The sequence below is a fragment of the Scyliorhinus torazame genome, chromosome 6 (genome assembly GCF_047496885.1).
Source record: "Scyliorhinus torazame isolate Kashiwa2021f chromosome 6, sScyTor2.1, whole genome shotgun sequence".
NCBI lineage: Eukaryota > Metazoa > Chordata > Chondrichthyes > Carcharhiniformes > Scyliorhinidae > Scyliorhinus > Scyliorhinus torazame.
In genome coordinates, this window is record NC_092712.1 from 68310618 (window position 1) to 68454796 (window position 144179).

Sequence of the window (144179 nt, forward strand, 5' to 3'; positions counted from 1 at the left end):
ACTATAACGTTCATGGCGGGAGATATAGGAGGGATGTCCGAGGTAGGTTCTTTACTCAGAGAGTGGTTGGTGTGTGGAATGGACTGCCTGCTGTGATAGTGGAGTCGGACACTTTAGGAACTTTCAAGCGGTTATTGGATAGGCACATGGAGCACACCAGAATGACAGGGAGTGGGATAGCTTGATCTTGGTTTCAGACAATGCTCGGCACAACATCGAGGGCCAAAGCGCCTGTTCTGTGCTGTACTGTTCTATGTTCTATGTACAATATCATCTAGATTACATTCTTATTACAGGTTCAATCTTAGAGTCAAGAAAGAAAAGTGTGAGTTTTTGAAGTCTTCTATCAATTATGTGACTACCTGCGTTATGTCATTGATAAAAATAGTTTACATAAAGTACCAAAGAAGATGCTGGAGATCCCAGAAGCCCCACAACCAGAAAATGTGATGCAGTTGAGGTTGGTTGTAGGATTGCTCAATTATTATGGCAAATCCATTCCAACTTAGCAATGAAGCTATTACACACTTTGCTTTGTGTCAGACAAGAATGGCACAAAGAATGTGAAAATGCTCATCAAAGCATCAAAGAAGTTTTAAAGACGTCAGATGTATTGGTCCACTACCATCCAAAGCTGAGGTTGCAGCTTGCTTGTGATGCATCACCCTTTGGGGTTGGCACAGTTGTCTCAAACATAATGCCCTCAGGAGAGGAACGACCAATAGCATTTGCCTCAAGAACACTAACTAAAGCAGAGTTGAATTACACGCAGCTGGAGAAGGAGGCTTTGAGCATCATTTTTTGCATAAAACGGTTTCACCAATACCTTTATGGACATCATTTTACACTTTTGACTGACCATCGACCCTTAACTATAATCTCTGGGCCATATAAAGGTATTTCTTTTTTAACAGCTAGTCGATTACAAAGATGGTCTTTGATTTTATTGGCACATGTTTATGATATCCAGTATCATAAATCAGTGCAGCAGGCAAATGTGGACGCTTTATCCACTGCCGTTACAAGTCAAGCAAGATCTGGGGCGTCATTCTCCGACCCCCCAGCGGGTCGGAGAATGGCCGTTGGCCGCCGTGAATCCCGCCCCCGCCAGTTGCCGAAGTCTCCGGTACCGGAGATTGGGCGGGGGTGGGAATCGGGCCGCGCCGGTTGGCAGGCCACCCAGCTCGATTCTCCGGCCCGGATGGGCCGAAGTCCCGCCGAGAAATTGCCTGTCCCGCCGGCGTAAATTAAAGTAGGTATTTACCGGCGGGACAAGGCGGCGTGGGTGGGTCACTGTCTGTGCGGAGTCTGCACGTTCTCCCCGTGTCTGCGTGGGTTTACTCCGGATGCTCCGGTTTCCTCCCACAAGTCCAAAGATGTGCAGGTTAGGTGGATTGGCCATGATAAATTGACCTTAGTGTCCAAAACGATTAGGAGGGGTTATTGGGTTACGGGGATAGGGTGGAAGTGAAGGCTTAAGTGGGTCGGTGCAGACTCGATGGGCTGAATGGCCTCCTTCTGCACTGTATGTTCTATGTTCTATCTAAATTGCTGGGAGAGAGCAAAACTCAAAGAGTAGATAATGAGTTATTAGCTTGGAGCTATACAATTAATGTAAAATTGACACCAACCATCATCCTAGCAAAGACTGGTCCGATATCTTATACTGGATGATGGATGATGAAAGAGTTTGGCGAGGTCATGCTGCCCAATTGCTAGTTTCACAAAGTGAATATTCTGAGTCTTCACCAGAAGTATCCACATCGGAATGTATGGACAGTGACACATCACAACCAAATTGTACTACAGAGGATATTCCCAAATCTGTCACTGCAGAATCTTCAGTACCAATAGAGGCAGATACCAAGTTAGTTTGTCAACAAGTGAGCAGGAGGACACTTCCGTGATCTCGAGGAGCCAAGTTCCTGACCGCCGAGTGTAACTAGAAGAGACAGACGTCCTCCAAAGACCGTGTCTTACTGATGTACATATGTTTAGATAACATAATGGTGTAATGTAAATATTTAGTTGGGGCTGTTGTTAAAGTATTTAAAATAAAAGTCGTTGGCACTAAAGGAGTAAAGGGGGAGGGGTGTTATGTATTCAAGTAACACAGCCTGCTGGTGAAACGTCACATGGTCTACAGTGACGTCAGCGGAGCATTTGCAAGGGCTTTGGAGAGTTCACCACCTTACCCCTGAGAAGCAACATCTATTAATAAACCCTGCTCTGGATTTTTATGAACTTAGAGCGAGGAACCTCTATTTCTTTTGCTTTTTGCGGCTAACAACAAAAATATAACATTATCTGAAAGTAAAGACTGTGCAAGGTTACAGGGAAACGGTAGGGGGTGGGACTCTGTTGAATATTCTTTCAGAAAGTCAGTGCAGATTTGATGGGTCAAATGGGCTCCTTCTCCACTGTAAAGATTCTGCGATTGTTAGTTAGCCAATCCTTTATTCATGCTCATTAAGTTGTTCTTTTCTTCCAATATTTATTCCCCCTTCCTTTCTCAAACCCGTTTTCAGGCCTGAAATGGGTATCAAACAGAGGGCACCACATGTGACAACCTGGTGGCCTGAGGGTGGCCTCAAGTTGGGGGCCTTGAGCCTTTTTGAGTGTTAATGGAATGAGATACCAGTTATGGGAATAAGGTGGGAAAGTGGAGTTGAGGATTGTCATATCCGATCAGTCACAATCTCATTGAATGGCTGAGCAGGCTCGATGGGCCGAGTGGCCTACTTCTGCTCCTGGGTCTTATGGTCTACATTCGGAACTCTCTTTCAAATCCCGTTGACACCTGTAGGACCAGTAGATACCACTGGCCGGTCACCTCCCCCCACCGAAAAACACGCGGTGGGGTGGTTGGTAAATCCCGCCCTTTGTTTCTTTATTTTACTCGGTGTAGACTCCCTGCTTCCTTATTAAACAAGTCTATTGTTTACTTTTGTGGCAATGGCAGTGAAACAAGTGGCTTGATATATTTATTGTCCTCAAATGTGAGAGTTACCTGCGGAGAGGCGACAGTTATTGACAGATTGCAATTAATATTAATGAAGCCTGAGGCCCAGTTTTAGGGCAACCTCTGGCTCCCCCCACAATAGCTGCACATGTTCAATTTGCAGTGCTCATTTCAGACCTGAAAATGGGCCGAAAGGAATTTCAATCCACCATGACTACATACATGCATTTTAACTGGGGGTTGCTCTGCACAATTTAAGATTAAGAATGATGGCTGATTTTGCTTTGCTGTTGCAGGGAGGGTGTGAGAATAATTGTTGCAGCACAGCATTGCCCCAAGACCATTTAAAGCAGTTTATTGCAGGGCAGTGTTGACTGAAGAATGGGGCAATCAAGAGGAATAATGAATTAGTGAGTCCTGGATGTTCAAAAGGAAGAAATGGAAAACAATAAATGAAACATAGGAAAAAGAAGTTTCAGCATGAATCCTGAGTAAAGGTATTAAATAAATATCCAAACAGACAGTGATTAATATAATGGTGGGGGGAAAATTAAACAAGAAATGAACTGACTACCTTGATTGAACGAAAGGAAAATATAATGGTACTAAACATAGAAAACTCACTTCAGAAAATATCATTAAATTACCGAGAAGAGCATAAAAGAAAAATGAGGAAAATAATTTAGATTGCTGGTGTAACTACTTCAGTCAAAAAATATTAAGGCAAATTAAATCTAAATGGAGATACTTATTTAGTAAATGTAATACACAAGAGAAGCATTAAAATAAAACTGAAGATGAAATAAAAATTCGAGTCAGAAATTTGTAAGAGAAACTGAACAAATCAATCCATTAAAGATCCCCCCAAGTGGCTATCCCTCTATACAATGCTGTTTGATAAGAGTGTTGGCAGCCCTCTCTACATCATTCATCGAGTGGTGCCCAGAGGGAACACCACTCACTGTTAGCTTGTCTCAGCTAATAAATATTCATTTTGTTTTAACATTTGCAAATCCACATCTTGCTTCTTCGAAATTAAGATTTTTATTGGCATTTCAAAATGCACTGATGAAATCCACCATTTTAATTCAAATCCATATTTTTTTTAAATGAAAGACTTGCATTTATACAACCCGTTTCACAACCGCCAGACATCTCAACGCATTTTACAGCCAATGAAACACTTTTGATGTGCAGTCACTGTTGTATTGTAGGAAATGCAGCAGCTAATTTGTGCACTGCAAGCTTCCACAAATAGCAATGTGATAATAACAAGACGATCTGCTTTAGTGTTCCGGATTGAGAGAATAGTGGCCATCCTTTACTTACTGAATATTTTAATATCCTTGGAATATCCTTCTGCTATCCGAGATTCCAAAGTCCTTGTGGTAGTAATATTCTAATAAACTTTTTATTGTCACAAGTAAGCTTACATTAACAATGCAATGAAGTTACTGTGAAAAGCCCCTAGTCGCCACATTCTGGTGCCTGTTCGGGTACACAGAGGGAAAATTCAGAATTCTCAGCCAGTTTGGGAATTGAACCCGCGCTGCTGGCCTTGTTGTGCATTACAAACCAGCTGTCCAGCTAACTGAGCTAAACCAGCCCTCGTGTGGCCTCTATAAAGGGTGTGCCCTCACGGTCCATGTGACTGGCTCAGGGCTTAGCGCCTGGGAGTGCGCAAAACCAGACCAATGGGGAAATAGCACGGGCCCCAGGCAGTGTGCACCTCAGGGTCAGAGAGTGAAGACCTATTATTGTAACTCTGTGACTATACATAGTTTGCCCTTGCCTGCTGTTAATAAACTCCTGTTTCATTATACTGGAAGTCTCCTGAGTACTGCCTCAAGCCATTGTGGTGATATGCATACATGCATATCTGCATATAACTGCACAAATGTATAAAGTAATTTATCAATGTATGTCATCATGGATATGACCTCCTGCCAGTGGGTGGCGCTAGACATGCATCTCATGACTGATGCAACCCGGCAGTTGGTGGTAGTACGGATAGTAGGACAGTCCTCACCTAGAGTAGTTCCATAGAGACTTGAATAATTTTGTTTGTATGTAGATCTGTTAGTTATCTTCCCACGTGCTTAACAATAAATAATCATTGACCACATCTATGTTCTGTTTGTGTCTTCATCATCGGGGGAACCACGGAACACAACAGCCACCACATTGGCGACGAGTGCAAACCGGATCGACTGCTAGTCCTCAACAGTTCGGACTTTGAGAATGAAGGGAGAAGCCTCCAGAAGGAGTCAAGAAATCGGGAAGTCGACGGTAGCTCAAAACAGTAAGTGAAAAATGCCAATGATTGGGAAGTTAGACCCATTCGACCAGGGGGCTGAAAACTGTAGCCAGTACTTCGAGTGACTCTGCTACTTACTCACAGCAAACAAAATAACAGGGGAGGATAAACAGAAGCTTATACTATTAACAGTTTGTGGGCCCCAGTCCCAGAAGCTCAGGAGGAATTTGACAGCCCCGGAGGCTCCAGACACAAAACCGTTTGACCAGTTGGTGACGCTTGTGAAAGAGCAGGCCCTCGATCACCTTGCAGTTGGACAAGATCAGCTCAGATCAGCTTCTAAGGACCCAGGACAGGCCATCTCCACCTTTGTTGCACACCTCGCAGCCATCCCATTCAATAATTGGTTTACTTCCCCTTCTAGCACGCTTTGGAACCAGATACACCTTTCCCGGCGCATTCGGTTGCCTGAGCTATCTCGACCACCTTGTTTAGTGATAACTTTGTTTCAGGGGAGGCAGTGGCGGACTGGCATTGTCACTGGATCAGTAAATCAGCCATGACTCCGGTGAGCCAAGTGGAGAGGAATTCTGATGAGCAACATAACATTTACCGATTAAATGTCATGAAAGTGAGTAAAACAGCCCCAACTGAGATAGTAAGAAGTCTCACAACACCAGGTTAAAGGCCAACAGGTTTATTTGAAATAAGAAGTTTTCGGAATGCTGCTCCTTCATTAGGTGAGTCGCGCTCCAAAAGCTTGTGATTTCAAATAAACCTGTTGGACTTTAACCTGGTGTTGTGAGACATCTTACTGTGCTCACCCCAGTCCAACGCCGGCTCTCCACACCAATGAGATAGTTCGTCAAATAAATAGAAAACCCCTGAAGATAGAGGTCAACACGGTCACGGTTGTGGGCGATCAAATGCTCGCCTATGTTCGAGAAGGAGTTCAGTCTTTGAATTAGAGCAACGCGACAGCCAAGTTATCGACCTAGACAGTGGAAACCCAGCAAGTTTTGGGAACCACCAGTATGCCAGCGTCTTACCAGGAACAGGAAGCCCAGCTGCCATTAATCATCGTAGAGGGATGTAGACCAAGGCTAAGGGATGGCACTGGCTGCATCAAATTCAGTTAAATTGGCTAGGGGGCTTCAGAATTTCAAGCATTGTTTTCCAGGACATCTTATGTCGATACAAAGACATATTGTAGAACAAATTGGGTCGAATAAAGGTTAAACCTGTTTCAATGCCAACATTTTTCAGTGCGAGACGAGTCCCTTACACCCTACATAAGGTGGAAGCCGAACTCAAACGCCTGAAGAACAAAGAACAAAGAAAAGTACAGCACAGGAACAGGCCCTTTGGCCCTCCAAGCCTGCGCCGACCATGATGCCTGTCTAAACTAAAATCTTTTACACGTCCGGGGTCCGTATCCCTCCATTCCCATCCTATTCATGTATTTGTCAAGATGCCCCTTAAATGTCACTATCGTCCCTGCTTCCACCACCTCCTCTGGCAGCGAGTTCCAGGCACCCACTACCGTCTGTGTAAAAAACTTACCTCGTACATCTCCTCTAAACCTTGCCCTTCGCACCTTAAACCTATGCCCCCAAGTAATGGGCCCCTCTACCCTGGGGAAAAGCCTCAGAATATCCACTCTGTCTATGCCCCTCATAATTATGTAGACTTCTATCAGGTCGCCCCTCAACCTCCTTCGTTCCAGTGAGAAAAAAACAAGTTTATTCCACCTCTCCACATAGCTAATGCCCTCCATATCAGGCAACATCCTGGTAAATTTCTTTTGCACCCCCTCTAAAGCCTCCACATCCTTCTGGTAGTGTGGCGACCAGAATTGAACACTATACTCCAAGTGTGGCCTAACTAAGGTTCTATACAGCTGCAACATGACTTGCCAATTTTTATACTCAATGCCCCAGCCAATGAAGGCAAGCATGCCATATGCCTTCTTGACTACCATCTCCACCTGTGTTGCCCCTTTCAGTGACCTGTGGACCTGTACACCAAGATCTCTCTGACTGTCAATACTCTTGAGGGTTTTACCATTCACTGCATATTCCCTACCTGTATTTGACCTTCCAAAATGCATTACCTCACATTTGTCCAGATTAAACTCCATCTGCCATCTTGCCGCCCTAGTCTCCAAACAATCTAAATCCTGCTGTATCCTCTGACAGTCCTCATCGCTCTCCGCAATTCCACCAACCTTTGTGTCATCCGCAAACTTACTCATCAGACCAGTTACATTTTCCTCCAAATCATTTATATATACAATGAACAGCATAGGTCCCAGCACTGATCCCTGCGGAACACCACAAGTCGCAGCCCTCCAATTAGAAAAGCATCCTTCCATTGCTACTCTCTGCATTCTATGACCTAGCCAGTTCTGTATCCATCTTGCCAGCTCACCTCTGATCCCGTGTGCCTTCACCTTTTCTACCAGTCTGCCATGTGGGACCTTGTCAAAGGCCTGACTGAAGTCCATATAGACAACATCCACTGCCTTACCCGCATCAATCATCTTTGTGACCTCTTCGAAAAACTCTATCAAGTTAGTGAGACACGACCTCCCCTTCACAAAACCATGCTGCCTCTCGCTAATATGTCCACTTGCTTCCAAATGGGAGTAGATCCTGTCTCGAAGAATTCTCTCCAGTAATTTCCCTACCACTGACGTAAGGCTCACTGGCCTGTAGTTCCCTGGATTATCCTTGCTACCCTTCTTAAACAAAAGAACAACATTGGCTATTTTCCAGTCCTCCGGGACATCACCTGAAGACAGTGAGGATCCAAAGATTTCTGTCAAGGCCTCAGCAATTTCTTCTCTTGCCTCCTTCATTTCGATTTGTCGATTTCGGCGGGAGAATCAGCTGGTGAGTCAGTTTCAGCGGGAGCAGTGCGGAAGTGGTTGCTGGGAGGTAAGTGTGTCCTTTAAAAGCACTTGTCTTTGCAGGGGCAGGCCAGACGATTTCGGCGGGAGAATCAGCTGGTGAGTCAGTTTCAGCGGGAGCAGTGCAGAAGTGGTTGCTGGGAGGTAAGTGTGTCCTTTAAAAGCACTTGTCTTTGCAGGGGCAGGCCAGTCGATTTCGGCGGGAGAATCAGCTGGTGAGTCATTTTCAGCGGGAGCAGTGCAGAAGTGGTTGCTGGGAGGTAAGTCTGTCCTTTAAAAGCACTTGTCTTTGCAGGGGCAGGCCAGTCGATTTCGGCGGGAGTGGAGCTGGCTGGTTAGTCAATTTCAGCAGGAGCTGAGAATTTTTATTTTTATTTTTTTATTTAAATTAGTGTTTTAGGCGGGAACAGGAAGTCGACCCGCGGACGTCTGGGAAGACCCTCACCAATAAATTCTGGTGGAGAGGAAACCCGAGACACTACACATGTAGTGTCTCCCACCCGCCCTCCTCCTCTAACCGAATAATAAAACCCATTGGTCTGAGGTAAGTACCATATTTTATTATATTATTATTGTTTTTTATAAAAAATTTAATTTAGTTGTTAGCCAGATCTTGGTAGAAAGTAAGAGGAATGGCAGGGAAGGGAGTGCAATGTTCCTCCTGCAGGATGTTTGAGGTGAGGGATGCAGTTAGTGTCCCTGCTGATTTTACCTGCAGGAAGTGCTGCCATCTCCAGCTCCTCCAAGACCGAGTTAGGGAACTGGAGCTGGAGTTGGAAGAACTTCGGATCATTCGGGAGGCAGAAGGGGTCATAGATAGCAGCTTCAGGGAATTAGTTACACCTAAGATTGGAGATAGGTGGGTAACTGTAAGAGGGACTGGGAAAAAGCAGTCAGTGCAGGGATCCCCTGCGGCCGTTCCCCTGAGAAACAAGTATACCGCTTTGGATACTTGTGGGGGGGGGGGGGACTTACCAGGGGTAAGCCATGGGGTACGGGCCTCTGGCACGGAGTCTGTCCCTGTTGCTCAGAAGGGAAGGGGGGAGAGGAGCAGAGCATTCGTAATTGGGGACTCTATAGTCAGGGGCACAGATAGGAGATTTTGTGGGAGCGTGAGAGACTCACGTTTGGTATGTTGCCTCCCAGGTGCAAGGGTACGTGATGTCTCGGATCGTGTTTTCCGGGTCCTTAGGGGGGAGGGGGAGCAGCCCCAATTCGTGGTCCACATTGGCACTAACGACATAGGTAGGAAAGGGGACAAGGATGTCAGGCAGGCTTTCAGGGAGCTAGGATGGAAGCTCAGAACCAGAACAAGTTGTTATCTCTGGGTTGTTGCCCGTGCCACGTGATAGTGAGATGAGGAATAGGGAGAGAGAGCATTTAAACACGTGGCTACAGGGATGGTGCAGGCGGGAGGGATTCAGATTTCTGGATAACTGGGGCTCTTTCTGGGGAAGGTGGGACCTCTACAGACAGGATGGTCTACATCTGAACCTGAGGGGCACAAATATCCTGGCGGGGAGATTTGTTAGTGCTCTTTGGTGGGGTTTAAACTAATGCAGCAGGGGCATGGGAACCTAGATTGTAGTTTTAGGGTAAGGGGGAATGAGAGTATAGAGGTCAGGAGCACAGATTTGACGTCGCAGGAGGGGGCCAGTGTTCAGGTAGGTGGTTTGAAGTGTGTCTACTTCAATGCCAGGAGTATACGAAACAAGGTAGGGGAACTGGCAGCATGGGTTGGTACCTGGGACTTTGATGTTGTGGCCATTTCGGAGACATGGATAGAGCAGGGACAGGAATGGATGTTGCAGGTTCCGGGGTTTAGGTGTTTTAGTAAGCTCAGAGAAGGAGGCAAAAGAGGGGGAGGTGTGGCGCTGCTAGTCAAGAGCAGTATTACGGTGGCGGAGAGGATGCTAGATGGGGACTCTTCTTCCGAGGTAGTATGGGCTGAAGTTAGAAACAGGAAAGGAGAGGTCACCCTGTTGGGAGTTTTTTATAGGCCTCCTAATAGTTCTAGGGATGTAGAGGAAAGGATGGCGAAGATGATTCTGGATAAGAGCGAAAGTAACAGGGTGGTTATTATGGGAGACTTTAACTTTCCAAATATTGACTGGAAAAGATATAGTTCGAGTACAATAGATGGGTCGTTTTTTGTACAGTGTGTGCAGGAGGGTTTCCTGAAACAATATGTTGACAGGCCAACAAGAGGCGAGGCCACGTTGGATTTGGTTTTGGGTAATGAACCAGGCCAGGTGTTGGATTTGGAGGTAGGAGAACACTTTGGGGACAGTGACAACAATTCGGTGACGTTTACGTTAATGATGGAAAGGGATAAGTATACACCGCAGGGCAAGAGTTATAGCTGGGGGAAGGGCAATTATGATGCCATTAGACGTGACTTGGGGGGGAAAAGGTGGAGAAGTAGGCTGCAAGTGTTGGGCACACTGGATAAGTGGGGCTTGTTCAAGGATCAGCTACTGCGTGTTCTTGATAAGTATGTACCGGTCAGGCAGGGAGGAAGGCGTCGAGTGAGGGAACCGTGGTTTACCAAGGAAGTGGAATCTCTTGTTAAGAGGAAGAAGGAGGCCTATGTGAAGATGAGGTGTGAAGTTTCAGTTGGGGCGATGGATAGTTACAAGGTAGCGAGGAAGGATCTAAAGAGAGAGCTAAGACGAGCAAGGAGGGGACATGAGAAGTATTTGGCAGGAAGGATCAAGGAAAACCAAAAGCTTTCTATAGGTATGTCAGGAATAAGCAAATGACTAGGGAAAGAGTAGGACCAGTCAAGGACAGGGATGGGAAATTGTGTGTGGAGTCTGAAGAGATAGGCGAGATACTAAATGAATATTTTTCGTCAGTATTCACTCAGGAAAAAGATAATGTTGTGGAGGAGAATGCGGAGCCGCAGGCTAATAGAATAGATGGCATTGAGGTGCGTAGGGAAGAGGTGTTGGCAATTCTGGACAGGCTGAAAATAGATAAGTCCCCGGGACCTGATGGGATTTATCCTAGGATTCTCTGGGAGGCCAGGGAAGAGATTGCTGGACCTTTGGCTTTGATTTTTATGTCAACATTGGCTACAGGAATAGTGCCAGAGGACTGGAGGACAGCAAATGTGGTCCCTTTGTTCAAAAAGGGGAGCAGAGACAACCCCGGCAACTATAGACCGGTGAGCCTCACGTCTGTAGTGGGTAAAGTCTTGGAGGGGATTATAAGAGACAAGATTTATAATCATCTAGATAGGAATAAAATGATCAGGGATAGTCAGCATGGCTTTGTGAAGGGTAGGTCATGCCTCACAAACCTTATTGAGTTCTTTGAGAAGGTGACTGAACAGGTAGATGAGGGTAGAGCAGTTGATGTGGTGTATATGGATTTCAGCAAAGCGTTTGATAAGGTTCCCCACGGTAGGCTATTGCAGAAAATACGGAGGCTGGGGATTGAGGGTGATTTAGAGATGTGGATCAGAAATTGGCTAGCTGAAAGAAGACAGAGGGTGGTGGTTGATGGGAAATGTTCAGAATGGAGTACAGTCACAAGTGGAGTACCACAAGGATCTGTTCTGGGGCCGTTGCTGTTTGTCATTTTTATCAATGACCTAGAGGAAGGCGCAGAAGGGTGGGTGAGTAAATGTGCAGACGATACTAAAGTCGGTGGTGTTGTCGATAGTGTGGAAGGATGTAGCAGGTTACAGAGGGATATAGATAAGCTGCAGAGCTGGGCTGAGAGGTGGCAAATGGAGTTTAATGTAGAGAAGTGTGAGGTGATTCACTTTGGAAGGAATAACAGGAATGCGGAATATTTGGCTAATGGTAAAGTTCTTGAAAGTGTGGATGAGCAGAGGGATCTAGGTGTCCATGTACATAGATCCCTGAAAGTTGCCACCCAGGTTGATAGGGTTGTGAAGAAGGCCTATGGAGTGTTGGCCTTTATTGGTAGAGGGATTGAGTTCCGGAGTCGGGAGGTCATGTTGCAGCTGTACAGAACTCTGGTTCGGCCGCATTTGGAGTATTGCGTACAGTTCTGGTCACCGCATTATAGGAAGGACGTGGAGGCTTTGGAGCGGGTGCAGAGGAGATTTACCAGGATGTTGCCTGGTATGGAGGGAAAATCTTATGAGGAAAGGCTGATGGACTTGAGGTTGTTTTCGTTGGAGAGAAGAAGGTTAAGAGGAGACTTAATAGAGGCATACAAAATGATCAGGGGGTTAGATAGGGTGGACAGTGAGAGCCTTCTCCCGCGGATGGAAATGGCTGGCACGAGGGGACATAGCTTTAAACTGAGGGGTAATAGATATAGGACAGAGGTCAGAGGTAGGTTCTTTACGCAAAGAGTAGTGAGGCCGTGGAATGCCCTACCTGCTACAGTAGTGAACTCGCCAACATTGAGGGCATTTAAAAGTTTATTGGATAAACATATGGATGATAATGGCATAGTGTAGGTTAGATGGCTTTTGTTTTGGTGCAACATCGTGGGCCGAAGGGCCTGTACTGCGCTGTATTGTTCTATGTTCTATGTTCAGTATCCTGGGGTAGATCCCATCAGGCCCTGGGGACTTATCCACCTTAATATTTTTCCAGACGCCCAACACCTCACCTTTTTGGATCACAATGTGACCCAGGCTATCTAGACACCCTTCTCCAGACTCAACATCCACCAATTCCTTCTCTTTGGTGAATACTGATGCAAAGTGTTCATTTAGTACCTCACCCATTTCCTCTGGCTCCACACATAGATTCCCTCCCCTGTCCTTCAGTGGGCCAACCCTTTCCCTGGCTTCCCTCTTGCTTTTTATGTATGTGTAAAAAGCCTTGGGATTTTCCTTAACCCTATTTGCCAATGACTTTTCATGACCCCTTTTAGCCCTCCTGACTCCTTGCTTAAGTTCCTTCCTACTTTCCTTATTTTCCACACAGGCTTTGTCTGTTCTCAGCCTTCCAGCCCTGACAAAAGCCTCCTTTTTCTTTTTGACTAGGCCTACAATACCTCTTGTTATCTAGGGATCACGAAATTTGCCACATTTATCCTTTTTCCTTACAGGAACATGCTGGTCCTGAATTCCTTTCAACTGACAATTGAAAGCCTCCCACATGTCAGATGTTGATTTACCCTCAAACATCTGCCCCCAATCTATGTTCTTCAGTTCCCGCCTAATATTGTTATAATTAGCTTTCCCCCAATTTAGCACATTCACCCAAGGACCACTCTTATCCTTGTCCACCAACACTTTAAAACTTACTGAATTGTGGTCACTGTTCCCAAAATGCTCCCCTAATGAAATATCTACCACCTGGCCGGGCTCATTTCCCAATACCAGGTCCAGTACAGCCTCTTCCCTAGTGGACTACCTACATATTGTTTTAAGAAGCCTGCCCCGTCCAAGCCCCTAGTACTAAGTGAGTCCCAGTCAATATTGGGGAAGTTAAAGTTTCCCATCACAACAACCCTGTTGCTTTTACTCCTTTCCAAAATCTGTCTACCTATCTGCTCCTCTACCTCCCACTGGCTGTTGGGAGGCCTGTAGTAAACCCCCAACATTGTGACTGCACCCTTCTTATTCCTGATCTCTACCCATATAGCCTTGCTGCCCTCTGAGGTTTCCTCCCACAATACAGCTGTGATACTCTCCCTACCAGTAGCACAACTCCTCCACCCCTTTTACATCTCCCTCTATCCCACCTGAAACATCTAAATCCTGGAATGTTTAGCTGCCAATCCTTCTCTCAAGCAGATTTCTGTAATGGCAACAACATCATAGTTCCAAGTACTGTGAAGGAATTGCATCAAACCCATACAATTTTCTGAAAGGGCAGCCACCATCATGCCTGTGTTCAAACCAAACAGCTCAGTGATAATATACGGGGACTACAGCCTTACAATGAATCATACACCCCAAGTAGACAAGTACCCAATTCCGCGAATTTAGGACCTCCATGCAAAATTAACGGGGGGCCTCACAAACACCAAACTGGACCTCAGTCATGCATATTTGCAGCTGGAACTGGATGAAGAGTCTCAAACGTTTGCTACAATCAACAAGCATAAAAGCTTATTCCAATACACCAGGCTACCTTTCGGCATTTCCTCGGCCTGTGCAATATTTCAGCGCACCATGGAGAACCTATTCCAGGTCATCCCAAAGGCTGTGACAAGAACAACACATGAAGAACACTTGACAAGCCTAGAAGAGATGTTGAGAAGGTCTAGGGATGCAGGAATCCATTTGAAAAATTAGAAATGCACCTTCCAGGCTACAGAAGTCACTTACTTGAGGTTCAGAGTGGACACCAGAAATAATTAGAGCCATAACAGAAGTCCGATCGCCCAAGAATGTAGCTGAGTTAAAGTCTATCCTGGGGATGGGTAAACTGTTATGGTAGGTTTATCCCTAACCTAGCAATGACATTGGTGCCACTACGTAGGAACATAGGAAATAGGAGCAGACATAGGCCATTCAGCCCTTCAAGCCTGTTCCGCCATTCAATCAGATCATGGCTGATTTCTTCCTAGTCCCCACCTGTTCCCCATATCCCTTTAACCTGTTTTTGATCAGAAACTACACTTGCACTTGAGAAAATGCCCGTATTGGCAACTGGAAGAAGCAAACCTCCCATCCTGACAAGCAAGTCTTACAGTCTTCAAGTCTTTTGGTTCATTTTGAGCTGGTGAAGCCAACCATTCCAACTTGTAATGCATAACCATATGGAATAGGGGCACTTTTGTCTAATAAAATGGAAGGCGGCTCAGAGTAGCCAATTACCTTTGCCCCCAGAACCCTCTCAGAAGCTAAGCACAGATATGCGCAGATCAGAAAAGAAGGCCTTGCCATAAATTATGGTTTTAAAACGTTTGAGCAGTATGTCTATGGCCAACGCTTTACAAATAATAACTAACCACAAACCATTGTTGGGCTCCTTTGGAAAGATAAACTGATATCCCCAATCACCTCTGCCAGGGTGCAATGATGGGCCTTGTTGGTGGCAGCCTACAATTACATCTTTCAGCATAGGCCAAGCAACCAAATCTGTAGCAAATCTGAGTCGGTTCCCTCTGCAAGAATGCCTGGCACCATCGCCAACGCTCTAATGAATCATCTTGGCACTGACTTCCTTGACACCTTACCATTGCCATGAAAATGATAGCTCAAAGTTACATTTGGTGACCTGCAATAAATAAAAATATTTAAAACATGGTGCATCTGTGCAACCACTGCCAGATACAGCAGTCGTTACCACCTACATCCATTCTCCATTCTTGGGAATAGCCTGGTCGTCCATGGACCAGAGTACATGTGGATCTTTGCAGGCCCCATTTTGGACAGAATGATCCTTATTCTTTGAGAAGGTGACCAAACAGGTGGATGAGGGTAAAGCAGTTGATGTGGTGTATATGGATTTCAGTAAAGCGTTTGATAAGGTTCCCCACGGTAGGCTACTGCAGAAAATACGGAGGCATGGGATTCAGGGTGATTTAGCAGTTTGGATCAGAAATTGGCGAGCTGGAAGAAGACAAAGGTTGGTGGTTGATGGGAAATGTTCAGACTGGAGTCCAGTTACTAGTGGTGTACCACAAGGATCTGTTTTGGGGCCACTGCTGTTTGGCATTTTTATAAATGACCTGGAGGAGGGCGTAGAAGGATGGGTGAGTAAATTTGCAGATGACACTAAAGTCAGTGGAGTTGTGGACAGTGCAGAAGGATGTTACAAGTTACAGAAGGACATAGATAAGCTGCAGCGCTGGGCTGAGAGGTGGCAAATGGAGTTTAATGCAGAAAAGTGTGAGGTGATTCATTTTGGAAGGAATAACAGGAAGACAGAGTACTGGGCTAATGATAAGATTCTTGGCAGTGTGGATGAGCAGAGAGATCTCGGTGTCCATGTACATAGATCCCTGAAAGTTGCCACCCAGGTTGAGAGGGTTGTTCAGAAGGCGTACGGTGTGTTAGCTTTTATTGGTAGAGGGATTGAGTTTCGGAGCCATGAGGTTATGTTGCAGCTGTTCAAAACTCTGGTGCGGCCGCATTTGGAGTATTGCGTGCAATTCTGGTCGCCGCATTATAGGAAGGATGTGGAAGCATTGGAAAGGATGCAGAGGAGATTTACCAGAATGTTGCCTGGTATGGAGGGAATATCTTATGAGGAAAGGTTGAGGGATTGAGGCTGTTTTCGTTAGAGAGAAGAAGGTTAAGAGGTGACTTAATTGAGGCATACAAGATGATCAGAGGATTGGATAGGGTGGACAGTGAGGGCCTTTTTTCTCAGATGGTGATGTCTAGCACGAGGGGACATCGCTTTAAATTGGGGGGAGATAGATATAAGACAGATGTCAGAGGTAGGTTCTTTACTCAGAGAGTAGTAAGGGCGTGGAATGACCTGCCTGCAACAGTAGTGGACTCGCCAACACTAAGGGCATTCAAATGGTCATTGGATAGACATATGGACGATAAGGGAATAGTGTAGATGGGCTTTAGAGTGGCTTCACAGGTCGGCGCAACATCGAGGGCCGAAGGGCCTGTACTGCGCTGTAATGTTCTATGTTCTATGTTCATCCTGGGAGATGCTCATTCAAAATGATTGTCGGTCCAAGAGATGGGGATGACGACATTGGCAGCCACAAGTAGAAGCCTTGCACCAGATATTTGCCACGTCTCTCTGAAGCAACAGTGTCTGGAAACAGGACTCCATTCATTGGAGAGGAGTTTCAAGCTTTTGTTCACATGATTTTAAAAAAATATTCATTTTTTACAGGATATGGTTTTCGCTGACTAGGCCAGCATTTGTTGCCCATCCCTAATTGCCCTTGAGAAAGAATCCTCCATAATAAAACAGCCACCTATCAGTCTGCATCAAATGGGTTAGTGTAAACATTCAAGTGTGCCATAAAGAAGCAATCCAACCAAACAATCCAACTATGTTTTAGGGTGGCCAACTTCCTTTTGTTTTATAATACGAATCCCCTATGCTACCACAGGAATCACAACGATGGAATTGCTTTTGAGCCACCATCCATATGGACTTAATTTTCCTGAATTTGGCGGGGAGGGTGGGGCATGTCAAGTCTCCCAGAGAAATCAAAAAGGCAACAAGTCGTTTCAAGTGGACCACCTGGTGTTTGTCAGGAATTTTACCTCAGGCTCACTTTGGTTATTCGGCAGGAATGCATCAAAGTTGAGGCCAGTCTTGAATGTGGTGGATTTGAATGATAGTCAATGCATCGCATGTCGACCACATGAGAAGCTGATGGACTACAAGCCCTATTCCGGAACATTCGGGGCCAACAAGTGCTACCAGTGGTCCCGTGGCAGCACCAGATCAGAGGAAACCTAAGAGCCAGTGGGCAGAAATTTCCACTCTGTGTACAGAGTGCTGTCAGAGGCAAGAGGGGCTTCTTGACACTACCCCCTGGCACTGTCCCCTGGCGCTTCCTTCTGGTACTGCCTCTTGGGGGGGGGGAGATCTCATTGAGGGGTAAGGATATAGGGGGGAAGCCTTTAATCACATTATAATATATTTAAATTATGTCACCTGTGGGGGGGGTGGGGGGTGGGGGGGGGGCAGAAGTTCAGAGAACCAGACCTCACCAACAAGATTTTTGCTTTTCTCACTCTCTCACCAACAAGATTCTTGCTTTTCTGACCGTTTCTCACCGTTTGCACTTACGGCGAACGCGGGTGCAAAATCGTGGCTGTCATAATATACACATCAGTATATGATGGTGCAGAGACACACACTGACTGACACACTGCAAGACCAATCAACACACACAACACAGCAGCCAATCACCAGTTAGGGAACGGTCACTATAAAGACAGAGGGCACTAGTTTTCCCGCTCATTCGGGATGCAGTCTCTGAGACAGACAGAGCCCGCAGTCAGTAGCACAAACATCCACCATGTGCTAGCAGTATAGGCTGGTCAGGTTAGGCATAGGTCTCCAGTCAATCTAACATAGTGTTGACCCACAGTGCAAGTATGTTTAACAGCTCTTAGTTAAATAAAATAGAGTTGTACTATTACAAGTGTTGGTAGCCTGTCTATGTTACTGCTAAGGTAAACGCAGTCTCCACAGATCCAGAGTACCCAACACATCAGTGGCAAGAGTTTCTCTCCTGGGACGTCCCTTGGAATCGAGGATGACTTTCTTCCACTGTGGGGTTCCAGGTGTTGAGGTGGCCAAAATGTCCAGAGTACAGTATAGTGCAGTTCAGAAGCAACCATGACACTGCAGACATGTATTTATTTCATTAAGCCCTGAAAAAAATGTTAAGGAAATTATAACCCCATAATGTAACAGAAATATCTTTGCTCAAGCCCAGTGCTAATATAAAGTAAGTGGAACATGATTAACCCATAAGGGCAGCATGGTAGCACAGTGGTTAGCACTGTTGATTCAGGGACCCAGGTTCGATTCTCTTCTTGGCACACTGTCTGTGCAGAGCCTGCACGTTCTCCCCGTGTCTGCGTGGGTTTCCTCCGGGTGCTCCAGTTTCCTCCCACAAGTCCTGAAAGACGTGCTATGAGGTGAATTGGACATTTTGAATTGCCCCTCAGTGTATTCGAACAGGCGTCGGAGTGTGGGGACTGGGGGATTTTCACAGTAACTTCATTGCTGTTAATGTAAGCCTACTTGTGACAATAATCAAGGTTATTATTATATCTGTGCTCATCCTGTTTCTTAAAGAGGAGCCGACTTGGTTGTTCCATCGAATAGCTGGTTCACGTATTACATTGTTTAGTTTAGTTTATAATGCCCTTGGGAAGGGGCAGTGGTTAGCACTGGGACTACGGCGCTGAGGACTTGGGTTCGAATCCCGGCCCTGGGTCACTATCCGTGTGGAGTTTGCACATTCTCCCCATGTCCACGTGGGTTTCGCCCCCACAACCCAAAGATGTGCAGGTTAGGTGGATTGGCCACGCTAAATGGCCCCCTAATTGGAAAAAAAATAATTAGGCACTCTAAATTCTTTAAAAAAAATAATGCCCTTGGGTTTCACGACTGCAGCTGTTTATATACCTTGTTAAAGCTGTAGGCAATATTGCGGGGACAATAATGAAACTTTGTCAATGAGTCCCCCGATTCCATTGGTCATCCCTTTCTCAACAACGACTCATGAGAATCTATGTCTATTTGATTCATTATAACTCTTCGTATCAATGACCACCACCATCATCAAACCACTAGGTCATCATCTCAGCATTGGTGAAAGAGGTTCCCACTTCCTGAGCCTCTCTTCATGGCTGGAACTTCTTATTTCAGAGTGAATCAAAACTGTACATTTTCTATCATTGTTATATCCGGACCATAACAGGAGTGTCCAAAGCAATTTAAAGACTAATTGTTAAATTTTGGACATCTACATTTGACTTCACTCACAAGTATCTCATGGTATAATTTCTGAGCTAGAAGCAAAATAATTCAATGCACAGTCACCAAATATTTGGATGTAAAATTCACGTCAGACCTCCATATTATATTCCCCTCTGTCCAAGTTATGCTGGAATTCTACCGAGTGGTTTATTGGCTTGGGAAAATTTTAGTTGTCAAAGGCACTTGCCTGAAACAAATGTTAGGCTCCTGAAATATGCAAATTGGGGTCTTATGTTATTTGCAGGACCCAAAATTCAGGCACAAATGAATGGCGCTTGTGCACATGCTTAGCCTAGTTGGGCAGCATGGTAGCACAAGTGGATAGCACTGTGGCTTCACAGCGCCAGGGTCCCAGGTTCGATTCCCCGCTGGGTCACTGTCTGTGCGGAGTCTGCATGTTCTCCCCACGTGTCTGCGTGATTTTCCTCCGGGTGCTCCGGTTTCCTCCCACAGTCCAAAGATGTGCAGGTTAGATGGATTGGCCATGATAAATTGCCCTTAGTGACCAAAAAGGTTAGGAGGGGTTATTGGATTACGGGGATAGGGTGGAAGTGAGGGTTTAAGTGGGTCGGTGCAGACTCGATGGGCCAATTGGCCTCCTTCTGCACTGTATGTTCTATGTTCTATGTTCTAGTTCCACCTTAAGAGGTTGCTCAAAGAATGGACCAGGGAAATTTGCCATTTCAGATAGGCTGGCTAAAGGTAGGGATCACCTGTTGCCTGGCATGGCCTGTCCAGAGAGGAGCCGCAGTGGGGCGCCTTGTCTTATTAGTGAAATCAAATCGAGTCCCAAAGGTAAAGTTGGCTTTGATTGGCACAGAGTTATGCTTCCAGTGATTTGTATCCATTTTAGCTACAAGTCGAATTTCCTTGGTGCTGTGTAAAAGTATGGAAGCATCAAGGATTTGAAATCTGTGTTAGGTGTGCCAAACAGAGTGTTGTAGCTGTGGTCTGAAATACATTCAAGTTGAGCTTTTATTGGTTCTATTTCCTTACCCTTACATTTCCTTTTCTCCTAATCTTGGAAATTGCCATGAGCGGCATTTTGGGCCAAATGCTTGAGCACTTAGATTTATTTCTTCACTATTTTAATACTCTTTCTAAATACTTTGATCTTAAATTGGTTTGCATAGAATGGAATCTGACACAAATTCATAAGACAGCTGAAATTCCATGTAATTAACTGCATGGTAGGAAAGATCAGGTGTTTTGCTGATAAAAGACACATGCTGCCAAAGCTTTTTGTCTTGCACTCATCAGGACAGTTGCAAGAATGCTAAATTTCAAAGGAAACAACAATTTATACCACATGAGAAAAGAGGTGCTGAGTCAGCTTTGATTAGTCAAGACATTGCCATGGTGGATACACCAGGGAGCTATTGCCGCCCATGCTGATTATTCAAGAAAGGTGCAATTTTTGGACATATTCCTTCTGCGGAGGACAAGTCCCTGCATTTGAATGTATGTAGCTTCTGGCAAGCATTGCCAAGCTACATCGTGAGGCCGCCTGATAGTTGTAAATTGGTTGTTAGTGTAAATCATAGCACACTCGGGAGTGTTCATTAAGTGCTATCCAATTGCAGAATTCATCTGACATTTAGAGAGGCAAGGACTGATTCGGGGCAGTCAGCATGGCTTTGTGCATGGAAAATCATGTCTCACAAATTTGATTGAGTTTTTTGAGGGGGTGACCAAGAAGGTAGATGAGGGCAGTGCAGTAGACGTTGTCTACATGGACTTTAGCAAAGCCTTTGACAAGGTACCGCATGGTAGGTTGTTGCAGAAGGTTAAAGCTCACGGGATCCAGGGTGAGGTTGCCAATTGGATTCAAAATTGGCTGGACGACAGAAGGCAGAGGGTGGTTGTAGAGGGTTGTTTTTCAAACTGGAGGCCTGTGACCAGTGGTGTGCCTCAGGGATCGGTGCTGGGTCCACTGTTATTTGTGATTTATATTAATGATTTGGATGAGAATTTAGGAGGCATGGTTAGTAAGTTTGCAGATGACACCAAGATTGGTGGCACAGTGGATAGTGAAGAAGGTTATCTAGGATTGCAACGGGATCTTGATCAATTAGGCCAGTGGGCCGACGAATGGCAGATGGAGTTTAATTTAGATAAATGTGTGGTGATGCATTTTGGCAGATCGAATCAGGCCAGGACCTACTCAGTTAATGGTATGGCGTTGGGGAGAGCTAAAGAACAAAGAGATCTAGGAGTACAGGTTCATAGCTCCTTGAAGGTGGAGTCGCAGGTGGACAGGGTGGTGAAGAAGGCATTCGGCATGCTTGGTTTCATTGGTCAGAACATTGAATACAGGAGTTGGGACGTCTTGTTGAAGTTGTACAAGACATTGGTGCGGCCACACTTGGAATACTGTGTGCAGTTCTGGTCACCCTATTATAGAAAGGATATTATTAAACTGGAAAGAGTGCAGAAAAGATTTACTAGGATGTTGCCGGGACTTGATGGTTTGAGTTATAAGGAGAGGCTGGATAGACTGGGACTTTTTTCCCTGGAGCGTAGGAGGCTTAGGGGTGATCTTATAGAGGTCTATAAAATAATGAGGGGCATAGATTACAAGCCTCGATTACTCTCTACTCTCGTCTCGTCGTAATTGATAGTGCATCAATTTATTACGCAGAGATTTTACAACGATGGATCTCCGCATCAAGCCTGATCGCCTGCAGCTGCATCCTCAAGCAGACAATGCCAAGTCAGCCTTCGCACATTGGCTAGCTTGCTTTGAAGCCTACATCGGATCTGCGTGAGAACCACCCCCAGAGGCACAGAAGCTCCAGATCCTCTACACGCGGATGAGCTCCGATATTTTTCCCCTCATCCGGGATGCGCCGACCTACGCGGAGGCCATGGCGCTACTGAAGGAGAACTACACTCAGCAGACTAACAAAATCTACGCCAGGCACCTACTGTCCACGCGGCATCAACTCCCCGATGAGTCTGTGGAAGATTTCACGTCCTGGTGAGAGACTGTGATTGCCAGGCCATTTCAGCCGCTGAACATTCTGACCTGCTACTTAGAGACACATTTGTTACGGGCATAGGGTCAGCCTACAGCCGCCAGCACCTCTTAGAAGGGGCTACCCTCGACCGCGCGGCGACCAAGAAACTAGCGCTCTCGCTCACAGTCGCCTCACGCAATATACAGGCGTACGCCCCCGACCGCACAGCCCACCCCTTCTGCGCATCGTAGACCCCGCCAGTGAACACCCCACCATTGACCCCATCGGCGACCTCCCCCACCCAACCCCAGGCCTGCACCGCGTGATAGCCAACCAACCCCGGGGGACCCAAGTGCTACTTCCGCAGACGGTCAAAACACCCCCGGCAGCGCCGCCCGGCACGGAGCGCTCTCTGCAAAGCCTGCGAGAAGAAAGGACATTTCGCTGCTGTGTGCCAGGCCCGCTCGATCGCCGCCATTGTCCCTGCACCCCCCACATACGACCTGTGGACGCCGCCATCTTCCTCGCCTCAGGACACGTGCAGCCCGTGGGCGCCGCCATCTTCCCCGCCTCAGGACCCCTGCTCGTTGGGCACCTCATCGGGCTGCTCATCGCCTGCAACCGCCGCCGACCAGCCACGTCTGGCCTCCATCACGATCGACCAGTCTCGACCGCACAATCTCACGACCGTGTCGACGACAGTGAAGATCGACGGGCACAAGATATCCAGTCTTCTGGACTCCGGGAGCACAGAGAGTTTCATCCACCCTGATACGGAAAGGCGCTGCTCCTTCACAGTAAACCCCATCAACCAGAGAATCTCCCTGGCCTCCGGTTTCCACTCCGTGGCGATCTGGGGGTATTGCACCGCCATCCTCACCATCCAGCGCGTAGAGTTCAGCGGCTTCAGGCTCTACGTCCACCCCAACCTCTGTGCTGCCTTGATACTCGGCCTGGACTTCCAGTGCAACCTCCAGAGCCTAACCCTGAAATTTGGCGGGCCCCTACCACGCCATACACTCTGCGGCCTCACGACCCTTAAGGTCGACCTACCCTCCCTGTTTGCAAACCTCACCTCGGAGTGCAAACCCGTCGCCACCAGCAGCAGACGGTACAGTGCCCAGGACAGGACCTTCATCAGGTCAGAGGTCCAGCGGCTGCTGCGGGAAGGTATTATCGAGGCCAGCAAAAGCCCCTGGAGAGCCCAAGTGGTAGTGGTGAAAACTGGGGAGAAAAACTGGATGGTCATTGACTACAGTCAGACCACCAATCGGTACACGCAGCTCGACGCGTACCCCCTCCCGCGCATATCTGATATGGTCAATCAGATTGCACAGTACCGGATCTTCTCGACAGTGGACCTGAAATCTGCCTACCACCAGCTCCCCATTCGTAAGGCGGACCGCCAGTGCACCACGTTTGAAGCGGACAGCTGCTTTTACCACTTCCTTAGGGTTCCCTTCGGCGTCACTAACGGGGTCTCGATCTTCCAACGGGAGATGGACCAAATGGTTGACCGGTATGGACTGCGGGCCACTTTCCCGTACCTGGATAACATCACCATCTGCGGCCACGACCAGCAGGACCACGACGCTAACCTTTCCAAATTCCTCCACACCGCCGAACTCCTCAAACGAACCTACAACAAGGAGAAGTGCGTGTTCAGCACGAACCGATTAGCCATCCTCGACTATGTGGTTCAGAACGGAGTTCTAGGGCCCAACCCTGATCGCATGTGCCCCCCCTCATGGAATTCCTCCTTCCCCACTGCCCCAAGGCCCCCAAACGATGCCTGGGATTCTTCTCGTACTACGCCCGGTGGGTCCCTAACTATGCGGACAAGGCTCACGGACTCATCCACTCCACCGCTTTCCCACTGACAGCCGAGGCTCACCAGGCCTTCAACCGTATCAAGGCCGACATCGCCAAGGCAGCGATGCACACGGTGGACGAGACGCTCCCCTTCCAAGTCGAGAGCGATGCATCAGACGTCGCTTTGACCGCCACCCTCAACCAGGCAGGCAGGCCCGTGGCATTCTTTTCCTGCACCTGCATGCCTCCGAAATTCGGCACTCTGTCGAAAAGGAGGCCCAAGCTATCGTTGAAGCTGTGCGACATTGGAGGCATTACCTGGCCGACAGGAGATTCATTCTCCTCACTGACCAACGGTCGGTTGCCTTCATGTTTAACAACACACAGCGGGGTAAGATCAAAAATGATAAGATCTTGAGGTGGAGGATCGAGCTCTCCACCTATAATTACAAGATTTTGTATCGACCCGGCAAGCTCAACGAGCCCCCCCGATGCCCTATCCTGAGGTACATGTGCCAGCGCACAAGTGGACCAACTTCAGACCCTGCACGACGATCTCTGTCACCCAGGGGTCACCTGATTTTATCATTTCATAAAGGCCCGCAACCTGCCCTACTCCATCGAGGAAGTCAGGGCTGTCACCAGAGACTGCCAGGTCTGCGCGGAGTGTAAACCGCGCTTCTACCGGCCAGACCGTGCGCGCCTGGTGAAGGCCTCCTGTCCCTTTGAACGCCTCAGCATGGACTTCAAAGGGCTTCTCCCCTCCACCGACCGCAACACGTACTTTCTTAATGTGGTCAACAAATATTCTAGATCCCCCTTCACCATCCCATGCCCCGATATGACGTCTGCCACCATCATCAAAGCCCTCAACACCATTTTCGCTCTCTTCGGTTTCCCCGCCTACGTCCACAGCGACCGGGGATCCTCATTTATGAGTGATGAGCTGCGCCAGTACCTGCTCAACAGGGGCATTGCCTCGAGCAGGATGACCAGCTACAACCCCCGGGGAAACGGGCAGGTGGAGCGGGAGAATGTGACGGTCTGGAAGGCCATCCAGCTGGCCCTACGGTCCAGAAATCTCCCGGCCTCCCGCTGGCAGGAGGTCCTCCCCGATGCCCTCCACTCCATTCGGTCGCTCCTGTGCACGGCAACTAACAAAACTCCCCATGAACGTCTCCTTGCCTTCCCCAGGAAGTCCACCTCCGGGGTGTCGCTCCCAACATGGCTGGCAGCTCCAGGACCCGTTCTCCTCCGCAAGCATGTGCGGCTCCACAAGGCGGACCCGTTAGTTGAGAGGGTACAGCTACTCCACGCGAACCTGCAGTACGCCTATGTAGTGTATCCTGACGGCCGCCAAGACACAGACTCCCTCAGGGACCTGGCGCCAGCTGCCCCCCCCCCCCACTGCTGCCCCGGCACCACCCTCCCTCCCTCCCAGTGCACCCCACCACAGCCCCCGCTCCAGGCCGAACCGGGGATAAAGATGAGGGCGACACGCTCCCGGAATCACCGACGACCGAACTGACGCCTGAATCACCACCAGAACTGCGGCACTCGCAACGACGGATCAAGACGCCTGATCGCCTAAATTTGTAAACTCTTTCTAAAATTTTAAACAACCTGTTTGTAAACAGTATTCCACCACCCCCGCTGGACTCTTTCTTAACAGGGGGTGAATGTGGTAGTCACCACTGTTGTATTGTATATACTGCATACGAGGGTATTACGGTAAGGCCCCTGTACTACAGGTACGGGGGTAGATCCCTGCCTGCTGGCTCCGCCCTGTAGGTGGAGTATAAATGTGTGGGCTCTCCGAGCTGCAGCCATTTCGACAGCAGCTGCGGGAGGCTCCACATCTCTGCGTAATAAAGCCTCGATTACTCTCTACTCTCGTCTCGTCGTAATTGATAGTGCATCACAAAGTCCCACATAAGAAATCAATATGTAAAATTAAAGCACATGGTAGTTTGCTGAAATGGATAGAAAACTGGGTGGCAGACCGGAAACAAAGAGTAGATATAAGCGGTCTTTTTCGGAACGGCAGGCAGTGACTAATGGGGCACTGCAATGATGGGCACTGGGACCCCAGCTATTCACAATACATGTTAATGATTTAGGTGAGGGAGCTAGTATCTCCAAATTTGCAGATAAGACAAAGCTGAGCTGTGAGGAGGATGCAAAAATGCTTCAGGGTGATTTGGACAAATTGAGTGTGTGGAAAAATGCATGGAAGATGCAGATAATGTGGATAACTATGAGGTGACCCACGTCCACCAGTTGCTGAAGGTAAGCATTAAGGTGCAGCAGGTGATAAAGTAGGCATGTGGTATGTTGATGTACACAGCGAGAGGATCTGAGTGGCCTTGCTGAGACCACACCTGGAATATTGTGTGCACTTTTGGTCTCCTTATCTGAGGAAGAATGTTCTTGCTATAAAAGGAATGTAATGAAGGTTTATCAGACTGATTTCTGGGATGGCAGGACGGACGTATGAGGAGAGATTGAGTCGGTTAGGATTATATTCGCTGGAGTTCAGAAGAATGAAAGGGGATCTCATAGAAACCTATAAAGTTTGAACAGGACTAGACAGGGTAGACACAGGAACGATGATCCTGATGGTGAGGCTGTCCAGAACAAGGGGGTCACAATCTCAGGATACAAAGTAAACCTTTTAGGACTGAGATGAGAAATGTCTTCACCCAGAGAGTGGTGCGCCTGTGGAATTCAAGGCCACAGAAAGTAGTTGAGGACAAACCATTGCATGTTTTCAAGAAGGAGTTAGATATAGCCCTTGAGGTGAAAGGGATCAAAGGATATGGGTGGAAGGCAGCAACAGGCTATTGAATTGGATGACCAGACATGATCATAATGAGTGGAGCAGGCTTGAAGGGTCAAATGGCCTACTCTGCATCTTATTTTTTACATTTCTATGCTTCGATTCACTTCTGCATTTCTTTTCTTATTTTTAAATTTAGAGTAAACAATTAATTCTTTTCCAATTAAGGAGCAATTTAGCGTAGCCAATCCACATCTTCGGGTTGTGGGGGCGAAGCCCACGCAGACATGGGCAGAATGTGACCCAGAGCCGGGGATCGAACCTGGGACCTCGGCGCCGTGAGGCCACCATGCTGCCCTTCAGTGTTGCATTTCTGGTACAGCAGGCCACTAATGGCATGGTGGCACAATGATTAGCACTGCTACCTCACAGCACCATGGGCCCGGGTTCAATTCCGACTTTGGGTGACTGTGTGGAGTTTGCTTGTCCACCTCTGTCTGCTTGGGGGTGCTCCGGTTTACTCCAACAATCCAAAGATGTGTAGGTTAGGCGTATTTCCAATGCTAAATTGCCCCTTTGTGTCCAAAGGTGTGTAGCTTAGGTGGGGTTATTGGGATTGGGCAGGGGAATGGGCCTAGGTAGGGGTGCTCTTTCTGAGGGTTGTTGCAGACTAAATGGGCTAAATGGCCTCCTTCTGCACTGTAGGGGTTCTATGACCGCTAATCTTCAGTCCATCCAGGATGCTCATAAATTACTATATTTGTGTTGCAAATAGATGATGTATCAAGCCATTAGAAGCTAAGCATGTCTCAAAGTTTTCAGTTGGGAGCTGTGTTTGAATGTGTGGCCTGCTCGGATATTTGTCTGCATGACCGGAATTTACCAGCCTCCCTGTGGCAGTGCCAGCGATTCTGGGAAAATTCAAGCCCATGAGTTGCAGAGAAAGATTATTTGACTGGGGGGGGGGGGGGGAGCGGACGCAGAGGGTTGGTAGGTATTGAATGTTTGGGAAAAGACCTGCTAGATGGTACCATTGGGCAGCCTTACTTATTCTTGTATCTCTCCCACGTCCTACAGGTGGTGCACTATCAAAGCCAGCTTTCATTTCCTAAGGTGGATGATATTTCCCATTGAGGGTGCTCAGACCTTCCTTCCTGATTACCAGTCGGCCGATCATTGCCGCTAGAATCAAAAATATTCGGCTGGATTCTCCGGTTCCTCAGCTGCGTGATACTCGGCCGCTTGCTGATCGCTGGCAGCAGGATTCTGACTTCCCGCCGCATGTCAACGAAATTACCCATTGTAACCAACCCGCATCACTGGGAAAACCCCGGGCTGGGGTGCACTGCCGGAGGGAAAGCTGAATCGCAATGGAGAAGTCCAACCCTTGTTTTCCTGAATTAATTTTAAAATCCCCTGACGTTACCATCTATTGAGAGGGAAATTGTTCCTTAAATTACTCAGACCCCATTTCAGGCCTGTCCCAGTCATCAATTAGGCAGCACTCATCTCCACATATTTTAAATTCAAAGACACTCCCCACTTACAGCGCCTAAGATACTTCCTTTCATCTCGTCCAAAGCACACTAAAAATCGATTAAACTCTTTGCCCCGTTAACAAAACATCAACATAAATCCTTGAAGAGCCATATAAATACAGAACAATCTTCACATTTTAAAATCCATTAGAACACTATTAGCTCCACGGGTAGTCCAGTGTATGGGAACAAATGTTTTCCATTTATCCAATAAAATCTAACTTCCTTAACCACAGAACAATCAGCATGGAAAGGTACAAACCTCAAACTGTCAAAACAATGCGGAGATCAAGGCATCGCTCTCTGCAAGCTTCAAATTAACCTCTGTGAAGCAGGCTATGCTGGACAATTTTGTTTCAAAGTAAAAGTCTCTGCTGTGCTGATTCTCTGGCTTTGTTTTCTTCCTGGCTCCCAGTGCGACAATTGTTTTCTTTGTAATAGCTTCTGTCTCCCTCTGCTGCTCTCTACATTGTATATCGCCAGGATGGTTGTCCTTGCCGGGGGACCTCTATAAAAAGCCCTGGATCTCACCCACTTCCTTGGGCTGAGGCTGAACGTTTTTGATCGGGATGATGGAAAAGAGTCCCTCCCCCTGTTCTCAGACAGGCCAATTCCAAATTCTTTATACTTTCTGTTAGAACTCACAGAAATTATCACATCCCTTCTTTGCCCCTCGCCTCCAAATTTAAGTCCTCATCCTCATCTTTAAATCTCTTCATGGCCATGCCAATCCTGTGTCTCTGTCCACTCCTTCAAACACTTGGAATCCCCCGAACTCTCTGTCCCTCTGACTGTGGCCTCTTGTGCATCACTTATCCTCGCCCCCTCATGAATAACAGTGTCATCAGCCACCAACAATTCCCTCCCGAAGGCTCCTCTCCCATTGTAACTCATTTCTTTGAGCATCACTCCTGTTGGATTCAGTATCTATTTTTGCCCATTTACACCCCTCTTAGTCATTTGAGATGTTTTTCTATGGCTGGGCTTTTCTGCTCCCCATTGCGTCGTGCAGGGCCGTCGACGAGAACGGAAAATATTGTGACAACAGCCAAATCGCGTTTCACGTCGACGGGAATGAATGAGGCGGCTTTCCCCTTCCCCCCATCAGCGACAGGGACCTCTTCCGACATTCAACACCGGGAACATAATTTGAATGAATTAGCATATGATTATCAGGCCTCCATGCCTGAGTCATTCCCCCGACAAAGTTACCATCACCATGAGGGCAGAATGGCATGAAACCCAACTGGTCTCCCAAAGCATTAACCTGGTGAGCAGATCTCCCAGGGAGCACAGGTGAAATGAAAAAAAATGAAAATTTGAAATGAAAATCGCTTATTGTCACAAGTAGGCTTCAAATGAAGTTACTGTGAAAAGCCCCTAGTCGCCACATTCCGGCGCCTGTTTGGGGAGGCTGGTACGGGAATTGAACCGTGCTGCTGGCCTGCCTTGGTCTGATTTAAAAGCCAGCGATTTAGCCCTGTGCTAAACCAGCCCCGAGGGTGAGGTGAGTGCATCACTCAGCGGACGAGGTCATGCCTAGGCGCTTCCACTGGCACTGTCCCGACACTCCTTCCACTGCTGCCCAGGGACTGCCGGGAAGTGCCTGAGACAATGCCCGGGAAATGGCAGGTGGCAGTGCAGGGGGATCATTATCCATGGAACTGCGGGGGTATGGGGACCGTCAATCTGACCGTACCCCTGAACTTATGCTATGGATCCGTCCAGGCGTCGAGTGGGGACCTATCCGTGATCTCGCAGAGCTCGGTGCACAGGTATATCCGCGCTGTCATGGAGGTCCTATTTCCCCAGTCAGCACAATACATCCATTTCAATGTGGACCAAGACCACCAAGGTGCCTGGGCAGCGGGGTTCGCCGCCATCGCTGGGATGCCCCCGGTCCAGGGGGTGATCGACAGGATACATGTACCCCTACGAGCGCCTGCAGATGATACGCCGCTCCACACCAACCGAAAGGGGTTCCACTCCATGAACGTGCAGCTGATATGTGACCATCAGCCTCACATCATGTACATCTGCACCCGATACCCGGGCAGTGTGCACAACATCTTCATCCTGGCAGACTTGATTATTCCTGACTTGTTCAATATGCTCCCTCCCAGCTGGGGCGTTGGCTCCTGGGCGACAGGGGTTACCAACTGCGGTTGTGACTGCTGAGGCCTATCCGGAGGCCACAGACCAACGTGGAGGCCCACTACAATGGCGCCCATGCAGCGACCAGGGCATGATCAAGCGGTGCTTCAGCCTCCTAAAGATGCATTTCGGGGGCGAGATTCTCCGACCCCCCGCCGGGTCGGAGAATCGACGGGGGCTGGCGTGAATCCCGGGCTGGCACCGGAGATTCAGCGGGGGCGGGAATCGCGCCGCGCCGGTTGGCGGGGCCCCCCCCCACGATTCTCCGGCCCGGATGGGCCGAAGTCCCGCTGCTAGAATGCCTGTCCCGCCGGCGTGGATTAAACCACCTACCTTACCGGCGGGACAAGGCGGCGTGGGCGGGCTCCGGGGTCCTGGGGGGGGCGCGGGGCGAACTGGCCCTGGGGGGTGCCCCCACGGTGGCCTGGCCCGCGATCGGGGCCCACCGATCCGCGGGCGGGCCTGTGCCATGGGGGCACTCTTTTCCTTCCGCCTTCGCCACGGTCTCCACCATGGCGGAGGCGGAAGATACTCCCTCCACAGCGCATGCGTGGGGATGCCGTGAGTGGCCGCTGGCGCTCTCGCGCATGGGCCGCCCGGAGATGTCATTTCCGCGCCAGCTGGCGGGGCGGAAATCAGTCCGGCGCGGGCCTAGCCCCTCAAGGTTAGGGCTCGGCCCCCCAAGATGCGGAGGATTCCGCACCTTTGGGGCGGCGCGATGCCTGACTGATTTGCGCCGTTTTTGGCGCCGGTCGGCGGACATTGCGCCGATACCGGAGAATTTTGCCCCAGGTGCCTGGACCGCTCTGGCGGGGTCCTCCAGTATGATGTTGAGAGGGTCGCCCATATCGTGACAGCCTGCTGCATCCTCCATAACATCGCGCAGCAGATGGACAACATGCTGGAGGAGGAGGATGAACATCAGGCCTCATCCAACCAGGAGGATGGGGGAAGGGCAAGGGTGGGCAGAACATGGGGCCCGGGCAGGCATGGGAGACCGCACGACATGTTAGCCAGGGCCAACATGCTTAGGACTCTCTAATCGCCTCCAGGTTCACCGACTGGCAGGGAGCGGAAATTGGCCAGGGGCATGGACACTGCATACCACCCAACACACCTCCAGCCTCCAGCTAGCCCCCTGGCAGTAACACCGCGTCTGGTCCATGGGATGGAAAATGATGCCAACCCACTCTGTGATGAGCCCTGGTGCTCCACATCGTTTGACAATGCCCGCCCTCTGCCCACGGTAACACTTTCCACCATCCACCTGGGTGAACCCTGCATTCGAGCTGGTCATTCCAGCAAACGGTCCCATGAGATCCCTGGGGTGACGGTGATGAGGATGGTAAGGGGGGAGCGTGGGGAGCACAGGCCACCCCCAATATCCTCCCATTCTCCACCCCCCCGCCCCCGCACACCCTCTCAGGCCAGCCCAATGTGCTCAAATAATTACAGATATTTGCCCTGGTTCCTACACCTAAACTGTGCCCTGCACCCATGACGTCTGAACTAGTGTTTAACTTTCTGGTTTTATGGGCCCTAACGTTACATCTAGGTGGATGTCCAGACGGTACAGCAGGAGTGAAAGCGGCTTGCTGCGTTTCCCACCCTGCTACTTGGTCCCTTTTCCGGCCTTCTGCTGGGGCGACCGGGCATGGATGGGGCCAGCTGCTACTCCGGTGTCCCAGATGGCGTGGTGCCACCCTGTTATGCCCGCTGCCCACCAGATGCGCCAGGGACAGGAAGGGAGAGTTCGAGGTGCTGCGGTGATCTGGCACCTCCACTGCGGGAGTCACCGGCACAGGCCCCATCACCTCCTCCTCCTTCGGGTTACCCGTTGGCCCCCAGGTTATTCCATGGGACGGGGGTGCGAGCGGAACAATCCCCCCCTTGCCACTGCCAGTCCTGGAGGCCCGCTGGTCTCGACTAGGGTCTGCATATAGAACATCACCAATTGACTGTGCAACCACCTTCTGTGTTTGTGTCACATCAGTCAGTGACGGCACCATCTCCTTCTGGGACTAAGCCATCTCCCTCTGGGACTGGGCCACCTTGCCCAGTGTCTCCGCCACGCCGGCCAGCGCCTGGGCAATGCCGCTGACATTCTCAGCCTTGGCCTGCTGTGACTGGGCCATGCTCAGTAGCACCGCTGCAATTTCCATGAGGCTCCCGCACATGGCTGCCTTTGAGGCGGCAACCCTCTGATGGACCTCGGCCAGTGCCTGCACAGAATGCCCCTCTGTTTGGACATGCTGATGCATAGCCAAAACTCTCGTCCCCAATGCCACCACTGCAGACACCACCCGTGCAGTGTTGGCCTGGGTGGCACGCATGGTCGGCACCACCTCCTGCTCCTGCAAGCGGTTGGACTCCGCTATCTGCTCCTGCAGGTGCTGGATGCTCGCCAACAACCCCGCATGTAGTCCCTGGCTCTGCGACTGCATCTCCATGGTCAATGGGACCGTTCATTCCTGAAGCCCGAAACCCGTCTGGGTGGCAGCTTGTTCCTGGGGTCGGCCCACCCTCTGACCGTCCGCCCCCTCGGATGTTTCTACCTCCACCTGATGTACCAGATCAGCTGTGTGGTGCGCACCAGGTAGTGTCCCAGTAGCCTCTTCACTCAAGTGCCCAACCGAGATGAGTGTCTCTGGGATGGTGGAGTGTGTTGGAGACAGCTGTGAGGGGAAATCAGTGCCATCCTCCGACTCGAGCTCTGGGGTGTCTTGGGACACAGGAATATGACTCCTGTCCGTGCTGCTCTCCTCATCACTTCTCAGCGCACAGTGGGGCTCCGGCTCTGGCTGGAGGTGGGGGACACCAGAAGGGCCTGCCCTATCACCAGCAGGTTCTGCAAGGCACAAAATAAGATGCATGATTAGACCGTGGTCGGTGGTGGTGGTGGTGGGGGGTGGTTGGCTGGGGGTGAGGATGGAAGGTAAGGCTGGGGTGAGGGTGGAGCTGAGGGTGAGGGTGGTGTGGGGGTGAGGTTAGGGCCAGGGTACAGGGTGACCCACTTCTCCTCCACATGGTCCAGGAGGGCCTCCAGCTCAGCCTCCATGAAGCACAGTGCCGCTCTCCCCCCCCCCCCCGCTGCCATCTTGTTGGCTAGGATGGTGTGTGTGGGGTGTGAAGTGTGTCATAGTCATAGAATTTACAGTGCAGAAGGAGGCCATTTGGCCCATCGAGTCTGCACCGGCCCTTGGAAAGAACACCCTACTCAAGCCCACACCTCCATCCTATCCCCGTAACCCAGTAACCCCACTTAACCTTTTTGGACACTGAGGGCAATTTAGCATGCCCAATCCACCTAACCTGCACATCTTTGGACTATGGGAGGAAACCGGAGCACCCGGAGGAAACCCACATAGACACCGGGAGAATGTGCAGACTCCGCACAATGTGTATATGCGGCTGCAGCTTATCAGCCTCCTGAGTGTCACTCGCCAATCCGGCGAATCCTGTACCGTTTCTCATTGGAATCGATTGTTCTGCTGAAACTGAATGGAGGTTTGGCTGGGATGCCAAATTCTCCGTTCTCTCTTGCAGTGGGGCAGCAACAGGCAAGTTCAGAGAATCCCGACCTATATCTCTTTGTAGCCTCATTATGTCGTCTTCACAACTTACTTTCCTACCTATCTTTGTATCATCGGCAAATTTAACAACCATACATTGATCTCTTCATCCAAGTCAATGATATAAATTTTAAAAGGTTTCGGCCCCAGCACTGATCCCTGTGGCAGACCACTTGTTATATCTTGTCAACCTGAAAATGACCCATTTATGCCTCCTCTCTCTTTCCTGGCAGCTATCCATGACAAATTGTTATCCACTGTGCCATGACATTTTATGTTCTGCAACAATCTTTGATATGATACCTTATCAAATGGCTTCTGGAAATGTAAGTACAATACATTGTCCTAATGATAGAGGAAAAAAAACAAATTAAGTCCAGAAGTATTGAATTTTAAATAAGACTTGTATACAAGCCAAAGATAGTTGAGGATGTAAAGTCAGTCAAAGGCTGAATTTATAGTGGATGATACTTTGAGAGACAATGGAACCACCAGTTCCTAGACAAGCATACTTCTGAAGCACACTTACATTAATTGCCATCTCCAGTGGAGACAATGGGAGATAATGGGCGATGAGTTTCATCTCAACGAGAAATATCCTGCGCGTAATGGCCCCTGATTGATTTGTGGATTTTGCCTTCCAGGAATATGCAAATGCTGGGATAAAACCTAACTGAAAAGCTGGCCCAAGTGTGTGTGTTTGTGAACTAGTGCTGAAAATGTCAGATTATGTTTGTGACATAAACCAAAAGCCAGCCAGCAGCAGCACCTCTGCACAAAGGTTTACAGGTACCTCTCGCTCTGATTGTGGAAGTAAGTCAAGTCAGCAAAGACCACAGTTGCAAAGGGAACAGGAAGCTGCAGAAACTGCAGAACACTGAAATCTTGAAAACAACTATTCTCCTGCTGGAGTCAGCACTACATTTCCCTCCATTTTAATCTTTTAGCCATTCTTTGCTGGTTTTGATATTTAACCTTTCTAGTTAACCACGGACGGCTTGTCCTCCCTTGGAATTTTTCTTTTGCTTTCATTTCTTTCTTTCCTTGCAAGTCGTTGTTGCAAATTTTTTCTTGACAACACTCTTGCAAAGCACGCTGGGATGTTTCACGATGTTTAAGCTGCCATATGAATGCAAGTTGCTGTTGTTGTAGCACACTTCAGCAAAATTTGTAAGTGAGGAGTAAATGTGGCTCCTGATACTCAATACAGCAAAGAGTAAATTGGAAAATAATGTAGATAACTATAAAAGTTCAGCAGGCCCAAGAAGGTAAATCCAAAAGAAGTTTAATTTGACAGCAAAAGAAAAGGAGAAAAGGCTGCAATGCCTGAGGTGGCGTGGGGCACAGTGGTTAACACTGCTGCCCCACAGTGCCAGAGACCCAGGTTCAATTCCCATCTTGGGTGACTGTGTGGAGTTTTCACATTCCCGTGCCTGCGTGGATTTCCTCCAGGTGCTCTGCTTTTCTCCCACAGTCCAAACATGTGCAGGTTAGAGGGATTGTACAGGCTAAATTGCCCCTTAGGGTGAAAATACAGGTTGGCTTAGGTAGGGTGGTGTTTCAAAGGGTCGGTGCAGACACGTTGGGTCAAATGGCCCCTTTCTGTACTGTAGGGATTCTATGATCCTGTGAACAAGGCTTACGTTCCAAAATCCCAATTGGAATTACTGCTCTCACTGGTCCTAGTTAGAGCCGGCTTTCATGAGGCGATTTCTATGAGCCCTAGCTGATGGGCCTCTGCCCACTAGCGGGAAGATCAATTGGGGTGTCCCCGTGGGTTTTGTGGGGGTTATTACAGTAACATATTTACTAAATAGCATAAAACTGGAAAGATGGAAAGCTGAAAGAGATGTGGGATTGGGAGCAACACTCATCTGTGGAACATTAAAAAATCGAAACAAATTGAATTCCTTGCTGTGCTATCAAATAGATGCGCCAACGGTGCCTCAGTGTTGTTTTCTCACATCTACGTTTTAAGAGTTGTGTTTTCGAGGCTCACTCCAGAGTCGAGCAAGTAATCTCGGCTGATCCCGCAGCGCAGAACTGAAGGGGAGTTGCACAACCAATGATGTGATAAGACATGAAATCGATCTGCCCTCTCTGGTGAATGTAAATGATTCGATGGCACTCTTTCGAATAAGATCTGAAGAATTCTCCCTGCTCACCTGAATGGCACTCAAACAAATGACCTGCTCATTCCTGCTTGCGGGAGCTTGCTTTGTACAATTTGGCTGCCATTTTCTCTACATTGCAACAGTAACTAGACTTCAATAGTGCTTTGGACCAGCCTGAGGTCAGGAAAGACACTATAAATGCAAGATCTGGTTTCATTTTTCTTTCGATTGAGTAAAAATCTGAGACAATCGAAGATTTTGATCCTCTGGTCAGAGTGCATAAGAGTACTGTGTTCCCATTCCCTACGGCATAAGTGATACATCCAAGCCCTTGAAATGATTCACAGGAGAGCCACAAGGCTGATCTTTAACAGTTCCTGGGGGTTAAATTGCATAGCCCTAAATACTGGCACAGGGGTCATTATGCATCATTGTTTGAAATGCAAGCTATCTTCATGCTGCCTGTTCACTGGTATAATTTCTTTGTGTAGTCAGCACTAATCACACTATCCATTGGCTATTTGCATCAGTAGGAAGTCCAAAATTATAACTTCTGAACACAACTCGGTCAGCCTGCATTTTTAAAGGGAATGTTGCTGCAGAGGGTTGTAGTCGTTTTTAAAATAATTCATTTACGGGATGCGGGCGTTACTGGGTAGGTCAGCATTTATTGCCCATCCCTAGTCGCCCTTCAAAAGGTGGTGGTGAGCTGCCTTCTTGAACCGCTGAAGTCCTTGAGGTGTAGGTACACCCGCTGTGCTGTTAGGGAGGGAGTTCCAGGATGTTGCCCCAGCGACAGTGAAGGAACATCGATATTTTTACACGTCAGGATGGTGAGTTGCTTGGAGGTAAAGCTCCAGGTGGTGGGGTTCCCAGGTATCTGCTGCTCTTGTCCTTCTAGATGGTAGTGGTCGTGGGTTTGGAAGGTGCTGTCTAAGGAACCTTGGTGGGTTACTGCAGTGCATCTTGTAGACCTTCCATCGGTGGTGGAAGGTTTGAATGTTTGTGGAAGGGGGAGCAATGAAGCTGGCTGCTTTGCCCTGGATGGTGTCGAGCATCTTAAGTGTCGTTGGAGCTGCACTCATCAGGCAAGTAGAGAGTATTCCATTACAAAGAACAAAGAACAAAGAAATGTACAGCACAGGAACAGGCCCTTCGGCCCTCCAAGCCCGTGCCGACCATACTGCCCGACTAAACTACAATCTTCTACACTTCCTGGGTCCGTATCCTTCTATTCCCATCCTATTCATATATTTGTCAAGATGCCCCTTAAATGTCCCTATCGTCCCTGCTTCCACTACCTCCTCCGGTAGTGAGTTCCAGGCACCCACTACCCTCTGCGTAAAAAACTTGCCTCGTACATCTACTCTAAACCTTGCCCCTCTCACCTTAAACCTATGCCCCCTAGTAATTGACCCCTCTACCCTGGGGAAAAGCCTCTGACTATCCACTCTGTCTATGCCCCTCATAATTTTGTATACTGGTACAAAATTAGTATTCCATTCTCTTGACCTGTGCCTTGTAGGTGGTAGACAGGCTTTAGGGGGCTAGTCCAGGTCAGTTTCTGATCACTGGAACCCCCAGGATATTAATTGTGGGGGATTTAGCGATGGTAATGCCATTGAATGTCAAGGGGAAGTGGTTAGATCTCTCTTGTAGGAGATGGTCATTTCCTGGCATCTGTGTGGCGCAAATGTAGCTTTCCACTTGTCAGCCCAAGCTTGGATATTGTCCAGGTCTTGCTGCATTTAGACATGGACAGCTTCATTATCTGGTGCTGAACATTGTGCAGTGATCTGCAAACATCCCCACTTCTGACCTTATGATGGAAGGCAGGTCATTGAAGAAGCAGCTGAAGATGGCTGAGCCTAGGGCACTACCCTGAGGAACTCCTGCAGTGATTACCTGGAGCTGAGATGCTTGACCTCCATCTACCACAACCATCTTCCTTTATACCAGGTATGGCTCCAACCAGTGGAAAGCTTTTCCCCCTGATTCCCATTGCCTCCAGTTTAGATAGGGCTCCTTGATGCCGTACTCAGTCAAATGCTGCCTTGATGTCAAGGGCAGTCACTCTCACCTCATCTCTGACCTTTAGCTCTTTTGTCCATGTTTGAATCAAGGCTGTAATGAGGTCAGGAGCTGAGTTACTCAGCGGAACCTAAACTGAGCGTCTATGAGCAGATTATTGCTTAGTAAGTGCTGCTTGATAGCACTGTTGATGACTCCTTCCTTCACTTTGCTGATGATGGAGAATAGACTGATTGGGCAGCAATTGGCTGGGTGGGATTTGTTCTGTTTCTTGTGTACATGTCACACCTGGGCAATTTTCCACATTGCTGGGTAGATGCCCATGTTGTAGCTGTACTGGAACAGCTTGGCTAGGGGTGCGGCAAGTTCAGGAGCACAAGTCTTCAGTACTATTGTCGGGACATTGCAGGACCTATAGCCTTTGCAGTACCTTCAGCTGTTTCTTGATATCATGTGGAGTGAATCGTATTGGCCGAAGATTGGCATCTGTGATGTTGGGGACCTTTGAAGGAGACTGAGATGGATCATCCACTCGGCACTTCCGGCTGAAGATTGTTGCGAAGCCTTGCCTTTTGCACATATGTGCTGAGCTCCTCCATCATTGCGGTTGGGGATATTTGTGGAACCTCCTGCTCCAGTGAGTTGTTTAATTGTCCACAACAATTCACGGCTGGATGTGGCAGGATTACAGAGTTTAGATCTGATGCATTTGTTGTAGAATTGCTTAGCTCTGTCTATTACTTTCTGCTTATGCTGTTTGGCCCACAAGTAGTCCTGTGTTGTAGCTTCACCATGTGACACCTCACTTTTAAGCATGTGTGGTGTTTCTCCTGGCATGCTCTCCTGCACTCTTCATTGAACCAGTGTTGATCCCCTGGCTTGGTGGTAATGGTAGAGTGGGGGAAATGCAGGCCATGAGGTTGCAGATTGTGATAGAATACAATTCTGTTGCTGCTGATGGTCTACAGAACCTCATGGATGCCTAGTCTTGAGTTGCCAGATCTGTTCGAAGTCTATCCCATTTAACATGGTGGTAGTGCCACACAACACAATGGAAGGTATCATCAATGCGAAGACGGGTCTCCACAAGGACTGTGTGGTGGTCACTTGTACTGATACTGTCATGGACAGATGCATCTGCAGCAGGCAGATTGGTGAGGATGAGGTCAAGTATGTTTTTCCCTCTTGTACCCTCACCACCTGCCGCAGTCCCAGTCGAGTAGCTATATCCTTTTGGACTTGGCCAGCTCGGTCTGTGTGGTACACCGAACCATTCTTGGTGATGGACATTGAAATCCCCCACCCAGATCATATTCTGCACCCTTACCACCTTCAGTGCTTCCTCCAAGTGGTGTTCAACATGGAGGAATACTGATTCATCAGCTGATGGTGGCCGGTACGTGGTAATCAGCAGGAGGTTTTCTTGCCCATGTTTAACCAGAGTCGATGTTGAGGACTCCCAGGGCAACTCCCTCTCAACTGTATACCACTGTGTCACCACCTCTGCTGGGGCTGTCCTTGTATACCACTGTGTCACCACCTCTGCTGGGGCTGTCCTGCCGGTGAGACACGACATAAGGGATGGTGATAGGTGTCTGGGACATTGCATGTATGGTATGATTCTGTGAGTATGACTATGCCAGGCTGTTGCTTAACTAGTCTGTGAGACAGCTCTCCCAACTTTGGCACACGCCCCCAGATGTTAGTAAGGAGGACGTTGCAGGGTCGACAGGGCTGGGTTTGCCATTGTCGTTTCCGGTGCCTGGTTCAATGCTGGGTAGTCTGTCTGGTTTCATTCCTTTTTCATGTTTTTGTAGCGGTTGAATACAACCGAGTGGCTTGCTAGGCCATTTCAGAGGACATTTAAGAGTCAACCATATTGCTGTGGGTCTGGAGTCACATGTAGGCCAGGCTAGGTAAGGATGACAGATTTCCTTCCCGAAAGGACTTTAGTGAACCAGATGGGTTTTTACAATAATTGACAATGGTTTCATGATCATCATTAGACTTTTAACTCCAGATATTTTATTGAGTTTAAATTCCATCACCTGCAATGGTGGGATTCAAACCCGGGTCCCCAAATCGTTATCCTGGGTCTCTAGATTACTAGTCTAGCGACAAGACCACTATGCCACTGCATCCCCATAAATTGTGCAGGAAATTAATCTGACCTGTGAACCAACGAACATCATGGGGGTGCACGAGCTCCAATGTTTTTGTATGCTGTGCTGATGGCCTTTGGTGAAGGGATGGAAAGGAAGAGAGATGTCCTGTACTTACTGAGGGACCAAGAGATCCATCATAAATTGAGTTGAAAGATAGCAGGAACAGACAGCCATAGAGGTCAGTGCCATGCATCTAAACAAGACAATCTGAGTGCTGGAAGAAGTTCAATGACCTCACATGAGTGGTTAAGGCCAATAAATACATCTCCAAATGCCCTATCCTATCAAGTGCTCACTCGCCTTAGCTAAATGGCAAAAAGTGGGCACTAATGAGCCCAATTTTGCAGTCATCGACTCAGGTGAGAATCCTCAGTCTAAACTTCCAAAATTCATCAACATGGGACCACCTTCATGTCCTAAACCTTCCCATGTCAGTCTGCCCACTTGCTCAAAATTGTAGGAGGCGGCCAATTAACAGGCTGCCATCATGCTTACTATCCCATTCTGTAGAATCCAATGGAAGAGACGCAGGAACGCACGGTCGGACAGGAACGAACAAAAGTTTTATTACGGTATGCACAAAATCACAAGCTACACCACCTCTTCCCAAAGGGCCACCCTCCCTGACCTACACCCAGGCCAGGGTTTTATACTGAGAGGTTCCCTCTCGTTAAGGGGAAAGCCTGCTCCCAATTATCTGGTTAGTTCATACTCTGAGGTGAAAGGGACGAATTGTATAGCGCATAGTTCTTGCCCCCCCCCACATGGGTTTGTAACACATTCGATACTTTGGGCATTCCATGGATGCCAATTGGTGGGTTCAATGGGAGAGTGAACAGCAGCTCCATTAGGACATGTAAGCGCTGTTCCAGTAGATGGAGGGCACTTCAAAATAGAAACATTCTTATCATAGGGCATGCTTAAAATCAAAGGCCTATCATTGTTATGGGTTTCAATCGGGAGGGTGATCACCACCACATGAATGCAATCAGCTGCGGATCAACCATGTACAGCCTTTCTAATCCTTTTGGCATTTGTAACAGACCATGATGATGCTGCAACCTCCCATTAGGAAACCACCATGCGATGCCAGCAAACTTGCCTCCTTCTCTGAAAATTGCATGAATTGAGGACATAAGTATCTTAATTACCTGCTCGTCCCTGATGAGTGGGTTTGCAATCTTCTGGCAGACCACACTCGGGGAACTTGCCTGGAGGTGGGGACCAGATTGAGGAGCCATCCTGACCAGGCTTTCCCAGCAACTACATCTCGTGCACCATGGAATATCTCTGCCCAATAGTTTATAATGGTAAAGGTGGGAGAGGGACACCTGATAGATTTTCTGATTTGTGGACCTGGATGCTCACTGAATCAGGTTGATTCAGGAACACATTAAAAATGTTGGACAAGTTCTGAGTCTGGGATTCTCAACCCCATTCCCGAGCTGTCTGATTTGTGAGAAAGCCTTTAAAGGGTGCAGTCTGGTTGCTGTCAAACGTCTACATCTGTCACTCCCAACCTGATTGGTTTCACTAGGAGGATAGTTATGTCCTGTTCCTCCACAACTTTCATGGAGTCAGGACTGATTTTTAAAAAGACATGGTTTATGACTCCTCAAAGGAGCCATGAATTCCAGTCTGCACTGGGGGGGACATTTTATAAATAAGTTCAAACGGTCCTCCTCGTACCTCGTCTGCCAAATTACGTCTCCCATCCACGCCGCATGGCCCTTCATACCTCCTACAAAGCTCTGCCCTTCTATCCACCCCATATGACCTCTAATTCCCCCTCTGTGAAGCTGTAGGACTTCCATGTCCATTGATCCACTCTACATTATCTAAAACCAATTAACTTTTTAGTGCATCGGGGTATGTGTAAATAAAATACTTCAAAATAAGATAATTCATTGATTACATTTTCCTACTTTTAAAAAAATGTCTGTATAACAAGCAAATAAAAGTGTGGTTCATCCAGGCCCTTTAAAGTATCTATACCAAAAAACCTCAAGCCCGAGAAACCACTAAACTAGTGGAAACAAACAGTGTGAAAATGGCAACAGAGATCAGTGAGACTGAGCTGTCAATCAGCAATATTTCCACTGGGGAAAAGGTGTTCTAGTACTCTAATAGCTGTCTGGACTCTCAGCCAAGCATACAAAATTAGGGTAGGCTGAGAGCCTAGGCAACCATTAGAGTCTGTTGAACAGCTGCTCCCCAGAGGAAACATTGTTTGATTGATAGCTCAGGATCTCTTCACCACAAGTTAAGTGGTTTCAAAGATTTTGGTTTATACTACTTTAAAGGACATGGATTATTGACACTTCTGTTAGCTTGCAGTGCAAACTTGGTATCAACATAGGGAAAAAGTCAATGAATTAATTTATTCCAAAGTTTTGTTTTATACATATCATTCTACACTATAAGATAATAATAATAATCTTTATTAGTGCCATGAGTAGCCTTACATTAACTCTGCAATGAAGTTTCTGTGAAAATCCCCCAGTCGCCACACTCCGGTGCCTGTTTGGGTACACTTGAAGGAGAATTCAGAATGACCAATTAACCTAACGAGCACTTCTATCAGGACTTGTGGGAAGAAACTGGAGCGCCTGGAGGAAACCCACGCAGACACGGGTAGAATGTGCAGACTCCGCACAGACAGTGACCCAAGGCGGGATTCGAACCCGGGTCGCTGGCGGTGTGAAGCAACAGTGCTAACCACTGTGCTACCATGCTGCCCATTGGGTCTCGAAAGATTCATTGGCTCTAAAAAGTATACATTGGGTCAACGGGCATGGAATTGCCATAGCTTGACATGGGAGCATGGGGTGCTATTTGGGTTGGGTGTGGTTATGGCATGGATGGGACATAGGGAGTATTTGGAGGGTGAAGGGAGTATGAGAGGTGAGGGATGGAGGGCCTTTGCATTTTTATCAAGTCCCACAGCACCAGGGTGGGCCTTTTAAACATCTGGATGGTCAAAAAGAAAAAAATGAGGACTGATGCAGTGATAAAGAAGATCTGAGACCTGAAAAAGGCTATCAGCACAAACAAATTGTTAACCTGTCATTAATCTATAGCAGGGGAAAGAATATGCAAACATTTAACTTTGCAAGCGACAGAAAGATGCCAGTATAGTTGGAAAGTGATTGAGCAGAGACAGTCATCTCTCGGATAATTCAATCACAGTACGATACAGTACAGGAGGTGGCCATTTGCTTGTGTGATTGTTAATCATGCCTCTGTCAGCCAATTGAAAGATCTGTCCAATTAGTCCCACCCTGAGTCGTCAAAAGAAAGGAGCTTCTATTCCATTTATTTAATTACCAAAGAATATTCAATCCAGCAACAATATTTTTCATTAACAAGTAAAAAACACTTTGAAAGCTGCGTGGACAAAAATATATTTTGCATTTGGTCAGGAATAGTAATATGAAGCAGGAATAATTGAGTGTCTCTGGTGTTTGGCTGTCAGATTCAAGGATGTCATTGTGTCAATAAACCTCACCCATCTAGTCTAATTAATGGAATTAGTATTGTGCAAACTAAATGAGGGTGGGGCAATAAGTTAAAGCTTTATGTGCAATTCATGTTTTAGTGGCAGCCACAGAGTATGTGATGATATGAATTGTTTGAATTGGACATGTATCTTGATTTTGAGTGGAAGTTTAGAGCCCGAAGATGACAGACATTTTACCTATGAACAAATAAAAAGGGCATGGTTTTCTTCTCCTTGTATCGACACTGATTATTAGTGGTAGCACCCAAGGTGTGCCTTTCTTTTCACAATCTTCGCCCTCTGTTTCCTGAGAACATGGTTGTGGTCAGGATTGTATTTTCTGAAAGAATGTATGAATGATGCATTTATGTAGACACTGGGGGGAAATTGGTAAGAATAATATCACATGTCACGTTTATCAGTGCATGAGTTTTTAACATATTTCAAAATTTCTTCCACTTCGACTTGAAGGAAGGCATTAGACCAACTATTGTAAATGGCTTGAATTGAGATCAGCATGATAGATGAATTTCAGGTGAAGTCATTTCCAGATCAAGCTCTTTCCATTTTGTTGTTTAAAGAATCTGAAAAAGTAGCCTCTCTGTATAGATCTGTAATGCGATTTTTAAAAAAATGGGTAGTCATTGACAAGATTGTCAATGAAACGTTCAGGGTATGACTTTATCCTAATTGGGTTGCCCGTGAAATGGCTCATCCAGTTGCTGTTAATACCAGAAATGAGTGCACCTTGATTTGTTCACAGTACAGAAATTATAATGGAGAATAATCGGTATGTTATTTTCAATTTCCCAACAGATCGCCCTGTTGCATTTTATCACAGGTTGAATGTTGTCAAATAATTTTAATAAAAAGTGTTCAGACAATCATATAGATGCGGGAAGACTTGAAGGCTACGTTCTCATCTCAGTCTTTAGAATACAAAGTGATTATTGACCCCACTGTGTCAGTAAATGGGTTAGAGGTGGGGTGGCATTTATGGCAGGCTGTACTACAGTCTATTTTACAGCACAGAATTTGTTGTGTCACGTCGGTGTAAGCAGCATTTAGAAGACTGGGACCATCTTAATTGAAGCAGACAAGAACTGTATCAGGATCTGCTTCTCGTCCTTTGTGATTACACCTCAAGCCTTTGTGATAAGCTATCTAAATTTTCAATGCAGGAGACTGTTTTAAAGTACTTCAGTTGCTCTCTGTGAGCCTCTATGTCTTCTTCTGTTTGCTGTGTGAGCTATTTTTACTTAGGTTGCATGACATCCAATTGTTGGAAAATTACTTTTGGAATCCACGACTGACATTTCTATAATACACATGTCGGGCAGAACGTTACTTTCTGCTTCTCTGTGCTGTGATTTCTTCAAGGAAGAGTCTAGAATGAGACATTGCAAGTGAGCCTATTCACAAGTATTCACCTAAAAAGAGACAGCCTATATAATTGAGTTAAGAAATTTAATAGAAATGTTTAAGCTTGCATGGCTTAATCAGGAATTTAAATGTCTAAGGGCCGGATGATTAGGTGGATTGGCCGTGATAAATTGCCCTTAGTGACCAAAAAAGGTTAGGAGGGGTTATTGGGTTACGGGGATAGGGTGGAGGTGGGGGCTTAAGTGGGTCGATGGGCCGAATGGCCTCCTTCTGCACTGTATATTCTATGATGGAGTAGATATTTGCCTTCACACCAAGGAAACTAAATGCTGAGCGGGCAGTATAACGGGCAGCCTTCAATAACATCAAGACCAATTTCTACCTCAATTTTTCTTTGATTGTTTCTCTCAGGAAATGCCTTCTTCCACCCTAACAATCTCACACGTGTCATACTCCTCCAAAACCCCCACCACACATAAAAACACCTACACACATTCACGCACACACAGCTTGGGCTGTCAAGTGGCAAGTAACGTTTTCACCACACAACTGCCGGGCAATGGCCTTCTCCAACAAGAAAGGATCAAACCATCTCCCCTTGTCATTACCATTGCTGAATCCCCCACTATAAACATCTTGGGGGTTCCAATTGGGCAGAAACTTTGACAAAAGCTTTGAAAAGAGTCATCCAGACTCGAAACGTTAGCTCCCTTCTCTCGCCACAGATGCTGTCAGACCTGCTGAGGTTGTCCAGTATTTTCTGGTTTTGGGCCAAAAACTGAACTGGACCAGCCATACAAATACTGTGACTACAAGAGACTGGGAATTATGCAGAGAGTAACTCACCTTCCGAATTCCCAAACCTTGTCCACCATCCACAAGGCACTAACCATGGAATATTCACCACTTGCCTGGATAAGTGCAGCTCCAACACTCAAGAAGGTTGACACCATTCAAAACAAAGCAGCTTGCTTGATTGGCACCGATCCATAACTTTCAGCATCCATTCCCTCCACCATTTATGCCCCTTATTGTCCAAGAATGTGTAGGTTAGGTGGGTTATGGGGATAGGGTGGGGGTGTGGACCTAGGTAGGGTGATCTTTCAGAGGATCAGTGCATACTCGATGGGCTGAATGGCCTCCTTCTGCACTGTAGGAATTCTATGGTATGCATTGCATCTCATGGACGAGGTCTTCCAGCTGTTGATGCCGGCGCACACCTGCTGTGGTTTTCCTGGCGGAGTGGGGTGGATTCAATGAGAAATCCCACTGACAGCTACAGGACAAGAAGATCCCGCCACCGGTACACGGTGGGCCGCCTCTCGCTGCTGAGGAACATGCCTTTGAGAGGCCAGAGAATCTCGCCCATTGTTGCCAAAAGTGGACTGAAGAGCTAACAATTCAAACAAAGACAGACCCTGAAACAAGTAATTTTATTTATGAAACACGTGAATGAGAAAATTAATCATACAAAAGAATGATTGAACATTTTCCTTGATACATAAAATTATAAATACCCACTCACTTCCTCCCTAGCCCTATACTTGAAAACATAATTTTGAATTCTGGTCTTTGGATTCGGCTTTTCTTTGAAACCAATTCAGATCTTCGTCAACTCTGTTTCTCTCTTCCCAGATGCAGCCAGATCTACTGAATATTTCCAGCATGTTCTGTTTTTATTTCAGCTTTTCCATACACCGGACAAAGCTTAAACACTGAGCTCCTGACTGCAAAACATGAATGCGGATTGCAGGTAAAACCGAAAGACTGATCCCTGGTTACACAAAGGAAAGGCTGCATTCATTCTCTCGAGTTTCGAAGATCAGGGGATGCCACACAATGCAGGACAATTCAGCCTTGGTGTTATTAGAGGGAAAAAGGCCAAGGAAAAAGTTGTTGCAGGTGTATCCTCACTGAGAAGAACGGATAATGTGGATTGAAAGTGGATTATTTCATTTGACCAAAATCAACGAACCTTGGCAGATACACACAGGATTAAACTGGCTAAAAGAAAACGAGATTAGAAAATTCCACCCCCCCCCCCCCCCCACACCTTCCAGAGCAGTGATAATGTAAATACTCTCAGCCAATGAAGCTAATACTATGTCTGAGAGCACATTAACTGCATTAGCTGAAAGTCCATGCACTTTGCCATGACTCCAGGGAGCGTGTTATAAAGTCAAGACTTTACTGAGGCTTGTTGATCTCGTACACATCAGCGATTACAATTTAAGTGAAACAATCCGCATTCACCCACATTGTTTCATTCCTCAAAATGCTTCCAAGTCCCGAATCGAATCATGGCCCACTCCCAAGTTTCCTTCCTGGAATGGAGAGGTGTGAATCTTTATTAGGCTTTCCTCAGAGGGTACAGATTTAGGACACAAATTATTTTTATTTCTCATCTCTGTACCAGTATTCCCTATTTTCTTTTCATCTTGCGTGGCCTATTCACTGAAGTGCGCAGGACCTTTCCATGTTTTTGCTTGGTCAAGAATGCTCAGTAACATGAAGTGGTTGGCTTGGGCCCAGCCCCTTTCCGTGTTACTGCAGAGCTGCACAACCTAGAAGAAACGTGATTCTGAATTCTCACAAACCAATCCCTATCGTTTGGAAGGAAGGATTCGAAAATGTGCACAGTGATTGAACGAGCAAAGAATATACTTTCTTGAACTTAAAATTAAATGTCCTTGAGGTCACAGACGAAGGATGTAAATGGCGTCAGGAAAGTTGATCAAGTGTGCAATTTGGCTGTCTGAGGAGGTATTCAAAAGGAGAGGAAGGCAATTTGATTATACTCTCGAAGGGTGATCCCATCATTAGGGACGAAGGTGACTTATGCTGCTTCCGTGATCATTGTGTGATTGATGATCTTTCCTGATATGCTGACACTGAGAAGGAAGGTTTTGTTGCAGCCTCCACTTTGAAGGCTGAAGAGAAGCCAATTGAGAAAATGTCTTCACCCTTATTTATTCCTCCTGGAATCTTGTAGCTTTGAGGGTATTACAGGCAGGTTTGCTGTGTTGTGCATTTACAATGGAATCCACATGTGGTTCGTCTGAATCTTCACCCTCTTTAAAGTCATCGCCTTCCAAGTCCTCCTCAGCAAAGGAGATGTCTAGCTCCTCAGTGTCTCCCTATGGCAATATGCCCCATCCTTTGCAGAATTAAATTGTGCAGTGTGCAACAAGCAATAATGATGTGGGACATTCTCTGTGATGAGCATTGAAAAGGCCCTTCTGACTGGTCCAATCACCAGAAATGCATCTTCAGGAGGCCAATATAGTTTGCTCTATTACGGACCTTATGGTGGGATGTGCAGCATTTTTTCTCTCCTCAGATGTACTCTGTAGCCAACAAACATGTCTTCTGCGTATTCTCCTTGTCACCGACAAGTCAACTCTTTAAGCTCTGAGGTCCTCAAAGATCTGTCACGTATGTGAATGACTCAAATGTAAGAGTCATGAGAGTTCCCTGGGTACCAGCACAAACATGCAGGATTTTCATTTAGAGATTTTAAATTAGCTGCATGTTCAGAAAATGAAATCCCTTTCTATTAATAATTCTCCACGCCGCTGCTAGGGCCACATATGTGCAACCAATTGCACCCTGCACGAGTAGGAAGCCTGATATCACATTGAATCCCAAAACTCTGGCAGCCTGGCTTTCATCGTCCATGGGGAACTACACAATTGTGAGACTTACTGAAAAGGGCATCTGTCACCTCCCTTATGCAGTTGTCCATCGCTATGAGATTCCGTAAAGGTCCCCTGTGCAAACCTGGAATGATCCTCTGGCAGAAATGTTCAGTGTAGTGGTAATCTACAGAGCAACCAACATTGGATGCCTTCCAGGTCTGTGCGGGATGAGTGCCTCATTGAGAATGTGGCCAATGCAGCCACCACATTCCTGTGGAAGATGCCTGTGATACTGTCTTTCACTCATCTCCATGTATGGGCTGCATCTTCTGTAGACCCTTGCTCACGCCAAATGTCTTTTTGGATTTGGGCCTTCCTCAGGAGCATCTGGAGCGTCCTTGGGCCCTGTTGGCTCTTGATCATCAAGACCATAGTCTTCCAGTCTGACAGTCCTCGACAAGCCCTCAGTCTGTACATAAGATTCACAGTCTGCCCCTTGCAGGATGATATCCTCCTGGAGGACAACAGGCGGTTGAAAGTTCCCCTCGGATGTGACGGTGCATTCATAGTGAGGGCTTTACTCGGGGTCAAAAGACCCATGTCCTCTGTCTCTCAGTCAGGCCATTGTTAGTTATTGTTCAGGTTACTGGAGGACAACTATCAATACCTAATCCTTCTACTTGTATCACAACAGCAACCCGGGAGTACCCGGGTTCGAATCCCGGCCCTGGGTCACTGTCCGTGTGGAGTTTGCACGTGCTTTGAATGCCATGGCCAGCACGCCGGGAACATTGAGGCTTATGGAGTCCATTTTGCTTATGCTCAGCAGCTATGGCTCTTGATTGTTTGACCCTTTTCACATGTCTCTGTAAGGAACAGAAGCCAATTAAGACCACATGCCCCGCAGCACCTAAACGAATGGACTCTTACCTGAATGCACACCATGAGTAAAAAGGCCAAGATCGTTCATTGTGCATTAAACTCTCGAGTCCACCATGCAGCTGAGCCATGCTCTCCCTGATTTGAGCAGGAGATTTATAGGTCGCCCCTTCAATCAGCCGAAAATTGTTTTGCTGAAATCCCCCCACATGTCCTGAGACCCCGCCCCCCTTCCCCTATTGATTTTTTTAAGCTTCTTTTTCAAACTGGGTCATTCTCCAGTGATTGCGAAAATGTTGCTCTTATATTTTGTACGTGGGGCCATCTTCCAGCCTCCCCCATCACCGACCAAGTGGCCGCCCATACTCCTCCATAGTCGCCGCCTCCTAATTCCCAATCTTCCCGTCATTATCCAGCTTCCCTTTGTTACTCTTGACCCCCTCATTATTCATGTGGGTATTTCTGTCCTTCCCCCTGAATCATTCAATGTTGATGTCACCATTTGTCAACCTGACCCCTCCCCTTCTCAAGGCCAAATGCACACCTACCTTTTGCTACTCGCCCCAGGAAATCCCCCAATAGCATCCCCATCCCCCCCCCCCCCCCCCCCCCCCCCCCCATCAACCTTCACCCCACCATGACTTTTTAGCTACTGATGTGCAGGATTCAAGTGCCTTTTCTGAACATTTTGGTGCCCTCTGATTCCCATGATCAGGATTTATGCCCCAGGACCAAATGCCTGAGGTGACTGACATTGCCCTCCCACACCATTTTGTGCATAACTCTCGCTACCCAGAGAGGCCATGCCCCACTGTAAGGGTCCTTCCTGTTTATTCCCTTCTTTCCCCTTGTTTTTATTTTGCTGTTATTATTTTTGGTCTAGGGATGATTAATGGACATGCGTCTTTAAATCAAGCAGCAGAGAGAATGTGGAATTCAGGAGTTTCAGGAGAGAACACTGCTAGTCTCTGATAGTTTGAACAGGAGCTTCAGACTTTTTGGCACTAGAGAGAGAGAGAGATGGGCTGGGACTCAGTTTGATTAATTGGTCTAAAGGCTGCACTCTGCCCGGTAACGTTTGGTGATTGGATCCTAGCCCAGTAGGATGGTTCTTAGAGATCTGAGGGAGCAGTTGACTCCTAGACGCAGAAAGACAAGGACCTGCTTTCTCTACCTCTCTGGAAAGGCTGTGAGTGCTGTATTTCTGAAGCTGCAGAGAATTGACTGAATGAATCTACAGGGGAACCACTACAGGCTGCAAACAAAGAGGACTCTCTCTCTTTCTCCAGAAATGCTGTGAGGCTGTATTTCTGAAACTACAGAGACTACAGTAAAGCCTTGGACTGAAAGTAGAGTTTGAAGAAGTGTAAGGTGTTAGTAATAACCAACTGAAACAAAGACTCTTTTTTCTATCTCATGTGTGTAGAAGGTGGAGGGGGTGCAAGTTCAAGTGGGGAATTAGGTAATAGTTAACCAGCTGCATTTGCTGCATATTTCATTATAGTTCTAGATATAGATAAACAGAAATTGTGTTCAAACTTACACACCTGGTGACTGTAATTCTTGTGCAGCCAAGGGCCAAAGGCTTTGGGTATTTTTATAAGAATTATTGGTTAATTCACTTGTGTTGTGACTCCGGGACAAGTGGGGCTGGAATTGACCGTGCACTAGCCCAGGGTGTCATAAAACAGCTCACCACCACCTCCTCAAGGGCAATTATGGATGGGTACTAAGTGCTGGCCTTGCCAGTGACGCCCACATCCCAGGAACGAATTTAAGAAAAGTTTGTTACCCCCACTGATGGTATTTCCATACTCTGCTCTGTTCTTTGAGCATCACCTAGTCCTTTCTCAGTCTCACCATCCCCTCTCATGTTCCTACCTGTTGTAAAACAGATTATCCGATGATGGGACACTTAATTTGGAGGGGAAACATAATCCCGGTGAGTTGGCCCTTTAATGAGAATTCATGAAATACAAATTAATGCAAATGTAGCTCCCGACATGGATCAGTGGGAAATGCGACCTGCCTTTAGCCAATCATCCAGGGTGGAAGAACAAATTCCCAAATGATTTCCTGCCGGCAGGAAATTGGCTTTTCCATTCATGCCAAATTTAGTTCCCCTGCCTGGCATAATTCCTGCTATTGGTGGGAATGGAAAATATGCCCAGTGACTACACTTTGCTTCAAAGTTATTTAATTGGCTGTACAGCACTTACGTTCCTGAGGTTGTGCGAGGTGCTTTATAAATGCGAGTTTCTCCTTTCAAGTAGCTAAAGACATATGTTAAAAAAACAAGAAAAGTCAGAAATGGTGGATATCGTCTTCAGGAGTGATCTTTTGAGTCATTGGCCTTTTGATCGACAGAGTTGGGTTCAGTCCGCATTCCAGAAAGACCTGGATATAAGAACACTGGCAACTGTCTAAAGAAGGAACCTACATTTGATAGATGGGCCAACTCACTCTGCCATCATAAAAGGGCAAGTGGGGCACTTTCTCCTTGCTTCAGCCCATCTGGGAAAAGGTACTCTGAAGATACAAAGTGCAAGAAAAAGAAATCCCCTCAGAATCTTCCTTTGTAAGAGACCTTGCTAATAATAATATGAATAATTTTTATTGTCACAAGTGGGCTTACAGTAACACTGCAATGAAGTTACTGTGAAAAGCCCCTAGTTGCCACATTCCGGTGCCTGTTCGGAGACACGGGGGGGAGAAACTTGGTGCGAGGAGGTTTGAGTTATGACCCGCCTTAAGGAAGGACATGACATTTCATCATTTTAATGGTGATTGCATTAGGATTTAGTGAGACTGATTTTCCTCTTGTGTTAGGGCATAATAGATCACCTGAGAGTAGCATTCGGGGAATAACTAGATGGGGAAATTCGGTCACACTTAATGAAGCCGTCAGATTTATAATCCACCAGTGTAAAAGGGTGAAAATCGGCTGAGCTGTTAATGGTCAATATTCCTCCCCATTCAAAGTTCCTTCAGGCACTGTGCTGAGGTAATCCTTCAAATGGAATTTTATGCAGCAGTATTGTGCAATGTTGGTGGGCTGAGCACCCACTGATAGCCCAGGAAGCTTCAACCATATTTTACCGTACACAGGCAGTTTACTGTCTGAGGTTGTGCTTTCCACCCCCGTTTGGAAGCACATCCTACCTCCAAGAGCTGCTGGCCAATCAGTGGACTGGTAACGTTCCTCTTCCAGCAGTACCCCCAGCAGTGATGGCCACAGCTGGGACTGCAGTCAGTCCCCGACGAGAACAGCACAGAGGTAAGTCTACGGCTTTGCCAGGGTCAGCCAGGCAAGCTCCAGTGGGTGTGAAGAATGGGGTGTAATCGGGATTTGATATATACATCCTCCCTAACTCATAAAATCCAAACTCCAGCTGCTAACCATTTACCGTGATCATTGGCATCCACAGAAAGACTGCTACTAACCTATTTGGGCATACATTGTTGTGAAACTGGTTCAAACACTGACTGCAAACCGTCTTCACTATTTTTCCTTCGCATTTTCCCAGTAAATTGTATTGTTTTACCTCACATTGCAAACCACTTGACTTATGGTTGCCGTTTTTACCCTTTTTCTAAATTGCCTATTTGCACATCCCTTTGAGGATGTCCTGGTACCATATTCAACACATTAAATTACTTTGTTGTGCTTTATGCTTTATTGAGGAAAATTGAAGAGAGGGGAAAACATAGCACAAGTGCTAACCTGAAAAAAAATCTTTGGAAATGCATAACTCAGGGTGTGTAATTTGACAAATCTGCCATTGGCCTATCAAAATCCTTTTGCTGATCAACTCTTGTGGAAATAGTTATTGGTTTAAGTCTTTGTCTCATTCTGTGACTCTTCCTTTCTCTCTTTGTTCCTTTTGGACATGTTCCGTCTTGTCCCTGTAAGGCCTGGCAAGGACTTTCTCAAGCCTCCTGTGCCAGTTTTCTTTTGAGAGCGTGACACATAAAATGTTCAGCTGGCTTTCTCCTTCAAATCCTGACAAACCTGCTCTCCTTTTCTTCTGTTTGTGCTCCCCATCTTTGTCAACGTGCGAAAATGCACACACTAGCTTGAAGCATGCTTCACAAGGCAATGGTGACGAACATGATTCAGCTCTGCCATAAATGAGTAAATTGAATGGCACAAGAATAAGTACAGGAATTGATGATGAAATACTCGGCGGGACACGACTTTTGTCCTGCGGGGATTGCAACTTGTGAGACGTGAGTGGTCGGATCTGATTGAAAGGTTAGATTTATAACTCTTGGGTTTATTGGCTGATTTCATTCAGGGGTCAGGGAAATTTTTTACAGCATTTCACAACATTCTGTTCCTGCCTCTTACCTGTGTTATTTGCCTGTCCCAGGAGACCAATAAATGTAGGAGAATTTATGACAGTCAACGTTGTGATTGATCCATCGAAAGGAGCGAAGCTTGACAGGTCAAATAATGCCTTCTTGGCCTGTTTGCGTTCTGATTATTTTCTGACTAGTACATACCCAGGCTTTCAGAAGCCTGCTCGACAACCACAGCATTATTGTTGCTGCATTTTAGAAGTAACCTAAATTAGAAATTCCACTTAATGCCTTAAATTTCTGCTGTGTGAAACTATCGCAATTGCAAAGTGGGATTCATTAGGATAGTTTTCACTTCCATTGACAGGTTAGTCACAGATCAGGCTTGAAGGGCTGAACGGCCTACTCCTGCTCCTCTTTTCATTGTTTATTTTTCTGTTTCCATTTATCCATGTTACTCTGCAACCAATACACACAAAGAGTCCTAGTTATATCAGAAAGTTTGGTTTAGAGCATTGTTACCAATCTTCAGTTAAAACATTGCTGCAGTTGAATGAACGAGCAGGCATGAGGAACTTCATATAGTTTTGGTTCCTATCTTCTTTACCATAGCTTGCAAATAGTGCACTGCTGCAGCATCGAAAGACTGCAGCTAGTTAAAGGGTGCTCTGATTTTTTGGGGGGCAGCAGAAAGTACACATCTGAAGGAAGAGCAGCCTTGGGTGGTCAACAGCAGAACAGGTTTAGATATTGTGATGGCTTGAGGCTTCTCCTTTAATCAAACAAGGGCTTATTAATAGCAAGGAAAAGGTTGACTATACACAGGCATAGGTCTACACTCTCTGACTACCGGATCCACACTGCTCGGGGCCCTGCTCCCAGGGCCCCGAACATTTTCACCATTGTTTGGGGTTCACGCGTTCTCGCACAATAGACCCCGAGCTGGTCACATGGACCGTGAGGGCTCTCCCCTTAAAGGGACCATGCCACCACAGTTATAAATGTGGAGGCTTCCTGGGAAGTAAGGGCGTGAAGGAATGGCTCCTGGGAAGTGAGGCAACAACTCTGTAGAAGGTCAGTTCAGGTCATATGCAGGGAAGATGCTGAAGCAGTCGCTATATATTGCACCACCTCAAAAATCAACAAATGATGTAGGAAGCGGTTCAAGACATTGGGCGTGATTCTCATGAGCTCACAGAGTGGGGTCTCCCAGCTTCTATTGGTAAAGTTACATCATGGTGCGCTGCTTTTAAGGTGCAGCGTGGCCGTTCGTTCATGCCCTTAGTCATTTTTTGGGGACTTGGGGAGTTCCTCACCAGTCCAGCCCACGCTCAGAAGTTTTCTGCAGTGGGGAACTAAACTTGCCCGCCAGATCGGCTCTTCAGAAATCTGGGCACCAGTTTGAAAGGGTGCCACCAATCTCAAAGTCAGCTTGAGGGTCTCCCACACTGCCCCCACCCACAAATAATGCAACCCTCCCTCCCCAAGTGAGCACACCTTGCAATGAGGTCGCCGAGGCCCCCCCACCTTTGGGGCCTCATCCTTTTGGTATCCCGCTTTCAGGCCCCGCTATTTTTCAGGACGACTCCCCTTCACCCCCCCCCCCCCCCAAACTTCAGGATGCCCTCTCATACACCTGCTTTACACCCCCCCCCCCCCACTCTTCATATCACACCATTACATCCCCTTACATGGCCATGGCCTCCTCAGGCCCCGAGATGTGGAAGTGCCAACCTGGCACCCTGGCACTGCCAGTATGGTACCTGGGCACAGCCACTGACACCCTGACAGTGCCAACCTGGGACCCTGGCAGTGCCAGATTGGCACTGCCAGGATACCAGTTTGGAAATACCTGGGTGCCAGGGGGAGTGGTAAGGCAATACCCTCCCATTTTCCTCAGCACCCAAGGGGTCCAATGGCCTCTGAGACCCTCACAGTGACCATTATGCCTGGTTTCTGCTTGTTGAATCCAGTATTAATCAACCCCCGGGTGAGGCCTCGCCTGTATGGCCGTTGACTCCCAGGACCCGGGAGAATCTGGCCTCAAACCAGCTGGGTACATTTAAATGAGCCTATTGGATCATTTAAATATCATTACCTGGCTCACGCGCCAATCACACTGGGTGCTGTGGGTGGGGTGACTTCTGTGGTTTTACGCCAGCGCAAAGCTCAGTTTGGGCCTCTCCTGCAATGCTCCCACCACATCAGGATTGGTGCCGAGCACAACGTGCTGGGAAAATCCCAACATTGTACCCATTTGGACCGCTGATAAAGGCTTCACTCATTTTACCTGCTACGCTCTGCCCATATTGTTACCTGGATGTCAACAGAACTCATTTATTGAAAAGGGAACATTTGGAAACAGTCCAGCATCATCTTAACTCAGATGTACTCGGGCAACTCCCAGGGGCTTCTGGCAGTTTTGAAGATGAGATCATCTGAAGGGTTGATGCATCTCCTTTGATTTTACCGTGACGGGCTAGATGTGGTCAAATGGGGAAAATTAGAGTGTCTGCCACTCATGTTACTTTAACTTTGTGGCCTCTCCCTGGCAAAGAAAAAGATGTGCATAGCCAGCAACAGAGAGCTGTAACTGGGAGAATTAGAAACACCTAGTGAGGGTGAGGGGGAGAAGGCAAATGGATTTTATGGACCATGTGAGGCGACTAAATTAGTCAGGAGCTGAAATGTTGATTTCCCGAAGGTGGATTAAAATGCCGAGATTAAACCAATAGCATCCTTATGGTTTGTCAGGCCTTTTACTGGCCTGTGGCGGGTTCCAACTCATAATACCATGAATACCCATTAGCGGAAAATGGTTTATGATTGCATCCTACGTTCAAGACAAAGTCAGCGGTGCATGACTTGTGAGTTATGTGCAGTTGTGCCTAAGGTCATCAGTTTTCTTTGCTGAACTCTGTAGCACAAGGGAGAGGAGTGAGATCACGATTGCTTGCATGGAGTCTCAGGACTGACGAGGGTAAGGATGAAGGGGGGGAGGGAGTGAAGTTGGGTCGGGAGCATCAAAGAATAGAAGAGGGATGGCTCTAGCATCTTGTCTGGTTGAGGAGATGGTGTGGGCAAGAATTAAGTTAACAGGAGGCGGATTGAGGTTTTATTATAAACCTTACAATGACCATTTTTTGTAATGTCTCCAAAGGCAGTGCCACGATCAGAGATTGAAGTGGGTGGATCCCAGTTTGTGGTGGATGGAGTTTTGGCTGTGGGCACAGAAGGAGTTGAAAATCTCACTGGTATCAGTTCCATAGATGAAATTCATGGACGCACATGTTCCCATTTCACTGTCTGCCTTCCTCACACGGCTCAGTTTCTGGAATGCGCATACCCAATATTCCTGTATCCTCAGAAGCAGTAGGAGAGGATGTGACAAGGGAAGACTCTCAGAGGTCAAGAATAGAGGCCGCAATGCCAGCAATGGACAATACCAGAGGAGGGAGGCCAGTCAGGCTGCAGCCACCCAGGAAAGGCATCGTAGAATATAGGCACTGGCGATTGACAGCAAAGTTGTGGCCATGACGCTGAGCCTCCGTGTTTGTTCAGGAGCAACTTTCATCGCCCGCCAATAGCTGCAACATTGTCAACCGACAACGGGTTTCACCAACGAAAAGATTCCTTTGCCACAGAATCATACATATTACACTCTGCCGCCACTTAGAATGTTATTTTGAATTGTGTTGGAAAAGGTAAAGAGCAGATAGCGGAAGTAGCTCACAGTTCCAGTTACCATGTCGGAAGCCACATGCAACAATTAAAATTCCACCCTCTGAGTCCACTTATTTTATATTGTCTCGCCATGTCCTTCCTATCAATATGCATCACTTTATACTTTCCCACTTTGAACCTCATCTACCACCTCTATGTTCACTCCACCGACTTTTCTATGTCCTTTTGAAGTTCTGCACTGTCCTCTTCACAGTTTGCAATACTTCCAAGTTTCATATCACCAGCACATTTTGAAGTTGTTCCCTGCACACCAAGATTTAGATCACAGAGATATATCAAGAAAATCAAGGGTCCCAATACTGACCCCTGGGGAACACCGCTACAAACTTTCGACCAGCCCGAAAAATCTCCATTGGCCGTTGCCCTCTGTTTCCTGTTATTCAGCCAATTTTGTATCCACGTTGCTCTTGTCCCTTTTATTCCATAGCTATAACTTTTCTCACAAGTCTGCTGTGTGGTACTGTACCAAATGGGGGAATAACGGTGGTAGGTGAGTCTAGAACCAGAGGGCACAATAAGGGCCAGGTCATCTAGGGCTGAGGTGAGGGAGAATTTCTTGACTCAGAGGCCAGTGAATCTTTGGAATTCTCTATCCCAGAGGCTGTGGAAGCTCAATCACTGAGCATGTTCAAGACTGAGCTCGGTAGATTTCTACATATTAAAAACATTTAGGGATAAGGGGATAGGCTGGGGAAATGGTGTGGAAGTTGAAGAACGTCCATGATCTCATTGAATGGTCACAAGGGGCTGAATGGCCCCTCCTACTCCTATTTTCTATGTTCCTACTTTCTTATCTATTACTGCGCTAGAACATAAGGGCAGAAAGAAATGGGAGCTGAAGTAGGCCATGTGGACCTGAGAACCTGTTCTGTTATTGAGCAAGATCATGGTCGATCTACTTCAATTCCACGTTCCTGCACCATCCACATATCCTTTAATTCCTTTGGTCCCCCAAAAATCTATCAATCTTTTTCTTGAACACACTCAGTAACTGAGAACACACAGCTTTCTGGGGTAACAATTTTCAAAGATTCACAACTCTCTGAGAGACGAAGGCCGGGATTCCCCAAAATTCCAGCTATGTGTTGACGCCAGCGTCAACGGGCCTCTTGCCCCAGCAATTCAGTGGCCCACAGGGGGCCAGCACAGCACCAGAGTGCTCCACGCAGCTCCTGAACCGATATGCGGCCCTGCAGCATTGGCGCGGGTCCGCGCATGTGTGCGCCGGCCATTCCTGCATCGGCGCATGCGCGTGCTGGCCGTTTCCGCGCCACGCAACATTGTATAGCGATACAGCGGGCCCGGGTGGAAGTAGGTAGGCCCCCCAGATCGCGTGCGCCCGCCGATCGGTAGCTCCGGATCGCGGGCCTGGCCGTCGTGGTGCCCCCCCCCCGCCCACCCACCCCCCAGAGTCTGATCCCCCCGCCCACCCCACCAGGACGACCATCGCGGCCACGGGTCCGAGCTCCCACCGGGTGGTATCATATGTGAACCACACCGGCAGAATTCAGCGGGAACCCGGCAGGTCGACCACGGAGAATTGCCACGGGGGCCTCTTCCAATGGCCCACGACCGGCATTGTGTCGACCACGCGTGCGCGACTCCCGCCGATTCTCTCCTCGCCGGAGAATCACGTCCTGGCGTCAGAGCGGTGTGGCGGAAATCACTGGTGATTCTCCGACCCGGCGTGGGTATGGAGAATCCTGGCTGACATTTCTCCTCATCTCAACCCTAAATGTTCGACCCATCATTCTGAGATTGTGGTCCTGTGTTCTGGGTTACCCAGACAGAGGACGGGTTTGATGCACGATCAATTGCACAGAGACGAGAGTTGAATACAACTGAGGCTTTACTACTCTAAGATGTGTGGCCTCCTACAGCAGCTGGCGAAATGGCTGCTGTATGGGGAGCACACATATTTATACTCCGCCTACTGGGCGGAGCCAGCAGGCAGGGACTACCCCCGTACCTGTAGTACAGGGTCTTACCACCCATCTTCTAATATGTACAACAGTGGTGATTACCACATTCACCTTCTGTTAAAATTGAGTCCGGCGGGGGTGGTGGAGAACTATATACAGAGCAAGGTTAATATACAGAAGCGAAAAAATATATATCTCTTTCTGAAGTCCAGTACAACCAATTATAGATTTAGTCGGTCCGGGGCCTTGACGTGGCGTTGGGAGTGGCGCAGTGGTGGCGGCGATTCCGGTGTTGGTCTGGTCCTCGGTGACTCCGGGAGCGTGCCGAAATCCTCTTCATCCTCGGGCGTGGGCAGGGGGAGGACGGATGGTCCTGGGGGGATTGCTGCTGGGTGCGCCGGGGGAGGGGAAGGGTGGAGCTTGGCCGGAGGGATGTGTGTGTGTGGAACCTGCTGGTGCTAGGTCCCTGAGGGAGGCAGTACCCTGGCGGCCGTCGGGGTATGCTACGTAGGCGTACTGGGGGTTAGCGTGGAGTAACTGCACCCTTTCAACCAACGGGTTCACCTTGTGGAGTCGGACGTGCCTACGGAGAAGTATGGGTCCTGGAGCTGAGAGCCAGGTTGGGAGCGACACTCCGGATGTGGACTTCCTGGAGAAGGCAAGGAGACGTTCATGGGGTGTGTCGTTAGTGGCAGTGCATAGTGGTGACCGAATGGTGTGCAGTGCATCGGGGAGGATCTCCTGCCAGCAGGAGGTCGGGAGATTTCTGGACTGTAGGCCAGTTGGACGGCCCTCCAGACCGTCCCGTTCTCCCCTCCACCTGCCTGTTTCCCCGGGGGTTATAGCTGGTCGTCCTGCTGGAGGCGATACCCTGCTGAGCAGGAACTGATGCAGCTCATCACTCATGAATGAGGATCCCCTGTCACTGTGGATGTAGGCAGGGAAGCCGAACAGAGCGACGATTGTGTTGAGGGCTTTGATGACTGTGGCAGACGTCATGTCGGGGCATGGGATGGTGAAGGGGAATCTGGAGTACTCATCGGCCACACTGAGGAAATACGTGTTACGGTCGGTGGAGGGGAGGGGCCCTTTGAAATCCACACTGAGGCGTTCAGAGGGGCGGGAGGCCTTCACCAGGCACGCATGGTCCAGCTGGTAGAAGTGAGGTTTGCACTCCGCACAGACCTGGCTGTCTCTGGTGATTGCCCGTACTTCCTCGACGGAGTTGTGCAGATTGCAGGCCTTTATGAAATGGTGCAACCGTGTGACTCCCGTCTGACAAAGGTTGTCGTGCAGGGTCCGGAGTAGGTGTACTTGTGCGCTGGCACACGTACCTCGGGATAGGGCTTCTGGGGGCTCGTTGAGCTTGCCGGGACGATACAAAATCTTGTAGTTGTAGGTGGAGAGCTCGATCCTCCACCTCAAGATTTTATCATTTTTGATCTTACCCCGCTGTGTGTTATTGAACATGAAGGCTACCGACCATTGGTCAGTGAGGAGAGTGAATCTCCTGCTGGCCAGGTAATGCCTCCAATGCCGCACAGCTTCAACTATGGCCTGGGCCTCTTTTTCGACGGAGGAGTGCCGAATTTCGGAGGCATAAAGGGTTTGTGAAAAGAATGCCACGGGCCTGCCTGCCTGATTGAGTGTGGCAGCTAGAGCGACATCTGATGCATCGCTCTCCACTTGAAAGGGCAGCGTCTCGTCTACTGCATGCATCCCGGCCTTGGCGACCTCGGCTCCAATACGATTGAAGGCATGTTGAGCCTCGGCCGTCAGGGGGAAAAGGGTGGACTGGATGAGTGGGCGGGCCTTGTCCACATAGTTTGGGACCCACTGGGCGTAGTATGAAAAGAACCCCAGACAGCGTTTGAGGGCCTTGGGGCAGTGGGGAAGGGGGAGCTCCATGAGGGGACGCAAGCGGTCGGGATCGGGCCCCAGAACTCCATTCTGGACTACATAGCTGAGGATGGCTAAGCGGTTCATGCTGAATACGCACTGCTCCTTGTTATAGGTGAGGTTTAGGAGAGTGACGGTGTGGAGAAATTTGGCAAGGTTGGCATCGTGGTCCTGCTGATCATGGCCGCAGATGGTGACATTGTCTAGGTACGGGAAAGTGGCCCGCAGCCCGCACCGGTTGACCATTCGGTCCATCTCCCTTTGGAAGACCGAGACCCCTTTGGTGACGCTGAAGGGAACCCTGAGAAAATGGTAGAGGCGGTCATCTGCCTCGAAGACAGTGTATGGGAGGTCCGCCTTATGGATGGGGAGCTGGTGGTAGGTGGATTTGAGGTCTACCATTGAGAAGACCCGGGACTGTGCAATTTGATTGACCATATCAGATGTGCGTGGGAGGTGGTACGCATCGAGCTGCGTGTAACTATTAATGGTCTGGCTGTAGTCCATGACCATTCGCCGCACGTGGTCCGAGAAGGGGAAGATGGCGGCGCCCACTGGCTGCGCGTGGTCTGAGGGGGAGAAGATGGCAGCGCCCACTGGTCGCGCGTGGTCCGGGGAGGTGAAGATGGTGGCGCCCATTGTCCGTATGCGAGGGGGGTCTGAGCAATAGCGGCACCTGAGCGGGCCTGACACACCGCAGCAAAGTGCCCCTTCTTTCCGCAGGCCTTGCAAAGGGCGGTGCGGGCCAGGCAGCATTGGCGGGGGTGTTTCTGTTGCCCGCGGAAGTAACATCGGGGGCCCCCGGGGTTGGCTGGCTGGCACAAGGCACAGGCATATTGGCTGGGTGAGGCCCCCGGTGCAGTCTGCGGGGTCCACAATGTGTCGGAGGAGTGGGCCGCGCGGCTGGGGGTGTAGGCCTGAATATTGCGCGAGGCGACCACCATCGATAGCGCCAGTTTTTTTGTTGCTGCGAGGTTGAGCGTGGCCCCCTCTAAAAGTAGCTGGCATCTGAGGTCTGACCCTATCCCTGTAACGAAGGCATCCCGCATGAGGAGGTTCGAATGTTCCGTGGCCGTGACGGCCTGACAGTCACAGTCTCTGACAGGGGAATTAAAGCACGCCAGAAAGCTTCTACGGACTCATCAGGGAGTTGACTGCGAGTAGAGCATACGTGTCTGGTGAAGAGCGTGTTCGTCTGCTGGACGTAATTCTCTTTCAGTAGCGCCATGTCTTCGTCGTAATTTGCCGCGTGTCCTAGATAAAAGGAAAGACGATGGAGCTCAGCTGCGAGTAGAGTATCTGGATCTTCTGAGCTTCCGGGATTGGGTTTGATGCAGACCTGATGTAAGCTTCGAAACAAGCTAGCCAGTGTTGAAAGTCCTTTTTGGCGTCACTTGATTGCGGATCCAGCTGCAGGCGATCCAGCTTGATGCGGAGGTCCATCTTCTGAAAATCTTAGAGTAATAAATTGATGCACGATCAATTGCACAGAGACGAGAGTTGAATACAACTGAGGCTTTATTACTCTAAGATGTGTGGCCTCCTACAGCAGCTGGCGAAATGGCTGCTGTATAGGGAGCACACATATTTATACTCCGCCTACTGGGCGGAGCCAGCAGGCAGGGACTACCATCGTACCTGCAGTACAGGGTCTTACCACACATCTTCTAATATGGACAACAGTGGTGATTACCACAAGGTTCTTACTATTTCCTCCATAAAGCTGCTTATGAATTGTATGTGTTTCAGCTCGGTTATTTCTCAAGCTTCTAAACTCCAAGGCATGTAGACCTAGGTCTGGATTTTTTGTCCATATAGGTGTGCACACTTGGCAGGCCCGGAGGAGAGCGGGAACCTCGTTCTTGGCCGTTGTCAGCCCCAGAGTGCAATTTCATGTTGGCTGACCGATGAATAGCCACCCAGCATGAAATACACTCTGTGAAAGATGGCCAGGGCTTTCATTGTGCTCCGCCAGGGGGGGAAGCGACTGCGGAGCAGTCTGAGAGAGCTGCTGGCCTGTGAAAAATAAATAGCGACGTAAAACCTATGCAAAGAGTGTATGGGAAGCACATTTAAATAGAATCCTCCGTCCCCAGACACCTTTTAAAATTTTATTTCAGCCCTGAGATTACATCTCGCATTGGATAGGCCTACCGTAACATCATGCAGGTCATGTAAAACTGCTCTCCGTAAGTCCTTTAATGGGCTAAAATGCCTTTTTGATTGTCAACGGATGACTTTTGTACTCACCTGCCGACCAATGCACTGCTTGAGTGCGCGGCGGCATCGCGATGTGCGCCTGACACCTTCTTGCATGCTTGCACAGGCTTCCAGATTGGTCGCAGGCCCACCCAGTCAATGTAAACTTCTTGTCCTAGCCTACTCAATCGCTCTTCAAAGGATAATTTCCTTATTCCAGAAACCAGTCTGCTGAACTTTCATTGCATCCCCTAGAGCAAGCATGTCCTTCCTTCGGAGACAAAAACTGCCCACACTACTCCAGGTGTGGCCTCATCAATGACCAGAATAGTTGTAAGAAGATCTCTTTACTCTAACTCCAATCCCTTTGTAACAAAAGCTAACACGTAATTTGCCTCTGCAAATACTTGTGTTCACTTTCTGTGACTCGTGTACTAAGAAACCCATGACCCTCAAAGTGAAGACATTTCCCAGGCTCTCACCAATCGAAAATAATTAGCTTCTTTATTTTTTGTACCAAACTTCACATGTTTCATATTCTATTCCATCTGCTATGTAATGCCTGAGTGATTGAGAATCTCAATAACACCTCAAATCCAACAGCTATTTTTGCCAATGTTAAACTTGAAAACAATATAGAGTGATTTAAATGTAGAGTTACCCGTCTAGTTGGTCAGACTGGTTTCACTGCAGGCCGATGGAATCCAATCTGACTAGAACTGATTCACTTCCATCAGGATTTCTACCCTTGACGATCTTGCTCCCAACAGTGCCGTCCATGAAGTGTTTTAGCTTGACTTTATAACCTGGCTGTATGACAGCTGCTCTCGTGCTCAATGCCCTGAGCCACTCAGTTGGAGTGCATTGCAGCTAGTTCCAAGAATTACCAGCTCGTTTCCACAGACAAATCAGAAAACATGTTCTTGCAGCGATGTTCTTGTCCTCTCATCCAGTCTATCGAGGTTTCTCCCCGCTGTCCCTTTCCATCCTCAGTACTTAATTTCCCACCTAACTTTGTATCATCAACAATCTTGAATATGTCACAGTCAGTCTGCTCATTGAATCGTAGAAAACCTGTAGTGCAAAAGGATCCACGTAACCCAACCTAACCTTTGGACACTCTGGGACAATTTAGCATGGCCAATCCACCTAATCGTCACATCTTTGGACTGTGGGAGGGAACCAGGGCACCCGGAGGAAACCCACGCAGACACGGGGAGAATGTGAAAACTCTATGCAGACAGTCACCCAAGGTCAGAATTGAACCTGGGTCCTGATGCTGTGAGGCAGCAGTGCTAACCAATGTACCACTATGCCACCCATCTAAGTCATTAGTATATAGCTGAGGCCCAAGTATTGATCCGTGTCTAGTTACAAACTGCCAACACAACAATGTCCCTTTTATCCCTACTCTCTGTTTTCTGCCCATTAAACAACCCTTTACCCATGCTAATACATAACCTCATCCCATAAGTTCTAATTTTGTGACATTACCTCGTGTTTGGCACATTATTCAATGCTTTATGAACATCCACCTGGTTTTCTGCATCCACTGGTACCCCTTGCACCCCTCTTACCCAAATTATTAGTTACATCCTCAAAATCTTCCAGATTTGACATGATTTGTCTTTCAAAGATTTGAATTGACTGCTTAATCTCATCTTTATTTTCTAAGTTACCATATCCATAATAATAGCCTCTAGCATTGACATGTCAATATACATTATGGGCGTAGGTACTTGGAGTGCAGCTTAAACCCACAAACGTCTGACTCAGATGTGAGAGCAAATGCTGACTGTTGACAGTACTGCTGAGGTTAAGTAAATAATCATTTTAATTAAGCCTGGTGTCCAGGGTGGAGCAAAGGGAATGTGCAAAAAAATGGGAGTGCTGATTACGGCCGCGATTCAGTGACCCCATTGCGCCAGCGCAACGGGTGAATTGCACGAGAGCGATTCAGGCTCCATGCCAGACGGCAGGCCAATTGCAAGTGACCCAACTCGATCTGTTCAACACAATCTAATCTCGCCCTCGCTGGCCGAGATCCAGATCTGAATATTTAAATGAGCCTGAAGCCCGTTGCCTTGGGGGGGGTGGGGGGGGGCCTTGCCAATTAGAGGGGTTGGTGAGGGCAGGTTTCCAGGGACCTCTGCACAAATTGACGCGCCATTGAGGAACTTTACTAAAGAGATCAAGGAAAGTTAGAATATATGCAATGAAATTGAGACACTAATTCCAAAAGCTCCTCTGACAGAGTGGCAAAATTTCTGTCTGTTAAAATGGATGCTTATCTTGCTGCTTCATCCTGAACCATTTTCTTAGCAGCTTTTGTCATTGTTGATTTGCCACTGCCTTCCACTTTCAGGGCTAGGGCAAAGAGGCAGGTCCTAAGTCTGCTCAGCTCCGGAACAGGAATCAAATAAGCATCACTGCCTTTGTTCGGAACTTTACTGGGTGGAATTCAAAGGATAAGAAAGAAAGGCACACTCGCATTTATAGCCGATTTACAATCTTAGAATGTCTCACAGAGTTTTAAGACCAGTTAAGCACTTTTGAAGAGCAGAGCAAGAGCCCTTCCTTCCTGCTTAGTTCTTTTTTTTACCATTTCTTTTGTGTTATTTTATGATTTTGGTCTGTGGACCCAGAATCGGAATGTGCCTTTAAGCAGAAGACTCAAGGTTGATCAAGCCTGCTTGTCAGGCCAATGTGTTCCCAGGTTTTCTTTTTTGAGAGAAGAAGCCAGAATCCTTGGCATTGAGTGAATCTTAGGAACCAGGTTTGGAGGGAATCAGATTGATTAGTTGGCTAGGGAATCAATCTTCTGCCTGGCAACAGTCAGTGATTGGTATCTGCTTTCTGAAAGAACTGGACAGAAGTGTTTAGACCTTGGATGTGAAAGATACCCACTCTCTCACTCTCTCTTTCTGTCTCCTGCTTGCTGAAGTGAAAGAACTGCTTTATTGTTCTGGCAGCAGTGATTGCCCAGCACATCCTTTGTTGTGAACTTGAAACAATGCAGACAGAGTCTGCAGATAAGGTGGACAAGCTTGCCAGGGAAAACCACCTCAAGCCTAGAAGGAAGAAGTTTTAAAACAAAAGCTGAACTTCAGAAAAACACTAACTGGAAATTGTCCCAGTGCATCAAAAATCATATCCTTTTATTTTATTAATATTTGTTCCTTTCCCAGCACCCTTTCCCCCTATGTCGTTTGTATGTGTGTGTGTGTAGAGAGAGTGGAGGTAGTTAGGAAGCGGGGGGTTGAACAATGTGTATTTGATAGTCAGTTATATTTTCTGCCTGTTTAATTATAAAACTGTGATAATGAAAGGTTACTCGCATTAAAGCTATAAGCCTGGTGTCTGCAGTTTATTGGGCTCAGCCAAGGACCTCAGGTATTTCAAATAAAATCTTGTTTTCACCTATGTTGCAACTTCGGGTCAAGTGGGGCTGGAATTGACAGCACACTGCCCGAGGGTGTCGTGACAATAGTGACTGTTGTAATTTTGGAGCTGATTTGTGTACAGAAAGCCCCCACAAACGGCAATAGAGGTAATTGTTTTATTGGTAATGTGGATTTGATAACTCGCCTGCTCTTCTTATCTTTTTATATAGTATAGAGACACGTCTTTGATGGATGGAGGGTGTGGGAGGGAGGGAGGGTACGGTGCGGGGTATGGGTGAATGTTTCATATATCAATGCCCCCTCGCCCATTCACCAAAACTTGGGATTCCTTATTCCTGGGACAGTTACCCTGTGGATTCAGTGTCCCTATGAGCAATCCACACATTCGACATCCTTCCCTCTCCCCACAAGAGCCGGTTTGTGTGGCAGCAAGCTTTCCAGCTAACCCCTGTCTTAACCCTGATGGGAATTTGGTGGAATGACTGAAAACACCCATGAGACCCAAATAAGCCAACTGTTATTGCAATGGCTTTTCCTGAGGCCTAGGTTGGCAGCAGAGCCTCAAGGCGAAGCAATTGATGTGGAAAGTGGTGGGGCTCACTGCAGGAGTTTGGGGATCTTCAGCCTCAAATGGAACCTGGCCATAGTCATAATATCAGTGAATTTTCTGAGTCTGGCATTCTAGGGGTGCACATCTCCAAAAATCTGTCCTGGTCCACCCACGTCGAGGCTACCACCAAGAAAGCACAACAGCACCTATACTTCCTCAGGAAACTAAGGAAATTCGGCATGTCCACATTGACTCTTACCAACTTTTACAGATGTACCATAGAAAGCATCCCATCGGGTTGCAGCACAGCCTGGTACGGCAACTGCTCGGCCCAGGACCGCAAGAAACTTCAGAGAGTCGTGAACACCGCCCAGTCCATCACACGAACCTGCCTCCCATCCACTGACTCCATCTACACCTCCCGCTGCCTGGGGAAAGCGGGCAGTATAATCAAAGATCCCCTCCCACCCGGCTTACTGACTCTTCCAACTTCCTCCATCGGGCAGGAGATACAGAAGTCCGAGAACACACATGAACAGACTCAAAAACAGCTTCTTCCCCACTGTCACCAGACTCCTACTGGACCATCTTATGGACTGATTTCATTAACACTACACCCTGTATGCTTCATCCCATGCCAGTGCTTATGTAGTTACAATGTATATGTTGTGTTGCCCTATTATGTATTTTCTTTTCTTCCCTTTTCTTCCCATGTACTTAATGATCTGTTGAGCTGCTCGCAGAAAAATACTTTTCACTGTACCTCGGTACACGTGACAATAAACAAATCCAATCCAATCCAATCCAATTTTGCAAGAAATAGGTGAATAAGAGCAGAGCGAAGACACGCCTATTACTTTTCAATAGGAGGGAGCGCATCCTTCACTGGGATATCCAGTATAAATATTGTTAAACAGCACGGTCTGTTGAAGATCTTATGATTGAGCCTCTTCATTGAAAAATATACAATGACTATTGTAAAGTGCAGGAAGGTGGACACTTTTTCATCACTGGGGACTTCCCAAAACAAAATGTATTTTTAGCTCCATTTTCCATTTCTTCAAATTATCTGCCTTTCTAATTTCAGAGACTTCCTCACCATTGTTAATCTTCTGAAAGGAAAGGGACCAAGTTGTGGTGCGAATTCCACTGCCAATATTGCGCTGTTAGGAGACACAAGTGGAGATACAAATACCGCAGGACAACCATGAGAGTGTTAAATTCCTGCCATTTATTCACTAGCCAAAGAGAAGTTAACATAAGTTCACTACAGTATCACTTTCAGTTTTTAGCTAACTTTGAAACTGTTGTCACAGAACAGCGACACTCAATTTCTATTTGCAGCCCTTACAAGAGTCGCTGCTCAATGGCAGTCTTCCAGCAATGGCCATTGCTGCTAATCCAATTCAGAGAAGAGACAAAGACCTGCATTGATATATAAGGTGTTTCCTATCTCTCAAAATATTCAAAGGATCTCTGAAGAGCAGTGACCGTTGTTCGATGGACTGATGCGGCAGCTTGTTGTAGCCAAGATCCCACAATCAGCGGTGAGATGACGAGCAGTGCTGACCGGTGAAAGTGATTCTGTTTTTAACGGCATGCTTTTGGAAGACAGGTTTGACCTAGCTTTCATATCGCAAATCTTAAATCCCAGTGCAAATTGACTCATTTAATATATCTATCGGCCCTGTAATTCTTCCCACCCCCCCCCCTTTATTCCTTTGGGGAAGTCCGCAGTCTCCATTTGAGAACTCACTACAGTGACACAAACGATACTGAGAGCTCAGCGTACAATTCAAACACAAAGCAAGAACACAGTAGTCAGGCATAACACAGTCAATTGAGCAAAACACTGACTTTCTATCCTGTATTCTAATTATCTGTAGGGAGCTTATTAGGGTAGTTAATAATTGAGTCCATCAGCAATCGAAGACATCAGAATAAAGAGAGGGTGTTGACAGCAAATAAAATTCTTCATAAATAACACCATCATAGAATCCTACCCTTCACCATTCTTACCATTTATCAGCAGGTTAAATAATGTTGCTCATTTACTTCTCAATCTCATTGATTCCTTGAAATAAAACAAATGATATGGGTTTTCCAAGTTTGTTGTAATGAGGAAATCATTGTCGTCTTTTCTGAAGGGATTGTTTTTGTTGAGAAGTGAGGGGATTCCCACATTCACTCAAACAAGCAGGGAGAGCCAATTCTCTTTGTAAACTGCTTTTTCCTGGAACATGTTCAGAGGTTCCTGTCGCAGCATAGAAAATCCGACACTTTAAACAGTGCTGCTGTTTTCAGTAAATTGCTGAAACTGCAGAATGTCAAATGCTTAGATATAAAAGATAAAGGCCTTTTTATTCCCCTGATTTGGGTGACAATGAACAAGGCACTATTTATTGTTCATCCCTGATTACTCTGAGGGTATTAAGAGTCAACCATATTGTGTGGTAAGTCACATGTAGGCCAATAAGGGTCTTTCAGAATTATGGCGAACCATTTAGGTTTCTATGACAAGCCAGTAATTTCATTCCCATTTATTCTGAGGTTAACCCAGAAATTACAAGATTTACTGAGTTCTGCTTCATAATTTGCCCTGTGGAAACATGACCTCTTAACTTCCTGGGTACTTACCAACCACAATAACAACCTGCATTTATATAACTTTTTTAATATAATAAAACATCTGCAGGCATTGCACCGACCCTCTGAAAGAGCACTCTACCTAGGCCCACTCCCCCGCCCTACCCCCGTAACCCCATCTAAGATGCACATCTTTGGATACTCAGGGAAAATTTTAGCATGGCCGATCCACCTAGAAAATAAATTTTAATGAGCGTCTTAAAGGAGAAGAGAGGTGTGACAGGTGAGAGATTTAGGAAATTAATTCCAGAACCCAGGACCTAGGAGCTGAAGACCAGAGTGCAGAAGCTCAGCCCAATAATGCTCACTATCAATCATTGTTTCACGCTGTGAGCTGAGCTATCAGACTAAGTAAGAAGTCTTACAACACCAGGTTAAAGTCCAACAGGTTTGTTTCGAATCACTAGCTTTCGGAGCACAGCTCCTTCCTCAAGTGACCTGAGGAAGGAGCAGCGCTCCGAAAGCTAGTGATTCGAAACAAACCTGTTGGACTTTAACCTGGTGTTGTAAGACTTCTTACTGTGCTCACCCCAGTCCAACTAAGGCATTTCTGTGGAACCCATTTCTTAATGAATTGTTCATCAGAGGCCCTGGAGCTCACACCAGCACTGCTTTGCCCTGCCGTGAAGTCTCCTGAGAAACTCTCTCCAGCAGATTCAGTTGTGATATCCTTGCCTGTTTGTGCCTCTGGCTCTATCTTCTTTCTTGCAAACTGATCCATCTTCAGTTCTTCACACAGTCCTGTTGCCTGCTTCCTGGCAGATACAAAATGGAGGAATCTCTTCTCTGCGATTTCATGCCCAAAGCACGGACAACGTGCCATCAGTGTATGTGCCGAGTTCGTGACCTGCTCTCTGCTGCCGCTTCTGGCGGGAAGGCTGTATCGTTTGTAAAAAATAAATTTGGTCCTTGGACAGCGCGCTGGCATCAGGAGGAGATGATACTGGGGTAGTCTGCTGACGGTAGGCGGAGGCAGTCCGCCCCCCTGGGCTCCGGGCCTGCACACTGCTGGATCTGCCTGAGGGAGCACGCATGCGTGGGGCAGCTGGCATTCACAACCAAAACGTCGGTCACGGCTGGCATTTTTACAAGCCAGTCGGGGCCATTGGGTGATTCTCCTGCAATCGGGAATGCTATGACCGATTGTTCCGCTACCCGACCCTGAATTTGAAAAACTCTGCTTTATAATATCCTCAATCAAGTTTCATACAACACTGCTACTTTTGACCTCTACTCTGTATGCAATGTTCCAAATGCCGCGAGTTGATGACATTGGGTGGGGGGGTGAGTTTGCCGTCCTCCTTGATACTCACATTGGGGGTACCTACTCTACAGAAGGGTGCAGCCTGAGAGTTCCAGCACTGAGATTTCAGAGCCACTGTATCCAGACTGCAATAAGATTCCATGCTGAAAATGCCCAAACCTTTCAAAATCTGTAGAGAGAAAAGATGGAAAGAATATGGATCTAATATTATATTGCTCATATTCCAGGGTGGCCAGTTAAGAACAAACAAAGAACAAAGAAATGTACAGCACAGGAACAGGCCCTTCGGCCCTCCAAGCCCGTGCCGACCATACTGCCCGACTAAACTACAATCTTCTACACTTCCTGGGTCCGTATCCTTCTATTCCCATCCTATTCATATATTTGTCAAGATGCCCCTTAAATGTCCCTATCGTCCCTGCTTCCACTACCTCCTCCGGTAGCGAGTTCCAGGTACCCACTACCCTCTGCGTAAAAAACTTGCCTCTAACTAAGTTACCAGCTAATGAATTGCTTTGAAGTGTATCATCTGTTGCTTTATAGGCAAATGCAGCAGGCAATTTGAACCCAAGGAAATCCTATAATTGAAATAAGATGAATGATCAGCTCACCTGTTTTTCACAGCATTTGGCAGAAAGATAAATGTTGGGAAGGACACCAGGAGAACTCTATCGAAAGAGAAAATGCTGGAAAATCTCAGCAGGTCTGGCCATTAGCACCCGGTTTCCCTGGATTTCTGTGGCTATGTCTCATCTTTCTCACTCCACAGTATAAATATTTCCCACTTTCTCTGTCTGTTAGCTTTGACAAAGAGTCATCAGACTCGAAACGTTAGCTCTTTTCCCTCCCTATAGATGCTGCCAGACTTGCTGAGATTTTCCAGCATTTTCTCTTTCGTTTCAGATTCCAGCATCCACAGTAATTTGCTTTTATCCAGTGGAGAACTCTATCTCTCTCTTTTAAATGGTGATGCACCTGAAGAGTCAGACAGCACCTGAGAATATATAAACCAGACGTCAGTATGCCTGACAAAGCAGCACTCCACAGCACTGTGCTGAAGTATCAGTCGCTTCTCAGCCTTTTGGCTGAGATCAAGTGTAGCATCAAGGGGCAACACGGTGGCGCAGTGGGTTAGCCCTGCTGCCTCACAGCGCCGAGGTTCCAGGTTCGATCCCGGCTCTGGGTCACTGTCCGTGTGGAGTTTGCACATTCACCCCGTGTTTGCGTGGGTTTCGCCCCCACAACCCATAAATGTGCAGGCTAGGTGGATTGGCCACGCTAAATTGCCCCTTAATTGGAAAAAATGAATTGGGTACTCTAACATTTTTTTTTAAAGTGTAGCATCAAGCCCGAGATCAGGTGCAATGCCTGTCCTTTTCAACTTGGATCTAGTACGCTGTCTTGTGGGGACAACAAATTGGATTCAATTTGCATTTGAATTGGTTTTTCGAACAAGCAAGGTTATTAAGGAGATTAAGAGCTTGCCCGACCACTCTGTGCATTTGCAATTCTGAGTAAGGAATTAAATAATTTTTTTAAATCAGCCTAAAATAGATGCTGATGTCCTATGTCATAGAGCGGTCTCTCGAAAACGATGATGATTCATCAGCCTCAGTGAGTCTTCAGCTGACTGAACAAAGAATAAAGAACAAAGAAAAGTACAGCACAGGAACAGGCAGATCGTCCCTGTCCGTCTAACCTAAACCCTTTTACACCTTTGAGGTCCATACCCCTCCATACCCATCCTATTCCTGTGCTTGTCGAGATGCCCCTTAAATGTCACTATCATATCTGCTTCCACCACCTCCTCCGGCAGAGGGTTCCAGGCAACCACTACGCCCTGTGTAAAAAAACGTGCCTCGCACATCACCTCCAAACTTGCCCCTTGCACCTTAACCTATGCCCCCTAGTAATTCCACCCCGGGACAAAGCTTCTGACTATCCACCCTGTCCATGTCTCTCATAGTTTTGTAGACTTATATCAGGTCACCCCTCAACCTCCGTCGTTCCCGTGAGAACAAACCGAGTTGATCCAACCTCTGCTCATAGCTAATGCCCTTCATACCAATCAGCATCCTGGGAAACCTCTTCTGTACCCTCTCCAAAGCCTCCATATTCTTCTGCTAGCGTGGTGACTAGAATTGAACACCATATTCCAAGTGTGGCCTAACCAAGGTTCTATAAAGCTGCAACACGATTTGCCCATTTTTTATACTCAATGCAAGTCATTGAGTGTACCAATTTGAGGAGACCAATTTTGGATCCACAAGTTCTTCCGCTGTGGAAACATATTGTTGCGCGGGGTAATGGAATTCTCAGCTCCAGGTTAGCTTCCTCTCCTAACTCTGCCTCCGCTGCTCTGCCTCGGTCTCAAGTTATTGAGTCTTGAAGCGGCTTGATGGACCAGGTGGAGCCATGCCAAGCGGTCCGCAGTCACCTCCTCCCAGTCAATGGCATTAACAGCTCCATGCTTCAGGGTGGTCTTGAGTGTGCCCTTATACCTTTTCCTTTGGCCACACTTGGAGTGTTGGGCAATGGAGAGTTGGGAGAAGAGAACCTGCCGAGGGAGGCAGTTTCTGGGGATGCAATGGCCGGGTGTGAAGCAGGGCTTCGATCCTGGTAGACGCAGCTTCATGGAGGACGCTAGCCTTGGTCTGCCGGTCCTCTCACTTTCTCCCCAGGAATTGATGCAAGCGCACCTGACGTAAACTCTCAAGGGTCTTAACATGACTATGATAGACAGTCCAGGTTTCGTGACATCAGGAGAGGGTGGTCAACAAAACGGCCTTCTAAACCAGGGCCCTTGTTGACTTCCAAACCTCCTTGCTGTCAATGGCACATCTTCAGCACCACTCAAGTCCTACATGAGAGCTTAGAATTTAGGAATAAACATGCTACCACTAAAAGAAACTGAGGGTTAGGTCAAACTTTGATTAGAGTCCTTCATTAGATATCAGGGGCGAGATTCTCCGACCCCCTGCCGGGTCGGAGAATCGCCGGGGGCTGGCGTGAATCCTGCCCCCGCCGGTTGCCGAATTCTCCGGCTCCGGATATTCGGCGGGGGCGGGAATCGGGCCACGCCGGTTGGCGGGCCCCCCCCCGGCGATTCTCCGGCCCGGATGGGCCGAAGTCCTGCTGCTGGAATGCCTGTCCCGCCGGCGTGTATTAAACCACCTCTCTTACCGGTGGGACAAGGCGGCGCGGGCGGGCTCCGGGGTTCTGTGGGAGGGCGCGGGGAATCTGGCCCCGGGGGGGTGCCCCCACGGTGGCCTGGCCCACGATCGGGGCCCACCGATCCGCGGGCGGGCCTGTGCTGTGGGGGCACTCTTTTCCTTCCGCCTTCGCCACGGTCTCCACCATGGCGGAGGCGGAAGAGACCCCCTCCACTGCGCATGCGCGGGGATGCCGTGAGCGGCCGCTAACGCTCCCGCGCATGTGCCGCCCAGCAATGTCAGTTTCGCACCAGCTGGCGGGGCACCAAACGGAAATCAGTCCGGCGCGGGCCTAGCCCCTCAAGGTTAGGGCTCGGCCCCTCAAGATGCGGAGGATTCCGCACCTTTGGGGCGGCGCGATGCCGGACTGATTTGCGCCGTTTTTGGCGCCTGTCGGCGGACATCGCGCCGATTACGGAGAATTTTGCCCCCTGATTTCTCTCTTTTCAGAATCTGTGCAGTTCCAGATTTACTGTTTCCATTTCATTTGCTTTATATACTTTTAGTTTAGCTGCATCATTTTCCAAGTTAGCTGTGTTGCGCTCTCTGTGAATTCTGTGAAACCACAAGGAAAAAAAAATTCAATCCAAGAAGCGATGTTCCTCTGGAAATGAGCTAACCAATGCCTGCCAAGAGTGACCAGTTTAAGAGCCAGAAATGTAAACAGTCGCAGTAAGTTGATTCATTCAGGGAGTTCCTCTATTGTTCTAAGGCAGTCATTGTGTAACGCACCTGCAAAAGGCTTCCTTCCTGTACGCTGGTTCTCACAATTCCTCAAAAAGGGGACACAATAATAATGACACCAGAGAGGTTAATTTAGCAATGATGTTTTAACACGAAAAAAAAACCCAAAAGAAAAACAAGGCGAGCGTTTTACCTGAAAAGGAACGAGCGTCTCTGAAAGAGATTGTTCCCAAAATACCTCTTGGACAAGATTTATTTGGATGGAACTTTCCGTTTTCCTCTGCTGCTTTTAGTGCTGAATGAACAAAACATCTGTCTGTTCTTGGAGCACTGCAAACATTTTGTCCTCAGCACCAAATAAGCACATAAACAAGAAGAATACTAAACACAACCCTCTTTCAGCTTGCCAAATAATTTTCTTTTGTCATTTGCCAGGATCCTAATTATCGATTTTTTTTTGGCACATCGGCCTTCCAAGGCAGCTCACTGGCACATGGAACATTCTGGTGACAGCCAAGATAGTGGGAAAAATGGAGAGAGGATCAGTAACAAGCCCAGCTAGGTTAAAGCTTCTATCTGGGTACTACTGGGGATAGTGGATAGCGTGGCGTTCTCCTATTGTAATTTTGGCAGATGGTCTGTGAAAATCCTGGAAAAACAGAGCACAGGGACAGGGAAGGAGCAACTCAAATGAAGGGTTTAAACACGAGGATGGGAATTTTAAGTTTGGAGCTTTGGAAACTGGAAGGCAATTTTTGTCAGCAAGGGACTAGTTGATGGATGGAACCTGGAGCTGGCAGCAGAGTTTTGGACACGTTGAAGTTTACGGAGGTTGGAGGATGAGAGAGTCAAGGGAGCATTGGAATAGTCTGGAGGTAACAAAAACATGAACAAGGATTACGGCAGGAGGACTGCTGAGAGGAGGTGATAATGAAGGTTGAAGTAAGCAGTCTTTGCGACAGTGATGTTTTAATGTCAGGTGAGATGAATATTGCTGCTCTGTTGATAAGTATTGTTGATTGGCAAGGGAAAGATACTGGATATGATTTATATTGGTGGGCGGTGGGGAGGGGGTGGGATGGAAAGACTTTTCAGCTGAAAAGTTCTTCAGCGAGCTGCTGTTGAAGATTTCTGTCTTCAGCCAGGTGGATGTAGCCCTCCTATCTTCAGCATAATGCTGAAGGTTCCGTTTTTTTTCCCCAAGAGCAATATTATTTAGCACAGCATCATACCGGGCACCATTCCTTAGCTGTATTGTAGGAATCCATCTGACCTATCCACGCAGGAGCACAATTGCCTGAGAACTGCAATGCTCCCCCTGATGAAAGAGCTCACTGACCCATGGTTCTGCTTATAGCATGATATGAATGCTGATGAGAGGTTCCTGAGAGGAGTCATGAGGCAAATAAGCTAGTCAGCCGTCAACCTCTCACATGCCATGCAAGCTGTAGACAGATAAGGGATTGCTGGAATATGTGCTTCATAGATGCAACAGTGAGCTCATATGATAGAGCCCATTGAGTAATGTGCATAGAAATACCATCTTCTCAAAATTGCCCTTCAATCACAGGCCACACTGACATGAACACATGGGGCAGAACTTAATGTCTACCACTGTGGTGAGTTTGTAGGCTGGGGCATTTAATCGCGCAAGAGGGTGCTCGTTGCAGATCCCACTGTAGTGATATCATAGATGTGTTGTAATTCACCGACTGACCACTAGGAGTCTCATTAGTATATAAGTGACTATTAGAGTCATGTGACCTTGGACTGACTAGGGAGCTGGAAGAGAGGTTGCCTGTGCATGTTCATACTGTTATTCATCTGTTGTTTTGTATACATTTGACCCACAGTTAATGCTAATAAATCGTTTATAGCTTTAGCTACAAGTATTCTTGTAATATAACATTTCAGCCATCCGACAAGAACATTACATGGTACCTGGGCTGGATGGCATTAAACACTGGAAAAAAAACAAGCCTGCCACGAGGCCCACAGAGATTTGTTTTTTGCAGACTGCAAGAATTAACAACATGGAATTGTTGAAGCCACCAATGTAGCTCAGATTTCATGAGAATATGGATAGCAACTGGCATGTGTTTAAACAGCAATTTAATCTATTTCTTACTGCAGTAAATTTAGGAGATCAATCCGATTTGAGTAAGGTAGCAATGCTCCTAACAGCAGCAGGGCCCATAACAATTGCTGTGTTTAATATATTTAAATTTGCCAACGATGAAGATAGTAAAAATTTGAATGAAGTAATTTGAAGATTTGATGAACATTACACCCTAGAATGAAATTTATGAACGCTATGTGGTTAGATCCCGCTTACAGAAGACGAAGAGTCCATAGATCATTTCATCACTGATTTAAAGTTAATAGCTAAAATCTGTAATTTTTCTGCGTTGGAATCTTCCATGATTTGGGACCAAATTGTGTTTGGTGTGAATGAAAATAAGCTGAGGGAACGGTTGCTGAGGGAATCAGAGCTGTCTTTGGATCAAATAGTTAAGATTTTCCAGGTTCATGAGCTAGCAGCACAGCATTCTAAAATGATTCTCAGTAACGACGCCGTCTTCTTGGAGGAAAGCCCACTGAACTAATCTTTAATGTAACAAGTAGGGTGACATTAACACTGCAATTAAGTTACTGTGAAAATCCCCTAGTCGCTACACTGCGGTGCCTGTTTGGGTACACTGAGGGAGAATTCAGAATGTCCAATTCACCTAACAAGCACATCTTCGGGACTTGTGGGAGGAAACCGGAGCACCCGGAGGAAACCCATGCAGTCATGGGGAGAACGTGTAGACTCTGCACAGTCAGTGACCCAAGTGGAGATCAAAGCTGGGACTCTGGAGCTGTGAAGCAACAGTGCTAACCACTGTGCTACCGTGCCGCCATCCAGTTGCTACCATTTTCCAAAAAGGCAGGAAAGTTCCAAAAAAAGGCAGGAAAGTTCCTGCAGCTCCTTATACACCAACAAACAGGTTAAAGATCAGGACAAAGTATTTCTGTGTAAAAGATGTAGTCAAAGGCACAAATTAAGGCAGTGTCCGGCATTTGACAGGATTTTCCAGATGCAAAGGGAAAAAAATCACTTTGCTCAGAATTGTTACTCCAAGCTCAACCCCAGATCTGTCAGCACAGTGGAAGACACAGTCTCCAGTGATGAAGCATCATTGTTTGTTGGAGTAATGACAGAGAAGAAGAATATTTTGGGGACATCAAAACATTCTCCATAACTTTAAAAAATGCAAACTGATGCTCCTTTTAAAATAAATGCAGTTGATGAGGACAAATGGATGCTACCACTTGAAGTGAAAGGTACAGTGGTCCAATTAAAGTTAGACACTGGTGCCAAAGCCAATTTAATCAGCATGACTGATTTTAAAAATCTAAAAATTCAGGTGATTAAAGAAATCACACAATATCTCTGAGAGATTATAATCGTTCAAGCATTAAATGTTATGGTGCTTGTGATCTGAGTGTGGTGGTGAAGAACACAGTTAATTCCGTCCCATTCTGTATTGTTTCCAAAGGCTTGGATTCATTATGAGGTGATCAGTCCTGTGAAGAATTAGATCTAGTGCAGTTGGTATACGATTCTGAGAACATTATCAGCAAATTCAGCAATGTGTTCGCTGATTTTAGTGCACTACCATTCACCAACGAGATACAATTTGAAAATGATGCATTATCTAAAGCACCAATACAAACCATTAGTCGTGAAATTGCTGAAGATATAGATCTGCATGTCATGTCAATCTCATTTCTACCCTATCACCCTTTTCAGATGCGAAACCATAAGTTATCAAGAAGATACCAGAACCTACCAATTGGGTAAATGGCATGGTGTGTGTGAAACAAAAAAATGGCATTGCTCGTATAAGCATGGATCCCAAAGAGTTTAACAAAAAAAGTGTACATATTATAAAACAATCATTACAGAAAGCAACAGACAGCTAATCTGATCCATATCTCGTGAAATCATGTTACAAAGCATTACTATTGTCACATGGTAGATCGCCGGCAGAGATCCTCCTGAATAGAAGGTGGCATACCACACTTCCATACTTGGAAAATACAGAGGAGACTGCACTAGTACTGCAGGAAATGCAAAACATTAAACCAAAACAAAAGCAGTTCTATGATAGAGTGTCTGGAACCTTATCACCTCTGAGTAGTGAGGACATTGTGAGAATAGAGGACTCATGCAATTGCTCAAGAAAAGCCATTGTACTTGGAAAAGTAGTGCCTCATTCCTACAATGTGCAGACAGAGGAAGGGTTGGTTTTAAGAAGAAATCATTGCACGCTCTTGAAAACCGGAGAAGATGTTCACAACAACATGATGGATGACAAATCTACATCAGAATCAACGTCAGCTGCAGTGTCGGATAGTTCAGCAGTTCCTGAGCATGAAAATGTCATGGAGAACATTGAATCTACAAGTTCTGAGCAGCAAGGTCAAACACCGACTGACCACTTGGAGTCTCCTTAGTATATAAGTGAATGTTAGAGTTACGTGACCTCAGACTGACTAGAGAGGTCGCTTGTGCATGTTCATACTGTTATTCATCTGTTATTTTGTATATATTTGACCCACAGTTAATGTTAATAAATTCATAGAATTCATAGAATTTACAGTGCAGAAGGAGGCCATTCAGCCCATCGACTCTGCACCGGCTCTTGGAAAGAGCACCCTTCCCAAGCCCACACCCCCACCCTATCCCCATAACTCAGAAACCCCACCCAACACTCATTTATAGCTTTAGCTACAAGTGTTCTTGTAATATAAATCAGGCCATCCGACAAGAACATTACGCGCACCATCTTCCTTCCTTCCTCTGCCCTGATTAAGACCAGTGAGGGAAGGCTTGTTGTAGGCTTTCCTGGCCTATCAGCCAGCCAGGGTTTCATCTCACCGCTGCTGGTATTCAACCGCGGTAGGCGACTGAAGGGTGGGTGGGATTGTTCAAAGATACCTAGTGCTTGATGAAAGGACCCAACATCAGGAATGGAGGATCACTGAAAGCCACCACCTTTACCTCTTTCTTCTGACTCCCCTAGTCAACAACATCCAGCACTCCCCGCCACCCCCATCACTTATTCACCCTTTGCTTGGAGTGCCTCCTTGATCCTGTGCCTCTGGTGGGTGGGTGTATGGTACAGTGGCACAGTGATTAGCACTGCTGTCTCAGAGCGCCTGGAGTTCGGGTTTGTTACCGATATTGGGCGGCTGTGTGGAGTCTACACATTCTCCCCATACCCACATGAATTTCCTCTGGGTGCTCCGGTTTCCTTCCACAGTCCAAAGATGTGCAGGTTAGGTGGATTGACCATGCTAAATTACCCCTTAATGTCCAAAGGTTAGGTGGTGTTACGGGGACAGGGCGGAGGGGGGAGGGGGCCTAGGTGGGGTGCTATTTCGGTGGGTCGCTGCATACTCGAAGGACCGAATGGCCTCCTTCTGCACTGTAGGAATTCTATGAACTGCCTTCCACTTCTATTAGCACCACCTGCAATGAATAGCTGCCGGCGTCTGATTGGATTTTACTTGTAAATGATAATAAAATGTAAAAATCTGAGCCCGCCTTTCAGCATGGCATGAATGGGGGCGGGGGTATGTTACACCAGGCATGTTACATCTGCTGCCACTTTACTCTGGGCATTCAGGCACAGGAAGGGTGTCCTCTTCATGCAGGCATAGCCCTACATAATATGCAAAAGTCGCGGCCTAATGATGAAGTTGGCACCACAACATGATTATTGCCTGAAAACTGCATCATGTCCTGAAACAGAAAAATTTCCCATTGAAATGAAGTTTTAATTATAATGTAAATTTTAAATGGTAATCTTTAAAAGCTTCACTTAGTTCTTCGCCTGAACCTTGACAATTAACATCTGTTTCAGTTCCAGGTAGAAGGTCAATGTAGAAATATTACTAAAGTAGAAGATGATGAAATAATTCCAGATATGTTCTAAACTCATTCACCAGCCCTCTGCAGACACCTGTAAACCATTGATTATCTTTTGCTGGTGCAATGTAATAATGGAGCATTCATAGGAAATGTTTTCCATCCACCTCGTGATCTCGCTTTCTTTGGTTTTAATTCTGTTTTCCAGCTCACTCATTTTTGCCGTTCATTTCACAGAGGCCGCCGTACCCTGAGCACGAGACGCGAACATGAAGCCTAGAAGACACAATTTTATTTGAATCATTTGCATTTGTTGACTGTTTTCTCTGCCGTTTTTCTTTTGCTTTCACAGGAGTCTGTTCTGTAATTACAATTTTAAAAGTCCATCCTTTGTTTGGGGCTGGTTATTTATTACATTCTCCCGTACACTTTCCAGGCAAAAGAACCTAAAGTACAACTGGCTGCAGGAGCTGCAACGTGCCAGCTGGGTTGATTTGCGATCTCAGAATTGTGCGTTCCTTTTACGCGGCACAGCAGCTCCTCCTGGCCTTTTGATTCTGTGCCATCACTATAGCTCGAAGCATTTGTAGTGACAGAAAGGGTCTTCACTACATCCAAATTTGGCACCTTTAGGATTCAGATCAAATAAATTGTAAGAGCTCAACAAAGGAATTTCTCTTTTTGCCAAAGCCTTAGAACCGGTTGCCCCTCCGAGTAAACTTTAAAGTTTGTTTCTCCTTCACAGGTTCCCAACTTGCAGAATTCTGCTACGCCTCCAGCTCACATAGCATTTCCATCCCACTAATGGTGCGAATAATAGGTGAAGCATACACCTACATGACAAGCCAGTGAGCTGTGAAATGCGGTAACTAATGAGATTAAGCTTTTGCTTTAGCTGCTCAGGCTGTATCTTAATGTTATTCGCCATAAAATGTTTGCCACATTTTAATCAGTCACAAAATGCCTGAAAAATCGCTGCACAATTTATTGTGTGTTATTGTCGCAGAGAATGAAAGGCAAGAGCTCAGCTGGGAACAGTGTCCCTAGCTTTCACCCTCTGAAGTACTGTCTGCGCTTTTGGAGTTTATTAGTTCTATAACTAATTTATAGTGCACTTTTAAAGACAAATAATATCTGTCCTCCACACAAATTGTCCCAAGAGATGTGCTAAAGTGTTATATGAACGCAAATCTTCTTTCTTCCAAGCCTGACACTTCCTCTCTGAGTGATAAAATCAGCCTATTTGAACCTCTGCACCTGCTCCAGCTCTCTGAAAGAATGATCCACTTAGTCCCATTTCCCTGCCCATTCCCGATGTCTCTTTCAGATTTTTTTCAAATATTTATCTGTCTCTCTTTTGAAACCACTTATGGATTCTGTTTCTATTACTGTTTCTGATGGTGCTCCCTGAGCAATTGGCTGCGTGGAAGCCTTTGTCCTAATCTTTATTGTGATGTTCTTGAATATAAGTCCTCTTGGTATTGTCCAGCAGACAGCGTTCTACCCAATGGTAGCCCTTCACCTTCTGAATGTTTCTGTCGGGTTTCCTCTGAGCTTATTCCCGCCCCCCCCCATCCCCCCCCCACCCCCCGCCGCAGCATGTTTTCAGATGGCCGAGGCAGCTCGTCATTGGCCACCAGTGGAAAGTTCCGGTCTCGCTGGTGTCTGCGACGTTTTGTGTGGCTTTTTAAAATTCGTTCATGGGGCGTGGTTATCGCAGGTTGCGCCAGCATTTATTGCCCATCCCTAATTGCCCTTGAGGAGGCAGGTAAGAGTCAATCATATCGCTGTGGGTCCGGAGTCACATGTAGGCCAGACCAGGTAAGGACAGCAGATTTCTTTCCCTAAAGGGCATTATTGAACCAGGGGCGAAATTTCTCCGCTATCGGCGGAAAGTCCGCCGATCGGCGCAAAAAACGGCGCAAATCCGACTTGCGTCACGTCGTAAAAATGGGTCAAAAGTCTCCGGCCCGAAATGGGCGAGCAGCGACATAACGGGATCCGCGCTTGCGCAGTGGTTCACGCCGTGCAGCGTCATACGCGCCGCACGGCGTGACGCCTCATAAGGCCGCGCTGCTCCCCCCACCCGACCGGAACACCCGACCGGAACACCCGACTGGATGGCTGGCCGCCGCTCAGCCCCGAGGTTCGAGTCACGGGATGTGGAGGCGCTCCTGGACGCAGTGGAGCAGAGGAGGGACGCCCTGTATCCCGGGCACGGCCGCAGAGTTGCCCCACGCCACAGCCGGCGTCTGTGGAGGGAAGTGGCAGAGGCCGTCACCGCTGCGGCCCTGACACCACGGACAGGCACCCAGTGCCACAAGAAGGTGAACGACCTCGTCAGAGCAGGCAGGGTGAGCCTCCCCATATCCCCCCTCCCCCATATCCCACCCTCCGCCATATCCCCCCCCTCCCATATCCCCCTCCCCCATATCCCCCCCTCCCCCATATCCCCCCTACCCCATATCCCCCATATCCCACCTCCCCCATATCCCCCTCCCCCATATCCCCCCTTCCCCATATCCCCCCTCCCCATATCCCCCCTCCCCATATCCCCCCTCCCCATATCCCCCATATCCCCCTCCCCATATCCCCCATATCCCCCCTCCCTCATATCCCCCATATCCCCCTCCCCCATATCCCCCCTTCCCCCATATCCCCCCTCCCCATATCCCCCCTCCCCCATATACACCCTTTCCCCATATCCCCCCTCCCCCATATCCCCCCTCCCCATATCCCCCTTCCCCCATATCCCTCCCTTCCCAAATCCCCCCTCCCCATATCCCTCCCTCCCCATACCACCCCTCCCCCATATCCCCCCTCCCCATATCCCCCATATCCCCCCTCCCCATATCCCCCCTTCCCCCATATCGTCCCCTCCCCCATATCCCACTCCCCATGTCCCCCTCCCCCATATCCCCCATATCCCCCCTCCCCCAAATCCCCCATATCCCCCTCCCCATATCCCCCCTCCCCCATATCCCCCCTCCCTCATATCCCTCCTCCCCCATATCCCCCATATCCCCCTTCCCCCATATCCCCCTCCCCATATCCCCCCTCCACATATCCCCCCTTCCCCATATCGCCCCTCCCCCATATCCCCCCTCCCCCATATCCCCCCTCCCCCATATCCCCCATATCCCCCCTCCCCCATATCCCCCCTCCCCCATATCTCCCCTCCCCCATATCCCCCCTCCCCCATATCCCCAAGTGAATCCAGCCCTAACCTTAACCTCTGCAATGCATGCGCAACCGATGGCGTGCATTCATATACCTGCCTAACAGTGTTGCCTTTTACCCCTGCCACCACCCCCCCCCCAACAGGATAAGCGCGCACACAACAATAGGGAGCATGTGAGGACTGGAGGAGGCCCCGCTGATGAGAGGCCACTGTCCGAACACGAGGAAAGGGCCCTGGAACTGGCTGGAGGACCTGACGACCGGGAGGTTGCTGATGCAGAGGTCGGGGGCGTAGTAGCAAGTGAGCCACCGACAGCCCGTCCCCATATCCCCCCTCCCCTATCTCCCCCTATCCCATATCACCTGATCACTGCCTGATGTCTAACCATGCATGCTTCATTGTGTATCGCAGGACCAAACGTCCAGGCACCCATCCCCGCAGATGCAGACCGCCCGCAGGATGCCCCGCGGAGGCCACGGGAGACGGAGAGACACGAACCCTCCAGCATGCGACGCCCGCAGGATGCCCCTCGGAGGCCACGGGAGACGGAGAGACCTGGACCCTCCAGCATGCGACGCCCGCAGGATGCCCCTCGGAGGCCACGGGAGACGGAGAGACCCGCACCCTCCAGCATGCGACGCCCGCAGGATGCCCCTCGCACACCACGGGAGACGGAGAGACCCGCACCCTCCAGCATGCGACGCCCGCAGGATGCCCCTCGCACACCACGGGAGACGGAGAGACACGGACCCTCCAGCATGCGACGCCCGCAGGATGCCCCTCGGAGGCCACGGGAGACGGAGAGACCTGGAGCAACAGGGACATCCCCGTCACGTGCGGGAGCGACCACCCAGCGACGAGGGGGGCAGCCACAGGCCCCCGTCACATCCGAGCCAGGACACCACTACCCAGGACACCACTACCCAGGACACCACTACCCAGGACACCACTACCCGGGACACCACTACCCAGGACACCACTACCCAGGACACCACTACCCGGGACACCACTACCCGGGACACCACTACCTGGGACACCACTACCCGGGACAGCACTGCCCGGGGCACCCCTACCCGGGACAGCACTACCCAGGAAGACGAAATACCGGACAGTGACTCAGAGTGGATGGGTGGAGAAGAACCCCCACCCCAAAGTGCCATGGACTCAGAGTGGGACGAAGAGCACGACACAACGCCACTGCTGTCACCAACACCCTCCACCATCGCAGAAACACTCACCTCGGTTGGGCATTTTAGTGATGAGGCGTCTGGTACACTCACTGGTGCGCACAACACAGCTGTCCCGGTACAGCAGGTGGAGGTAGGAGCAGCAGAGGGGCCGGGCGGTCGCAGGGCAGCCCAGCCCAAGCGAACATCTGCCACCCAGATGGATCCCGGGTTCCTGGAGTTACCACACCAACACATAGATCCGATGCAACCACCGACCCGGAGACGAGCGAAGAGGGTGACGGGCGGCTTGCAGGAGTCCACCCGCGTCCAGGAGCTGGGAGTGGTGCCGGTCATGCGTGCCACCCAAGCTGACACCGCACGGGTGCGACGGTGTCAGACATGGGGAACGGTTTGCGAGGCCTGGGGCTTTCCGTGCAGGCGGCGTCTGTGGCCCAGGAAATGGCTGTCCTCTCACAGGAGGCCATGAGCCAGTGCCAGCGCCAGATGGCAGAGGCGCTCAACGCCATAGCCCAGTCTCTGCAGGCCATGGCCCAGTCTCAACAGGCCATGGCCCAGTCTCTGCAGGCCATCGCTGAGGGCATCGGCGCCAGTGGCCATGTGTGAGCCGGCGTCGCACTGTCACAGACTGGGTTTGCCAACACCCTGGGCTCCATGGCTGCAAACCTGCAGACCCTTGTAGATACCAGCACGGGCCTCCAGGACTGGCAGTGCCAGATGTCGGGGGGGCGTCGGATGGCCAGTCCGTTCGCATCCTCCACCCATGTAGAGGCCTGGGGGCCATCGGGCACCCCGAGGGAGGAGGAGGTGGTGTGGTCCGTCCCGGCTCCCCCTGTAGTGGAGGTCCCGGTACAACGCGACACCTCGGACTCCCCCCCCTTCCGTCCCAGGTGCATCGGGTGGGCAACGGGCAGGACAGGCTGGCAGCTCGCCATCCCAGTCGCCCGGGCCGCAGCCTGGCCCATCTAGGCCAGGACGCCCCAGGAAACGGCCGCCAAAGGGATCCAGTGTCAGAGGGCAGGAATCACAGGAGTCCACCTCCAGTTCTGCTGTACCGTCTGGGGAACCACGTAGACGTAGTCAAAGGGCCCGTAAGGCCAAACAATTAGACACTGAGTAAGTTGGCACGGGTGCAGGGCACAGATGAGTTTTAGGGGCTAGGGCTCGTGCATGAACTCCTTTGGTTATTAAAGTCAATGTTACACCTACAGAAGCTGCCTTTGTGCTCTGTCCAAAGCGTGCGGGGGTTTCATGTACGTTGAGCGCAAGTGTGTGTGTGAGGGGTGGTCTTACCTCAGCTCCAGGTGAGTCTGCCCCCTTCCCCCTGGGCCGCCATCAACATCCCCCGGGCAGAGGACGGGACCGTGCGCTGCAGTGTCACAGCCGCATGCAGGGATGGTCCGGGTGGATGGTGGTACTGTGGCCATGGGTCAGACATAGTCCAACGATGTAGAGCCAGGAGCTCACTGCAGGGCGGGTTGTCATCATCCTCCATGGCCTGCAATAGACACGCATCCACCCGCAACTGTGTGAGCCCGGCCCGTTGTGCCGCAGGTGGATCGGCAATGGGGGGGGTGGTGTGCATGCGGGTGGGGTGGGTGGAGTTGGGGAGGGGGGTGAGGGTGCCGGGTTGGTGGATGGGTGGGGGGTGTGGGTGGTCGGCTGTTGCCATGGTGTGCGGTCTGTGGCCATACTACCCGATTCCCACGCCCATCTAGTCAGTGAAGCGGGCGGCTATCAGTCTGTCCCGTGCCCGCTGGGCCAGCCGGTAATGGTGGACAGCCACCCGCCTGTGTCTACCCCGTCTGCCCTGACCATTACCCCCATCCCCCTCATCTGGGGAGGACTGCGCCTCATCCTGCTGCTCCTCCAGTCCGCCCTCCTCTGCCTGCGGCACATCGCCCCTCTGCTGGGCTATATTGTGCAGGATGCAGCACACCACAATGATGTGGCCGACCCTATCTGACCGATACTGGAGGGCGCCCCCAGAGAGGTCCAGGCACCTGAAACGCATCTTCAGCATGCCAAAGCACCTCTCTATCACTCCCCTTGTCGCTACATGGGCATCATTGTAGCGGTTCTCCGCCTCATTGCGTGGCCTCCGTATAGGCGTCATCAGCCTCGATCGCAATGGGTAGCCCCTGTCGCCCAGCAACCAGCCCCTCAGCCGGGGATGGCATCCCTCATACATGCCGGGGATGGATGACCGCGACAACACGTATGAGTCGTGTACACTGCCTGGGTAACGGGCGCAGACGTGCAGGATCATCATGCGGTGGTCGCAGACCACCTGTATGTTCATCGAATAGGTCCCCTTCCTATTAGTGAACACGGCTCTGTTATCTGCAGGTGGCCGCACGGCGACGTGCATCCCATCGATCGCGCCCTGGACCATGGGGAACCCGGCAACGGCAGAGAAGCCCACGGCCCGGGCATCCTGGCTGGCCCGGTCCACGGGGAAGCGGATGTAGCGGTGCGCCATGGCATATAGGGCATCTGTCACTGCCCGGACGCACCGATGCACCGATGTCTGCGATATGCCGGACAGGTCCCCACTCGGTGCCTGGAATGACCCCGTTGCATAAAAGTTCAGGGCCACCGTAACCTTGACGGACACGGGGAGAGGGTGTCCCCCGCCAGTGCCATGCGGTGACAGGTGTGCCAGCATGTGGCAGATGTGTGCCACGGTTTCCCGCCTCATCCGGAGTGTCCTCCTGCATTCCCGGTCCGTGAGGTCCTGGTATGACTGCCGGGGCCGGTACACACGGGGCGCCCCCTGGTGCCTCCGTTGCCGTGTGGCCGCGACGTCCTCCTCCCCCTCCTCGTCCTGTCGGTCAGGTGTCTCTCCAGCCTGGGCGGCTGCCGCCTGTCCCTCTGCGGCAGCCTGCGCCGCCTCTCTGGCACACTCCTCCTCCTCCTCCTCCTCCTCATCCAGGGCAACATAGACATGAGCGGCTGCCGCCACGGCGGCCAACATCGCTGGATGATCGGAAAACATGACGGTCTGGTGGGGGGGAGGGGAACGACGACATGTCATCATTGCCCATATCCCCTCCTCCCCCCAGCCAGGTGGCATGGACCGCATGGGTCCAACTGTTGGAGGCTGGCACCTGGCCAGGTGGACCAACTCACTTGCCCTCGCATCCCCCTCCCCGGCACGGACCACCTCCCAAACCTCCACCCCGGCACGGACCCCCCTCCAACCTCCACCCCGGCACGGACCCCCCATCCCCCTGCCCGGCACGGACCCCCCCCCCAACCTCCACCCCGGCACGGACCCCCCCCCCAACCTCCACCCCGCCACGGACTCCCCCCCAACCTCCACCCCGGCACGGACCCCCCCAACCTCCACCCCGGCACGGACCCCCCATCTCCCTCCCCGGCACGGACCCGCCCCCAACCTCCACCCCGGCACGGACCCCCCCCTAACCTCCACCCCGGCACGGACCCCCCCATCCCGCTCCCCGGCACGCATCCCCCCCCCCCAACCTCCACCCCGGCACGGACCCCCCCCAACCTCCACCCCGGCACGGACCCCCCCCCCCAACCTCCACCCCGGCACGGACCCCCCATCCCCCTCCCCGGCACGGACCCCCTCCCGGCACTCCCACGGAGCCCAGCCTACTCTAACCAACCCCCCCCCCCCCCCCCCGCCGCACACACACACACAACCCGAGACACACCTCTCCTCACGCATTCAGACTGCGGCCACGCCATCGCCTGCCCAGAGCCAACCCCCCAGGCCGTCACTCACCTCCACGCTGGTCGGCGTGAACCTGGAGCACAGGGTCACGCCGATGAAAAGGAGGTTTAATGATGAATGGTCATCACGTCGACGGGACTTCGGCCCATCCGGAAGGGAGAATATCGGCAGGCCGAAAATCGGCTGCCGTGCGCAGACCCGTGACATTCTCCGACGGCAGCGACGACATTAATGCCCCGCCGACTTTTCTCCCTTTGGAGACTTCGGAAACCGGCGGGGGCGGGATTCACGGCGGCCAACGGCCATTCTCCGACCCGCTGGGGGGTCGGAGAATGACGCCCCAGGTGTTTTTTTTTACGACAATCGACAAATGTTTCATGGACATCATGGGCGGGATTCTCCGCAATCGGCGCGATGTCTGCCGACCGACGCCAAAAACGGCGCGAATAAGTCCGGCATCGCGCCGCCCCAAAGGTGCGGAATTCTCCGCATCTTGAGGGGCCGAGCCCTCACCTGCGCCGGACTGATTTCCGCCCCGCCAGCTGGCGGGGAAGGCCTTTGGTGCCCCGCCAGCTGGCGCGGAAATGACTTTGCCATGCGGCGCATGCGTGGGAGCGTCAGCGGCCGGTCACGGCATCCCCGCGCATGCGCAGAGGAGGGGGTCTCTTCCACCTCCGCCATAGTGGAGATCATGGCGAAGGCAGAAGGAAAAGAGTGCCCCAACGGCACAGGCCCGCCCGTGGATCGGTGGGCCCCGATCGCGGGCCAGGCCACCGTGGGGGCACCCCCCGGGGCCAGATCACCCCACGCCCCCCCCAGGACCCCGGAGCCCGCCCGCGCCGCCTTGTCCCGCCGGTAAGAGAGGAGGTTTGATTCTCGCCGGTGGGACGGGCATTCCAACAGCGGGACTTCGGCCCATCGCGGGCCGGAGAATCGCCGGGGGGGGGCCCGCCAACCGGCGCAGCGCGATTCCCACCCCAGCCGAATTTCCGGTGCTGGAGAATTCGGCAACCGGCGAGGTTTATGCCATTACACCCCCTTTTCATCAGTAGACCGCTAATTAGGTTCCTGCCCTTGAGGGTGGGAAGATGTTGGCTCCCCTCCCATGGCAATTTCATGAGGTTTCCCACAGCAAAGCACGTCTCCAGAAGGCTGGTAAAATCCAGTTCAATGTATTCAAATTAGTGTCCTGTGATTTGAATGCCCCATTGTGTGATACCTTGCTCACATTCTTGAATTGTCTTACTGGGCTGCCTTCCGGGCTGGAGGATGAGTGGAAAAACACCACAGTGAACCAGCAGCTGTCAAAAGAGGGAGGAGACAGAGGTCACTGTGGAGGATGCTGAGCCCACAGTGTTCACTGTTGCTGCATTAATTTTCCTCAGGAACAATTGGTGAGATCTTAACTCACTCCAAGCCCATTCACTTTCACAGGGTTAAAATTGGGCTCATTAATAAATGTCTCCGGTGCCTTTGATTCACCAAGGAGGCTGTCACCTTCTGCAGGCACAAAGTCAGTCTCAAGCTAAGGTATGCTCAGCAATGCATATGGTTAACAAGTTGGGCGGGATTCTCCGGTGGAGTACTTTCGGCCCTGGCTGGCGTGGTGCCAAAGGCATTTCCCGCCTGTCGCCGGCGCGCCAACCACTTCGGCGTGGGCCCAGTCCCTCAAGGGCCAGGATTCTCCCCTACCCGGCGGGGCGGGATGGAGTGGCGGGAACCACTCCGGCATCGGGCAGCCCCATAGGTGCGGATTTCTCCACACTTTTAGGGGCCAAGCCCTCACCTTGAGGGGCTAGTCCCGTGTCAGAGTGGTTGGCGCGCCGCCAGCCGGCGGGAAAGGCATTTGGCGCCACACCAGCCGGGGCCAAAAGGAATTTGCCAGCCAGCAGAAGTCCGCGCATGCGCGGGAGCGTCAGCGGCTGCTGACGTCATCCCCGCGCATGCGCACGGGGGGGATGTCTCGTACACGTCGGCCATGGTGAAGGCTGTGGCCGAGATGGAGGGAAAAGAGTGCCCCAACGGCACAGGCCTGCCCGCGGATCGGTGGGCCCTGATCGCTGGCCAGGCCACCGTGGGGGCACCCCCATCCGGGGCCAGATCGCCCTGTGCCCCCCCCCCCCCCCCCCCAGGACCCCGAAGCCCGCCTGCGCTGCCTAGTCCCACCGGTAAGAGAGGGGGTTTGATTCTCGCCGGCGGGACTGGCATGACAGCAGCGGGACTTCGGCCCATCGCGGGCCGGAGAATCACCGGGGGGGGGGGTGCCGCCGACCGGTGTGATTCCCACCCCCGTCGAATATCCGGTGCTGGAGAATTCGGCAACCGGCGGGGGCGCGATTCACGTCAGCCCCCTGCGATTCTCCGACCCGGCGGGGTGTTAGAGAATCCCGCCCAAGGTGAGGGCTTGGCCCCTAAAGGTGCGGAGAAATCCACACCTTTGGGGCGGCCCGACGCCAGTGTGGTTCACGCCACTGCATCGCGCCGGGACGCCTGCCCCGCCGGGTAGGGGAGAATCCCGGCCAAGGTAACTGTGACTCTTGCGATAAGCTCCTTTCAAGCGGCAGCAGGTGACATACCTGACCTCTCTCAGTTTGCAGTTTGTTGTTGTATCAGGGTAAGGTTACTAAACTTCCAAATGCCAGGAGGAACCCTGGGCGTCATTCTCCGACCCCCCCGCCGGGTCAGAGAATGGCCGTTGGCCGCCGTGAATCCTGCCCCCGCCCCCGCCGAAGTCTCCGGTACCGGAGATTGGGCGGGGGCGGGAATCGGGCCGCGCCGGTTGGCGGGACCCCCGCTCAATTCTCTGGCCCGGATGGGCCGAAGTCCTGCCCACAAATTGCCTGTCCCGCCGGCGTAAATTAAAGCTGGTATTTACCGGCGGGACCAGGCGGCGTGGGCGGGCTCCGGGGTCCTGGGGGGGCGGGGGGGGGGGCGCGGGGCGATTTGACCCCGGGGGGTGCCCCCACGGTGGCCTGGCCTGCGATCGGGGCCCACCGATCCGCGGGCGGGCCTGTGCCGTGGGGGCACTCTTTCCCTTCCGCCTCCGCCACGGCCTCCACCATGGCAGAGGAGGAAGTGACTCTCCCCACTCCGCATGCGCGGGAAACTGTCGGCGGCCGCTGACGCTCCCGCGCATGCGCCGCATTTCCGCGCCAGCTGGCGGGGCATCAAACGCCATTTCCGCCAGCTGGCGGGGCAACAGACGCCATTTCCGCCAGCTGGCGGGGCGGAAATCCCTCCGGCGCCGGCCTAGCCCCTCAATGTTGGGGCTCGGCCCCCAAAGATGCGGAGCATTCCGCACCTTTGGGCCGGCGTGATGCCTGTCTGATTGGCGCCGTTTTTGGCGCCAGTCGGCGGACATCGCGCCGTTGGGGGAGAATTTCGCCCCCTGACTCTTTCCCCACAGACAGAGTCGATCTGGACCTGGGAGAATTTGGCTTCACCAACATTGTAGATTTTCCCAGTCTGCAACGTTCCCCCGAATGCACCCACATTGCCTTGTGAGCACCCAATCACCTTCCTGGTACCTTTCTGAAATTCAGGGAGCTCCACTCGCTCAATATCCAGTTTGCACCGAGGTTGCCGGTAATGCGGGGCGGCGGGGGAGGGCGGACGTTGTCCATACTACCGGATGGCTGATTTCTGGTCGAAGGTGATGTGTTGGGTGTTCTGGATCACAAACAGGTCATACTGGTGTATATTATGACGGAAGTAAGATCACTTGAAGGTAGGTCAATTAAACTCTAACATCACATCCTGGCACCATGATGTGTTGGGTACACTGGATCTATGGAGACTGCGTTTACCTTAGCAGTAACATAGACAGGCTACCAACACTTGTAATAGTACAACTCTATTTTATTTAACTAATTTAACTAAGAGCTGTTAAACATACTTGCACTGTGGGTCGACACTATGTTAGATTGACTGAAGACCTATGCCTAACCTGATCAGCCTATACTGCTAGCACATGGTGGATGTTTGTGCTACTGACTGCGGGCTCTGTCTGTCTAGAGGCTGCATCCCGAATGAGTGGGAAAACTGGTGCCCTCTGTCTTTATAGTGAATGTGCCCTAACTGGTGATTGCCTGCTGTGTTGTGTGTGTTGATTGGCCTTGCAGTGGGTCAGTCAGTGTGTGTCTCTGCACCATCATATACTGATGTGTATATTATGACAGGTGCCGCCCCCACCTCACAGCAACCCCCCCCCCGTGACCCCACTGAACCGACGACACCCACTGGGGGGAACATCCAGGGTCACACCGACGGCAGCATCAAGCAAGGGCACTGGCATCAAATGGTGGCTCTGGCAGCAGGGACGGCCGCCAGGAACAGGGACACCAATGGGCGGGGGTGGGGGGGCAGGAGCGGTTGGGGCACGCGGTGCCAACTGGGGCAACCATGCAGCCCATGGCATCTGGTTGTGCACGGGTGTATGCGCCATGATAACTTTCTCTCTCCTCACCCCTGCAGAATATCATGATGGGAACCAACCAGCGATGTTGGCAACCATGATGGGGGCCACTGGCCTGCATTCAGCCCAGTGTCAGTGTCAGCGGAGGCAGCGCATCGAGGAGGCGGAGGCTGCAGCAGAAGAGCGGGCAGCAGGTGGGCAGGTGGCAGCCGCTCAGGCTGGAGCGCCACCCGCCCGACAGGCCGGGGAGGAGGAGGAGGAGGGGGAGGAACAGGACAAGGAGGTGGGAGAAGAGGTAGTGGTGGTGCCAAGAAAGCATCTGATGAGGGTCTGCGTGTACCGACGCCGCATGTCCTTTAAGGAACACCCGGACAGGGCATGCAGGCGGAGACTGCGGATGAGCCGGGAAATCGTCGGACACGTCTGCCACATGATGGCACGCCTGGCACCGCGTGTGAATTGGGGAGGACACCCGCTACCGGTGGGCGTCAAGGTGGCGGTTGTCCTGAACTTCTACTCCACGGGAGCGTTCCAGTCGCCGAGTGGGGTCCTGTCCGGCATCTCGCACGCATCGGTGCACAGATAAATCCGCGCCATGACTGATGCCCTGTATGCCCTTGTGCATACCAGGACCGTGCCCACCAGGATGCCCAGACAGCGGGTTTCGCTGCCATCGCCAGGATGCTCCGGGTCCAGAGTGTCATCGATGGGGTGCACGTCGTCCTGTGGCCACCAGCGGATAACGGGCCGATGTTCACGAACAGGAAGGGGTACCATTCCATGAATGTTCAGGTGGTCTGTCACCACAAGATGAAGATCTTGTACGTCTGCACCCAGTACCCGTGCAGTGTGCATGACTCATTTGTGTTCGCGCAATCAGTGATCCCAGGCATGTTCAACGGACACCCCCCCCCAGCTGCGGGGCTGGTTGCTGGGCAACAAGGGTTACCCTTTGCAGTTGTGACTGTTGACGCCTATGTGGAGGCCACAGACCAAAGCGGGGACCCCCGCTACAATAATGCCCATTGTGCAACGAGGTGTGTGGTCGAGAGGTGCTTTGGGGTCCTGAAGATGAGCTTCAGGTGCCTGGACCGCTCTGGTGAGGCCCTCCAGTACGAGGCAAACAGGGTCGGCTTTCTCGTTGTGGGCTGCTGCATCCTCCACAACATCGCGCAGCAGAGGGGCAATGTGCTGGAGGAGGATGAGGGGCAAGAGCATGCCTCGTCAGATGAGGAGTCTGGTTTGTGGCCATGCAAAGTAGGGACCTAATAGAGTGGAGCGCATCGGGGAGGACCTCCTGCCAGTGAGAAACTGGGAGATTCCTGGACCACAGGGTCAGTAGGATAGTATTCCAGACCGTCGCGTTCTCCCTCTCCACCTGCCCGTTTCCCCGGGTTATAACTGGTAGCCCTGCTCAAGGCAATGCCCTTACTGAGCAGGCACTAACGCAGTTCGTCGCTCATGAACGACGAGCCCCTGTCGCTGTGGACATAATTGGGGAAACCAAACAGGGTGAAGACACTATGTAGGGCTTTAATGACGGTGGATGTGGTCATATCGGGGCAAGGAATTGCAAAGGGGAAGCGGGAGAACTCATCAATAATATTGAGGAAATATGTGTTGCGGTTATTGGAGGGGAGGGGCCCTTTGAAATCGATACTGAGGCGCTCAAAGGGCCGGGATGCCTTCACCAGGTGGGCCTTATCCGGTCGATAGAAGTGCGGTTTACACTCCGCACAGATTTGGCAGTCCCTGGTCATGGCTCTTACCGCCTCGGTGGAGTAGGGCAGGTTGTGGACCTTGATATAGTGGATAAGCCGGGTGACCCCCGGGTGGCAGAGGTCATCGTGGATAGCCCGTAGTCTCGTTGAGCCTCGTTGAGCTTCCCAGTATGATATACTGTATCGTAGTTATAGGTGGAGAATTCGATCCTCCACCTCAAGATCTTATCGTTCTTGATTTTGCCCCGCTGCGTATTGTCGAACATGAAGGCTACCGATCGTTGGTTGGTAACGAGGGTAAACCTCCTACCAGCGAGGCAGTGCCTCCAGTGCCGTATGGCTTCCTTCCACGATGGCTTGGGCTTCTTTTTCGACCGCGGAGTGTCGAATTTCAGAGGTGGTGAGGGTGCGTGAAAAAAACGCCACCGGTCTGCCTGCTTGATTGAGGGTAACAGCGAGAACAACCTCTGATGCGTCGCTCTCCACCTGGAAGGGGACAGACTCGCCCACCGTGCGCATCATGGCTTTGGTGATGTCTGCCTTGATGCAGCTGAAGGCCTGGCGGGTCTCAGTTGCCAGTGGAAAGATGGTGGCCTTGTTTAGTGAGCGGGCTTTGTCCGCATAGTTGGGGACCCACTGGGCGTAATATGAAAAGAACCCGAGGCACCTCTTCAGGGCCTTGGGACAGTGAGGGAGAGGGAGTTGCTGGAGGAGATGCATACGGTCAGGGTCGGGCCCTAGGACCCCGTTCTCCACGACGTAGCCGAGGATGGCTAGTCTGGTCGTGCGGATAACGCATTTCACCTTGTTGTAGGTGAGATTGAGGGTTTGGGCGGTTTGGAGAAATCAGTGGAGGTTGGCGTTGTGGTCCTGCTGATCATGGCCGCAGATGGTGACATTGTCCAAGTACGGAAATGTGGCCCACAGCCCGTACTGGTCCCCCATTCGGTCCATTGTTCTTTGGAACACCGAAGCCCCATTCGTGACGCCAAAGGGGACCCGGAGGAAATGGAAAAGGCGGCCGTCTGCCTCAAAAGCCGTGTAGTGGTGGTCCTCCGGGCGGATTGGGAGCTGGTGGTATGCAAACTTCAGATCCACCGTGGAGAACACCCGGTAGTGTGCAATCTGGTTTACCATGTCTGCAATCCGGGGAAGGGGGTACGCATCGAGTTGCGTGTACCGGTTAATGGTTTGACTGTAATCAACAACCATTCAGAACTTTTCCCCGGTCTTGACGATCACCACCTGAGCTCTCCAGGGGCTATTGCTGGCCTCGATGACACACTCCCGCAAGAGAGGCTAGACCTCGGACCTAATGAACGTCCTGTCCTGCATGCTATATCGCCTGCTTCTGGTGGCGACTGGTTTGCAGTCGGCGGTGAGGTTTGCGAAGAGTGAGGGAGGGTCAATTTTAAGGTCGCGAGTCTACATTTGGTGAGTGGGGGCAGGGGTCCCCCGAACTTCAGGGTTAGGCTCCTGAGGTTGCACTGGAAATCGAGTCCCAGTAGGAGAGGAGCGCAGAGGTCTGGGAGCACATATAATTTAAAATTGCCGTACTCGGCGCCCTGTATTGCTAGGGTTACAGTAGTGCACCCTTGGATTTGCACCGAGTGCGACCCAGAGGCGAGGGAGATGATTTGGTGCGGCGGGAAAATTGGGGGCGAGCAGCTTCTTACCATGTCCGGGTGAATGAAGCTCTCTGTGCTCCCGGAGTCGAAGAGGCAAGGCGTCTCGTGCCCGTTAACCCGGACGGTCATCACAGAGCTCCGGAGGTGCTTGGGTCGCGACAGGTCCAGGGTGACCGCACTGAGTTGCGGGTAGCCGGCGTGGTCGGAGGTGCTGGGGTGGCTCTGCGATGGTTGCCCATGTTGATTGTACGCGTCGAGCGGCGTAGCAGATGGCGGCCCCCGTTGGTCGAGCGTGGCAGACGGCGAGGAAGATGGCGTCCAAGATGTCGGCCCCCATGGATCGCACATGGCCGGCCGCGTGGGGGAGGATGGCCAAGATGGCGGCCCCGTGAGTCGCACGTACTGTGAGAACTGGAAGATGGCTGCTCCCACTGATAGCACGAGGCTGATGAGGGAGGTGGAGTCGGTGGACACACTGCTACGCTGCGGAGTCTGCGGGCCTGTGGGTCTGAGGATCGGGCCTGTGAGTTAGAGTTCTTAGACATAGCCAGGCAGAGTTTTGCGAAATGTCCTTTTCTCCCGCAGTTGCTGCAGTTCACATTGCGGGCCAGGCAGTGCTGCCGTGGGTATTGGGACTGGCTGCAGAAATAGCAGGGTAGCCCCCCCCATGATGGGCGGGCAGCCGTGCGGCACTGGCCTGGGGTAGTCTGTGGTCAGGGGTCCACAAGGGGGTCGTGTGGTCAGCCGGGAACGCGGTAAGGCTCTGGAACGCTACTTCCAGAGAGGAGGCTACCTTTACTGTCTCATCCAGGTCTAGGGCCCCTTTTTCGAGTAGGCGCTGTCTCACGTAATTAGATCGGACGCCCGCCACGTAAACGTCTCGGATGGCGAGTTCCATCTGCTGAGTGGCCGTAACGGCCTGCTGATTGCAGTTGCGTGCGAGGGCTTTGAGGTCGTGTAGGTAGTCAGACTCCCCGGGACGCTGGCGGCGAGTGGTGAGGATGTGTCGCGCGTAGACCTCGTCCATGGGCCGTACATAGAGGCGTTTGAGCATCGCGAGGGCATCTGCGTAGGAGGGGACCTCGTCGAGTTGAACAGAAATTCGATGGCTCACCCATGTGTGGAGGAGACACAGCTTCTGTTCATCAGTGACAGAAGGCGTGGAGGCGGCTGCGAGATAAGCCTTGAAGCATCAAAGCCGGTGCGAAAAATTTCTTTTGCCTCCGCGGCCTGCGGATCGAGTTCCAGTCGGTCAGGTTTGAGGGCCGATTCCATAGTTGATTAGTTTAAGTTGATTAAATTGATGCGACCATCAATTCACTCGAGACAAGAGTAAAAGTACACCATGGCTTTAATCAACTTAGAACAGCGCCTGCCTGCGACTGATACAATACTGTGCACCGCCTACAGGTCGACTGCTCTTTATACCGCCCCCTCAAGGGGAGGAGCCATTGGCGGAGCCCACACATGTCCCAACATGTTCCCCTATGGATGATGCCAGACAGTGGCCCATAGGTGGAGCCCACAAGGGCAACAGCATGGCATAGATGCAAATACAAAGGCAAAGCATGGTACTGATTGGCATAATACATTCACCACACACGGCCCACCCACTGGGCTTCACTTGTCCAACCACCCCTCACCCACAGTGGCCATCATTGACCGCCCCAACCCTGCACCCATCAGACAGAGCACTGAGACAGCTTTCAACGGTGTTAACATGTGTTTAATGTGAATAGGTATATACAGTCTGTGCCCTAGCCCCTATAACTAAACTGTGCCCTGCACCCGTGCCAACTTAACTGGTGTCTAACATTCTGGCCTTAAAGGGCCTAACACTATGCCTAGGTGGTTCCCCAGACGGCACAGCAGGAGTGGAGGGGGATTTCTTTTTTTTTCGTCTTTTTATAAATTTAGAGTACCCAATTCATTTTTCCAATTAAGGGGCAATTTAGTGTGGCCAATCCACCTACCCTGCACATGTTTGGGTTGTGGGGGTGAAACCCACGCAAACACGGGGAGAATGTGCAAACTCCACACAGACAGTGACCCAGAGCCAGGATCGAACCTGGGACCTCAGCGCCCTGAGGCTGCAGTGCTACCCACTGCGCCACTGTGCTGCCCTTGGAGGTGGACTTCTGCGACTCCTGCCCTGTGACTAGGGTCCCCTTTGGCGCACGTTTCCTGCATGGGCCTGGCTGCTGCTCGGGTGTCCCGGGTGGCATGGTGCCACCCTGTTCTGCCCGTTGCCCACCAGATGCACCAGAGACAGGAGGGGGGGGGGGGGAGTCCGAGGTGTTGCAGTGTTCCGGCACCTCCCCTGCAGGAGTCACCGGCACGGACTCCATCACCTCCTCCTCCCTCGGGGTGCTCGATGGCCGCCAGGCTTCTCCATGGGATGGGTGTACGAGTGCAGCCAAACCCCGATGCTCCCCGACACCTGATGCTGCCAGTCCTGGATGCCCACTCTGATATCGACCAAGGTCTGTATGTTAGCGGTCATAGAGCACAGGGAGTGGGCCATCCCTGTCTGGGACTGCGCCACTTCCCTCTGGGACTGGGCCATCTCCCTCTGGGTCTGTGCGACGCTGGCCAGCACCTGGGCAATGGCCGATGCTCTCAGCCCTGGCCTGCTGTGACTGGGCCACATGAAGAGCACCGCTGCAATCTGCAGCTGGGTCTGGCACATGGCTGCCGGTGAGAGGGCAGCCCTGTCCTGGGCCATGGCCCCCGGCTCCACAGAATGCCCCAGGCCTTTCATAACCTGAAACCATGGCCGACACCATCATCCCCAGTGACTCCACCACGGACACCACCCATGCGGTTTCGGCCTGGGTGGCACGTATGACGGGCACCACTCCCTGCTCCTGCAGGCGGTTGGGCTCCTCCGCCTGCGTCTGCAGCTGCTGGAAGCCGGCCGTCATCCCTTCCTTTAGTCCTTGGGTATCTGACTGCACCTGAACTATGGGTGGGAATGGATGTTCCAGGAGCACGGGTCCTGTCTGGGCGCCAGCTGGTTCCTGGGGCAGGCTGCCCTCTGACCGCCCGGCCCGCTGGATGCTCCTACATCCACCTGCTGTGCCGGAACGACTGTGTGGTGCGCACCAGTGAGTGTCCCAGAAGCCTCCTCACTAAATAGCCCAACCGAGGTGATCGTCTCTGAGATGGTGGTTGGTGTTGGAGATAGCAGTGCTGGAAAGTCCATGTCCTCATCGGACCCGAGGTCCACGGTCTTCTGTGTCGTGGTGTCCAATGTGTCTGTCCCCTGGGTCGTGGTGTCTTGTGTCTTTGGCCCTGTGTGTTTGTACCCTGTGTGTCTGTCCCCTGTGTTGTGGTGTCCTGTGTGTCTGTCCCTGTATTGTGTCCTGTGTGTCTGTCCCTGTGTGTCTGTCCCTGTGTCTCTGTTCCCTGTGTCTCTGTCCCCTAGGTCGTGGTGTCCTGGCTCGCCTTGGGCAGAGGCCTGGTGTTCCGGCTGCTCTCCCCGTCGGTGCTTGGGTTCCTGGGAGGCACCGGCCCTGGCACTGGCTGGGGGCGGGGGGTGTCAGATGGGCTGGGCCCATTGCCGGCTGGTCCAGCAAGACACAAGACAGCATGTCTGGTTAGACAGACGGACGGGGGTGAGGTGTGAGGTGGTGAGGGGGTGGGGGTGGGGTGTGGGTTGAGGGGAATGGGGGTGTGGGGCGAGGGGGATTGGGACTTTGAGGTGAGGGGGGGGTGAGGGGGGTGGTATTGGGCACACATGTGTCATGAGGAGCTGCAAATAGACAGGGGGGGGGTCTCACTTGGTGGCGCGCCTCCGACCTCCCTCATCTCTGGCCCGCCAACAATGTCCAGGGCCCTCTGCTCGGGCACTGTGAGGGGGCGCAGTTGTGGTGGGCCCATCCGGTCTTCTTCCACTCCCGGCGGTTATGCATGGACTTGCAACAGTGTCAGACGGTCCGACGCATGCAGCCCAGGGGTTCGGTTTCTGATGGCATTTGTGCACAGGGCACAAGGATGTTGCGGCTGGCATGGGCGGGTGCAGCCATGTGGGTCAGGGTGGGGGTGGAACCGTCTCCCTGGGCAGTGGGGGTGCGGGCGGGTCACATGTGTGTGTGGGTGGTTGGTGCCAGGGGCACAGTGCTGGGTACTCACCCTGGCTGACCTGAGGAGGTCGTGCAGTTTCTTTCTGCACTGGTCTGCAGTCCGGGCCACCGCCCCGACTGCACTGACGGCGTCTGCCACCTCCGCCCAGGCACGGCGAATGATGCGCCTGCCGACCTCCGACCCGGCCCAGGGTACAACACCAGCCTCCTCTCCTCCACGGCGTCCAGGAGGGTTTCCAATTTGGCGTCCCTAAATCGCGGCGCTGCTCTCCTGGCTGCCATCTTGCCGGCGACGCTGTGTGTGGGGCGGAGCTGGTTAAGTGCAGCCGCGACGTCACAACGATTACGGACCTAGTGAATCAGTGGCCACTCCCTCGGGCATTTCACGTTCCGCCCGTGCTAGCCCCTTGTGGGCCATAGTATACTCCATTTGGGGGCCCAGTGACACCGCCGTGAAACTCCACAGTTTTCACCATGGCGTCAACTTAGTGTCATTTTCGGAGAATCCAGCACCCGATGTCTAAATGCAAATATTTATTTTCCTCAAAGTCTTCCCTGCTCCAGCGGAAATAATCCTAATATTTTGAACTCATGTCTATAGGTTCCCAATTTCTGGTAATACTTTGCTGAATTAATACTGTACACAGTCCATGCTTAATTCTGTTTGAATATTGGACATGCCAACTCCTGTACTCTTCACTTGAAGAGTATAGAGGCTTCCACTAAGCTGTAACGTTCAACTTCAAAAAACATAATTTTATGTAATGTTGGCTATTCATCCCTAATTGGCATTAAACTGAGTGGCTTGCTCGGTCAATTCAAAGGGTATTTAAGAGTCAATCGTATAGCTGTTCGTGTGGAGTCACGTGGAGGCCAGACCAGATATGGATGACAAATTTCTTTCCCAAAAGGACATTAGGGAACCAGATGGGTTTTTAGGACAATTGACTATGGTTTTGTTTCGTGGTAATTAATGCACTATCAATTATGACAAGACGAGAGTAGAGGCTTTATTAAGCAGAGATGTGTTTCCTCCTGCAGCTGCTGCCGAAATGGCAGCAGCTCGGTGAGCACACATATTTATACTCCGCCTACTGGGCGGAGCCAGCAGGCAGGGATCTACGCCCGTACCTGTAGTACAGGAGCCTTACCATATTACCTCGAATACACGTATTATACAAACAGTGGTGACTACCACAGTCATCATTACACTGATCCTGATTGCCTTTTTTTAAAGTCCTGTTTATGACTGCAATGCAGCTGTGCTGATGGGAATGTCCCTGGGCGGGATTCTCCGACCCCCCCGCCGGGTGGGAGAATCGTCGGGGGCGGCGTGAACCCCGCCGCTCCGTGCCGGCTGCCGGATTCCCCAGCGCCGTTTTTTTGGGTGTGGGCAGGGATCACGTCGCGCCGGTCGGGGGCTGTTGGCAGTGGCCCCCCGGCGATTCTCAGGGCCCCGATGGGCCAAGCGGTAGCCCATTTACAGCCAGCCCCACCGCCGTGAAATACACAAGGCCCATACCGGCGGGACCTGGCTGTGAGGGCAGCCTGTGGAGTCCTCGCGGGGGCGCGGGGGGATCCGGCCCCGGGGGGGGGGGCACGGTGCCCGCGATCGGGGCCCACCGATTGGCGGGCGGGCCTGTGCCGTGGGGGCACTCTTTCCCTCCGTGCCGACCTCTGTAAAGCTCCGCCATGGCCAGCGCGGAGAAGAAACCCCCTGCACATGCGCAGGGATCACGCCAGCGGTTCTACGCATGCGCCAGAACACGCTGGCGCTCCTGCGTAACCAGCACCAAACTAGAACTGATGTGTGGTTCGCCAACCATGCATCAGAGCCAAATATTTCAAAGTGCATGAACGCAACGTGAATCATGATTCAATCCTGATGCACAGCATCTGGTTTAGCACAGTAGGCTAAACAGCTGACTTGTAATGCAAAACAAGGCCAGCAGTGTGGGCTCAATTCCCATACCGGCCTCCCCGAACAGGCGCCGGAATGTGGCGAGTAGGGGCTTTTCACAGTAACGTCTTGAAGCCTACTTGTGACTATAAGCTATTATTATTACATTGATGGCTGGCCAGGAAAATGGTGGCCGTAGAGTTTCACTTCTGTGTCAGGGACGAAGATACAGGAGAATTCCCAGCTCCATGAAACCAACCTTATCTCGGAGCAGACATCATTGCCTTGAAAGGTGAATGTCAAACCTGTAAATGTTGCCCCAATGTTAGTTGACCCTGGAACGGCTTTCTCAATGGGTGAATTATTGTTGCTACCTATTCTCAATATTCTTATGACAAAGCCGTGAAGATGATATATTCTTGCCACCATAACCTGGTGAAGATATTCCACTGTCACGTTGCCAAGATCAGTAGGTGGATGAATGACAAACTGTGCCATGCTCATCATTCCTTCTACCTGCCTTCTTGCCACCAGTATGAGCATTGATATTCTCCCGACCGCCGGTTCTCCGTCCCATCGGAGAATGCATTCCGGGAGTCCCGGGATGGAGAATCCCACCCTCATCTTGACATGAGAGTTCTAATTGCATGCGTAACATTAACATAATATTCACAGCATAGATGCACCATCCAGCCAATCAGGTCCATGCAGTTCATGGTCATCTTACTTCACCTTGCCCCATCAATACATCCTTCTAGAACTTTCCACCTCATGCCTTTGGCTAGTTCCCTCTTAAAAGCATCTTAAAGTATACCAGTTGTCTCAACTGCTCTGTATGATATTGAGTAAAGAGAAAGTTAACCTGAAGGAGGTCAGGAATTTCATATTGAGATCCAGTAGGTCCCAGGGACTGAATTGTACTTCCAGGTTCTAAAGCACATTTCACCACAATCTTTCAAGCAAACAGGAAACATTACTCGAGAATGAATTTACAGCGAGTCAACAGTGTGAGTAGAAAAACAACCCTTCCCTAATGTTAAACAGATCAATAAGTGTTTATTTTAAAGGCTTTTTAGCAATAAAACACTGACGACTCCCACAGAGCACACAGCGTGGTTCTTTTTTTAATCTTTTGACTGGTTTCTTGTTTGAAATAATAAAACATCCAGCTTGCACAACTTTCACTGACTGACTCTCTCGTTCAGATTTTCACATTAAAAAGAGCTGATTGCTGTTTTCTTTTCCACGCAGGGCAATGTTACAAATGTGAGAATTGGGCCACTTCTTACATGACCTGAAGGTTGAATTGAGGAAACATTAAATCAGTTTTTCCGTAACGTTCTTGCAATTCGAATGGAGGTGGTGTAGCTCAATTGTGTTTGGAGCAGAGCCTGGCATTTAGGCTGATAAAGTGGTTGTCAGCACCATTAGTGATGGGTTGCTGCTCCTCATATCGGGTCCAGGCCCAAGGCCAACTCGGCATCCTGCACAGACAGCAAGCGACACATTCTAAAGCACAGGGTGCAGCCTCAGGAAAATACATTTTGCATTGAGATGAGGGGAAATTACTTCATTCAAAGTGTTGTGAATGTTTGGAATTCACTTATCTCTGGAAGTTATGCATTCTCCTTGAATACATTTAAGGCTGGGATAGACAGAGTCTCTCAGGGAATCAAGGGATATGGGAAGCCTACTGGAAAGTTGTGCTGAAGCCCAAGATCAGCCACGTTTGTATTGATTGGCAGAGCAGGGTCAACGGGCTGAATGGTCTTCTCCTGCTTCTGTGTCTTATATTCTTGTGTTCTCAGGAGAACAATGATGTTATTGTGACATCTGTTTGGCTTTTGAAATGTCTGACTGACACATCCGGCTTTCCATAGTTATATGACTATGCCATGAGACTGATTTTGCAGGCAGAGATCTTAAGACCAGTTCATTAAAGATCCTCACTGAGCCAAGACAGTAGAAGAAGGCAAAAGCAAAGCTGTGAGTGAAATACTGGCTTCAGGGGAAAGGCGCAGCTGAGAAAGGTGCGCAGAAAAGTTCAAATAAGCAGACAGCGACTGCAAAAGGGCTAAGGAAACAAACGAAAAGACAAAGGGGGCGATTCTCCGAGCCCCCCGCCGGGCTGGAGAATCAGAGCAGCCGTGCCATGATGCTCCGACGCTGGCGTGCGATTCTACGAGGTGAGGAGAATCGGCGCCATTTGCGCCGGCGCGTTTGGCGCGGCGCCGGCCGCTGGAATCGGCGGGGCCGCCAATTCTCCGGCCCGGATGGGCCGAGCAGCCGCTCCGACATGACAGAGTTCTGCCGGCGCCGTTCACCCCTGGTCGCTGCTGGCGGGAACGCTCGGGGGGGCGGCCTGTGGGAGGGGCGGGGGGGAGGGGGGCTCCTTGACTGGGGGGGGGGCCTCTGAAGGGGTCTGGCCCGCGATCGGGGCCCACCGATCAGTGGGCCGGCCTCTCTGTCGGCGGGCCTCCTTTCCTCCGCCGGCAATGTTATAGCCCTGCGCCATTGTTGTGCAGGGGGCCTGGGGGGACGGCCACTGCGCATGCGCTAGTTGGCGCCTGCCCAATTGCGCATGCGCGGGACCCAAGGAGCCACAGGTCTCCGACGCCGCGCCGAGGCTCCGCCCCCGCAAATCACACCACGCCCCTGCCAGCCCTACTGAGGCCCCAGAATAGGAGTCTGGGAACGGGCGCCGACGTCGGAGTAAACGACTCCGGTTTTTACTCCGGCATCGGCACGAAGACTCCCGTTGGGAGAATCCCGCCCAAAGTGTTTGTCACTGTTATAATTATTCCCCTGGTAAATTGCGCCCATTAATGGTGCTCCTCTCCGATCGTGCAGGCAAACCAGTTGAGTTTTTCCAGCATCCGCTGTTTTTGTTTCAGATTCCAGCATCCAAAGTATCGTGCTTATTTGGCGTACTTAAATTCCCCCCATTATAGTCCTTGAACTTCCTTTGTAATATTCTTGGAAATTTATTTCCCACTAGTTGATGCTCTACAAACTAGGCTGAGGAAATATATCTGCAGCCACTCTGTTGCTTAGCTTTAGCCAGATAGATTCTGTCCTTAACACTTTGGAACATCCTTTTTACTGCAATGTTCTACTTAATCAATACTGTCAGCCCTCGTCCTTCCCTATCTTTCCTGAACTTGTTATGATAATAATTTAATAATCTTTATTGTCACAAGTAGGCTTACATTAACACTGCAATAAAGTTACTGTGAAAAGCCCCTAGTCGCCACATTCCGGCGCCTGTTCGGTTACACAGAGGGATAATTCAGAATATCCAAATTACCTAACAGCCCGTCTTTTGGGACTAGTGGGAGGAAACCAGAGCACCCGGAGGAAAACCACGCAGACACAGGGAGAACATGCAGACTCCGCACAGACAGTGATCCAAGCCGGGATTCGAACTGGGTCCCTGGAGCTGTGAAGCAACATTGCCAACCACTATGATACCGTGCAGCCCTCATATCGGGAATACTTTGTATTAAGTCGTGCCCTTCTTTGAGCCAGGCCTCCTGTTATCACTGCACAATCATATTTTCATGTGGCTATCAATGTCTGTGACTCAATATTTTTAATTACCACTCTCCATGTATTCATATACATGTACTTTAACCCTAATTTAGACTTTGTTACTTTCCCTCTTACGCTGATTTCAACTAATATATTACGAGTCTTTATTCTGGTTCCAACTATCTCTCTCAATACTCTTTCCACCTTTGTTTTCCCTTCTGGTATTGCCTCATGGCTCTCAGACCATTAAATCATCCACATTTGCCATTAGCATATTTGACATAACCACTGAAATCCAGTTCGTGCTCTCTATAACACAGTGCATCACGTTTTCTAACATTTAAGTGCGGTGCTCCCCTTATTGCATTGGAGCAGGTAAAGTCAGCCTACTCGTACCTTTAGACACTGTGAGGGCCTCATTGCACAAGGGCTTGTTTTGTCCAAATATGGGCAAAAGAGCTGAACTCAAGAGGTGAAAGTTAGGTGGGAGTAATTGGCCAGAACATTAAGGCTGCATTTGACCAAGTGTGGCATCAAGGAGCCCGAGCAAAACTGGGGTACATGGGAATCGGGGGGAAACTCTCCACTGATGGGGTCATGCTGAGCACAAAGGAAGATGATTATGGTGTTCCGAGGTCAATTACCCCAGTTCCAGGATGTCACCGCAGTAGTTCCTCAGGGTAGTGCTAGAGACCCAACCGTTTTCAATGACCTTCCTTCCATCATAAGGTCAGAAGTGGGGATGTTTGCTGATGATTGCACAATGTTCTGCGCATTCACAATCCTTCAGATACTGAATCAGTTCATGTCCAAATGCAGCAAAAGCTGGACAACACTGAGGCTTGGGCTGATACGTGGCAATGAACATTTGTGCCACACATGTGCCAGGCAATGACCATCTCCAACAAAAGAGAATCCAACTTATCCTTGACATTCAGTGGCATTACCATTGCTGAATCTTCCACTATCTATATCCTCGGAGTTACCATTGACCATAAACTGAACTGGACCATCCCTCTAAATGGTGTAGCTACAACAGCAAGTCAGAGGCTGGGAGTTCTCTATGGAGAGTAATTAACTGCCTGATTTCCCCCATAGCCTGTCCACTATCTACAAGGCACAAATCAGGAGTGTAATGGAATACTCTCCCCTTGCCTGGATGAGTGCAGCTCCAACAATATTCAAGAAGCTTGACACTATCCAGGATAAAGCAGCCCACTTGATTAGCACCCTATTCACTATCTCCAAAATTCACTCCCTCCATCGCCAATGCACAGTAGCAACGGTGTGAAGCAGCCACACGATGCACTGCAGCAACTCATCAAGGCTCCTCCTATAGCAGCTCCCTAATCTGTGAACTCTATCACATTGAAGAACAAGGGCAGCAGATACATGGGAACACCACTACTTGCAAGGTCCCCTCCAAGCCACACACCATCCTGATTTTGAACTATATCGCAATTCCTCCACTATCGCTGGATCAAAATCCTGGAACTCTGTCTCTAACAGACTGTGGGTGTATCTACACCATATGTACTGCAGCGGTTCAAGAAAGCAGCTCACCACCACCTTCTCAAGGGAAATCAGGGATGGGAAATAAATGCTGGTCGAGCCAGCAATGCCCACATCCACTGAAATAATTTTTTAAAATCCTCTTCCTGCACCCTGGCATTCCTTATCCAGTGCCACTGACTGTGGTTGCACGCATGGACCCACTAAGGTGCTGGTATCTACAGTCATGGATGGTGCATTAGTGTGTTGTGCGCCCTTGGCAATTGATGTAGCCACACGTCGCTGCGACCTGTGTGAGACATCAAAGGAGTTCAAGAGAATTGTCCTTAGAGAACCTGAAGGCTGTGCACCCTCCATACCGCCTATTTGCTCAGCATGTTGTCAGATGATGTGCAGCACAAAATCATTGCCCCCCTCCGCCACCCAATTCCTACCCCCTCATCCGACCCCCACAACCACCAGCAAGAAAGCCCTGACCACCACCTCTTTCTCACATTGGCCTCTTGGATTGGATTGGATTGGATTTGTTTATTGTCACGTGTACCGAGGTACAGTGAAAAGTATTTTTCTGCGAGCAGCTCAACAGATCATTAAGTACATGAGAAGAAAAGGGAATAAAAGAAAATACATAATCGGGCAACGCAACATATACAATGTAACTACATAAGCACTGGTATCGGATGAAGCATACAGGGTGTAGTGTTAATGAAGTCAGTCCATAAGAGGGTCATTTAGGAGTTTGGTGACAGTGGGGAAGAAGCTGTTTTGAATCTGTTTCTGCGTGTTCTCAGACTTCTGTATCTCCTGCCCAATGGAAGAAGTTGGAAGAGTGAGTAAGCCGGGTGGGAGGGATCTTTGATTATGCTGCCCGCTTTCCTCAGGCAGCGGGAGGTGTAGATGGAGTCAATGGATGGGAGGCAGGTTTGTGTGATGGACTGGGCGGTGTTCACGACTCTCTGAAGTTTCTTTCGGTCCTGGGCCGAGCAGTTGCCATACCAGGCTGTGATGCAGCCAGATAGGATGCTTTCCATGGTGCATCTGTAAAAGTTGGTAAGAGTCAATGTAGACATGCCGAATTTCCTTAGTTTCCTGAGGAAGTATAGGCGCTGTTGTGCTTTCTTGGTGGTAGCGTCGACGTGGGTGGACCAGGACAGATTTTTGGAGATGTGCACCCCTAGGAATTTGAAACTTACATACCTATGTGGGACTTGTTACGACTAGCACTCTTTCTTGCTAAAGGAGTCTTTCAATTGCCATGGCCCCCTCCTCTGCTGTCCTGATAGCCGCAGCAGTGGCTTCCAACTCCAGGTCCGGTCCATCCCACAGGCACTTTGCACACATTTCTCCATAAAAGACAAGAGGTTGAGGGGAGAGTTGTACTCCAAACTACACACTATCCTGGCCTGGAAATATTTTGCTGTTCTTTCACTGTCGCTGGGTCAAAATCTGGAAATTCTCTTCTGAATAACACTATGGACCAACTTACACCACATGGACAGCTGCCGTTCAAGAAGGCTTCCCCTAACGGTCTCCCCGAACAGGTGCCGGAATGTGGCGACTAGGGACTTTTCACAGTAACTTCATTTGAAGCCTACTTGTGACAAGAAGCGATTCTCTCTCATTCTCTCGCTCTGTCACTTTCTGAAGGGCAATTAGGGATGGGCAATAAATGCTGGCATAGCTAGTGACACCCACATCCTATTAATGAATAATAAAAATGACTTGCATTCCTGCATGGAGAAGGTTAGCCTTTCCAGATGGTTTGAGTCCTCATTCAGAAGTCCCACACCAATCCCTGAAGTTTTGAGGGCTGTATAAGTGATGGTTTAAAGGGGTGCAGTGGGTGAGTGGGGTGAGGTGAAATTAACGAACAACATTGTAAAGGGAAAAGTCTTCAGATGCATTAGAATAGTTTGCCTACTGGATAAAGCCTTGTATAATATTGAAAGCTTAACCCAGTGTCAAATCAAATTGATTCTTTAAACTCTTCCCATTGCTTTCAATTGTTCTTTGCAGGTTATCTCAGTCATCTATTGGGCTATTTACAAACATTGAAAGATGCATAAGCTTTTGGCTGTCTTCAAAAGCAATAATGGGTTTTGAAGTGCAGAGTTTGCTTATTCAGCATTGTTGGGGAAAGGAAATTTGATGTCTTTGACAGATTTAGGAGCTTCTGATGATGACAATGTTTTATTTAAATGTCTACTCAAGAGATGTATTTATTTTGACATAATTAAGAGCTTTTCAATGACTTTCAGATGTTATCGGATTTGTGTGTTCTGTTCATGAAGAGAATACTGGGTAGGTACATTGGCGGTAGGGCAGAGGATATGGGGGTGATATGGGAAGGGATGAGGGTTTAGGGTTGAGGAGATGAAGAGGGTTGACGGGCTGAGGTGGGGAGTGAAGGTGATAACGGTGGGTAGATGATGTGTCTAATGAAATGGTTGAAAGGGTAGTGGAGGGATGAGGAAATAGCTGATGAGAGGTGGTGAGGGGAAGTCGGGGAGAAGCGGTGATGGGGGTGATGTGTTTTAAGGGGGTGAAGGGTTGTAGTGGGAGTAAGTGGAGATTTACGCTGATCTGAAGAACTAGGGCAAAGTATCTCTGAACAGAGGGGGCTTTTTAACAGGATCCCATCTCCATCTCAGGCAATAGGCTCAACTCAAAGCCATTCTTCCCTCCCATGAGGTGAACATCTCTCCTGTCGGCACTGCCGGGACAGAAGTGGAATTGTGACATCAAGATTAATCTTGATTCCCACTTCCTGCCTCCAATGTAATAATACCAGCCAAAAAGTCTGCAAAGGGAAATAAATGTGAGGCTGTTTACTTTGGCTAGAAGAATAGAAAAGCAAGATATTTCCCTCACTACCCCAGGAAGCTGTAGAGGCTGGGTTATTGAATATATTTGAGGCTGGGTGGGGTGGACTTTTGACCCAGAAGGGAGTCAACAGAGTTGTGGGGGTGCAATGGGGTTAAGGCCACAATCAGATCAGCCATGATCTTCTTGAGTAGCCGAGCAGGCTCGAGGGGCCAAATGGCCTACTGCTGTTTTTATTTATTTCAATCTTATGTTCTTAGGTCTTTGCATGTCCTCGTGCTCCTTCATGCGCTATCCTTGTGGCTTCAGCACGGTTGGTGGAGGGCTGTTGACTTTTAATGGATGAGACTTAGGCAGTGCTTTGTAGGATCATTTTGAGCATAGAAACATAACAACATAAGAACAGGAGTAGGCCATTCAGCCCATCGAACCTGCTCGGCTATTCAATACGATCATAGCTGACCAAACACTTTTATGGACTAACTCCATAACCCTTTACATTATTGTTAATCTCTGCTTTAAACACACACAGTGACTGAGCTTCCACAGCCCTCTGGGCTAGAGAATTCCAATGATTCATCTCCCTCTGTGTTAAGCAATTTCTTCTCCTCTCGGTCCGAAGTGACTTCTCCCTTATTTTCAAATTGTGCCCCCTGTTTCTTGGCTCCCCAACCAGGGGAAAAGTCCTTCCTGCATATATCCTGTCTATTCCTTCAAGTATTTTGTAGGTTTCAGTGAGATCACCTCTAATTCATTGAAACTCTTGAAAACACAGGCCCGGTTTGCCCAATCTCTCTTTATAAGACAGTCCCACCTATACGATCAATATTGGCATGCTATCAGCACCACAGATAGCTGAATGCTGAAGTCACTTACAACAGTAGGTGGTACTAATTTGGCATGTTGCCTGCACTTAAGTCAAGATGTGCCCATCAAATGTGAATTGTGCTGCCCGTGCCTGGTTTTGGCTGCTAGCGAATTCAGTCCCTGACGATCCCCCAAGAAAACCGTCGCTGAGCTTTGCAAGCCCTGGCAGACTTACAAATTTGCTTCAACAGCAGGGATTATCAAAGCTGCCACAGCGGCAAACATTACTGCAGCAGAGGATAGTCGCCACACCCTCTAACCTGTATGTTTGCATGAAACAGATGACAGATGCTTTGTTTCCCCAAGCAGCTTGATTCATTAAAACATTCCAATTATTGGTGATTTATGTGCGGCGCCGTTGGCCTCTTTCATTGTTACTAGCTACAAAAACAGTTCCACTTCTTCACTCTACAGCTGATCTGTGCCCAGGTTCATGCCTGCTTCCTAGTAGTTGCCTGGTTAATTCATTTTATTGTGAATCCAAATTTCTGGCATTATTTGAAGGCCGGAAGACTGGATGAAGAACTACTGCTGAACTATAGCTATCCTCTGCGACTCGGGCTACTTACACCTTGCAGGAGTCCAAACATATGAGGTGAGGAGCAACGCAACACCTGCTACAAATAGAGTTTCAGTCTAACATCCTGTTGACAACCTTAACCAGCAAACATTGGAAGAAGATAACAAAAGTTTGCAGGCATTTATATTCACAAAGCTTTGCCCAATAGTGGGGTCTTATCTTCAAACAAGCTGCAGAAGACAGGCAGCATCAACTCAACTATTGCAAAAGATGATTCTGGCCAAAATCTAGACATGTACAAACAATCAGCTAGAGTGATAAGCCAAACTATAACAGAAGACACTTTCAGTTAACTACACAGCACAGCCAAAGTACAACCATTCCCACATGTGCCTAACTCCAAGCCAAATTCAACATCATCCGCATCGTCCTCAGATTTACTACAAGACCTTTGTAACCAGAGCATTTCACACCAACTGTCTTTAGCCAATTCACTACAATTCAACTACCAACGCATACTGTACAGCATTAAGTGTGTACAGAATGGTTGACTGATGCACGATCAATTGCACAAAGACGAGAGTTGAATACAACTGAGGCTTTAATACACTAAGATGTGTGGCCTCCTACAGCAGCTGGCAAAATGGCTGCTGTATGGGGAGCACACATATTTATACTCCGCCTACTGGGCGGAGCCAGACGGCAGGGACTACCCACACATCCCCTAATATATACAACAGTGGTGATTATCACATTCATCCCCTGTTAAAATTGAATCCGGCAGGGGTGGCGGAGAATTATATACAGAACAAGTTTTAATATACAGAGGCCAAATAAACTTTGAAGTCCAGTACATGGTGTTTTAACAGTTTAAACAATTACAGGTTTAGCTGGTCTGGGGCCTTGATCTGACATTGGGAGCGACGCAGTGGTGGCGGCGATTCCGGTGCCGGTCTGGTCCTCGGTGACACCGGGAGCATGCCAAATTCCTCCTCATCCTCGGGCGTGGGCAGGGGGAGGACTAATGGTCCCAGGGGGGTTGCTGCTGGGTGCGCCGGGGGAGGGAGGGTGGCGCCGGGCTGGATGGGTGTGTGTGTGGGGAACCTGCTGGTGCCAGGTCCCTGAGGGAGACAGTATCCTGGCGGCCGTCGGGTACGCTACGTAGGCATACTGGGGGTTAGCGTGGAGTAACTGCACCCTTTCAACCAACGGGTCTGCCTTGTGGAGTTGTACATGCTTACGGAGGAGTACGGGTCCTGGAGCTGCGAATCAAGTCGGGAGCGACACCCCAGATGTGGACTTCCTGGGGAAGGCGAAGAGACATTGATGGGGTGTGTCGTTAGTCGCAGTGCATAGGAGCGACCGAATGGAGTGCAGTGCATCGGGGAGGACCTCCTGCCAGCGGGAGGCCGGGAGCTATCTGGACCGTAGGGCCAGCTGGACGGCCCTCCAGACCGTCCCGTTCTCCCTCTCCACCTGCCCGTTTCCCCGGGGGTTATAGCTGGTCGTCCTGCTGGAGGCGATACCCCTGCTGAGCAGGAACTGACGCAGCTCATCACTCATGAATGAGGATCCCCTGTCGCTGTGGATGTAGCCGGGGAAGCCGAACAGAGTGAAGATGGTGTTGAGTGCTTTGATGATGGTGGCAGACGTCATGTCGGGGCATTGGATGCCAACGGGGAATCTAAAGTACTCATCGACCACACTGAGGAAATACGTGTTACGGTCGGTGGAGGGGAGGGGCCCTTTGAAATCCACGCTGAGGCGTTCAAAGGGGCGGGAGGACTTCATCAAGGCCCGCAATCTGCCCTACTCCATCGAGGAAGTACGGGCAATCACCAGAGACTGCCAGGTCTGTGCGGAGTGCAAACCGCACTTCTACCAGCCGGACCACGCGCGCCTGGTGAAGGCCTCCTGCCCCTTTGAACGCCTCAGCATGGATTTCAAAGGGCCCCTCCCCTCCACCGACCGTAACACGTATTTCCTCAGTGTGGTCGATGAGTACTCCAGATTCCCCTTCACCATCCCATGCCCCGACATGACGTCTGCTTTGTCACGTCAGGACGGAAATGTACCCACCATTTCCCCTCCCCCCTTTTAATTTACAGCAACTTGTCAGAGCTACTGCTCATGCAATCTTGCCCCTAGCCTGGTACACTCCCAGTGTGGTGATTACACTGAGCTCTTACGCTAATATTGCATTATAACAAAACATTAGTGCTGGCGCACGCAGTGTTCCACGCCATCACTACACCAGAACCATGCTCTCAGCTCCGTATGGTATCTGTTTACAATTTTTTGTATCTCAACAGCGTCTGCCATACCTCAAAACATACACTGCGCCTCAAAATGGAGGTGACCTTAAGGTGGTGACTACCCTCAAAATGGAAGTCGGCTTCAGAATATATGTTCAGCCTCAAAATGCATAAGTGTATGTGTGTGTGTTGGCGGGGGGGGGGGGGGGGGGGGGGGGGGGGAGTGGCTCAAATAATCTCCGTCTGCTAAGTTAATGGTATTGATTATATCCCACTGCTAAAATGCAAAAGCAATCAAAGCTACTGCCATTTACAGCTACTGGGCAGAGACCGTAAACATGGCAAAACCAGCCAGTCAAATAGTTAATTGTTTTTCAAAGCTACCAATCAGCGAGCATTATAAACTAATAAATCAAACATGTCGGGTTTCAGCAGTTATCTTGATTTCTGGCTCATTTCCAGGAACATATGTGGATAAATAATACCTATTGCATAACACATCAAAAGTTGAATAAATCAAACAAAACTCATTCACGTTACCCTGTTAGTTGTTCCACATGATTTCTTCCCTCCAGAGGCCTAATTCTGTCTCAGGGATTTAACTATTATTATTTTCTTTCTAATTGTTAAACTTGGCTTTGCTATGCATTTCTTCCCTTGAAGTGGGGCCCCAAGTGTTCAAGCATGGCTTGGTTCCAATATTTTACAGTAATTTGATTGTTTTCCTTCCTTTGTGTCAAATAATATTTTGCCTGAAGGCTTTAATTTTCTTTTCTTGTGCCACCTCACGTTGGGCTTGACAATGGCATTGGGACTAACATGGCACCTCCTTTCTAATAAATTATGTCTGTTTTACGCTATCGTTAATTGTTGTTAGTACAGTTGCATTTTCAATTTCTACGGTTTGTTTTGGGGACTTTTTTTTGCTTAAGTCTGAAAGTCTGGACACTTTCCAAACATGCACAGATGCCCTGTTTTGTAAAATTGCCATTTTATATTGAGTTGTCGATGTTTATTTTCCACAGTTCGAAATCATAACATTATTTGGACAGTCTTTTTTAATTCTAATCGGTATTTATACCGCTGCACAACTTTCCTGTGTAGGCTTTGGGACCTCTGACCTGGTCTCCTCAGGGACCTATGTAATTATCCTCAGAACAAAGAAAATTGTTTTTAACTGTCGCTCCAATCCACCAGTCCTCTCACAACAAAACAACATGGGTAGAGTGTTCCATCTTCACCAACCAGGTGTCAAACATAGCCTGGTATGAATTCAGAGTGGACGATCCTGTAAGAAGTTAGTATTTTTCATATAGAACCTGTTAGACTTATCTTCCATCAGTTTAACTGGAAGAAAGATCAGATAATTCTTTCCCCCAGCCAATTTTCCCCAGCTGATGTTTTTTTGGAATCATAGAATCACTACAGTGCAGAAGGAGGTCATTCGGTCCATTGAGTCTGTACTACCCCTCCGAAAGAGCACTCTACCTAGGCCCACGCCCCCACCCTATCCCCATAACCCAATGACTCCACCTAACGTTTTTGGACACTATAGGGACAATGTTGCGTGGCCAATCCACCTAACCTGAACATCTTTGGACTGTGGGAGGAAACCGGAGCACCCGGAGGAAACCCACACAGACATGGGGAGAACAGACAGACTCCACACCCACAGTCACTCAAGGTTGGAATTAAACCCGGATCCCTGGCGCTGTGAGGCAGCAGTGCTAACCACTGTACCACCGTGCCGTCCATTTTGTGGCCCCAAAGCAGAAAGACCAAACAGTTAGGACAAAAATTTACCCCTGATTTAACTTTGAACCACATAGCGTCACTGAATGATTTAAAGAAAATGAGAAGGACATTCAATCTGTTGAATGTTGTGGTAGAGCTAATCAATTAATGTTGTTATTGAATCTGCTCCTATCAAACTTTCAGGTGGTGGATCCCAGACCACAGCAACTCACAGAGCAAAAGAATGTTGCCTCATGTCACCTCTGGTTCTTCTGTTACTCTGTACCCTCTGGTTACGCACACTCCTGTCTCTGGAAATATTTCACTCTATTTGCTCTCTCAAGATTGTGAAAGCCGCTACTGAATTTCCTCATAACCGACTTTACTCTGAGAAAACCCTACTGCTCCAGTCTTTCCGCAAAACTAAAGTTCTTCATCCCTGATACCATTACAGTAACTCCCTTCTGTACCCTCTCCAAGGACTTGTCATCCTTCCTAATGGTGCCCAGGATTGAACACACTGAGGGCTAGCCAGTGCTTTATCAAGATTTTGCACAACACCCTTGCTTTTACATTCTATTCCCCTTATTAATGGAGACAAACGTATGCTTTACCAGCCTTATCCTGCACCTTCGATTGATGTAATACACCTCCAGCTTTCTATACTTGCACCCCCTTTAAAATTGTGCCCCTTAGTTCATTTTGCCTCTCCTTTCACCTCCTATCAAAATGAATCATTTTACATTTCTCTGCATGAAGCCTCACCTGCCTATTTTACCTGTCTCCGTCGTCCAGAAGTCTGTGCTACCCTCCTCATTGTTTATTCAATTTCCAAGTTTTGTTCCATCTGTTAACTTTGTCATTGTTCCTCAATTCCAGGTTATTAATGAGTATCAGGCAACCAGTTGTCCTAATGCAAACACAAAAGCAATAAACTGCTGAAGCTGGAAACCTGAAATAAAAACAAAAGGTGCTGGAAATACTCAGCGGGTATGGCAGCGTCGTTGAAAAGAAAAACACCTCCCCACAAATGCTGCCAGACCTGCCAAGTATTTCCAGAATTTCCTGTGTTTAGTTCTATTACTGACCCCTGGGGAACATCACTTGCCTTTAGTTCACCACTATTCTCTGCTTTCTGTCCTTTATTCAATTTTGTAGCCAGGCTGCCACTGTCCCTTTAAACCCATAACCCTCAACTTTGGGGGCATGTTTATTGTGCAACATGTTGGCAAATGCCTTTTGAAAGAACAGATACACAACATGAATAACACTACCTTAACCCATCCTCTTTGTTACTTCATCAAAGACCTTTATTAAGTTAGTCAAACAGCATTTGCCTTTAATACATCCATGCTGACTTTTTTTTAAATTCATTCATGGGCTGTGGGCATCACTGGCTAAGCCAGCATTTATTGCCCGTCCCTAATATGGGCGTCACGGTAGCACAGTGGTTGGCATTGTTGCTTCACAGCGCCAGGGTCCCAAGTTCGATTCCCGGCTTGGATCACTGTCTGTGCGGAGTCCACGCATTCTCCCTGTGTCTGCGTGGATTTCCTCCGGGTGCTCCGGTTTCCTCCCACAAGTCCCAAAAGACATGCTGCTAGGTAAATTTGGACATTTTCTGAATTCTCCCTCCGTGTGCCCGAACATACGGCGGAATGCGGCGACTAGGGGATTTTCACAGTAACATCATTGTAGTGTTTTTTTAAATAAATTTAGAGTACCCAATTAAGGGACAATTTAGCGTGGCCAATACAGCTAACCTGCACATCTTTGGGTTGTAGGGGTGAAACCCATGCAGACATGGGGAGAATGTGCAAACTCCACACGGACAGTGACCCAGGGCCGGGATTCAAACTCGGGTCCTCAGCAGGGCAGTCCCAGTGCTAACAACTGCGCCACATGCTGCCCTTCATTGCAGTGTTAGTGTAAGCCTCCTTGTGACAATAAAGATTATTATTATTTCCCTTGAAAAGATGGTGTGATTTGCCTTCTAGAACTACTGCAGTTCACATGGTGTAGGAACATCCATAGTGCTATTAGGAAGGGAATCCCAGGATCCTGACCCAGTGACCGTGATGCATTGGCGATATATTTCCAAGTCAGGATGGTAAGTGGTTTGGAGGGCAGCTTCCAGGTGATGGTGTTCCCACATGTCTGCTGCCCTTCTCCTCCAACGTGTAGATTGGGCGGATTAGGAAGCTCCTGTCGGATGAGCCTTGATCAGTTGCTGCACTGCATTGTGTGGATGGTACACACTGTTGCTACTGTGCGTCGGACATGGGGGGAGCGAATGTTAAAGGTGGTGGATGGGGTGCCAATCAAGTGGGCTGCTTTGTTCGGTTTCATTCATGAGCCCGTAGTTTTCAAATGCCAGTTGATTTTGCCCCAGGTCATTGCTTCAAAAGTTTTCCCACACTGATGTTAGGCTGACTGGTCTGTAGTTGCAAAATTTGACTCTCTTACTTTTCCTAAACAGCAGTGTAACATTTTCAATCTTCCAGTCCTCTGATACTAACCCCGTATCTATTTTGAGAACGTGCATCACTACTGATTCACATGCTAAATGGAAGAATTTCAGTCAGGTGAAATAAACATGTGGTCAAGTTTTTTTTTAATTCGTTCATGGGATGTGGGCATCGCTGGCTCCGAGGGCATTTATGAGTCAACCACATTACTGTAGATCTGGAGTCAAATGTGGCCAGACCAGGTAAAGACAGCAGATTTCCTTCTCTAAAGGACATTCATGAACCAGATGGCTTTTTACGACAATCGTCAATTTAATGATCATCATAGCTTTTTAGAACATAAGAACATAAGAACTAGGAGCAGGAGTAGGCCATCTGGCCCCTCGAGCCTGCTCCACCATTCAATGAGATCATGGCTGATCTTTTGTGGACTCAGCTTCACTTTCCGGCCCGAACACCATAACCCTTAATCCCTTTATTCTTCAAAAAACGATCTATCTTTATCTTAAAAACATTTAATGAAGGAGCCTCCACTGCTTCACTGGGCAAGGAATTCCATAGATTCACAACCCTTTGGGTGAAGAAGTTCCTCCTAATCTCAGTCCTAAATCTACTACCCCTTATTTTGAGGCTATGCCCCCTAGTTCTGCTTTCACCCGCCAGTGGAAACAATCTGCCCGCATCTATCCTATCTATTCCCTTCATAATCTTATATGTTTCTATAAGATCCCCCCTCATCCTTCTAAATTCCAACGAGTACAGTCCCAGTCTACTCAACCTCTCCTCGTAATCCAACCCCTTCAGCTCTGGGATTAACCTAGTGAATCTCCTCTGCACACCCTCCAATGCCAGTACATCCTTTCTCAAGTAAGGAGACCAAAACTGAACACAATACTCCAGGTGTGGCCTCACTAACACCTTATACAATTGCAGCAGAACCTCCCTAGTCTTAAACTCCATCCCTCTAGCAATGAAGGACAAAATTCCATTTGCCTTCTTAATCACCTGTTGCACCTGTAATCCAACTTTTTGCGACTCATGCACTAGCACACCCAGGTTAATTCCAGATTTTCTATTGAATTCAAATTTCACCATCTGCCATGGTGGGATTCGAACCTGGGTCCCCAGAGCATTACCCCGGGTCTCCGGATTACTAATTCAGCGGCAATGCCATTATTCCCCTTCTGTTGTAGTGACAACTTTAATTCAAAGAACTGTATCCCACTCAGTAACCCACTCAGGATGAATTCCTTGCCCAGTGAAGCAGTTGAGGCTCCTTCTTTAAACGTTTTAAAGAAAAAGATAGATACCTTTCTAAAGAATAAAGGGATTCGGAGATATGGTGTACGGGCCGGAGAGTGGAGCTGAGTCCACAAAGATCAGCCATGATCTCATTAAATGGCGGAGCAGGCTCGAGGGGCCAGATGGCCTACTCCTGTTCCTAGTTCTTATGTTCTTATGATTGCCAAACACAGGACCTTATGGCTGCTCATCTCTATCAGTAGCTCAAAGCGTTCACCCATTTCAGGAGGTAATGGTTTTGGTTGGATATCCGCTGGATCTGAAGGTGAAAATCTGCTACATGGTTCAGGGGAAGAAAGATGTGGACAATTGTCTTCTCTCTGATGTAACGCACCTGTTCCATCTATCAGGTGCCCAATGGGTCACTATAGAAGGACAATCTGCCCAATATACGGCCAGAAGCATATTCAGGAACATGTGCAAAAAATTAATTTCCATTCAATTAGATGACAAAATTACTACCCATTTGAGCACAATTATCATGCACATCGAGTTCGATGCACAGAGAAAATTGGACTCCTCCAGTTACTTTTGTTTTGGCTGTTGCCGTGATTAATGTTGCAGAGCACATTCAGCTGTGGAATTCAGTGTGCATGTTGCTAAGAGACACTTATCTCACAGATTTCCATCCTCTGGAGACTGAGCATTGAGGAAAACCCAAACCATCAAGATTATTATCATACCTAAGAGTGATGGCTGGGATATGCAGCCACGCAGTATAGAAGGCGACATGAAACCAGGAGTGAAAATGAGCCACTTTAATAATCCCATCTGCTACAGTCTTTCCAGGAATGTGACATAGATTCAGGGAATTTCAGCTGACCGGTTTAGGTGGATGTATTACTGGAAAATGGATACAGTGATCATTAGTCTAATTATCCCCAGCATCATCCTTCCCGTCTGCTGAAAGACAGTATATTAGCCCATCTGAATGACTGCAAATGTAATCATTTCTCTCCTTCAGTAAGCCAATGACATCAAGGCCGATGAAAAAGAAATAGTAAAAAGGGAACAATAAATGAAGTTGACATTCATTTAAAATTACTTTGGTGAGCTTATATTTTGCAACAGAAATTATAGTGTCTAGACTAATAGAAATCAGATGAGGAAATCTGTGTAATGACTGGCAAATTAACTCGCTATTTAACGCTACTTACTGTGGCCCTGATTCTCATCATGACCTTGGGAGACAAATTTGCACATAGGAATGTGAGGCCAGCCGGAAATATTTCAGATTTTTGACAGATTTCGAATCACATTGAATCAGCGTTCAGCTTGAGATTCGTTGTCTGATAAAATATTGAAAGAAGCCACACTCCTTTTCATTTCATTTTGCAACAAAGATCTAGGCAGGTCGCAAATTGAAATTCTCTTCTCTCTAAACATGCAGGTGCTTCAGACCTCGTCAAAGGAAATGCCTTGCAGATTCATAACACGTGACCGATGTTCTGGATATGCATTTAATCATAGAACAATATTTTTTAAATTAGTCAAATTCAACTTTCCTACTGCAATCTGACTTACAGCATGGGACACCCAAGCCTCAGGCTCAGTCACTGATCATTGCATTAACTGTTCTCAATCAGAACAGCAATAATGTAACTGCTTTTGACTTTTGTACTTCAAGGCCAGTTGATGGAAAAATCAAGGAACATTTCCACATTTTTATTGTTATCTTTGTTCAAATGGTTGTAAAGCTGGCCAGTAAACCAGATACGCCGATTTCCTGAGCTCCTGACGTGGTCGGGGATGAATGATATGGTTGGGGGTGGGAGGTGGGGCCACCCACCCTTCCAATGCCATTGAGATTGTTGGGTGGATATGTGTCAGGGATGCTGAGAGATTGGAGTTCCCTCGCTATAACCTTCAGTCAGGATCACAGGTATCATTGATGGAAGTGTGACTGATCTCACCAAGTAATGTGGGCCCACATGGAGATCTAGGCCAGGATTGGCTTCGATCCCTGAAGAGGAGAATCTCATTTGCCTTCGAACATTCTCGTCCAACAGTCTGGGCATAGAAGTGTTTCCTAACTTCACCTCTGTAAGGTCTGGCTCAAACCTTTAGGTTGTGTCCCTGAGGCCTGGACTCCCTAACCAGAGAAAATAGTTTCCCTCTGTGTACCCTATCAGTAATCCTTAATATCTTGAAATTATTGATCCAAACCCAAAGGCCTACCTCTGCTGGATGTACACCCTGATCCAGCAAGCTGTACCAGGGCTGATAGATCCCAGGTGCCATTGCTATTCCCCAAACATTGGCAGCTTCCCTAGCCCTTCCCTCTTTCCCCCCAACTCACCAATCTCGGCCCCCCATCATCACCGCACTATTCCCCCACCTTAACCACATTGTAGATATTTTGGGGTCAGATTTTCAAACTGCGGATGGGAATACGACATCCGAATTAACCATGGGTTTTGACCCAACATCTGAACTCTATTGTGGGACACCGTTTTAAAATGTAAACGGATTGGTTGGCTATGAGGTGAGTCCTGGGTCTATTTAAAGGTGCAAAGTAACTGCAGGAGGCAGGAACTGCCTGCCTGATACCAGTGGCAAAGGCAGATGGCAACTATGTTGCGGGTTGCCTTTGACTTGAGGAAGACAACAGGCAGCTCATCAAAGGGAAAGTAGCATAAGGATGGCAAAGTGGCCATGGATGCAAATTGAGGCACAACACTTGACCTAGTGCTATTTTTGTATGAATTCATGGGATGTAGGCATTGCTTGCTGGCCCAGCATTTGTTGCCCAACCCTATTTGCCCCTGAACCGAGTGGCCATTTAAGAGTCAACCACATTTCTGTGAATCTGGAGTTACGTACAGGTCAGACCGGGCAAAGATGGCAGATTTCCTTCCCTAAAGGACATTAGTGAACCAGATGGGTCTTTACGACAATGGACCATGGTGTCAAGGTCATCTTTAGACTTTCAATTCTCGATTTTGTATTGAATTTAATTTTCACCATCTGCCATGTTGGGATTCGAGCCTGGGTCCCTAGTTACCCTCTCAAATTTCATTTAAAAAATAGATGAAAATAACTTCCCCCCCCCCCCCCCCATAATAACGTGCCCCAGACTGTTCGACTTTTTCTGGAAAAAAGATTGAAATTGCCATTCTGTTCTGGCCAGGTCCCTTAACAATTTCCTGAAGGAGATTAACGGGTCATTAATTGGTGGTGAGTGGGTTTCCCATTCCCACCCCACTGTAGGCCCTTTGAAAATAACAATCTATGGTGGAGGTTGCAAATCAAGTACCATCCTCTCCAAAAAAGTAGTTTTCAAATTGTGCCTGCACCTGTCCCCACCTCCCCGCTTCAATTGCAAATCCAACCCAACATGTCTGTGTGCACTGGTCCAACATGATTTAGTGCCTTCAGAGGTGGGAGAAAAGCAAAATCATCGATTGTGGAAGAATTAGTACTGCCTGACATGAATACATCCTTGCTGTCTATTCAGGCTTCAATATATTAGCCTATCTTAATGGTTTCTATTAAAGTAATAGTTAACATGCTCAATTTTGTGGGATTTTTATCATTTTTATTTAGTGCACAGTAATGTCCAAGAGATTGAAAATCACAACTGACACAATTTCACTGCAAATCTAACAGCTTTATGGCCAAAAGATTAAACTTTTAAAAAATGATTCCGAGTGATTTAAAGCAGGTAGTTCATAGAATTTACAGTGTAGAAGGAGGCCATTCTGCCCATTGAGTCTGCACCCGCCCTTGGAAAGAACACCCTACTTAAGCCCACACCTCCACCCTATCCCCATAAACCCATTAACCCGACCTAACCTTTTTGGACACTAAGGGGCAATTTAGTAGAGCCAATCCACCTAACCTGTGCATCTTTGGACTATGGGAGGAAACCGGAGCACTCGGAGAAACCCACGCAGACACGGGGAGAAAGTGCAAACTCCACAGACTCCACAAACTCCACCTGAGGCCGGAATTGAACCCGGGTCCCTGGAGCTGTGAGGCAGCGGTCCCAATCACTGTGCCACCGTGCCGCCCCCTTAGTTCGTCAGACTAGGTTGACTGCAGGCCAAGTGGCAATAATCTGATGCAGACCGAGATTGCTTTCAGTGGAACGTGTTGATGGTCTCGTTCTGATGATGCCGTATCAATGAGGGTGTTAAGTCAGATTTTATATTTTGGCTCTCCAGCAACAGCTCTCATCCCCAGTCCTTTCAAATAACTCGATTGGCCTCCAGGATACTTGATCAGTCTTTGATTGGTTCATGTCCCACTGGACTTAGTCCATATAATTTTTTTCACATGATCCTCCCACATGTAATTGATTAGCCGCAGGATATCTGGCATGCTTCAAGCTGTTACTTGTTTTTGCAAGTGGTTGTGCGACCTCCCATGAGTCATGAGGCATTTGCATGTATCGAAGGCTCACAAATTCATCAATAAATGTTTCACAGTCACAGTGAATCTTGGGCAATCTATTCAACAAACCTTTACAGGAATTCTTCAGCATATTCCTCCAGCACTTCAACTGAATGACCTTATTTTTCTTTGCAGAACAATTGTGCAACAAAGCAATCATCACCTATACTGAAATATTAAATCGTTACAATTTCGCCACTGCCTTTTTAACAACCGCATCAATCACCCTGAAGACCAAGCTTGTACAATCTGCATGTCATGACATGATAGGAACACCCCGCCCTTCCAATTAAAGTTTGCCTATGCCACAGTGAATGATTGTGCCGTGACATAGCCTCGCAATTGATAGACTCTTTGTCAGCCTGCTCTGCATGTGTCTGGAAGCAGTCCTTAAGTGTCTGAGAGTGTGATTTTAATAAACAGATGTGAGAAATGTAAAGACAGAGCCTCCCTTTGTTGGGTTTTAAGATAGGGATACCTGAGAGGAGGGGAAAGAGAAAAGGGATGATAGAATGATGAGAACATTTCTGGGCTTGATTGGAAAGACACCTGGGAAGGTGGGAAAGATGTCTATTTTTACTACAATAATTCCATTGTTGGTTTTGTGGCACACCGCACAAGTAAAAATATTTCAACGTGCACTTAAATGTTGGCTGCATTTTCTCTCAACAGCAGTCACCAATATGACTTGTTTATCAAATTCCCAGAATTAGTGCATCGTAATGTCCAAGATGTGCACCAGTCAGAAATCCTAATCAAAGCTTGGTGGGATGAAAATGTGGCCTGCAATGTGAGTAAATAAAAACTGGTCCTGAATTTCCTGAAAGTTATGTTCGTATGCTGATTTTCAATGTGAAAGATCAAGGAAATTCTCATAAGAATTACGTCAGTTTCTATTCCGAGAGCAAGCTTCTTCAATTGATGCACCAATTCATTGAAACCTCCACCAAAACCATCCATCCACTTCACAGCCATGCAGAAGAGCAGAGAAAACGATACCACTATGCCACTGCCTGATTTATTGAATAAAGAATTGAATTAATTAAGTTAATTAATCTAACATACGGCAGGGCAGGTCATGTGTTTGGACTGCTGACTGTGAGAGTTTGTGGACAGGGAGATTGTTCTATGAAAACACGTCTTCAGGAGATGTCTCCATCTCGAATCCTGGTTGTTGAGCTGCAAGACAAGTTGGAGAGACTCTGACACAAGTGAGGATGAGGAGCTTCTGGACAGTTTTCTCCAGAATACAGTTACTTTCCAGGGGAAAAGCACAGAATCAGTAAAGGCAAAGTGTGGCTAATACTTTCGAGATGTTATGAAGGACATCCCATAGACGCTGGTTGTTATAACCCGCACGAGACCTATGGGGTTGGAGCAATCAGTCTCCCCGTGAGTCTCACCAAATAACTACTTCCCTGCTAAGCGGGCAGGGGTGTCCGAGGACATTCATGATTGAGTTCTAATAAAGCCGGCCGGGTATGGAACTGACAGAGCAGACCTGGTTGAGATCTGATGTATATTATAAATAGAATTGCGTTGCAATAAACCTAATTTTCATTTTACCAAATCGATTCGGACATGTGTTTGGCCTACACAACAGGCGACGAGGATAAAACTGGATTACTGTCGCCGCTGCTACATCGTCAGATGAACAACCATCTCCTTTCCATTGCTGGACTAAGGTTGGAGTCATTTTCTTTTCTATCATAAAAATGCCTTTGTTCGGAAGATTGGATGTGTTGGACAAGCATAGAGGATTGCACACAGTACGCAGAATGCAGGCATTACTTTTTTCAGGTGGACACTATCACAGAAGATGATCAACAGACAGTGATATTGCTGACTGCCTTTAGAGCTTATACTTTAGGTTTGATAAAAAGCCTTACATATCCCACAGCTCCGGACACTAAGACTTTTGAAGAATTGGTAACCTTAGTGGGACAACACTTCAAATCTAAACCAGCTGTTGCATCTGTTGCAATGCAGAGATACCATTTTAACATGGCAGAGAGGACCCCAGGAGAGTCCTTAATTGAGTTTCTGACGAGGCTACGAAAACTAGCAAACTAATCTTTCCAAAATGCTGCTCAACTGCTTGGTCTGCAGTGTAAGTAATTACTTCTCAATGGAAGTTGCTAGCCAAACCATCACTAGACCAGCAGCAGCGGGCTGTTCAAACTTTGTTCGCCCAGCTTCAAGCATTTAGGTTCCCCTGGAATCAGATTGAGTTGGATATAGAGAAATCCACAGTTAAGATTCCCTACAATCCAGTGGCATTAGACATTGCAACATTATTGTGTTGAAATAAATATTCAAATTTCACAGTCGGAAAATTCTGAATATATGTAAACCTCAATCTTTCCTGTCTTATTTCAGCCATGGAAGTTGTTTTGAAGATACTTTTTCCCCCCCGGTACCTGGTAAAAAGCAATAACATAGAAAGCAATAAACATAGAAATTTGTAAACTCAATTGGGCACACAACTGCTTCACTTGTGATGCGTTTTACTGGTTTATCATTTGTCCTATTTATTGCCATGATGTGCAATTGCTTAACATTTGATTATTGCCACATTCTTCATCGCCACAAAACTATTCACTTAACGCTGCCTGTGGTAACAATTTGGCGCTGTGTTTTTTTTAAAGAAAAGTATCAGCCACTGCTTAGAACTTCATCACTTAATAAATGGCTCCTGCAGCCTTTATCGGTTCATATTTTTCTATGCAAAGTTTGTGCTGCTCTCGTTGAATGAACAATTTTACAGAGATGCTGATTGTTTTTCAACCGCTTTTGAAAGCAATTTGGACCTGAATAAAATGTTTACAAAACAGTTCTGGAGGGAAGCTATAAAATAAGACACAGGAACCTTTTATAGTTGTGAATGTGTATCACTAATACTGATGCCTGGAATAGAACAATTCATCCAATCTGAACAGACCATTACCCCATTTAATAAAAGAAGACCTTTTACTGCACTTTGTGTCGATTTTCACAGATTTCAATTGTCAAGTGACAGTCATTGACCATCAATCATCCGGTGAGGTATAAAATGTAACAAGAACTAGGGCATGTCAGAATCAACAACCAATGAAAGTAGAAAGAAGTGGAAATGCTGGAAATTTTCTGGATGTTCATTTTAGAGAATTAGGAGCATGATATGTTCAAAGATTTCTCATTTAAATTGCAAGTGGATGAGGCTCTGGGCAGGCTTGTTGAATGAGCCCCCATATATCATACGAAACACAGCGGGATGTGCCAAAAATTTTGTACTTTTTCTTTACTTAATTCAAATGATTTTTTAAGGTACCATGCACAAAATGGAAAGTGTACACTCATTGCAGAGCCAAAACTTGATTTAAGAGCCCTATCCGAACTAGTTGAAAAAAAATAAGGGGCGAGAACATTGAGATATTAAAAGCCTTGTAAGCACCCAACAAGAAGCACACATATGTTATGATGCTCGATCAATAACTCCAGAAGCGAGATTGGATGACAATTGTAGGCTTTATTGGACTAGATGTTTCCCCCAGCAGCGCAGGTATAGAATGCAGCTGCTAGGGAGACACAGGCTCTTATACTCCACCTTACTGGGCGGAACCAGCAGGCTGCCAGCCAGGTTGGGAGCAAGGTCCCAGAGGAGGACTTCCTAGGGAAGACAAGGAGACGTTCGATAGGTGTCTGGTTGGTTGTGGTACGTCGCAGTGATCGGATGGAGTGGAGAGCATCCGAGAGGACCTCCTGCCAGCGGGATACTGGGAGATTCATGGAGCATAGGGCCAGTAGGATGGTCTTCCAAACCGTTCCGTTCTCCCTCTCTACCTGTCCGTTTCCCCGGGGGTTGTAACTGGTCGTCCTGCTCGAGGCAATGCCTTTGCTGAGCAGGAATTGACGCAGTTTGTCACTCATAAAGGAGGACCCCCTTCGCTGTGTATGTAGGCGGGGAAACCGAACAGTGTAAAGATACTGTGGAGGGCTTTTATGACGGTGGCTGCGGCCATGTCGGGGCAGGGGATGGCGAATGGGAACCGGGAGTACTCGTCAATCACGTTCAGGAAGTACTTGTTGTGGTCGGTGGAGTGGAGGGGCCCTTTGAAGTCCATACTGAGGCGTTCAAAGGGACGGGAAGCCTTTATCAGGTGCGCTTTCTCTGGCCTGTAGAAGTGCGGCTTGCACTCAGCGCAGATTTGGCTGTTCCTGGTGGCGGTCCTGACCTTCACCTCTGACCTCGATGGAGTAGGGCAGGTTGCGGGTCTTAATGAAATGGAAGAATCGAGTGACCCCCGGGTGGCAAAGGTCCTCGTGGAGGGCCCGGAGTCGGTCCACTTGTGCGTTGGCACATGTGCCACGGGATAGGGCATCAGGAGGCTCGTTTAGCTTCCCGGGACAATACAAGATCTCATAGTTGTAGGTGTAGAGCGCGATCCTCCACCGTAAGATCTTATCGTTCTTTATCTTGCCCCGCTGTGCATTATCGAACATGAAAGCAACCGACTATTGGTCAGTGAGGAGAGTGAATCTCCTGCCGGCCAGTTAATGACTCCAGTGCCGCACAGCTTCTACTATGGCCTGGGCCTCCTTTTCGACTGAGGAATGGCGGATTTCTGAAGCGTGGAGGGTGCTGAGAAGAAGGCCACGGGTCTGCCCGCTTGGTTGAGGGTGGCCGCCAAAGCTACGACGGACGCGTCGCTCTCGACCTGGAAGGGAAGGGATTCATCGATTGCATGCATCGTGGCCTTTGCAATGTCCGCTTTGATGTGGCTGAAGGCCTGGCCGGCCTCTGCCGACAGGGGAAAACCCGTGGATTGAATTAGTGGGCGGGCCTTGTCAGCATAGTTGAGGACCCACTGGGCATAATATGAAAAAAATCCCAGGCAGCGTTTCAGGGCCTTGGAGCAGTGGGGGAGGAGACACTCCATGAGGGGGCACATGCATTCGCGATCTGGGCCTATAACTCCATCATGCACTACGTAGCCGACGATGGCTCGACGGTCGGTGCTAAACACGCATTTGTCCTTGTTGTTGTTTTGTTATGCTCTTGACATTGCATAAACTGCTTCCTTGATGTGCACTCTGACAAAGGAAGGTTCAGACTTGGAGATAGCTTTAACACGTTTATTAAACTATTAACAATTCTCCTACTTGGATTCGACACTACTGTTAATCCTGCTATAGCTACTCAGACTGACAAACCAGTCTGCTACAATCCACGTGGTGGGAGTGATGTTCAATCAACCCTGTGACTGTACTCACTGAGAGTCTCCACTGGAAAGAGACTGAGCATGTGTGATGTGTCCTTTTATATGGGTTGGTGTAATGCTCTCCTGTGGTAGTGTCACCTCTGTGTGTATCGTGACTGCCCATTGGTCGTGTCCTATCTTACTGACCTATTGGTTGACTGTCTGTGGGTCATGTCTCTGGTGTTCCCTCTCATGTCTAGCTGGGTGTAGTGTATGTATATTAACGCTTTGTGTACTTACAGTGATGCATATCACCACAGTTGTCGGTTAGATTAAGGCTTTTTGCCAGTATGGAGGAATTTTCAGAGGTTGGTGTCATGGTCCTGCTGGTCGTGGCCGCAAATGGTGATGTTATCGAGGTACGGAAACGTGGCCCGCAAATAGTACTGGTCAACCATTCGATCCATCTCCCGTTGGAAGACCGAGACTCCATTTGTGACACCGAAGGGAACCCTTAGGAAGTGGTAGAGCCGCCCATCTGCTTCTAATGCAGTGTATTTGCGGTCGCCCGGGCGGATGGGGAGCTGGTGGTAGGTGGATTTTCGATTCACCGTGGAAAAGACCTGTATTGTGCAATCTGATTGACCAGATCAGATATGCGGGGGAGAGGGTACGCGTCGAGCTGCGTATACCTGTTGATGGTCTGACTATCATCGATGACCATCCTCTGCTTCTCCCCGGTCTTTACAACCACTACTTGAGCTCTCCAGGGACTGTTGCTAGCCTCAATAATACCTTCCTTCAGTAACCACTGGACTTCCGACCTAATGAAGTCCGGTCCTGGGCACTGTACCGTCTGCTCCTGGTGGCAACGGGTTTGCAATCCGGGGTGAGGTTCACAAAAAGGGAAGGCGGATCGACCTTGAGGGTCGCGAGGCTGCAGACAGTCAGGGGGGCTATAGGGCCGCCGAATTTAAAAGTTAAACTCTGGAGGTTACATTGGAAATCTAACCCTAGGAGCGTGGCAGCACGAGGTGATGGAGGACGTAGAGGAAATGTATTAATTCCCTTCCCTGGACCGTGAGATTCGCTATGCAGAACCCTTTGATCTCTACAGAGTGAGACCCGGAGGCCAGGGAGATTTTTTGATTAACTGGGTGGATGGGAAGAGAACAGCGCCTTACCGTGTTGGGGTGTATGAAGCTCTCTGTGCTCCCGGAATCGATCAGGCAGGATGTTTCATGCCCATTGATGAGCACGGTCGTCGTCGCGGTCGAGAGCGTTCGGGGCCGAGACTGGTCCAGGGTCACCGAGGCAAGTCGTGGCAAAGGTTGGAGGTTTTCCTCGGGCGGTGTGTGGGTATCTGAATCGGGGTCCTGAGACTCCAGCCAAGATGGCGGCGCCCACTGGTTGCACAAGGTTGGGGGGGGGGGGTGCAAGATGGCGGCGCTATCCGTCGCATGTGGTCCCCGGGGAACAAGATGGCGGCGCCCGGAGCCCGCATGTGGCTCTGGAACAGGAAGATGGCGGCACCCGCTGGCCGCACGTGGCTCGTGGAGAGAATTGGGGTGGCGATGCCGGTTCGCCCCCGGAGACCGCGGCGACCGCCCGGGCCTGGCATACCGCAATGAAATGGCCCTTTTTGCCACTTTGTAGGTGGAGGAGCGGGCCAGGCAGCACTGCCGAGGGCGCTTGGCTTGCCCACAAAAATAGCAGTGGGGCCCCCCGGGGTTGCCTGGTGGTCGCGCAGCACAAGCTTGTGGGGCGATGGGGGATGCATCAGAATCGGCCGCGGGGGGGTTCCACGCTGCCCAAGGGGCCGTGCGGTCGGGTACGTAAGCGCGGGCATTCGGAGGCCACATCCAGAGAGCTAGCAAGGGCCTGTGCGTCCTTGAGGCCTAGTATCTCTTTTTCTAGCAGCCACTGGCGGATTTCGGAGGACAGCATACCTGCAACGAATGCGTCCCGGATCAAAAGTTCTGTGTGGTCGCTGGCTGAAACTTGCGGGCAGTCACAGTTCCTACCTAACACCAGGAGCATACGGTAGAATTCTTCCAGCGATTCCCTGGGGATTTGCCGCCTCGTCGCGAGCCGATGTCGGGCGTAGACTTGGTTTACTGGGCGAATATAGTGTCCTTTCAGCAGGGTCATTGCGGCCTTGCAATCGTCAGCATCCTCGATGAGGGTGTAGATCTCTGGCTCACCCTCGAGTGGAGAACTTGTAATTTCTGGTCCTCCATAGGTTCAGTCGTGGCCGTCTTGAGGTACCCTTTGAAGCACGCCAGCCAGTGTTTGAAGGTTGCCGCTGAGTTTGCCACGTGGGGGCTGAGTTGCAGACACTCCGGCTTGATTCAGAGCTCCATTCTTTAAAATCTAGTTCAATAAATTGATGCTCGATCAATAACTGCAGATCACAATTGAAGACTTTATTGGACTAGATGTTTCCCCCAGCAGCGCAGGTACAGAATGCAGCTGCTAGGGAGACACAGGCTCTTATACTCCGCCTTGCTGGGCGGAACCAGCAGGCAGGCTTCACCAATGATATTGCTGTCTCAGGTACCTCCCACACCAATGGTCTTACAGCATCAACCTGGGTACCGTAATACACCTAATACCGACTACCACATGTTACAAGTTGCTTGTGCCACATTTAAAACCAAGAGGTTGCTATGTCATTCCTTACACCCAAACCAGGCAATTGTTTTTGCATACACCACACACAGGAACATGATTCAGCCCATCAAGTCTACTCTGCCATTCAATATGATCATGGCTGATCATCCATTTCAATGTCTTTTTCTCTTCACACTGTTCCCATATCCCTTTATATCAATGGCATTTAGAAATCTGTCGGTCTCTGTTTTAAACACACTCAATGACTGAGTTTCCAAAGCCCTCTGGGTAGAGAATTCCAAAGATTTAACACCCTCTGAGTACAACGAAATTCTCCTAATCTTAGTCTCAAGTGGATTCTTCCTTATTTTGGAATAGTTTCCCTGGTTCTAGACTCCCCAACCAGGGGAAACATCTTGGGCGAGATTCTCCGTTCCTGAGACTATGGGCTGGATTCACCGTTTTGGAGGCTAAGTGCCGATGCCGGCATGGGAACTGCGGCATTTTACGACACCAAAGTGATTCCAATAAAATGGTGTGGGATTCGCCGAGTCTGTGATCGACACTGGGGAGGCTGACAAGCTGCAGACACGTATACACATTACAATCCTCACACATACTCATCCCAGCCAACAAGATGGCACTGGCTATACTGGACGCTCCCATACAGCGTGATGGGTCAGCTGGGCCAAAGGGCACCTGAGGGGACACCTCGATGACCCGTGGCCTTAAGTTCATAATGGGCTGTCAGCAGCTTGCATAGCTGCATGCTTCCTTGTCGGCTGCAGCAATGGTGTTCCGTGTCCATCCATCCCGACCAACAACCCACCTCCTGGCCATCCTACACTACTCCCTCCACCCCCAGCCCTGGCAAAAGCCCCACAGCCAGCGGCACATCTGTCTGCAAACTATGGCCATGTTGGATGCTTTCTGTACCCCCTCTCTCTCCCCCAGCTGTTTTCACGATTTATAAAAGTGCAAGTGAACCGCGTCGTAGAAAATTTGGCCCATCGGAGGCGGAGAATCGCGGAGGCCCCGGGGGATACCGGGTCGGGCCCTCTAATGATATGCAAACGGTGTTTACTGTACTTGCGTTCTGGAACGCATTGACGCTGCTGTCGAGATGGCAGAGAATTGCGATTTGGCATCAAATTGGCACCCGTTACGATTTTGGAATCAGAACCTATTCTCTGCCCAATTGCGTTTCATGATTTCAGCATCAGACAACAGAGAATCACGCGCTTTCCTCAATTTCGCCAGAGTACGGACAGGGTACAAACACAGAGAGATGATCAGCTATTGAGTAAAGTATTGTTTATTAGAAGTCCTTAGTCGCCAGTCTGTGGGAAACCGGAACTTCTCCTCAAGTCAACACTCCTCTGATTGCCATTGCTACCTAAACCTACCAAAGAAAGTGCAATCCAAAAGAATCCATCATGTTTTTATTGCATAGTCATTGAGTGCTGACACCTTGTTGGAATATCTTCTGATTAATATTCAAATGATTGGGATTTGGTACAGACTGCTGAATTATATCAGCAAACAGTGTATTCACACGGTAAACCTCAGAGCTGAAAATACTTTTAGGTCAAAGAGGTATCTTGTGTGCAAATGCTTTTGTGCTGCCAGCCTTTTAGCTGAATCTATACTGTCTAAAGGTAAGGCACAGATGCGAAATGTGATTCTGTCGCTGTACGTGTGTCTATATCCTGTGAAGCATTCATATAATTGTTCATTTCATTTCAGCATCACATTATTTTCTCTCTTTGAAAAATACTCATTAAGTCCCAAAATTTCAGAAGGCATTTATCAAAGGTCTTCACCCTGTTGGATTATCTCTCTAACCTTTCATGAATTGTTTTAGAATCCTGTATATCTGGGCTGATTTCACTGCTCCTTTCTGTAAATTACTCTACTCATAACTAATCCCGTTGAAAAGTTTTCCCGGTTATGAAATAGCCTGTTTTGGCTGACGTTAAACATCTTTAGAAATGAGGTGAGAGGCAAGTGGAATGCATATGTTATCTGGTAACATTAAAAGATTCTATTGTTCACCTTGAGCATGACACACAGGCTAATTCACACATGGGCGGGATTCTCCGCAAACCGGTGGGGCGGTCCACGGCGGCGCCGAGGAGTGGACATGAAAATGCGGAATCCTCCGCACCTTCAGGGGCGAGGCCGACGCCGGAGTGTTTGGCGCCGCACCAGCCGGCGCGGAAGGGCATGGCGCCACGCCAACCGGCGCCAAAGGGCCTCTGCCGGCCAGCGCGAGTTGGCGCATGCGCGGGAGCGCCAGCGTGTGCTGGCGTCTTCCCAGCACATGTGCAGGGGGGTTGTTCTCTGCACCGGCCATGGCAGAGGTTGACAGCGGCCGGTGCGGAGGGAAAGAGTGCCCCCAAGGCACAGGCCCGCCCGCGGATCGGTGGGCCCTGATCGCGGGCCAGGCCACCGTGAGGGCACCCTCTGTGGCCAGATACCCCCGCGCTCCCTCGAGGACTCTGCAGGCCGCCCATGGAGTCACGTCCCGCCGTTAAGGGCCTGTTGTGATTTACGCCGGCGGGACCCGCAGAAAACGGGTGGCCACTCGGTCCATTGCGGGCCGGAGAATGGCCGGGGGGGGGGGGCCGCTGCCTGCAGCCACCGACCAGTGCACCATGATTCCCGCCCCCGTCAAAACCCCGGCGCCGGAGAATTTGGTAGCCGGCGGGGGCGGGATTCCTGCCCAAGGTCATCTTTGGCATATAATCAAAGAGAGCTTAACTGTGGGAGATATCAGTTTCCATATTGGGCTTGCTAACTGTGCCAGGAGTGAGTTTGCATCCTAGCCATTAAGTTTAGGGGGATATTAAATAATCTGACAAATTTGTATTACCTGTTGGGGAAGATATCTCTCCATTACAGTCAATACTTCAGATTCCACTGTATTCATAAGAACATAAGAGCTAGGAGCAGCAGTAGGCCATCTGGCCCCTCAAACCTGCTTCACCATTCAATGAGATCATGGCTGATCTTTTGTGGACTGAGCTCCACTTTCCGGCCCGAACACCATAACCCTTAATCCCTTTATTCTTCAAATAACTACCTATCTTTATCTTAAAACATTTAATGAAGGAGCCTCAACTGCTTCACTGGGCAAGGAATTCCATAGATTCACAACCCTTTGGGTGAAGAAGTTCCTCCTAAACTCAGTCCTAAATCTACTTTCCCTTATTTTGAGGTTATGCCCCCTAGTTCTGCTTTCACCCGCCAGTGGAAACAACCTGCCCGCATCTATCCAGTCTATTCCCTTCATAATTTTATATGTTTCTATAAGATCCCCCCACATCCTTCTAAATTCCAACGACTACAGTCCCAGTCTACTCAACCTCTCCTCGTAATCCCACCACTTCAGCTCTGGGATTAACCTAGTGAATCTCCTCTGCACATCCTCCAGTGCCAGTATGTCCTTTCTCAGGTAAGGAGACCAAAACTGAACACAATACTCCAGGTGTGGCCTCACTAACACTTTATATAATTGTAGCATAACCTCCCTAGTCTTAAACTCCATCCCTTTCGCAATGAAGGACAAAACTCCATTTGCCTTCTTAATCACCTGTTGCACCTGTAAACCAACTTTTTGCGACTCATGCACTGGCCTACCCAGGTCTCTCTGCACAGCAGCCTGTTTTAATATTTTATCATTTAAATAATAATCCCTTTTGCTGTTATTCCTACCAAAATGTATAACCTCACATTTGTCAACATTGTATTCCATCTGCCAGACCCTAGCTCATTCACTTAACCTATCCAAATCCCTCTGCAGACTTCCGGTATCCTCTGTACCTTTTGCTTTACCACTCATCTTAGTGTCGTCTGCAAACTTGGACACATTGCACTTGGTCCCCAACTCCAAATCATCTATGTAAATTGCGAACAATTGTGGGCCCAACACTGATCCCTGAGGGACACCACTAGCTACTGATTGCCAACCAGAGAAACACCCATTATTCCCCACTCTTTGCTTTCTATTAATTAACCAATCCTCTATCCATGCGACTACTTTACCCTTAATGCCATGCATTTTTATCTTATGCAGCAACCTTTTGTGTAGCACCTTGTCAAATGCTTTCTGGAAATCCAGATACACCACATCCATTGGCTCCCCATTATCTACCGCACTGGTAATGTCCTCAAAAAATTCCACGAAATTAGTTAAGCACGACCTGCCCTTTATGAACCCATGCTGCGTCTGCCCAATGGGACAATTTCCATCCAGATGCCTCGCTATTTCTTCTTTGATGATAGATTCCAGCATCTTCCCTACTACCGAAGTTAAGCTAACTGGCCTATAATTACTCGCTTTCTGCCTACCTCCTTTTTTAAACAGTGGTGTCCCGTTTGCTAACTTCCAATCCGCCAGGACCACCCCAGAGTCTAGTGAATTTTGGCAAATTATCACTGGTGCATTTGCAATTTCCCTCGCCATCTCTTTTAGCACTCTGGGATGCATTCCATCAGGGCCAGGAGACTTAACTACCTTTAGCCCCATTAGCTTGCACATCACTACCTCCTTAGTGATAACAATCATCTCAAGGTCCTCACCTGTCATAGCCTCATTTCCATCAGTCATTGTCATGTTATTTGTGTCTTCCACTGTGAAGACCGACCCAAAACACCTGTACAGTTCCTCAGCCATTTCCTCATCTCCCATTATTAAATCTCCCTTCTCATCCTCTAAAGGACCAATATTTACCTTAGCTATTCTTTTTTGGGTTATATATTTGGAGAAACTTTTACTATCTGTTTTTATATTCTAAGCAAGTTTACTCTCATAATCTATCTTACTCTTCTTTATAGCTTTTTTAGTAGCTCTCTGTTACCCCCTAAAGATTTCCCAATCCTCTAGTCTCCCACTAATCTTTGCCACTTTGTGGTCAGAATATTAAAAGATTTTGCAGATCACCAGAACCCTTTGGAAAGGTGTTATTATTTTTTTCTGAAAGAAAGTAATGTCAACAGCGCCTTGCCCCAGGCTCAGGAGTTTGAGCATTCAAGTTCCGCTCCAAAGACAAATCATAACTTTTAGGCTGCCACTCTGACTGAGGGACTGCTGTACTGTTTGAGCAACTGTCAGAGACACTCAATTGAAGTCCTGTCCCGACGTCTCAGGTGAATATGAAAATTACCATTACTGTTATAAACTGACAGGAGGCCCAGGGATCTGCGACATCAGAGTCCTTGTGGCGTCACCTGAATATGATTTACCCAGATGAGGGGATGAGGCTACCACTCCCCTCCTTTTCTGGGGACTACTGAGATACAAAATACCCTGGCCCTAGCATGGGCCAGGTGCGGGAGACCCTTCGGGGAGTAGGAAGAGTGAATAGTAAAGAGAATAAAACCAAATGTTTCTGCAGTCATCACTTCTAAATGGCCGTTTGCCTGATACTTTACACTGGCGACGAGGGTTAAGTGGAACTGCAGGAGGTGCCATTTCCTACGGATCAGGCCTACCTCCTTTAGGCCTCAGAAGGCTTATGCTCAGGCAGCAGATATGCCTCTCATCGGTAAGCAGCTTGAGGCTTTCGACGCCAGGACTGGGGATTGGACCCAATATATAGAGTGAATTAAATATTTTTTTTGTCTGAACAATATCGTTGGGGTTGACAGACTGCGATGACCCTCCTCGTGGTTTATGGTGCGGAGACTTACAGCATTACCAAAAGTTTAATTTTTACCGACCCACCCGACAAATGCCAGTTCGTGAAACTCGTTACGCTGATTGGCAACCATTTTGACCCGAAACCGCCACTAATCGTTTTCATACGGCTTTTCAGCACCAGGACGAACCCACAGATGAATTCCTGGGCCGGTTACGCAAACTCGCCGAGTTCTGTGAGTTTAGGCTGGTATTATCAGAGGCTCTCCGAGACCGGTTGGTTTGTGGGATCAGAGACAGGGTGACCCAAGAACGTTTAATGACTGAAACCGAGCTGGACCTGAAAAAAAGCGACTGAGATAGTTCTGTCCTGGGAGGGCGCGGCGTCCTGGAGCTCCGATGGATGGCCGTCCTGACCTTGGTCCCCCAGCAGTGCGCGGAACATCCCTCTCCCGTGCGGCAATTCCAGACTCCCGCCATTGCGGGGGAACTCCAGAGATCCTTGCCGAGTGGAATGAACACGCCAGCATCAGAGGGAGGCGGCGGGACAAACACCAGCAGAAAAACCTCACCCGATGGTGAAAACGCTAATTGCAAAGGGTGATGGAAAATATCCTTTGTGTGTTGCCACAGGTGATAGTTTACCTGGATGATGTGCTGATTACCGGTTCTTCCGACTAGGAGCATCTAAAAACCTGGAGGATGTGCTCTGTAGATTTGATACAGCCGGGATCCACCTACAGCACGGAAAGTGTGTATTCCATGCAATGGAAGTGGTCTACTTGGGCTACAGGGTTGACAGGCACAGACTTCACCCAGTAGATAAAGTTCAGGCCATCTGGCAGTCGCCCGTACCAAAGGATCCCACAGAGTTCCTGGACCTGGTCAACTATTATGGGAAGTTCATCCCGAACCTGCCGATGGACTTGGCCCCGGTGTCCCTGTTGTTAAAGAAGGACTAGCGGTGGATTTAGGACTGTCGCAGCAGAGAGTGTTAGACGTAGTAAAGAGGCGACTGTCATCCTCCCACTTCCACCCGGCGAAGCACTTATTGCTCACATGTGATGCTTCGCCCTACGGAATCAGGGCCATCCTGGCACACGGGATGGATTATGGTACCAAGCTACCTATTGCGTTCGCTTTACACACTTTGACGACAGTGTGGTGTTGGGTGCTCTGAGGTACAGACGAACCAACACGGTTGCGATTGGTACAACGCAGTTTTATTCCAACTAGTTATTTACACATCTGACTTGGTACTCAGCACGTGGTGACCGTATGAGTGTCTTGTTAATGAGGTCCTGGCCTTGTCCTGTCTCCAGATGGACTGCCCAGGAGGTGTCGTGTTTCTTGTCTTATACTGTGTCTGCTCTTGTCTGTGATTGGCTGTCGTGTTATGTGTGCTAATTGGTCTGTTGGTCTGTCTATCATGATGTGTGTGTTGTGATGTGTGTTTGAATATCATGACAGACAGCAGAGCAAAATTATGCCCAAATAGAAAAGGAAGGTTTGGCACTGGTGTTTGGTGTCAAACGATTCCACTGATATATCTATGGACATGCGTTCAAGGCATATACCGACCATAAACCCCTTTTTGGGTTATTCAAAGAGGACAAGGCAATTCCCCCAGTGGCATCTGCCCACATTCAGAATTGGGCTCTCCATCTGGCTGTGAACGAGTATATTTTGGAACATCGCGCAGGGACGGAGATTCCCTACATGGGCGCTCTCAGTAGCCTTCCGCTACACACCAGCATGCCACACCGGCGGCATTGGATGAGGTAGCCATGACCTTACATTTTATGGGCTCGTTACCTGTAATGGCAGCCCTAGTAAAGGCTTTGATGCAGATGGACACGTTGCTGGCCAGGGTCCCCCACATCGTGCTGTACGGGACTTGGGGACTGTGCCCTCCTGTGGGACCTGAGGCCATTTACAACACAAGCGGTCAAACTCAGCATCGTGCACAGCATCCTGGTGTGAGGTTCCTGAGTAATCACCCCCAAACGCGGCCAGGGGCCATTATGCAGGGCCGCCATAGCGGACACCCAGGTTCTCCAAAATGAAAATGTAGCCCGGCGCTACGTGTGGTGTCCCGGCATTGGCGCGGATATCAAGAAGTTGGTAAAGCAGTGCACCCGGTGCCAGGAAAACCAGAAGCTCTCACCGGCAGCTTCACTTTACCCATGTGAATGGCCGGCTGGCCAAGGTCCCACCTCCATGTGGATTTTGTGGGGCCTTTCCAGGGGGCAATGAACCTACTCATAATAGATGCACACTCTAAATGGATGGATGCCCACCGGATGATGACGACTACAACGCGTGCCATCATCAAGCGGCTCAGGCAGACGTTTAGTTTTCATTTACTCCCGGAGGTCCTCATGTCGGACAATGGCACCGCATTTACTAGTTCGGAATCTGCGGGATTTTTTAAAGCCAAATGGGGTCCGTCCTGCAGAGGGAGGCAGAGCGGCGACGCTGATTGGCTGTTGCGGGGAGTGATTTGCCTCAGGGGCAGTCACTGCGACTATAAAGAGCTCTCAGTGAGGACAGATTGCGGGGACAAGTTGAGGCAAGTATCCTGCAGAGGGCGGCATAGCGGCGACGCTGATTGGCTGTTGCGGGGAGTGAATTGTGGAAAGCTGCTGTCGGGTGAGTTTCTAGAACTAATATACTTCAGGCAGTGGCTAAACCCGAGACACTACAAAGGTCGTGTCTCCCACCCATCCTCCTCCTCTAACCAAAAAAAAAAGACTGTGTGGTGAGTTGGTGAGGTAAGCTTTTCTTTCCTTTTCCTCTCTCTACCCTTCCACCACCTCTAACCTGCGGAGAGTGTGAAAATCAGGTAAGCTTTTTTTTTTTCTCTTTGTAATTGTCAAGTGGATAAATGGAAGGGATGGCAGAGAGGGCAGTGCAATGTTCCTCCTGCAGGATGTTCGAGGTGAGGGACACCGTCAGTGGCCCTGCTGAGTTCCCCTGTGGGAAGTGCACCCACCTCCAGCTCCTCAAAGACCGTGTTAGGGAACTGGAGCTGGAGCTGGATAAACTGAGGATCATTCGGGAGGCAGAGTCGGTTATAGATAGAAGCTTCAGTGATATAGTTACTCCTAAGAATGAAGGTATCTGGGTGACGTTTAAAAGGAGGGGGAAGAATCAGTCAGTGCAGGGATCGCCTGTGGTTGTCCCCTCAATAAAAGATATACCGTTTTGGATACTGTTGGGGGGGGGGGGGGTCCTACAAGAGGTAAGCCATGGTGACCAGGTCTCTGGCACTGAGTCTGTCCCTGTGGCTCAGAAGGGAAGGGGGGAGAACAGGAGAGCATTAGTTATTGGAGACTCTATAGTTAGAGGTACAGATAAGCGGTTCTGTGACAACGATAGAGGCTCACGGTTGGTGTGTTGCCTCCCGGGTGCCAAGGTCCATGACGTCTCTGATCATGTTTTCAGGATCCTTAAGGGGGAGGGGGAGCAGCCACAATTCGTGGTACACATCGGTACTAACGACATAGGTAGGAAAAGGGACGGGGATGTAAAAAAGGAATTCAGGGAGCTAGAGTGAAAGCTGAGAGCCAGGACAGACCGTGTTGTCATCTCTGGTTTGCTGCCGGTGCCACGTGTTAGCGAGGTGAGGAACAGTGAGAGAGTGCAGTTAAACACGTGGCTATATGTATGGTGTAGGAAGGAGGGTTTCAGTTTCTTGGATAATTGGAGCACATTCTGAGGAAGGTGGGACCTGTACAAACAGGATGGGTTACACCTGAACCAGACGGGCACCAATATCCTGGGAGGGAAATTTGCTACAGCTCTTTGGGGGGGGCGGGGGTTTAAACTAATTTGGCAGGGGGTGGGTAACTGATTTGTCGTCCAGGAGATAGTGTTGCTGGAGTTCAGGAAGTTGAGGGTAGTGCAGTACTGAGGAAGGTACAAGGTCACAAGAGTGGACCTGCAGGCATGAAGGTGATTTGAAGTGTGTCTACTTCAATGCGAGCAGCATCAGGAATAAGCATGGATTGGTCCTGGGACTACGATGTTGTGGCCATTACGGAGACGTGGATAGAACAGGGGCAGGAATGGTTGTTGGAGGTTCCGGAGTTTAGATGTTTCAGTAAGATTAAGGAAGGTGGTAAAAGAGGTGGAGGAGTAGCATTGTTAATCAAGGATAGTATAATGGCTGCAGAAAGGCACTTTGAGGAGGATCTGTCTACTGAGGTAGTGTGGGCTGAAGTTAGAAATAGGAAAGGAGCGGTCACTTTGTTAGGAGTTTTCTATAGGCCCCCAAACAGTAACAGAGGTGTGGAGGAAAAAATTGCAATACAGATTTTGGATAGGTGCGGTAGTCACAGGATAGTTGTCATGGGTGACTTTAACTTTCCAAATATTGATTGGAACCACTATAATTCAAATAGTTTGGATGGGGCTGTTTTTATCCAGTGTGTGCAGGAGGGTTTCCTCACATAATATGTGGATAGACCAACAAGAGGCGGGGCCACATTGGATTTGGTACTGGGTAATGAACCGGGCCAAGTGTTAGATTTGGTTATGGGTGAGCACTTTGGAGATAGTGACCACAATTCGGTGACTTTCACTATAGCAATGGAAAGGGATAGGAACATACGGCAGGGCAAGGTTTATAACTGGGGAAAGGGTAATTACGATGCGAATAGGCAAGAATTGGGGTGCATAAGACGGAAACAGGAACTGTCAGGGATAGGCACAATTGAGATGTGGAGCTTGTTCAAGGAGCAAATACTGCGTGTCCTTGATATGTATGTCCCTGTCAGGCAGGGAGGAAATGGTTGAGTGAGGGAACCATGGTTTACAAAAGAGGTTGAATGTCTTGTCAAGAGGAAGAAGGGGGCTTTTCTAAGGATGTGAAAACAAGGTTCAGTTAGAACACTTGAGGGATACAAGCTAGCTAGGAAGGAGCTCAAGAAAGGGCTTAGGAGAGCTAGGAGGGGGCATGAGAAGTCCTTGGCGGGTAGGATCAAGGAAAACCCCAAAGCCTTTTACACTTATGTGAGGAATAAAAGAATAACCAAGGTGAAGTTCGGGCCGGTCAAGGACAGTAGTGGGAACATGTGCATGGAGTCTGAAGATATAGGAAAGGCCCTAAATGAATACTTTTCTTCAGTGTTCACAAAGGAGAGGGGCCAGGTTGTTGAGGAGGATAGTGCGATACAGGCTGGTAGGCTGGAGGAGGTAGATATTCGGAAGGAAGATGTGTCAGTAATTTTGAGAAGCCTGAGGATAGATAAGTCCCCTGGGCCTGATGGGATATATCCTAGGATTCTTTGGGAGGCGAGGGATGAGATTGCAGAGCCTTTGGCTTTGATCTTTATGTCCTCACTGTCTACAGGAATAGTGCCAGAAGACTGGAGAGAGGTGAATGTTGTCCCCTTGTTCAAGAAAGGGAATAGGTATAACCTTGGGAATTATAGGCCGGTTAGTCTCACTTCGGTCAGAGGTAAATTATTGGAAAGGGTCCTGAGGGATGGGATTAATGATCATTTGGAAAGATACAGCTTAATCCAGGATAGTCAGCACAGATTTGTGAGGAGTAAGTCTTGCCTCACAAGTTCGATTGTATTTTTTGAGGAGGTAACTAAGTACATAGATGAAGGTAGAGCAGTTGATGACGTATACATGGATTTTAGTAAGGCGTTTGATAAGGTGCCCCATGGTCGGCTCATGCAGAAAGTAAGGGGGCATGGCATAGAGAGAAATTTGGCCGATTGGATCAGTAACTGGCTATC